This window comes from Dermacentor silvarum, chromosome 6, assembly GCF_013339745.2.
Source record: "Dermacentor silvarum isolate Dsil-2018 chromosome 6, BIME_Dsil_1.4, whole genome shotgun sequence".
Taxonomy (NCBI): domain Eukaryota; kingdom Metazoa; phylum Arthropoda; class Arachnida; order Ixodida; family Ixodidae; genus Dermacentor; species Dermacentor silvarum.
Genome location: NC_051159.1, coordinates 99,393,980 through 99,523,314, shown reverse-complemented (window position 1 = coordinate 99,523,314; position 129,335 = coordinate 99,393,980). Strand labels below are relative to the sequence as shown.

Below are 129,335 nucleotides of genomic sequence, written 5' to 3'. Positions count from 1 at the left end.
TAGTCTATAAGGACATAGCGGGCAACATTGATTATTTCTACAGCATTAATGAAAGGGTAGCAGTCGTCGTAATAAAGCTGAATAGAAGGTATAGAATGAAGGTATAGTACAAGCCTGCGCTGAATAGAAGGTATATAATGAAGGTATAGTACAAGCCTACGCCCCAACCTCCAGTCACGATGTTGAAGAAATAGAACAGTTTTATGAAGATGTTTAATTAGCAATGAGAAAGGTGCAAACTCAGTATACTGTATAGTCATGGGCGACTCAATGCAAAAGTGGGGAAAAAGCAGGCTGGTGATCAAGCAATTGGCAACTACGACATCGATTCTAGGAACATTAGAGGAGAGATGTTGGTAGAATTCGCGGAAAGGAATAGGCTCCGAATAATGAATACCTTCTTTAGGAAGCGCAGCAACAGGAAGTGGACCTGGAAAAGTCCTAATGGAGAAACAAGGAATGAAATATATTTCATACTCTCTGCCCATCCCAGCAGGATGTAGAAGTGTTAGGTAGGGTGAAGTGCAGTGACCATAGGTTAGTGAGGTCTAGGATTTCTCTCAATTTGAAGAGAGAAAGAGTGAAATTAGTCAAGAGGAAACAGGCCAACCTGGACGCAGTAAGGGTAAAAGCAGACCAATTCAGGCTGGTGCTGGCAAACAAATATGCAGCTTTAGAACAGGAAGATGGAGACAACATAGGGGTAATGAATGAAACCGTTACTAGGCTGATCTCAGAAGCAGCAATTAAAGTGGGAGTTAAGGCACCAAGGCAACCAGTAGGTAAACTGTCCCAAGAAACAAAGGACCTAACAAAAAAATGTGGTTGATCCCTCTTATATAGGAATCGGTATAGAACACGAAAGTGAAACGTGTCTTCACAGAAGTAATGTTTATTGCACATTAATATATAATGTCTATTGGTGTTTTGTGGCTAAAGCGCCCTTAGGCGTTGATGCACCCACGCTGACGCCTGGTGGCACGTCTCCTCCATCACGACTACCAACGTCGATGACCATGAGCAACCGTCGTGCATATGGAAGCTGCACTACGCTGCACACGCTAGCACAACGCGAAAGACGAAGCACGTAACTGACACACTAAAGGTACGTCCACACTAGCGACAAAAACGCGCGCGACACGCCGCACGCGGCAAGCGCCCGCGCGGCAGACTCGCGCGGGCAAGTCCACACTCGCGTTTTGCGGCACGCGGCAACGGCGCGTGGAGTGCCGCGTTGTCTCGTTCCATTCGATACTTCTCGTGACAACGCGCTCTCCGTTCTGCCGGTTTCGTGTTCCATTGGAAGTGTCTGTGTTTCTTTGCGCCACTGCGGCCACGCTCAGCCATGTCGGATACGGACGCGGAGCTAATGGTGACTGTGAACACTATAATACTTATTTGTTCTTTACTTGTGCAACGTCGACGTGCCAGAAAGCGGACGAGAAAGTTTTGGGTGCGCCCTGTATGGCGGTACAGGGACACTGAGAGCCAGGCGCACACTCTGCTTTCCCGCATGTGCCAGCGGTTGGCACACAGCTCCTTGTCCTTAAAATCGACGTTGGATTTGTCATAGAGGCACGCATATCCGCGAACGGTTTACAAAAACGCCTCCATTGCGAGGCTAATTCTTCGTCGACGTCTCGGTGGCGGTGTGGGAAGGCTTAACAAAAACAGCCCCCTTGACTGGACATGGCCTCTGAGATTTTACGGCGTGCGCGTCACTGTTCGATCTCAGAGCCCATGCATTATGATTCTTTGCTTGTGCGACAGGTGGCGCCACAACTGCGCAGCTCGCTTCTGATTGGTGCTCGTTTTGCGGCTGCCGCAAAAAATGGGTCTCGCACCCATTCGAGCGTTTGCCGCGCGTTGCTGCCGCTTTTCGTGAATCTTGCCGCGCGCGACAGCATCGCTCGCCGCGCGCGGCGTGTCGCGCGCGTTTTTGTCGCTAGTGTGGACGTACCTTTAGTGTCATAATGCAGTACTTCTCTTTTCTGCTCGTAGGCGGCGGCACCGCCCCGAGCAAGAGCGCGGGTACACGGAGGAGTGTTAGATATATAAGGCGCGTCTGTGTAGCTCTCTGCAAATGCGTTTGTGGCGCAATGGGTTAAACGCTCGGCGATCTATCGTCGCGGACCGAGAGGTCGTGGGTTCCATTTCCAAATTTTGCATGTTTGTGGAACTTTTTCTTCTGGTTTCTTTCTTTGTATTATGTTCTATGACGTATTTCCGTGACGGAAATACGTCAGTGAAGTCTTGGTGGACCCCGGCATAAAACACTTTCGTGTTAAAAACGGCAAAGCATGAAAGTGTCAAACTCGAGAGATCAACGCTTAACTGTCGAAGCTGATCAACAAGAAGAAAGCAAGGGATATTCGGAATCATAACGTGGAAAAGATTGAGTAAGCTGTAAAATATGGACGCAGCATGAAATCAGCGAGAAAAAAACTTGGCATAGGACAAGACAAAATGTATGCATTGAAAGATAAGCAGGGTAATATCATCAGCAATTTCGATGAGATAGTAAGAGCAGCGGAAGAATACTATACTGACCTGTTCAGTGCCCAGAACAGCCAAGCTACCTTCATTCGAAGTAGGGATGAACAGGATACAGAGGCTCCTTCTATAACTAGCGATGAAGTTAGAAGGGCCTTGAAAGACATAACCAGGGGAAAAGCTGCTGGATAAGGTGGAATAACAGTCGATTTAAATAAAGATGGAGGAGATATCATGCTTAAAAAGCTTACGGCCCTTTATACGCAATGCCTCATGACTTCAAGTGTACCAGAAAGCTGGAAAAACGCCAACATTATATTCATCCATAAGAAGGGAGACGTTAAAGAATTGAATAATTATAGACCCATAGCTTGCTTTCAGTATGGTATAAAATATTCACCAAGATAATTTCCAATAGAATCAGGGCAACACTTAACTTCCGCCAACCAAGAGAACATGGCTGTCTTAAGGAAGGGATATTCTACGATGGATCATATCCATGTCACCAATCATGTAATAGAGAACTCTGCGGAGTACAATCAACCTTTTCATATGGCTTTCATAGATTATGAAACAGCTTTTGATTCAGTAGAGGTACCAACAGTCATAGAGGCATTGCGTAATCAAGGAGTACAGGAGGCATACGTGAATATCTTGGCAAATATCTACAAGGATTGCACAGCAACCTTGGTTCTCCAAAAGAAAAGTAGAAAGTTACCTATCAAGAAAGGGGTCAGGCAAGGAGACACGATCTCTCCAATGCTATTTACTGCATGCTTAGAAGAAGTATTCAAGCTCTTAGACTGGGAAGGCTTAGGAGTGAGGATCAACGACGAATATCTCAGCAACCTTCGGTTTGCAGATGACATTGTCCTATTCAGCAACAATGGGGACAAATTATAGCAAATCATTGAGGACCTTAACCGAGAAAGTGTAAGAGTGGGGTTGAAGATTAATATGCAGAAGACAAACATCATGTTCAATAGCCTGGCAAGGGAACAAGAATTCAGAATAGTCAGTCAGCCTCTAGAGTCTGTAAAGGAGTACGTTTATCTAGGTCAATTACTCACAGGGGACCCTGATCATGAGAAAGAAATTTACAGAAAAATAAAATTGGGTAGGAGTGCATACGGCAGGAGTGCATTCCAACTTGCTGGCGCAAGTTGGAATCAGCTAGCGCAAGACAGAAGTAATTGGAGATCGAAGGGAGAGGCCTTCATCCTGCAGTGGACATAAATATAGGATGATGATGATGATGATGATGATGATGATGATGATGATGATGATGATGATGATGATGATGATGATGATGATGATGATGCAGTAAAGCAAAGTGTAGTCCTAGTGTCTACATCCGGGGTAACGTTTAACAAGGCATTTCGTTGAGTGAGTTGGTTCGCCCCACGGAGTAAGTTAAAAAAGAAAACAGAAAATTGCAAACAAGACACGGACTCTAAACAAGGAACAGCACAAGCACTGCTCCCGGTCTCGTTCTCTTTTTTGTGTGCTCTTGGTTTATGATGGGGTAATTTTCGCGGCCGAAACAAATAGTCGCAGACAGTTCCGCATTCTCCTGTTTCCATTGGCCCCCTTTCCACAATATCGATCAGCAAACGTGATTAATATCACTTCCGTTAAATAGTGCATCTATGCTTTGTTTAATCTATGATTGGACCAATAAACTGGGATAAGGTTAAAAGTTGGGCGAGTTCTTTAATACTCATTATGATGACAGCGTGGAGAGAGAGAGAGAGCGACGCACAGAAAATATAAACAACGCCTTGTACCACGTGATTCTTTCTCTGTGTGTTGTCGTGGCATTTACGCGGCCCTCGTGAGGCATTGGGGCGCAGGTTGCTATAATAGATAAATCTAATTTTACGTGGTTAGGAAGAGGGCCAGATAAGAAATTGCTCCTTGTCCTTATACGTTGGTGCTCTAATGGGTTGGCGTTTCCACGAGTTGATTTTGAAGTTTACCCCACCAAATCTTTGCGATGCTTAAAACAGATACCTCTACCAAATTTTCACACGTGGGGCCCAATAAGACCGCCCACTTATCTGCGCACCTTCTCCTTGCCTGCTGGTTAACCTCCCTAGCTTTCGTTTATCCTTTTCCTCTCTCCCTCTCTCTCTTCTCCTCCTACTCGTGTTCGACCTCCTACTCGACCTAGATGTGATTTAGTCCGTTTCATTCTCTTCAATAGCACGCTGCATGTATGCAGATGCAGCTCTGTTCTTTTCGAAGCTGTCACTGCCGTACGAATTCAGACGTAACATGACGATCATCTTGATCAATCGCACGCGACACTGTGAAGCCGGCTAAATAACGACCTCGCCCGTCTGGCATCTATGTGTTAATAGCACATAAAACATACAAACCGTCTCACCAATTCCGTGCAGTACAGCGAGACTAGGGTTCGTGTCAGCAATCAGTAAAGAGTAAGGCTACGTGTTTCGGAGTATATGGAAAGAAAACTCGCCCATTGTTCTCCATCGATCCTTCTGTGATGCTGCCATTCATTCGGCACCGCGCAGAATGTAATCAGCAGCATACAACAGAGGAGCACTTCTTCTAGTTCTCTGTTTTGGTCTAGCGTTCAATTAGGGCTAGTTCAACAATGGACCGCGTACTTTTCTTTGCGTTTCGTACGAAACATCGGCACATAAAACCGAATGGTGTTTTGATTGGATGACGTGACTGAAAATTTCCGTGCACTGCACGAAGTTGGTAAGGTCTAAAATATCGGTCCAAGGAGCTTCGGGACGGATAGGAATGCATAAACAAATAAACAAATAATTCAGTGGCGATTTAGTGGTAAATGCCGGTGAAATATGTTATTACGTAGCACCTCGTTGAGGTCCCGCATCCATGATTTCAACAGCGTTCCACCACATTGCTAAGTGTTATATATATTTGACACTCCTAATGCTCACGCATTAAAATGAAAAAGTGCTTTGTACAATTCGGCGTCTCATCGCGGTCAGAGCGTCGGGCCCAATGAAATCGCTACTAATAACGCTGCGGCTAAGGCCGGCCGTGCTGCCCTCCCGTCACGACTTCCTTTCCGCGGTAATCGCAGTGGACGTATCGTTCGCAAAGCGGCCGCCCTGGCATAATTGGCCCAGGGATCCCGGGAACAAGGCACAGCACCAGCGCGCCGTCAAACTGCGCCGACCGCGTATCGCCCAAGAAGCCGCCGCCGTCCCGGCCTCGCGGTTCTTGCCAGCCCTAGTTTGAAACCATTCTCAACGGAGCCTCAGTGAGATTTTTCCGGAGAACCGGGACCAAACTCACACAGCATTTTGTTCGTAAGTGCTTTCCGGCACTGGGTGGACGGCTTCGCTAATATAATGTCCATTACCACCGATTGGCTGGGACCTCCTCTTATTAACAGTTCTGGGTGTACTAACTTTCTTTCTGTGCGGTAATACGGTCCCTGATTCATTAGAGAACGGGACGTGACTTCGTTCCATTAGAAACAAAACTTATGAAGATACCACGCACTGTGGCAATTGGTGAAACCGAAGTCTCCATGAGCCAGTAAGGCGAAATGGCGCATTATGACGAGAGACGCGCTCCTGATTTCAGTGGCGAACGCGGTCCCCTCAGACAGCATGGTGCGCCTTGCAGAGCATGCGTAAGTTTCTTTCGGCATTAAAATGTGTTGAATCGAAAGGCACGACCCGCTCAACCTTGTAGAGCCACGCAGCATTGCCACAGTGCGATGAGAGACAGGCAGAGAAAATTTCGGCGACGAACTCGTCTCGTAACTTCTCTGTTCATCGTCAGCAAGGTGTGCGCGCTCACTTTTGTATAAGCAAATCGTTGCTAGGCGACGCGGCTAACGCGCCAAGGAGGAGGAGGAGGAGGAGGAGGAGGAAAAGAAGAAAGGAAAGGCAGGGAGGTCAACCAGACGCATGTCTGGTATGCTATCCTAGCTACACGGGGGAAGGAGAACAGCGCTGGCATGGTGGCATAACGCTGGTTTGCACGAGAGAGATTCGTAAAGGTAATTTGTTCCGCTTTTTAAGCGAAGCTTTATAATCTCACATGCGTCAGGGTCGGTGTATGCGTGCGCGGTATCATCATCAGCATTGGCTCGAGCGTCATCGTCTTCTTCCGCAGCTGGCTCGTTGGCGCCCCTCGGGTTGCGCTCGTGCTCATGCTCGGTAGGCGCTCGTGCCACTGCTCCCGCGTTCGTCGTCGTCGTCGTCTTCTTCCATAGTTGGCTCCGTTGCCGCTCATGAATCTAGCGTAGAATTTCACTTCTCCTCTCTCGTCATAATGGGGAGGTGGCGTTTACGGGGGTATGAGCCATTGCTTACGGGGGTATATGAGCCATTCATTGTCTTACGGGAGGTACAGATTTAATTTTGAAGCAGTTAGATTTAGAATAATCGCAAGCGGCAATGGCGGGCGAATACTGCTAACCATGCCGCCGAGCAAACTCGCGACATCGAACGCAAGCGACAACAGCGACAAGCAGATAATCGTATACAACGCAACGGAAGGAAACGTAGCACGAAAGGGAAGGAAAAGTAATAGGAAAGGGAAGGGAAAATAGTAGGTCAGGTACACACACGACAAACTTCGCTTACCCCCATTTTTTCGACCGGGGAAGGGCTGGTCATATCTTTAGGCATGCGTCCGTGATCTAGCAGTAGGCTTCTGTAATGGGGGAACCGAGTTTGAAACCAACCATCGCACATGTAATTTTTAATACGTACAACACTATATATATTGCGGTTCGATTTTCATTGGTTGAGAGAGCACTGCGTTTCGACGTAAGTATGCACCTGCGCAGTCGATAGCGGTTAAATCCAAAGTGCCACGAATAGCCGCCATGCCCAAACACCCAATGATCTGATATCACCATAATTTCAGCCCGCTATGTAGGTCCACTTCGGTACGGTGTCTTTCCCGGTGGCCTTAAGTTACGCCGGTCCTGCGTTAGTCAAATCTATCACATACGCGCAGGTTTTCTTGACTCGGAACACCATCCAATCTTCTTTCATCCTCGAAGAGATACAATTGTGTTTATATTTTGCTCTGTCCTGTTTTTCATAACTGTTATAACGGTTGCAATTACATTCTGCTAGAGTTTCTCCGACTTTTACGTAATTACCTGACGATTACATTTTCCTTAAGCTCCTCCCTCCTAAATGTAACGTCTTCACGCCCTTATGCAAGACATAAACGAAATTAAATTAAATGAAACATTGGCACTTCGCTCAACACGTTTCATACATGGTCTTCGAAGTTCAACTACCAGTGATTTTATTAAAGCGTGATGCTAGCTACGAAAAATCTGCTTGCACAGGCACTTTATGCGCTTTTACGGACACAGTTCTCGCGAGCAATTAGTTATGAAACGCATAAACAAAAGAAAATGTCTTAATTACTTTTTTCTTTTCTTTGTGTTGCTATCACGATTATGGTATACGTTCGTATTTGAAACTTCAAGGCAATCGCATTTGAAGACAACTAAACTTTGTTTCTCCTGGAGTATACTCCTGCTCCGAGATATTCATCATCAAATTTGACGGTCAACTGATTTCGCATTATGAGGGGTGGGTGGGGGGGAAGGGGGGGGTGAGGAGGGCGTATTTTGAGACAACGCCACTCCGTGAGGGAGCGTCGGCTTGGTAGCGCTTGCGTTGGTTCACATTCTATCCTCCTTCCGCTGTTGCGCTGTATTTATAACGTGAGGGAACGCCAACGTGAGGAAAATGTCCGTCATAGCTTGTTTGAGCCAGCCGATAGCAAGAGCACAACTGTTATCAGCTTCGCCCAGCTTGCAGGCGATACGCCACAGGCAGTGAACTAAGTCAAAAATGGTGCTTTACGTCGTGTCGAGATCCACGCCTCTGAATCCGAAATTAGCTGAATGCGCGCCAGACTTGATGATGAGCATCTCGGAGCAGAAGCACTCCGAGAGAGTCAAGCAAAGTGAAGTTATCTTCAGATACAATTGTCGTAGTTCCACACATAAACATATAGCACAACCGTGACAGCAAGAAAATTAAGAATTTATTTGCAATTATGTGTTTGGTGACTCACTTTTCGCGAACATTGTGTCCGCCAAAGCGCATAAACCACCTGCGCAGGCACACTGCGTAGCTAGCATATCATTTTATTAATATTACTGTTAGTTACACTCCCTGTACTCTGAAAAAGAGATAGAAAGAGAGAGAAACAGTATGCAGACTCTCAAATCTTTCAGCAGAAAAAAAAACAAATTTTTTTCTTCGATGACAATTAGCGGGGCAGATCGGCCAAGCTGCAAAGTGGCAGTAAGGGCCGTATTGTCATATCAGCGCTGCTGTAATCTACTTCAGCACGGTTCTCGACTAATTGTTGGCACAGTTCGCAAACTTCTGAAGAAACACGCACGTATCGTCCTTTGGCCTAATTCCGTGCCCGTCTTTGTTTCGCTACTGTCCTTAAACAATCCGTAGCAGAACAGCTTTGTTCGTCCTTCCATCATACTGCACTCCATTTTATGTTTTATTCCGAATCCGATGAAAGTGCTCTTCGAGAGCCCACGTAATCGTCGAAACGCGAAAAGAAAACGCAGTATCGACGAGCCGAAAGAACATACGCAATGGCGCTAGGAAGAGATTAGACGGACAATCCGGCTTGAACTGTGAGTGTTAATCCAGGCCAGGCTGAACAGGTCATCTGAGCATCGAAGACACGGGAAGCGCCTAATACCATCCTAATCTTTTGTGATCAGCAGCCTCGTAACAAACCGACGGCCTACATTTAGGCGAAGATTATCTGCGCGAAAGAAGAAAGAGAGAGAGCGATATATAAAAACGCCAAAATCGTTTCTTTGCTGCGTTGGCCTCGATGGCTAATAGTGTGATCCGTGAAGGTAAGGCAGCCCAGAGGAGCGCGAAGTGTAACTGTCGTCAAGCTACTCTGTGAGTAGGTTGTCGAGTGTCGGAAAGAGAGCTCCCAGGCACTTCACGGAAGGGACATGAGTATATTTTTAGCTAGACAAACGTGAAAGTCACTTCTTTCATTTCTTTCTCTCGTTCGCTATGGTTGCTCTTCTTGCCCCTTAGCCTCTTCACCCTTCCATTTACCTTTATTCCTCCCTTTCTTTCTTTCTTTCATTCTTTCTTTCTTTCTTTCTTTCTTTCTTTCTTTCTTTCTTTCTTTCTTTCTTTCTTTCGTCGGTCGGTCGGTCGGTCGGTCGGTCGGTCGGTCGGTCGGTCGGTCATCAGCCTATTTTTATGTCCACTGCAGGACGAAGTCCTCTCCCAGCGATCTCGGATGGACGGAAAAAAACTTTGTTGATAGAAGCACCTGCGAGGTTGCCGGCCCGGGCTCAGGCCACCCGGGCATTATGTGCGGTGAGGCATAGCCTTTCCAGCGCTGCCGGGGCCCGCTGGATTGCATAATTGGTCGTGTAGATCTGAGCTGGTCAGAGCGCTTAGCCATCGCTCCTCGAGAAGGTCCGGTTCTATGGTGTCCTCTCTGTATATTGGTCTGATCTATGTGCATTTCCCAATTACATCTGACTTGTGCTAGCTGATCCCCCCCCCCCCCCCCCAAATTGCGCGTGCAAATTTCAAAATTTCACCCCCCCCCCCCACCCCCCACCCCACACCTACTTTTCTGCCGTCCTCGACAGCGCTTCCCTTCCCTTCCCACCCATTCTGTAACTCTAATGGTTCACCGGTTATCTGTCCTACGCATTACATCGCGAGTCAATACCGTCGTGTAAACACAGGCGAAGCTGTCCATCGAAAAATCGGGCAAATAAGTTGTGTAAAAATAGCAATATGCACAACGATGTCGACGAATTAAAGAAACTGGGTGAAAGAAGGCGTGTTTATTACGAACGAAGAAGATGTTGATCTCTACTCGAATACGGCCACTGCAATGTTTTTTTTTTTTAATTCGTATACGGTGCTTAGGGGATGTCGCATTTAATTGGCGCCTGCTACTCCTTTTCGCACAGATATATGAAAAAAAAAGAATTACCTTAAAAGCACTAAATGTTAACTCCAAACCACAATAACGCAAATTTCAGTCACATAAATACACTAATGCCACACTAAAACTGAAAGTCAACTCAGAAACACAGCAGCACAAAGTCCAGTCACATAAGTGCAGTAAAATCAATACAAAGGCCGGTCACATAACTGCACTAAAATCAGGGCACATAAGACAACACGGATTAGGTTTAAATTAAGGTACATGAATCCAGGTATTGAATGGGCTAAAGTCGGGTCAGATTATTCACATACAGTGAGCTTATCGCAGATAACACTCTACTCAATAGTTTTCGAGAATATTGTGCACTTCTCGAAATCTTTGGAGGGTCAGTAACGCTCGTCTTTGCAATGAATTAATCAACACTGGGCGAACAAGGGAAGGTTCAGCTTGAAGCCAACGCGTCGACGTGGGGTCTTTTCTTTGTTAGGACAAGCGAGTTTTCGTACCCGCTTATTCCCTTCCAATGGGGAAGGCAGAAGAGAAAGTGAGCTATGTAAACTCTGCCAAGGAAAGCAGTTGTTGCCCTAACGAAGACAAGTCTTCTTGACGAAACGCTGTCTCCACGCTGAGGCACTCTCTTGTTCGCCCAGTATTTACCAAATCAAGTATCCGTCTTCCGGAGAACCCCGTTGTCTTGTTAGCATTTCACTTGTCGCGGAAATTCTATGTCTGAGCCCACGCAACGAATCTCGCAGTTGTGGAATGCAGGTGCTAAGGCGGTATCAGTGAGTGACGAGTATAAATTTAGGAACAAGCAAATAATCAACGGAAATAGAAGCGAGAGAAACAGACGCGAAGTCGCACCTAACCCTTCTATCGCAAAAGCACTCGGTTTGTTGAGGATGCTGCCTGCCCGAGAGACGTCAGAAGCCTGTTCCAGTGAACTCTCCGCCCCTGACTTCGCGCAACTGCGGCGTAGAGGCCTGTTCGCTAAAAGAGGCTGAAGAAAAAAAAAACAGATGTTGGTGGTACATGAGGCAGGAAATCCACTTGTGCCAACTTGGCCGGGGATAAATTGAGGCCGAAATACATCTGTGCCTTGTAACGAATTCGTCTCCCCCATCCCATTCTTCACCGGGCATCCGTGGCCTCCATCGCGGTAGCGTCTATGGTGTCCTATTAGCGAGCGCAAGAACGCATGACCAAAAAGAAAGAGGGACGTCTCCTGACTGCAACTTGATGGGGTACGTGCAAGCTTACCCTCGATGATTATAGACGGCCAGCGATTGTAGTGGAGCGAAGTGGTTGCGGCGTCGTGCCACAGAGACGTTGCTGGTTAATAGAGATATTTAGTAGCTTGTCTGTAAACGCATTATTCACGTGAAGTCAGCGTACCAGCCGCGTAGACTCGAGCGGCAGAAATGGTGGCGCCATCTGCTGACGTCGCGTTCAATCAGACCGCACATAACCTTTATTGAAATGACGAGCTCTACATACAACTCGGCTGCTGGTGTAGCGTTGTCAGCAACAACGAGGTCACGAATGCATATCGAAGTCAGCCACTCCAAAGCTTTTTTTTATTATTATATGGTACTTAGGAGATGTCACTTTAATTGGCGCCCAATGAGGGTTTTTTTTTTTTTTTTCGTGAGAACGACATGAAACGCAAGAAAGTTTCTCATATGACTTGTAGGTGAATAAACCGCCACAAGATGGCACTGTCAGCGCTACTACTCCGTCCACGTTTTCGGTGTTCCGGTATTCTGAAAATTGACATTTGTATACCTATAAGCTAAAACTCTGCGATACGTGGTTGCTTTATAGATTACCCCAGCGTTTACTGGTGGTGGTGGTGTTTCCGACATTCAATGGACTCGGAACTTTATACGCAAACATTAAATGCAACTACCGCGGTGGATTATTCGCCCAATGAAATTTTGTGGTTATCCGAAAGGTGAAGGTAGATTCATGAGAATAAATTTTCGTGCACGCCGACTGTAGCAATCTTGCCACAAAAGCGAGGTGTTGTAGCAAATATGTTGCAGTCAAATAGATGGAAACGATCTCTCCTATCCCACCACGCTTTCTATTTTTGTCAAAACTATTTGTTAGCGGCGAAAACAAGCTAAAGTTGTTTATTTTTGCGTTTTTCCAAGCCTAAATTATCAGACTGTTGACGTCATTCTGTAACGTCGCAAAATTTTGGGGACAGTGGATTTAATTCTTCCATCGCAAAGATAACCTACAAATTTTGCTCAGGTCAATTTCTTTAATTATAAATACAGTTTAACTACATCCTAATAAACAACCATCAATAGCCTCGCGCAGTCATCGCAAATCGTTTTATCGTAGAATCTTGCTCCAAACAAGGTGAGAACGTCAAGCACACTTTTTTTACCAATCAAATCGCTGTTATGTGGAACCTACGAATTCGTTTTTTTTTTCTATTTTCTAGCGTTTCTTTGTGGGTTTCAGTCTGTTTCAGCCTTTCATAAACAAAAATAAATACGGTGCATAATGAAATGAATAGGACATTGGCTTAACTGCAGGATTCGCATTCAGCGGCGAACGTGCGCAATCAAGGATTGGCACAAGCACGTACACAACGCTAAAAAACCAGCCGAACACGCGAACTCAACGCAGTCGAGTTCCCGTGTTCAGTTCGCGTGTTCAATGCAGCAAGAAAGGCAATAGAGTTTCATTTTTTTTTTCATGTTATCGATAGCCGGCGACGCAGAGGCAACGCGCTACCATTGCCCGGAAACGTTCTGTAGCTTAACAATCCAGTCGCGGCTTATGTTCCGAGTCGCTGAAAGTCTGGAAGCAGCCTTGCAGATATGCTTCAACAATGAGCGCTATGCGAGTCTTACTGACATCGGACGGGAGAAGCACAGCTATATCTCAGCTTAAAAGAGAGCTTAAGCTTCCAATACATCTAGTAATGCCAAAGCGGGAGCCACTTGTTTTGTATATATTAGCCGTACTATCATTTGCAATGATTCACCTTGATGTCGTGTAAGTCCCGTGTATAGCACAGCCCTTAGCAATAAGCAACGTCTCGTCACTTCAAGGGTAAGTTCCCATCCAAATGAACCCGCTAATTGCTTCAACGATTTGAACCACCGTGTGTTAGTCTGAGGCACGTTGTCAGACGAAGTTACCGTAACGAGACCACGAATATCGCAGTACGCCGCAGTACAGATTACTGAAGCCAATAACGCAAAGGGCGTAGGAAAGAAAGATTCCATTAACCAACGAATTTTCTTTACCGCGTCTGCCGCAATTCACGCTGGTCCACTCGCCATTTTCTTCTTTCTAAACTCTTCGCGGAGTGGACATCTGCGCTTCCCGTCTGTGTGGCATAGCTCCACAAGACAGGAATGCCGCTTTTCGCTCCGTGCAGTTGCGCCGTGCAGTCATCCGACCAAGATGGGAGCCCTTGCGTGGCAGGCATTTCTGGTTAGCGGGGACGTAGCTTCCCTTCCGGTCGTCGTCCTTGTTCGACGGCCGTAAAAAGACCAGTAAGCGAAAGCACTTCTTCGGAGGGAAGCGATTTTCAAAGTCAGGAAAAGGATGGATGGGCGCTTAGGCTCTGATTTCGTGCGGAAATGAACAGCTCGACAAGAGAAGTTAGACGCCCCAGGTATTCTATGATAAAACTTTATTACGGTCCCGCGGAACGCGCGTCAGCCCAGGTTTTGTAGAAAAGAAAAGAAATGGCAACATGAAAAGTGGCTACAGAGCTAAGGAGGACGAAGACAAACAATAAATGCGCAGAACTGGAGCTGGACATCAACTGGTTTTACTGCATCACAATTATCACATGCACGAAAGGCAAACGTGCGTCAACATTCAAGCAAGCACGACATATCGTGCAAAATCTATCATCCCACGCGCACACGCAACCGCATATCCTTTTGTTCACGTGATCAATTTCTTTACTCGAGATCGCGATAGAAGAGGCAGATTGATGTGCGAGGCCTTTGGATATACACAAGAAGCCCATAACTGCATTAGCACCCCTTTTATGGGGACCTCGAGCAAATAAATTGATTACTTGAACAAAATGGTGCGTAGTGCGCATGCGTGACAAGTGATTTTGGTTATATGTAATGTTTTCTCGAATTTTGACGCGATTTGCCTTCCGTGCGCGTAATCATTGATGTAGTGAAGCCATTTTATGTCCAGTGCCCGATCTAGGCATTTCGTGTTTATGTATTAGCGCTATAACCACGTTTCATAATGGCAGAAGCCAACTAGCTAAGTTTCAGTAATAATAAAAGAAATGGCAATGACAAGTCAACGTCAAGCTGAGCACCTTACCGGCGACGCGCGCTTATAGTACGCGCACACACACACAAACACACACGCACACGTATTCACTTATGTGCACCACGTACATAACGAATATGAGTGGTATCAAAACATCCTTATGAAGCATACGCAAGAAGAAATCATAGTGTAAGTGAAGCCTTCCCAAAATGCGCCTGAACTCGTACCTAGCTCGTTCATCACGTTCTGCATACCCCTGCGTCCGGTAGACGCAGCGATATTCGCGTGTATTCATTTAGGCGCACGTTTGCTATTTGTGCTGTCATCCGTGTTACAGCTCCTGAAACCGCTCCTGAAACCGCTCCCTCACCTTTCGAATTTCTCTGCCGGTCTCGTGTAAATCGCGCATTGCCGCATAAAAATCACTGACGTGGCCAAGCCTTCTGGTTCACCGAACATAAGGGGTGAGCGTATGCGCGTTCCCCTCCGAACACACTTTCTCTTGTAAAGCAGGCTTTTTCGCAGACAGACTGTTTATGCGGCGAAGCCTCGTCGTTCGCCGAACGTGGCTAGTGCGCGCGCTCCCGTGTGCAACCGCGCTTTCCTCGGCTTGGCTTGTCATTTAGGACGCCAGCCGCCCGGTGCATTTCCTGTAAGCAAGGAGGGGACACGAAACGCGTTACGGATGGAACATTGAGCTCTCAATGACGCGGAACTAGCGGCCTCCCAGGCTTCGCCTCGCAAGCGGCTCCACGAAGCGTGCCTTAAATGCGCGTGTCCCTGGCTGCGTTAAGCCACCCCTCCATCACGCCCCGCGACACGTCGCTGCAGCAGCGGCGAAGGGCGGGAGAGAGAAGAAAAAAAAGACAGCGGCCTTCTCGGAAGCCTTATTGAAAATATCGATCGCAAAAGCGCCTGAGAAGCCGTGTTTGCATAGGGCGGTTGACCACCGTTTTCACGCGGCTTGCCGTGCATAGCCAATTGTCGAGCCAATGTTTGCTCAACGCTACTTCACTTTCCTTACTCTACTTCATTTTTTTTCTTTCTTCGCTTTTTTCTTTTCTATTGGAAGTGGCCACTCTCGACTAGAAACGTCAATACGCGACCATTTAACTTTGCGCCAGCGGAATGCCAAAAAGGAATAAGCATGTCGGCGACTGTTTCGTTCACTCTTTTATACATCGTCAAATTTTCGATATTTCTCTCACGTTCCTCGCGGGATGTTGCAATTTTGGCGCTACGCGTCTGTCAAACGACCATACTTTCCGCGTACAAAGTACGCTGTCATCACGCCGTCACACTTTCTCTTGTCTGCTTCGTTTCCCTTCGAATGTCTCTGGCTCCACGTGGTCGACTCGGACACGGTTTATTCAGAATTCAACCACCTAATGCGGTGAGCGTGCGCATAAAAGAAAACGAGCAAATCGTTCTGACTGAGAAGGATGTGATCTCTATTTTTATTATTTCTAATTTTTTTTCGAGACTGCTTTTTCTCTCCCCTATTCTTTTCGCCTTTCATTTCCCCTTCCCTCCCCAGTACAGGGTAGCAAACCAGAACCTTTTCGGGTTAACCTCCCTTCCTTTCCCACCCCGTTTCTCTCTCGCTCTATCTCTCTATCTCTATTCAGTCTCTATTAAGCGTTTTACTTCGAGCAGCAGTTATAGAACGATCGTTTACGTTGGTCACGCTCTGGTTCGAGCATGGCACGGCATTCTTTTAAGTTATTTACTTCGCAACGTAGTTACTGCACGACGAATACGGTGCAGCAAGACGACGACGACACGATGGTTACAATAATTATGGTACAGCAACGACTACTGCAGCGTGGCCAGGGGGTATTCTGTAGGTGTCCACCTAGAGGACATGTCCATTTCGTCTACTGCTGAAGTTCTGATTGGCTGGGTTGGGGTACACGTCATAAGGAAACAGGCGCCCCCCAGCCAATCAGCGCGCTCAAGGTGGACACTTGCAGAATAGACCCCCCCCCTCCTCCCCCCCCCCCTTTCTCCCCAGGACAAGCTCACGGTGACAACAATCATGACAAAGGCGTCGATGTGACGACGACAAAGAACATGCCATGACGACGACGATGGGGCGGCAACGATGACAGCAACGATATCGATGACGCAACGACAAGAACACTGGCGTAGGCATGACAATACGGGATAATTCCGCAGCATTGTGACGACGACAGCATGGTAATGACGAAGATGGCTTGAAAACGACAATGACTGCAACGGTGGCGTAACGAGGACACTTCGTTGAATGGCATATAAAACAACCAAGTCATTGCATCCACCATGGTGACTCAGTAACTGGGGCTTTGCAGCTGAGCACGAGGTCACGGGTTCAATTCCAGGACTGCGTCGGCCCCATTTCAATAGCGGGGAAATGCGAAAATGCTCTTGTACTCCGATTTAGACGCACTTTACAGAACCTCAGGGGGTCAAAGTTAAACTGGAACCATCCACCACGACGTCCCCAAAGTACCCAATGAGTAGTTTGGGGACGTTAAACCCCGTAATTAATTCAAAGCTATCGTTGCGAGAGGAACACTGAGAATGGCCGCAGAGCTGAAGTCCACGTCCCACTACGTCACACAACCCAGAAAGGGCCACCTCGCGGAGGGCTAGCAAAGCGGCCATATCTTGCATGTCCTGCTTGTCAATGAATGGCACTTCGGACAGCAAGCGTCCGCTGTTGATCTAGCTGCATGTCCTTCACATTGCGGGAGAGTCTCTTAACATTGGCATTAAGCTTGCACGAGCTCCTTCGACGAACGTGAAAATCTTTTTTTTTTCTTGTGTGTGTGTGTGTGTTTCCGTGAGTACGAACGATTTGTTCTCAACGTCAGATGGAAGTCTCTAAACGTATGAAGGATTAGAGGGCTTATGAGTGCTGTTCTCAGTAATCATTGGAGTCTGGAAACTTTAATTCGTGCGATCATTCTACGCCCATTGAAATGACACTATGCTTTTTCTGAAAGTTCGGTTTTGAATTTCACAAGCTAACAAATTTATTTCCTTTCCGTCTAGTCTCCGCAAAGGCGTGGAGACAATATCATTGCATCAGACGCAGACTAAACATCTGGTCATTTGACCATGTTCCAGCAACCATTTCTTTTCTCGTGGTAGGAATACTCTGCATAATCGTGTAGGGACGTTTCTTCGAAATAATTTCTTTTCCTACAGCCAATACTGCATTCAAGTGCTCCTTGTTCACACATGAATGCTTCTTATACGCTTTACGCGGAAAGCGGTGTTGGCATTTTAGGGTGGAGAACTCACTATGGTCTCGCAGGCTTTATGGCTGAGCAGAACAAAGATCAAGCAAATGGCTTTTATTGGCTCTCCATGCAAGGACGAACTCCCTGAATAAAGAGAATATCAAGAAGTATGCTCAAAGAAAGGGGAAGGAGGGGGGGGGGGGGTGGCATACCACTAGAGAACTAAAGAAGAGAGACAGATGGCTGAAGGAGAGATCGCTTCTGGAAAAACAGAGGCCCCATAAATCCGAGTCGAGTCTACAAAGCTATAGTAAATGTTTTCTTAAAAGAAAACTAGTCTCCCTCTTTGCAATAAATCTTCCACGCTGTTAATCGTGCGCGCGCGTTCACCAAAGTCGCGCCGAACGGCCGTCTCCGTTGCATAGGAAAAAAAACTACGGTTTCAGATTGAAGCTCTCAATGCTGGCTTCGGCACTTCGTTCTCTCGCAAGTTTCCATTTGAAAGCGCCCTCTTTCGTCAAAATGTTTCGACACGCACGCTGTCTTTCACCGCGTTCTCTCTTCAATCACTCCTTCTCGGCCGGGATGGCGAGTGTGATGGAGCGAGGTCGCCAGAAAGGCTAAGCCACGTGTAGAGTACGCGCTCCGAGGCCATCTATCACGGCCGTGTTGCACCGGATTCGACGGGCTCGAAAATGCATGCGGTGTTACAACGACTAAAAACGAGGTTGTAGCTCCGGAATAAGTAAAACAAAGAAAATGGTTGGCCGCGAGACGTTTTCTGTCTTCTTTTTTTTTTATTTCTTCTCATTTTTTGCGCCCCTTTCTCGGTTAAAGCGATACTGAACCGCCTGCAAACCACGCCGCCGGTTGGTGTTTACATTCCCGAGAACCAAACACAGGAGCGTGCCCAACAAGAAAGCACTGTTAGCCGGGCCCGCAGGCGGTGCATACGTAAACACGGAAACACCTTATTTGTTTTTCGGTCACCCCGCGAAATCGCGGTTTTCGCGCATTTGTTTTGGTTATCGCATGCTCAAGTGTGCTCGACGCTTTTAAACGTCGTCTCCCTATTCATCTCTCTCTCTCTCTCTCTCTCCCCCTGCCGCCCCAGTTTTTTCTTAACCTTTTTAGGTTTTCTCACTCTCTCTGTTCAAAGTTCGCGTGGCATTGTGCTTGACAGAGCACGAAACTTTTAGCACCAGCATAGCAATAACGGCCACGCTGTGGGTCGTATAGCACCTACAGGTCATGACGTGCAGTGTATGCAGAGTCCTAACATTGAAAACCGCAAATATATTCTACATGGCTTGGAGTTGAACAACTATACGTCCCAGTCTTCGAAGATGTCGTCATGCTAGCCTAATGAAAAGGTTTCGCTGGCGTCCGATCCCATTTTCAGGGTTAGATACGCGCGATACGTCCAAGTGTCTTCATCTCACAACCATTAAATTCATTGGGCTCTTTGTACGCTTTGCGCGTAAGAAGTCCCTTTGAAACGCTCTACCTCCTGACGGCGGCGAGGCTCTTCAGGCGTATTTAGCAACGTTTTCCAACTGCCGTTATGGCTTCTCGTCAACAAAATTAAACATAACCAAAACCAAATTCACCACGAATAACGACAAAAAATGCAAGATAAGACAAAGCACAATGTAATACCCTTTTACAACTTCGCTGATTGTTTTTTTTTTTCGGAATGTTGTAACAAGAGCTATGGTGGAAACAGAATATGAAGATCGTGATCGATCGATTGGGTTTTAACTTCGCGAGAAGCATATAGGCTATGAGTTAAACACCGTTGTGGATGGCTCCGAGTTTATTTCGACCACTCAGAGTTCCTTAGCGCGCACCCAAAGCTCGGCGCACGACCATTTTTGTGCTTTGCCTCCATCTTAATGCGGCCGCTGCGGCCGAGTAACGAACTCCGGACATTGTAATTAGTAGCAAAACTCCGTAACCACTGATCTAACGCGGACGTCAATATCAGTATCACAGAAATGTACGAAAATACATAATACATGTCACGAGTTATTCAAACGCAAAGAAACGGCAGAGATAACTAAAAAAATATTACAAGCTCATCGTAGGAAGGGACTCTGCTGTGCTTTTATTGCGATAGCAATTATATGGACACTCCAAACGCATTTCTTCCGTCGCCATCGCCGTAAGGTTCCGTATAAACTCCTAGGGCGATAAAATCGTTGCCGCGCGCCGTATGCTGTGTGAGCGAGTGAAAGTGTGCGAGCGCGGGCCGGCGATCGCGGCTCAATCTCGCGCACGCAAGCGATGGAAGCGGGAAGGAAGCGCGCAGTCTTCCAGTCGCGCGCAACGCTCCAGAGGGAGGGTAGGGAGAGGAGAGAGAGGGGCGTTCTACTCCGGGCGCGCCCGCCGGGGCCTCTGTATCTTGAAAAACGTGGACAGCTGGGCTAGTTGTTAGTGAATAGCATTATGAAACATCGCTCCAGCGCACAAATAAACATGGACGATCAAAGAAAGACAACGTTCTTGTTGTCTGTTGTTGAAAGACAACTCTTCTTGCCTTTCTCTGCTCGTCCGTGTTTATTTGTGCGCTGGAACGATGTTTCATAATGTATCTTGAAAGCCGACTGCGGCGGGGACAGAGTCCGCCCTGCACTGCGTTTTCGCGACTTAGTTCCCGTTGATGCGAGCGGCAGCACGAAAGTCAATTCTCTCACTGCTGCTACCACGCTTACACACTCCATCGTTTGACAGCGAGTTTCCGCGGTCATCGAGTGAGATGCATTAATGTTTGCTTGTGCGCACGTGACACCATGCTCGTTAATTTAGTTAGTATGCCTGTTTCCAACTTTATACGGCTGGTAAAACTACAATCTTTACTTCGTATATATGTCCACTAATTTGCTATCGCAATCGATGCTTCGCCTTTCGAGCGGAAGTGCGACTTTTTTTCAATGTGACACATTATTTTGGTCCGCACTTGGGGTTTCTCCCTCAGTGCCCGGTTATCCTCAGTTGCACACTCGGGCCACACCCACAAAGGCTGCTGGAAGCATGACGTCAAGTGTTCTTTCCCTCGCCCTCTCTCGTACGCATCAGCTGTTGCGTGTATATACTTTGGCGATGCGTTGTGCGTGCTAGGGCGAGCACGCGAGAGCGACAGGAAGGTTGAGTCGAGAATATCTTGATGCACGCTGTCTTCCCGCGCACCCGATGTTGGAGTGCCCGAGATGTGCTGAATTTAGGAGTCGCATCCCAATGGAACGATAAAGTCGCCTGTGACAAGCGCGCGCTTCCAGCTGCCGGTGCTGCTCATCTCGCCAGAGAGAGAGAGAGAGATTTTATTGATAGCAAAGAGAGAGAGGTCGACCTGAGCTAGTGCGCTCTAGTCTACTACTCTGCACTGGGGAAGAGCGAAGGGGAGTGAAAGTACTGGATGGATTATGACGAGGAGAAGAGAAGTAGTGAGTGTTTATGTACATAAGACGGTGGTCCTACTACAGCCGCTCGTCTAGTTTCGTGTCATGCAGAAAGTTCAAGAGCACTTTAGTTGTCCGCATTGAAGTTGCAGTGTCAGGCCATGGGCCGAGAATAGCGTCCTCCTACAACGCTGGCTAGGGAATTGTCCAATGTCCTTCGCTCCAGCATATGGTATGCTGGGCAATCACATAATATGTGTTCCGACATATCGGGCATTTCGCGGTGTTCGCAATCAGGGCTGTTCAACTGGCCGATAAGGTGCGCATCGCCAGTGTTGTCGCCGCAAGTGTACTCAAAGTGTACAATGGTCGTGTCGCTTTGGGCGCGTGACACCACGCTTGTTCAGATTGTAAGCGAATGTGTACTGCTATTTATACTTCCCATAAGGATAACGAGCTTCCGTGCAATATTCTAATGCCTTGCTGCTGTCAATGCTCCACCCTTCGGGCGAAAGTACGACTGTTCTCCCTATCTTGCAGCGGTGCGTAGGAAAATTCGTCTAGTTGACATCCCTACCTTCTCTCTCTCTCTCGCTTGACAACCTGATCGACTCCTCCGTTTCTCGATGCAGCCCAGGCGCCCTGAGGCTCCGCTCCAGCCCGGGATGATCCTGCCCGCGGCATGGAGCCAGTGTCCGTCGATGACTGCCGTGCGTGCCAGCAGCAGCAACTGCAGCTGCAGCTGCAGCAGCAGCAACAACAGCAACAGCAGCAGCAGCAGCAGCCGTCGTCCCCCGCCGACGGTGGAGACAACGAGGAGGAAGGGGGCGGCGCCGAGGACGAAGAGAAGTCTATCCCGGTGGCCTTCCCGCGCAACATCCTGCGCTGCCTGGTGCTGCTGCTGCCCGTGTCGGTGCCCGTGGTGGTGTACGTGCGGGACGCCGACTCTACGCGACGCCTCTTCCTGGTCGCCTTCGCACTCTTCCTGCTGCTCGTCTTCTCCTGCGTCACCATGGCGCTGGTGCGGTCCCGCAGCAGGGCACACGACGACGACGAGGAGGCTGCGCCCAGGGTCAGTCCTGCTCCAGTGTGTGGCCGAGATGGGTCCCCGGGCCACTGCGCGCTGAATGCATTCCTTTCCGTCGCGGCGAGAGGAAATCTGAGCTTCTCGTAAAGCCTTTTGCATTTGTATGACGCATAAATCTGTTTTGTCTGCTTGCTTTTCTTTTTTACTTCGATTGTGAAAGCAAGTCGTAGACCTCCTCCAGGACATGACGTCGTGCAGATAGGCGTCTACCGTAACCTTTCGCGCACGTGCTGAATCTGGCAGGCATTCGGGACTTAGTACTGGGCCGGTATAGCGTAAAACTATTCCAATCTGTTTTTATTTCAAATCCGCCATTAGCCTTCCGTGATAGATCAGAATGATACGGGCCCATCCTATTGCTTGCCTCAGCTGTTTCCGTTGCCTCCTTGCTTCCAATGAATGGGCATGACGCCCAGTGCAGTTCGGCAAGCCACTGTTCCGGCGGATATCGTAGACGGTGACTGGGTAAACGACACGAAGCTTTGGCCACAGCTGCAGAGGGCACGTAAGCTCTTTCGGAGCTCATTACGTCGTGTGCAAACTGCGCGTGCATCGTATACGGTGCTTATATACTAGAAGCAGGGCTAGAAAGGCATTCCAAGCAGTACAACCTTTCCGCTTATGAATTATATCAGGATGAGTGTGTTTTGCTCTTTGTCCGTTATTTGGCAAACACTTTGAAGAAGCGGCTTCTCATGTTTCTGACCCTGTAAAGTTCCTTGGTGCAGTCACTATGGAATTGTTTATTTTCTACCAAATCACTCGCGTGTATGCTCTGGTGCAACAGATTTGTCCTTGATGCGCGCAAGGCTCGGACAACAGATATTCTGTACTTTGTAATAGTTTGTCGGCAAATACTTATTATCGCTATAGTTACTCGCTTACTCTGTGGACCGTCACGAAACGTTCAGTTTCGAACATTCGTGTGCTCTTGGTGTTGTCGCCGTCACCCATGCTTCAACGTATTGGTTCAAGAGTGCGCCCATTCACTTATTCTTGATACGTTGGCGATAGAGTGGGCGTAACTTTGCATTACGAGTATCGTATGATGTGTGTAGATAACCGTGCAAAGAACTTACTCAGCCAGCTAGGTGGCGGCACTACTCCATTTATCACAGTGTAACGAGCGGTAGTGTTGCCGACGTTCCGGGGTTGAAGTTCTTCTCTTGGCGGTTAGCCATACAACACTGGCGTTCTGCCGTTCCACATGTTGTAGCACGAATAAAGCACAATGCGTTAGTGAACACCCAGTTGTATTTCCAACAGCTGATCGCAGAGCAGCAAGGCAGAAGCAGTAATGGTTTCGCATTCGTGCGTTTTCGCTGAGGCAACAAGCTGCACGCCGCCGAAAGAGCCACCTCGTTGCTCTAAAGCAAACTGCTCCGCGAAAAATGGTCTATAGAAAAGCTGCTTAAGCCGCAAGTTATTGCGGCCACGTACTAAAGTGGATCGACCTGAAATAACAAAATGTTTTCTTGTTCTGTCCGCCAAGGCGTCTGTGCGCTGGCAACGTTCTGTCTTTTTTTTTTTTTTTAAGCATGGGACTAGTTTATACCTAAGTCTTGCACTAGTTCGTGTCATCTTGTCTAAAGCCTTTCGTGCGTCAAATATGTTGTGTGAACACGCAAAATTTTACTTTCTATAGCAAGTAATACTTAGTTTTTACTCTGGTTTATATTATTTTACCTGGCAGCTATTGTGTGCTGTATGCCTAATCACAGAGAAAGAGGTGGTAAAACACGCAACGCACACAAATCTTGGAGGCAACAGCCGTCCTTCACCGAGTGCACGCTAGATGGTGCCACAGAAGAAAGAGCTTTCAGGCAACATAACCAGTGAAGTATAGCATAATCAGTATAGCTCGATAAAAAAAACGCCTCTTGAACGCACATCTCAGAGGCGCATATGTCGCATAAGAGGCTTCAAACATGAGGCTTCACGAACCAATGCAAACACTCAGTATAACTTCATATCTAAATTAAAAGTCTTGTATATGGATGAATATGGCTGCACGTGATCCGTCCACGTGCAACGTATAGTTCGTGCGGCAAGTGCTTGACAAATGCGCCCGCGCAGTAGTAACCAGTGTGCCTCTCTCTCTCTCTCTTCTCTCCGTATACGACGCAGGCCGGGCGCCCGTCAAGCCGAGGCCTGCCTTTCCTGCGAGCCATGCCGTACCGCGTGGCGGCGCGGGCCCCTCCCCGCTACCCGGGCTACCGGCTGGCCGGCCACCAGCAGCTGAGCGCCGCCCGGTGCGCCGCACTGGCCGCAGAGGACCCGCCGCCCTGCTACCTGGACGCTCTTCGCTGCCCGCTGGCGCAGACGTACAAGGCGCGCGACACCGAGACGCCGCCGCCCGCGTACGACGCCATCTCCTGAGCCTCGGACTACTCGCATGCCGTGAGCCAGCAGGGAGAAGGCGCGAGACGCGCGCACACTTAGTGGACCAAGCATCCTCGACTGCGGCGACGACCGAGCGTCTCAGACGGGGCGTCACCCTGACCGGGAGCATACGATGCTCCGGCTGCGCGCCTCCGGGAGTCATCGCACGAGCTGAATGTACGTGCTTCCTGTGAAGCCAGGTGACCACGCTATGCCCTGTGGACACGGATGAAGATCCTCGTTCGCAGTGCACGGTGCCGAGTTGACGTGACCACAGAGTGACCGCGAGAAAGCGGCGCTTCCGTGTGAGCGACGATGAGAGTTCTTTCGTCTTCTTCAGAGTTGGTGTCTGCGTCTTCAACGCGCGAGTGGTTTCGGTGTCGTCACAGCGTTGCATATCGTGTGCGAATGCAGGGCGACTGACTCCCTTTCGCAGTGCGCGGTGCCGTGCTCCTATGGTCACAGAATTAAGTGAGAGCTGTAGCTCCGTGCGCACAAAGTACCGTCTAGCGAGGTCCTTCTTTGTCTCCGAACTCGTAGGTGTAACTCATCACTCCACGAATGGATTACCTCCTTCGAAACCAGGCGACAGCGTTGTCTTGGGTGTGTGCGTGAAGTAAGAACCTATAGTTCGCAGTGAACGGCACCGAGCTCACACGATCATCGAGTGAAGTGAGAAAGAAGTGCTTGTGCGCGGCTGTGAACGCCGTGTTTCTGCGAATCAGCGCGTGGCTTCACAGACGACGCCGTGATGGACGGACGCGAGATCCCCGGGAAGCCTGCGTCGAGACGACGTATTCTATCCACGACACGGAAGCCTTTTCTGCGCTCGTGCTCTGTACAAAATTCTCGCGCAGACTCTCGCGATGGCGACATTGAGGCCGACAGAGACGAATGTTTGCGTGTGTGCGTGTTTACAAACGGTGTTTATGCGTGTACATAGAGGAGGTTCGTCGAGTGCTCGCTCCACCGTTCGAGAGACCTTGCTTCCCTCGGTCAGTGGTGACGTTGCGTTTAAGGGTGCATCGGCAGAGGTTCCGATCGCGGTGCATCCAAATCGTACAGCTCTCGCGTTGCGCTCATTGCGTCTCCTTCAGCAGTTGACGGAGGGACACAGCTAGCGCGCACGCTCCCGGTTGGTGAAGGGCTCGGCATGAACCACAGGTTTAAGGGCTAGGCTCGTAATTCACAAGTCTTCGATATCAAAGGTCACGCGAGGCGCTCTGTATTCGAATGTCGACAGTAACTGCCCCTGTGTGCGACCAAAAGAACTCTCGGACGATTAAGCTTGTATGCAGAAATACCTCGGGATGATGCTCTCGTTTTTTTGTTTTTTTTCTCAGCGCTTCTCCCGCGGTGACCATGCCGTAAATGTGCTGCCAGACCCTTAGTGAGTGTATGAACTGTGGCTTACGTTGCAACTAAGTAGACTGCGTTTTGTGGCGTTTGAGTTTGCATGTAGACGAATGTGTAGGTGCAAGTTTCAGTCTCTATAGGGGCGACCACAAGTTGACCCGGAAGTGGAGAGAATATAGCTCGTATCCGTTGACTATTCTTAATCGTCGTAACAATATTATCGACATGTAGTAACAGTTCACTTACTTGCGCGCTGCGCGCTAAGTTGATCGGGACGTGCAGTCACCTAAGGAGTGGCTAAAGTGGTCACCTCGCTAGAGAGAGAAGGGAAAAAAATGTCGTTGCGCGGGTGAACGGTAGGGCACTGTTCTCAGTCCTTACCCTGCATTGTCGACAATAGGTCTCACGTTGTGTAAAAACAGATGTACGTCGCACGTTCTTTTGTCTAAACCGGCACGGCGCGATAAATCGTTTTGTTGGTTCACCTCACTACGCCGCATCGAATCACGAGCACCAGGTAGCCGCACCGTTCAGTCTGCGGTGTTTTGTTTTCGCGTTCTTTGTAGAGCACACTGGTCACAGCGTTAGAGGCTATATGTTTGCGTTACTTGACTCCAGGCTTCCGAGAGGCCCAAACTTGGTCGTAGACACACACTGGCACACACACCCCTTAGTCAGTGGGAGTCTGGACAATGGGCAACACTCTCACGCAAACGATGTGTCGTGTTTTGTACCATCACGAAGCTCGGTAAGTCGTAGGCATGGAATGAAACTCTTTTTAGTTGGTGGAACGTTGGGTATTTTACCGAGCAAAAAATAAATTAAGAACATTTTTTAGACGCTCTCGTGAAAAGGCGTTCCTTAGGCGTGCCCACAAAGATGCTCTTTGAATCTTACCACAGACAGGAACTCAATAAGGTTTTTCGTCGATGAGGGTGCGACAGAACGTTTCGCCGGTCATGTTCCAGATGTTCAAGACGACAGAATCTCGAATTTGTGTTCCAACGTTCCTCTTGCTTTTTTTTATTCTTTTAATTTGCTTCTTCGCAGTTCGTTTCGGTACTCATATAAGCACTCGTTTGCTGATAACGAAACTGGAAGTCCCTAGTTTAATCTCTGCGTTCCTATTTTCGTGCCTCCCATATGCTTCTCGGCGAAGAAAAACGATTGAGGGTTTTACAATGTTACCAGCAACGTTTACAAAAACGGACATGTTCAGAAGAAAATGTACAAGCAACCTAGTTACCACTCTGTTTTGACGAACGTGAAAACTTCCTATATCCCACCATGCCTCGTATGAATCATGATATTTAAGTTGTCTGCTCTGGCTGTCTTACTGACTTCAATAATCCGCTGCAACTTTAGCATAAAGAAGCACTCAAAGCACAGTATGTGTATTGTCGACAGTGTTGTCTTTGTCTTTAGTTAGCCAGCAAGGAATAAGGCGCCTTCTTTTTCTGGCCATTATTAGAAGGGTAAATAAGATTGTCGTATTTTTATGAATATTTGATTAATCAAGATTCTTGACTCATTCATTTTTATTACAATCATTCTGCCTATACCCAAAAAGAGCCGAACATAGCAAATTCAAGTTTACTAGAAATAGAGTGTACAATTACAAAAACTGGTGGGCACGTAGCCAAACGCTATTAATGGGCTCATGGCAGAAGTGCAATTGTGCACTCGAATGGTCCGTGTACATACATTGGAAGCGGCCATTGGCAAGATTAGCTCTAAGGTCACCCTGTATGTCTTGATTGAAATTTGGGGTGGCACGGAACTATGGTATATGGAGCTGAATATTGGACAAATATTTACCCGAGCAAAAAGTAGCATTTCTTTCTTGGAGTCTATGTTTATAAAATGCGATTGGGGTTGCGAACCTAGAAAGGAGACATCATTTTCCTTTTGAGCAAGCATTCCTACAGCGATCAAGTTCATTTTCGTTTACAACCTTTCCTATGCGTCGAAACTTCAGAGGTAATCTTATAAAGAGTTTCTGCAATCTGAAGGAGAAAAAAAAAAGGTCGCATTTTCTTAATGTTTCCAAGAACTTGCAGAGAATGTACGCTCACTTTACGGTAGGGTTCTTTTTCACTGCGGAGCCAATGTGGGTACAGCTTGGTTTGGTCCTAAAATAAGACGTCACCGAAGTAATGCGGAGGAAATTGTCCGCATTACTGCAAGTGGATATCCCGTACTGTCCAGCAAGAAAGGAGACATCCTAGCCTAGTTTACATACAGGAGGGGAATGACATTTGTCGTTTTAACAAAACCCAATATTTAACAGTGATCACAGTTTGCGCTGCCAAAGAGACCATTCGCGATTTAAAAGAATGTTTCGTTAAGGACGTGAAACGCAAATTAAGTGACGAAAGTTGAATTGCGATGGACGTCTTAAAGTTTCAGTTAAATGATTTAATACTTTGTACTGCAATTATTTTTTCAATGCTGAGCCCTTTGGATATGTTGATTCAAACATTTCTCTTTGAAGTAATAACCTCTTCAATCACTCAACCTAAATATTCAATTCTAAGCTTTAGAATTTCGAATGTTCTAAGGTAGGGTTTACTGGAATTGCGATATATTGCCTCTGCATATCCGAATTTGCATATCCACCTAAAGGCTGTTGCTGACACCGTTTTATTCATTGACAATGGTTGTGCATGCGTGCGCGCTTCAACGTCGTTCTTATTTCATACAAAATTATGCATCTCTATCTCTCTCTGTTTAAAAACGACAGCAAGTTATCCTCTTTTTGCTTGTGTTATAACCAGTACCAGTCGAACCCGGATATATCGAATTTGAAGGGGATCACAAAAAAGTTCGATATATAGGTAATTCGATATATAAAATGAAAATTTTATACAAAAATTTTCGATGGGATTTTACTGCTGTTCGTTATACATAATAATCCGTTATACGTGGGTTCGATAGATCCGGGTTCGAAGTTCTAAAATAAAAATACAACACCGTTTATAATTTTTTTTTCAATACTACGCGTTGTGTTTCTTACCTTTGGCTTTAATTTTGGCAATTCTATAGAATGCCGAGAGTTAAACATGATGTACAACACCCGATGAAACCCAAAAGCACAAGGTTTTAAAAAAAAAAACACAGGCGCTACTTGTACCTCAAGTGTGAATGGACAACGACTTTGCTGGTTAATTACTGTGTTGCAACCATGCGTCACCCAAACCCAAGAACCCCGCTGTCTGGTCTTCGTTCATGTGTCTCGAAAAACCATAGCCACTTTCTTCGTACGCGTTACACGACCGTTTCTTTTATACGCTATAACAAATATGGTGACCGGCATGGGCTGTCTGACAGCCAGCTGTGCTTCGCAAACTGTCTGTCTACATTACTCCTCAATAATATGAAAGGCCATCACTACTGTGAACATGGGTTGCTCCAAAGGCAATGGTTCAATAGTTTCTATCCAGAACCTTTCGCCGGGGTCGTTCTTCTTCAAGTAAACTTTCTTCGAGTAAATGTGGATGCAGAGTAATTACGCTTCACAGAAAGTACCTTGTATAGCATGTGCACAGGTGTGCAGTTCAAATGTTCAGAATTAATGCAACGCTGTGCGGACATTACGAACGAAAATAAAAATATTCGCAATTTATGAGGCTTGACGCCCCAAAGCAACACCGCGACTATGAGGATCAGACGGCCTGTTTTCTTTAACAAAACAAACGAAAGAAAACAGGCTGCCTAAGTATTATTATTATTATTATTATTATTATTATTATTATTATTATTATTATTATTATTATTATTATTATTATTATTATTATTATTATTATTATTATTATTATTATTCTCTAACTTTTATCTGACAGGGGTGGACAAACCAAGCGTTACAGGCAAACATAAAAGAAATAGAGCTATTTCAGATCTAAAATTATTCACACACATAAAAACATGTCCGTGGGCAGTTCATGCTCCTCTGTGGGGCAAAACAGATTCTTCGTTAGTGGCACATTAAGATTTTTGTCTAATAACAAGCCCTGTTCTAAACAGAGATGCTAGAAACGCTGATGCGTCTTACAGCTGACTCGCTCTCTCTCTCTCTCTTTCAAAGCCAGAACAAAACACGAGTTTATTCTTCTGCCAAACGAAACGCGCAAATAAGTTTACTGAGCAGTAAATGTACTGTCACATTTGATAAATGTTTCTAGTGAGATAAGAGGTCCCACTGATTAAATAATCACTATGGACGAACTTCCTAACACAACAGGCGTAAATTTCATCACTCGAAGCCGACAGTGGTTAAAGTTAGAAGTAATCTTAAGTTATTTTAAGCAAAGCGGCTATAACGAACACTGTAAAGAGGCACTAAAAGAAAACTAAACACTGGAATGTAAAACGCAAACCGGCGAATAAAAACTCGCGACAGAACATTATTACAGAAACGGCAAATTCACATTGTAGGCATAGAACTATTACGAAACATTTTGACAGAAAAACTGGTTTATACCTATTGCGCTTGCAAAGTAAAAGTACTAACCTAAACTAAATATAGAAGCTTTTGCAAACCTTAACCATTGCAAAGAAAAAATTCCGTGCGCCAGACATTCGTAGCTGTGAATTAGGGTATGGACAACTTTCTCTCTATAGACGTTGTGCAGCAGCTTTTCTGCATGCATAAAGTTTGCATCTACTTAAATATCGCGTGTACTTGAGTCCTGAGCATGTTTCTTATAAGGTTTTTCTTTCTTGTTTTGTTTTTTGCACATTTATTTTGGCCTTGGACTCAACTTTCGTAGGTTGAGGTTCAATATTCACGCGGCTGTCGACAAAATTCGTAAAGTACACTTGGTTCTCATGCGCACAGTTGCCACGATGCAAAAGAAGATAGACTACGCGATTTCATAGCTCTTACTCCTATGCCATCGTCTTTGCCTCCCCCCCCCCCCCCCCCGTGATTTCGAGAGTACCCATGGTTTACTTTGTATCCCAACTTTTAGCTGAAGAGGAAATGTCACCTGCTTCAATGTAAGATGAAGATGCAGAGAGAGAAACAGAAATTTGATAGGGCACAGACATGGGTAGGGTGTTAGTTGAAGTTCTAAGAAACACGTGGGCGACCTTGAAAGAAAGCTTTGCAGTTGGAGCGAAACTCGATCTGGTCCGGGTTTCGAACCAGGCACTACAGCCTTACAGGGATAATAACCCTGCAGATCGAGCTAACCAAAGGCTAGCATACGGCAGAACAACGTCGATTTAATTGCCAACTCGAAGCGCTGAAACATTAATTAGCCAACGTAGCTTTACGGAAGTCTGCGAAATGGAGGTAGATATACGTGACAGGCAAAGTTTGAATTTCGCGACATTACTTACACTTCACGGATTTCTCCAGAACGCGTGTGGTTAGTCACAAGCAGTCGTTCAAGTGCATCTCACGATAATCCCAAATTATTTAATGTAACAGTCGACCGCAGTCGCGTCATCGTGTGTTTTCCATTCGCCGTTTCATGCTAACAGTGAATAGAAGGCGAAGATAGGACACCTTTGTTTGTTTGTTTGTTTTTTCATCGGGACGACGGCGTTCTTACGAAACCGAACCCTACACGCACCCAAGCGCCACATCTTAGCAACGCACACTTCTGCACGAAAACAAGCGCTCGCGCACGTACACGCACAAGCAATTGCACACACGTATTAAGGCATACAACCCAGAAATTGTACATGTCGCAGTAGTCAGGTTCGTTCAAGCCAGAGTTTTCTACAATTGCTAGAGGGAAGTCGGGCGCTAGCTTTTTCCAGAGCTGTAAGCATGCTGGTTAGGCCCTAGGCTTCAAACCGCTTTGTGAATTTCAGCACAATCCTTTTTCATATCCAAGATCCGTTTCAGCAAAATATTGCCTTCATTAAATTGTGGGGCATAACGTGCCGAAGCTGAATAGTACGCTATCACAGACGCTGTAGTGTGAGAGGCGGAGAAGTGTGTGTGTGTGTGTGTGTGTGTGTGTGTGTGTGTGTGTGTGTGTGTGTGTGTGTGTGTGTGTGTGTGTGTGTGTGTGTGTGTGTGTGTGTGTGTGTGTGTGTGTGTGTGTGCGTGTGTGTGCGTGTGTGTGTGTGTGTGCGCGTGTGTGCGTGTGTGTGTGTGTGTGCGCGTGTGTGCGCGTGTGTGCGCGTGTGTGTGTGTGTGTGTGTGTGTGTGTGTGTGTGTGTGTGTGTGTGTGTGTGTGTGTGTGTGTGTGTGTGTGTGTGTGTGTGTGTGTGTGTGTGTGTGTGTGTGTGTGTGTGTGTGTGTGTGTGTGTGTGTGTGTGTGTGTGTGTGTGTGTGTGTGTGTGTGTGTGTGTGTGTGTGTGTGTGTGTGTGAGAGAGAGAGAGAGAGGGGGGGGGGCTCCGAAACAGTTTTACCCTCTTAGCATTCTTTATTGTGCATCCAAAGCGCAGTAAACGGGCGTTTTCGCATACCGCCCCCATCTAAATGCGTCCGCCGTGGTCGGGAATCGAACCCACGACGTCGTGGTCAGTAGCACAACGCCATAGCAAAAATATGGCGTTATAATTGAAACAATTCGCAACGTTCATGTCACAGTGACACGTACTCAGTCTGGAGGATCGGACAAGGTTGGGCACACACCCAATGGGACATACCAAATGGCTGAATCAAAGAAAATCAAGTAAATCAAAGAATCCGTTTAATATAATGCACTACTCCATTAAGAGGTCGGTGTGCTTTAGGATGTCTATCGGGTGAGTCGACATTATGGTACCTCTGAGTCGACATTATCGATTCAGTTTTACGAAGGAATTTACGTCTCAAACCAGAAACACAAATATTAAACAAATCCGAGTGTACTTCTCGTCATTCCTATGGTATCTTTAATATCGCAGAGCCCGAATTCTCTCTAGTAACATTTGTAGAAAACTTTACGCTTCAGGCCTCTCTGAACGAATGAACAGCTATACTTGGCGGTGCATTGAACAGGTTCTATTTTCGCAGCCGGGGGACAAGCACCTCGGTAAAGGTTCGCTGGAAGAAAGCGCACGAAAGAGTGCCGTCGCAAGAGTAAAGGGATTTGCACCGCGCCGTGCTTCTTCGCCGCACCCCCCCCCCCCCCCCCTCCACTTCCCCAGCTTATTTCGGCGGCCGCAGTCGCCAACGCGTGAAATTGGGGAACTTGAGCAATGCTTGCCCTTCAGGCGCCATCGCTTCGCGGCTTTCGGCCAATCTGAGAGCGATGCCTCGCCACAAAACGACGACTCCGCGCTTGTCTGCCGAAAACCCCGGGCACATTCCTCGCCGCCTTGTAGTAGCGAGTGCTCCACGGAAAAGATGAGATAATGAGAAGTTTTGGCGAGGCAAGGCGCAGCTGCGAAGCTTCGTCATGGTTCATTTCCGTTTCTCATTCCACACAGTCATTCACCGCGTTGATCTGTCGAAATTAGTCGAGGGTACGCTTAACTTCGCAATTGTTGAGTTACAGTCATGCTGGTGCCGCATGTGCCCACTGGTGTACAGAGCAAAAAAAAAAAAAATCTTAAAACGAGGACAGAAAATGAAGCAGGAACCATCGAAGCTGATCATCTAAGTAAGCGAATAGCTTTTTGAACGCGCTGAATTATCCGTGCCACTTTGTGGATCATCGAAATGCATATGACGAACCTGCAATTAAGCCTGTATATGAAGATGCCATGCTCAAGACATTGATGGTGTTTTGATGATTGTAACTTAATCTTTTGGTGTGTAATGTTATTTAACGAGTAAAGGCACAGATTTCCAGCGGGTATGTCAAAGATTCCATTGTTTTTTTTTTAAATCTAGAAGCTTTTCTGTTGTGTTTTAGAGCTTATCAAAACGCACGAACTTCTACTTCTCCGCTTGTGTTTCTTTCGCTAACGCGTAAACCACACAGCGCATTTCTGTATGCCTGATGCGGAGCGACAACGTTGCAGACCGGACGCGAGAAGGAATGCAATGTCCTCTTACCCAGTAACGAACCATTCGACGCGCGCGCACCAATCGGAGAGGCTCTCACAAGCGAGCGAAGCGTCCTCGTAGCCTCCCGCGAAGTCACGTGGCCACGCCACCACGCAGTAACAGGAATTCCCGAACGCACGCGCATTCGGCCAGACACGGATACTTCCGAGCACGCGCACATTCGGCCAGATGAAGAAGAACGCGTCCGTCTGCCAAAAGTATACCTATTAGCTTAAATTTTAAGATGGACGCACAAGTGATAACTCTTAACGAGTGACTTTACTGGAAGCCCAATATCGGATGCATGGCGAAGGTCATCGGACATGCACACGCTATACGTAACTTCAAGATAAGACGTGAAATACGCACGCTGAAAGCTTGTGCTTACGTTGTCCGTCGTCGTCTCGAGCTTGCTTGGCACTAAACACTGATGCTACACGCTGAAATCGCGCCCCTTGCGAACTGAAGGGATCGAGTCGCGTAGCACAGCCCCACGAGCTAAGAATGCCACGATTTGAGAGACGTGGAAAGTGTTTCATCGACTTCGGCTGAGTGTGGCCTGCAAGAACCACTTCCTACACAAAATAGGGCACACTGAATCATGATGTGCTTGCAATGAATCAGGACATCTCACATTTGCTATTAACTTGTCCACTTTGTGCCAAGCGAAGACAAGAACTGTGCGTCTAGTTTAGAACAACGGGCACCCATGCGCTCTCCTAGCTTGGTGAATTTTCGCGGACCGTGACCTTCTCCAGATATTACGAGAAGGGCATCATGTGGTGTGCAGCTTTTTTTTTCTTCTTTTTTTTTTCATGTAACCTAGCCTCAAAGTATTGACAGTGAACTTGCGTTCAAACTTTCCCTCTTTCTTTTTTTTCATCTTTCTTTCTTTATTCAGAACTCGTACAGTCCTAGCTTTTACAGTAGTGAAACGAAGTAGCAGGAAGCGCATGCTTCCCACCTTACGACCTGATCTCCCAGCTAATTCATCTATCTGTGCGCTGAGTTTTATATTATCGTACGCACGAGTTTGACGACCCGATGCTGGCGACCCCGGATGTCGCCTTTGTTTACTCTTCTCGCTTTCAGGGAGGCTCGGATCGCTGACGTATTTTTGACAACTGACAATTGTGAACTGCTCGCGCTTGAAACACCGAGTACACTTTTATAGTGTTTTTACGCCCTAGGTATGGCCTGCGTTTTAGGGCATTTGGAAGCGAGCAAATCAAACCAAACAACGGGGTTAACGGCCAGAAAGCAACACATACCGTAGTAGGGGAGGGGCACCGGATTGGTTTCGATCACATGGCGTTCTTTAACGTGCACTTATCTGTAAGATGGCGAGTGTTTCTACATTCCGCCCTCTTCGGAATGCAGCTGCCGCTGCCTGCAATCGGACCCGCGACCTCGTGGTCAGGAACAGAACGCCAGAGACACTCAGCCACCGTGACGGGCAGTGAACTTCAGAAGTGAGGTAGTCTTCGCCTTGGCGTTGGTGGTCGGGATGCAGAGTCCCGGAAGGAGCCAATTCGTAGAGTACCGCTGCTTTGGAATAAGATGTGGCTGGTAACGCACCCGGTTTCAAACACCGACATTTTTTTTTCTTTTTCGTGCACCGCAAGCCGAAGACGCTGTTAAGTCAGGCGGAGATTGTAAGAGAAAGGGAAAGAGAGGGCATGAATTGTTTCGAGAAGGAAAGCACGTAGTGAGACCGAGCTGTGCAACATTGCTTTTCGGAAGCTTCAAACCGTGAGATCTCCCTGGCTACCTCTCAATATAGAAAAAAAAAAGCTAACAAATGCGTGAATTCGTTTCATTAGATATGTGCGACATATAATTTTTGTGGCGTTTCTTTTATTTCTTTTAAAGAATATTGATGTTATCGTATTACAAAGCGCTATCAATCGACGTTCAAAAATACAGCACAGTCTCAGAAATTAGCAACAACTTAATAAGCTGCTCTATGTCATACAGTATTTCCGAGGGGGAAAAAGCAATGCTTATCAGCACTACAGTAAGAAAGAAAAAATACTGTAGACTACTAACGCATACTCGTACAAAGTCATTGTCATTAAAATGTCACCTGACGTAAATGCGAACTCCATCGTAGGACTGATTTGTTTTCACATTTATTGCGTACATTTTTTTTAATTTATTTATTTCAATCGTCCAAAGATATACTTGCGAATGCTTCTATGGTGTTGCATGTTCAGTCGAAAAACTTTCATACGCAAAAATTACGTGTAAAGGGGTTTCGACTCTACTATACTTTGAACACATTTCTCCTGGTACAGGTCTAAATTGGAATTGTGACTTCCCGACGGTCTATCACAATGATTTGCATGCTGCACTTGTGGCTACAGTTCAGTAAAAATAATAAACCAGATTTGAGCTTCCCACGCTTAAAATGCTCAAAGTATCAAAGGTCAGTGAGCAAATCAAGAATTATATTCACATCGTGGGAGACGCCCACTACGCCCTAAGCGCGTCCTGCAGGTCCCAAATAAAGTTTGTCCAGTCCAATTCACATCTGCAATTAGTTATATCACAGAAGTACGTTTCATGAGTTCACATAATACTTTAAAAGTATTGCGTGGCTTCAGGCTATAGAATAGTGGCTTTAACGACCTATCTATAATGTGCAACTTATTGTTGCTTTTTCTCTAATACTATAGGTTTTCAAAACAGCCCACACGGCATAGCCGGATGCTATGCTAAAATTACCATGATGTGGCAGGTTGGGGACGCGCGAAACCCGTACATATTTGTTGATGCGAAAATTAAATCGCGAGACACCATCCCAAACGAGCAGTTCGAAGAAGAGTCTTCGACTCACAGGGCTACGTCATCCTCCATTAATAATTACACGTTCCGGTTTCACGGAAGATACTCCCCGCTACTTAGACTGCCTTCCAAAGAAGAAGCCGGTGCAAAGACTACGTACGAATTATAAACATCGACAAACAGGCATTCTATTCCCCCTGTACAGATCGTCATCCACAACAATGCATTGTGCACACAAACATCCCGACAAGACGTTGTGTCGTCCTCTGTTTTTCTTTCGACGCTATACGCCGAGACGATTTCTCATCGTTCAACGCGAGACACACTCACTTCGTCGTCGCATCTCTCATGCATTTGGCTCGGGGCAAAGTTGATGCCGGTTGCTTTGCTGGACTTTTTAAAGCAGGAAGTCACCGCCTGCTTGTGTATTTTCCCTCTGGCATATAAGCGACTGTTTTGTGCTGCGGCTTGTTTCAAGCTTGTGCCGCAGAGAATTCGCACGACGGAGAAGACGGCAGGATGACCGTGAGGCACAGTGGCAACTGCACGCTTGTTTATTGATTGCTCAGAGTAAATCCTGGGGTACCAAGTGACAAGCAGATGACACAGGACAGCGCCAGGGCACAATGACAAAATACTTAATTGAAGGAGGAGAAGTAAGCGCTAGCTACAGGCAAATCTAGCCTTGCGAAGGCAAGTGAGCGATCGTGTCTTCGCAAAATATTTCCTTTAACGTGTCCTGGGAATAAACGTTCTACAGAGTCCATTCTGGCAGGGAGCTCTTTGTGCTCCTACTGAAGTTTCTTCGAGACACATACTTGCTAAGCGAGTGAAGACGTTTAGCCGTATTTCCTAATCTTCACCGATCGCTTATTGTATACTGTAGGAGTGGACTTGGTGGAGCGGAGGCGTCGACCTCTCCTCGGTCTCGCCACCCTATTGATCCATCCCTCTTGGCAGCTCTAGCGAAGTAATTCAACTCCTGCGTGACCCCGTTGGATTCAGATAGGAAGCAGAAGTCGCTTACCGATAAATTAACACAAGCCATGCTGACATAATATTGTAAGCATACGTTGCCATGCTGACATAATATTGTAAGCATGGCTTGTCAGCCTAATATGGTAAGCCTTTCAATGGCTACGTGATCGAGAAATAAACTTTCAGCTGTTAGCGCATATATTGGTCGTCATGCTGTCCGCTCAGTCGCTCGTGCTCCCTGGAGCCGTTGCAAGCTACGTCAAACCAAACGGCCCAACAGCGCGTTTCGGCCGTTCTGAAGCCAAGCCGGAAGCCGCCGGCCTGCAGATCAGATGGACTCGTTGCGCGCTCAAACTTTTTTTTTAGAAGAACAAGCGCAGCTCGAGTGCGCTGTACCACATTGAGCTGTGTTCCTTGGCCACTCTTCGATATGTCACGGTTACTTAACTCATCCTTTGTTTCTTGAGAAGAAATGTTGTCACAGCTGGACGCCTGCTGGTTCGAGTACCCGTGTTTATCTACACTCCTGTGACGCACTGCCCTGTATTTCTCTTACGGAACGTGTCGATGCGTGTTGTACACCTTTTCTTTTCCTGCGCGAATTTGACGGCATCTGTATTACAACGGCATTCTCCGGTAACGCCAAAGTGAAAATGAAGCCTCAAAATGCAGTGTTATGCGTTATTGTATGCTTATGAACACGAACGTTCTGTCTCCGAATACCATGTTTTTCATCAGACCTTGAAGGGCACTTGTTTCGTCGTGTTCGTTCTGTTATTACTGAGCCTCCAGGCCTTATTGATACCGGCGGCCTATTCTAACTTCTGAAGACATTTCCATTCTTTTGTTTTTTCTTTTTCTTTTATTTAGACCAGCGAATGTATGAGGTGAGGAAGATGCATCTCATTTTTCTCATTTGTGTAGTCCCATCGGCTGACCTCAAAGAACGACCAGTTTGCGTAGTCTGCGTTTTTGTATAAGCTCTCGACGTCCCAGTTGGTGACGTAAGCGTTTAAGAGCACGACATTAGAATTGAAAGAAAGACGTGAGTGAACCTCTCCTGAGCAGACCGGACAGTTCGATATTCCGTCAAATATAACAACAAATGAAAAGAAAAAAAAACGCGTAGCGCGGTTAGGTGAGAGAGAGGGAGAAAGAGTGTCCTTTATTCTCATACCGGAAGAAAGCGATTCTCTGAGATGTCCCACGAATTACGACCTCCGCTACGCGTCTGCCTGTACGGCCGCACGCACAGGCAAATATGTAAGGATGTAGATATGAAGCCGAAGTATACGGACGTATGTAGAGTCACTCCCTGTTTCCCTACAGTCGCCTAGTAGCCAGTCACGAGGTTGAGCCGCGCCGGTTTTTTATACGCTGATGTCGCGATGCGCCCAATCAACACATCTCCCGTTGATACCTTACGACCCCTTCGCGGTACGCGATCCTCTCGGACAGCTTGTTTCGCGAAACGAGAAGTCGTGATGTAGGCCGACGCATCTCCCTTACTGGCCTCGTAGAAATTGCGCACTCTGCACAAGTGTCGCTTAGGTCCGGCGAAGAGAAGTAAAAAAAGAAAAGAAAAGAATAATAAGGTATACTTTACTGCAGTGTCTGCTTGTACCGCGGACGAGCGATACTCTCCGGGCTGCGATAGCGGTTGGTGTTTGTTGATGCACGATGTCGTGACCGGACTTGCACAGAACCGAGCGCCTCGGCGTTTCGCCGGGTGTCATCACGTCGGGCAAAATAAAAGAAGCAAAGTACACTTCGTTACTTACCCGTCTCTGTCTTACTGCCGGATCCCGCTGAGACTTGCACCTTCGCGAGCGGGACGGCGCTTACACTACACATCGTTCCAGGTAATAAATACATCTTTAAGGTCTTATGAATGACAGAAGAAAAGAAGAACTGCTTGAACAAAGACACTGACTGGAAGGGTTCACACACTGCTATACAAAGTGGGCGAGGAAGCGACCCCCCCCCCCCCCCAAATTTACTCCTGCCACCCTCGCCCCCCTCCTACCACCATGGAATGCGATACTACACCCTTAAAGGGACCCTTGAACACATCTCAAGCCAACGCTTTTCGGTGACGGATTGCGTAGACCAACGGTTGGAGAGATAAAGGCAACAAGAATGGCAGCTATATGGATGCGCAAACCGAAGTTATTCAATCGCGAAAGTTCAAAATACGAGAAAGAAAATGCATTCCCTGAACTCAAATTTTGCTCGGGCTTCTGTCCTCATTTCTCTCCCACAGTGACGTAACCCCTCGCTGCCAATAGTAAGAGACCGAAGCGCCTACGTAGCGGAAGTTCGCACTCCATGGCTGCCTACATGTTCTATGTTCACGGATTCCGGTTACTCCGGTGTGCTGATGACGCTGTTCGGGCAACCTGGAACTGCACAACGTCTCTTTTCTTCAGTTCTAGTGCACTCTTCTTGAGTATTCAGCGCAGCACCATATACAGCAAAAAAAAAAAAGTCGCAGTTTCGTCCGCAAGGCGAAGCATTGATTTCGATAGCAATTAGTAGACAGCTATACGAAGTAACGATAGTAGTTTTATCGGCCGTATAAAGTTGTAAATATTCGTTCACTAACTAAATAAACAAGCACGGTGACCCGCGCGCTCAGGTAAACATGAACACATCTCGCTCGCTCGATGACCGCGAAAACTCGCTGTCAAAACGCTTGATTGAGGAAGCGCGGCAGTGAGCGAATTGACCTTCGTGTTGTCTCTCGCTTCAAAGCGAGCTAAACGTCGAAAGCACAGCGCATACGAAGCTGCCGGCACTCGGCGCATGCACTTTGTCCCCATCGCAGATCGCTTTCAAGATACGGCGCCCGCGCGGCAGCTCCGTGAGCAACAGCCACGGGAGCAGAACGCACCACCTCGCCCCCAGCCCCCACTCTAGTTTCCGTCGCCTCCTCCCCGTGCCTCGCGCGCGAACGAAGACCGCGCGCTTCCGGCCACCTTCCTCTCTCGCGAGCGCGAGATTAAGCTGCGGTTGCCGGCTCACCCTCGCACGTTTTCACTCGCACACACAGCGGACGGCGCGCGGCGACGATTTTATCCCCGTTGGACTTTATACGGCACATCACGGCGACGACAACGGCTATGGCGACGGCAAAAATGCGCTTGCAGTGTCCATATAACAGCTATTGTAACAAAACGGTGCGGCCACAACGATGCACCGGGGTGAAAAACCTGCACCACGTTAACAACGTGAAAAACGAGGCAGCGAGGCGACAAGCCTGATCTAAGGTCGTTCCATACTACTAGTACTACTACTGCTGAAGGGGGGCCTTTTAGGCTGCTCACGAGCGTACAAAAGTATTTGAAAAGAGAAGCTTTTGGACTCAGATGCCAGAGGTAGGCGAAAAAAACAGCCAGCAACCCTACCGTGTGTTGTGGTTGTAGGGATTTATTTTTCTACGAATGTGTCTGTTTGCGTTAATATAAAAAAGTCGCAGTTTCACCCGAAAGACGAAGCATCAATTGCGATAGCAAATTAGTGGACGGCTATACAAAGTGAGGATAGTAGCTTTATCGGCCGTGTGAACTTGTAAACACAGTCACACTAACTAAAATAACAAGCATGGTGTCACGCGCGCACAAGCAAATATGAACGTATCTCACTCTATGAACGCGGAAACTCGCTGTCAAGACGCTGGAGTGAGTCAGCGCGGCTGCAGCAGCGGGCAAATTGACCTTCGCGTTGTCTCTCGTCTCGCTTCAACGCGAACTAAACGTCGAAAGCAGAGCGCATACGAAGCTACCGGAACTCGGCGCGTGCACTTTGTCCCCATCGCAGATCGCTTTGAAGATGAGACCCGCGCGGGCAGGTACTTCGCCCGCATCGCAGATCGCCCCTCGTACGCTTTCACTCGCACACACAGCGTACGGCGCGCGGCGACGATTTTATCGCCGTTGGACTTTATACGGAACCTCACGGTGATGGCGACGGCAGAAATGCGCTTGGAGTGTCCACAGAATTGCTATCGCTATAAACCAATATTTAAACAATAGTATTGCGTCGCACAGTACAAGCAGGAAGTCGGAGAATAGAAACAGTGATCGCGAAAGCCGGAAGTCTGCAAATATTCTTGATGCAGCGCTCGTACAAGCATAGTATGTGCTATAAACTCAGACGGACGAATAGTAATAAACAAAAAATAACGCTCCGCGCTGATGCAATACGTCAGTGGTTAAAAAACCGCCAAGTGATCTCACTGCTTTACGATACACGCATTTTGATGATCATGTACGCTGGTATAGCTCCACACATGAAATACTTGGTGACGTGCTTAAGCTTCGCCTTTAAGAGTAGAACGCGATAGCATTAAAGGGTCCCTGACTGCTTCTCACGCTTACTGGCAAGTGCAGCTTATAAACTTATAAGTAAAGATTACGGTTGCATATATGCAACCGCAATCTTTAACAGGAAACGCTTGCGGCGAACGCTATGCACGAAGGCGAGCTTTCTAGTTCCTTTTTCTTTCTTTTCCCCGCATGGCCGGCGTCGCGGATGCGTATGGTGCCTCGATGCCAGCGCTGCCGTTCAGGGTGGTGCCATCCTTTGACCGCCCCCGCGCCGCCGCTGTCTCAATTCTCGCTGCGACGCCATCTTGAATCACAGCGAGCGGTTGCCATTGCTTGGTGCCGGTGCTTATATATAGTTCGAGACACAGTGCGCGTGGATGCTTCGCTGACGCTTCTACTTGCTGGACAGTGTTCAGCCGCATGAATGACAAGCTTATCAAGTGCATCGAGTAGACATGACGGGCTGTTGTGTTCCCAAGTTCACCGGATCGACGCGTAAAGGGCTTCGTTGTTTACGCTTCCCCCGGGACCTAGAGCGAAGGAAGAGATGGGAAGCCCAAATAAAGCGGGGATCACTGGAAGGCAACGGACAGCTCTTCCATTTGCGAGGTAAGTGTAAAGAAAGTTTAGACTATCGCACCGTGTTTTTCATTTAAATAAGAAAGTATTCTTTGATCCTCGCTCACGTACCTACGTTCGCTCACGAACTAAGCACTGCACCGATGCTGTCTGAGTAGCCTATGGTTTGCGAGCGCGCGTCGCATTGGCTTTTGCAGTGTTGATCGGCGCAGTCTATGCGAGTAGTACCCTTATTTTAAGGACTGACGAAAATGCTTTGCCGCGAAATAGTCTTACATTAGCTACAAATCGTTATGTAAACCACCTATTTTACTTTTTCACGGGAAGCACACATCGTGTGTGTCTCTTGTTTCTTTTTTTTTTCTCAGTTTCTTTTTTCGCTACTGGTTATTTGGGACTAAAGAATGCAGTGCTTCTTCTGGGGAGAACGGCTGTTGTGTACGTGGCAAGCGAAGCATTGTGATTTTCTCCGATTTCTAAGCAGATATCTTGCGGACCTCAGGTTGTTACGTTATATAGCTGATTTTTTAGACGAATATATTTGTAGCGTGGTGCTCGTAAGCCGATGGTCATTCGTGCTCATTCCCGATCGTAGTGGGTACTGTGACGGTCTTTAAATGCCTGTGCACGGTATGCCCAGGTGTAGTGGAGTTAAGGGGCATCATGGGACCAAAACGTTTCGGCGCTTTCTGGCATAGTGTCTGTTGTAGCCTGTGCATTTCTTCGAAACGTGTGAAGCGAAATAATACAGCATTACTTCCGCGAAAATTTATTTTTAAGCACTGTAATGGGTTCTCTGTATTTACAAGGCAACTTTTCATATTAGTAATCACTTTTGTTGTTTTACTTGTACTTAGAAACACTTTGAAGAGGACCAGTACGAGGGAAATCGACAGGATGGGCGCCGTCTGTTAAAGTGAACAGCCCTACATCATCATGGACGTGAAAGCAAATTTTTTCATCATCGAAGTGAAAAAATTTGCTAATCTGTATTTGACTGTTTACGGTTTTTGTACGCGATATGTATGCAGTGTTGTTTATTTTTTCAATGTAGTTATCAGTGTTTAATGGCTATTCATAAAATGTTCTGTACTCGTCATCGATGTGTTTGGCTGATGCGACGTATTCGATGGTAGCTGATGTATTCTGGCTGGATATCTTGATTAATATTACCCGCGGTTGCGTTTTCTTGTTTGTATTCTTGCTTTCAATTTATATGTGTGTAATAAGGTTGATGTACTCGCTTGAAATCCCCCCCTCCCCATGTAATGAATAAATTTAAAAAACTCTCCCTATCCCGAATTGTGTGTTTCGAGCCTACCTTGCGAATTTTTTTATCTCGTCTTTCAACATAAATTTCAGGCGCCACACAGTACATATAATTTTTCATGTACATATCTCTTCCATGATTGACTGTACTAGACATTACTAAGTAAATGCATTTTGTGCGTCGTTTAGTTTCTTGTGTGTACTAGTTACGCAAGATTGACACAGACCAGTTACGTTACATTTTTCTCTGCAGCACTAACTAAACCTTATTTTCACATCGCAGTTATTTTTACACCAGCTTAATCCTGTCAGCACACAGTTTTGTGGGCAAAAAAAAAAGCAAACTTGCGCGTAGATATCGTCAAATAATTGCAACGAACGCGAAGAGCACCCGCAACGCAAGGGAAACTAACCGCCGTACGCGAGTGGCTGGCTACGATAAAGGAGGCGTGACGTGTAAGCCAAAATACAACAGCGAAAAAGAAAAACTTCCACACACAGGGGCTCGCAAACCTTATATACCAAGCATCGAAGCGCAAAAAAAAATTGTGCGTATTTCAAACATACACACGGCATATTAAATGTGATTGAATTAGGCAACTTGGGGCATGTTCCCGGCGCCATACATTTATGTCTTCGACCTTCGACGAGTTAACGGCTATTGGTTATAAAGATGTGCAGATGCGATACCGATAAAAAAATCCTCATCAAGGCAAAGAACTTGGAAGCGCGCCGCGAGTAACACTATTTATGAACGCAAGCGTAGCCGAGTATGAGCTCGTGTGATTCAATATGGCGGCGCCAGCGGGGTTGTCTCCACCCTGAACGGCGGCGCTGGCATCGAGGCACCCTACGGATGCGCTGAGGCGATCACCATCTGGTGGTGCTGCAAGCAACCGAGTGCCGCACGCAGCGCGCTTTTATCAGTCACTAGAAACGCGCCGCGCCGTAATTGGTAGACGATTCTCGTTCACGGTCGACGCCGGCGACGTAAACTTTACGGCGACGCCCCGCTTTCTGCGTAACGGGACCCTTGAAGCTGTCGCTTTGAAAATGCGGTGTGGGTGAAGTGCATCGAGTTCTCGTTCAAAGCACCATTCTGCGCAGCCGTGTTCCTCAACCTGAACTTCGACAGCTAAACCATGGCCTCCCAAATCTGGTGGCACGCGCATTCAGCGCGCGCCGCCCGATCTCGGACGTCATGTCCTGCGAGAAATTGAAACGCGAACAGGAAGAAAATGATCGGAACGCCTGTCGCAATCACAGAGGAGGGCAGCGTGCTACGCTCTGTAGCCTGTTGCTAAAGATAGTGGTGTCCCAAATGTACACGTTTCAGATACTGGGTGAACATTATTCCAGATGAAAATGGAAACGCAACATGTTCGCGTTGTGTCCCGAGAACACCGGACAAAGCGGCCGAATGTGAGAGGCCGGGACAAAGAACACCGAGCGCGCAAGGAACCTTCTTATAGCCGAAACGGTTTTTCGCGATGTTTGCCGCATATTTTCGTATGCAATGGAAAGTACGTCATCGCCTGACCTGGCGACATTCGGTCCACTTCAGGCCGAACGAGTAGCCGTTTGTAACCCGGTTTCCCTCTTTACGGCAAGTGAATTATGTTGACCGTATTGTGGGCTTTGGCTACACTTAATCTCACCTTAGCAACTAAGTTAGAACGTTCTTTCGGCGGTTTTCTTGGCATATGGCTGAAAGCCCAGCCTATGGTTACGCACAGGCAACTCGAGATGTCACTGCAGCGACACGGTGGAGCCATCTGTCATCGTTGCGCCAAAATAACGGCAGCGCATCCATCCTTTGGAGGTGATTGGCGACGTTAATGCGATTAGCAATCTTTCTAATAATGGCTTTGTTAATGGTAATGATATGTTTTATATGCTATGATGATCATTATGATCTTCGTCCGTTCTGGCAAGTTTTGAAACTTCATTGCATTGGCTGTCCATCAAGCGGCCGCGCTCGATACGGAGGTGTTTGTTACGGATAGGACGCCATTGCTTTATTATATTTAAGGGTATATGCCCTCTGTGTCATCTTGGCACGCTCATTCTGGAGGGATTAACCAATAGTGGGCAATACCCACCAATACCTGCCAATGTCACATGCGCGGTGCCGAAGTTGTCTGTTCGGGCACACACCCAGCGGCCCATTTTGTCTGCTCGACAAGACAGCAGCCAGCACATACCTAATGGCTTAAGCTATATATGAACAATTGGGGTCCCTCGATATGTGAAGGAGCTTAGATGCAGACGGACAAACAAGCATATACCGCCAACTATAGTTGAAATACCCCAAAAGTGCGAATCAGTTTTTAATGCAAAAGCATTATATGACTCGTGAGGAGGAAAACCAGGCGTATTTCTCGGCGTTGGCGTGACCACGAGGTCCGAATAGGTTACGAACCCTCCACCTTTGTTGAGAGTCGGACCCACGACCTTGCGTTGTGCGCACCTTGTGACGAACACCGTTGGTCACGTCCCCGCGCTCCTGCTGGCGTGGCCGCAGTGCACGTAGGGATAACTACGTGCCCCTTGATTTTTCGTAATACGGTGAATCGTGCCACGCGGTGTCAGATGGCGCCACCGGTTCGTCGCAGAGAAATCGCTTATCTCTTGAGCCGACACGCACATGCCATATTGCCTAGGATTGGAAGTGCTCCCGGCAGCACATGCCAGCATAAATACGCCCCTCGGTCGTGCATCAAAACTCGGCCGCGTCAAATTGGTTTTGTAAATACTTCATGAATCCCTAGAGCATCCTACATGCGTAAGCTTCTCGTGCCTTAAGTTCACGCTTCAGTGACCTATGCGAAAACCGCGAAAACCCTGCATGTCTCCGTGAGGGGCGATGGATCCATTGACAGCAAAGAATTATAAGGAGCGCTCTAAGTTGCTCCACAGAAAAAAGAAAGCGTATGGCTGACAATCCATGCAGTATGACCTTCCAAACGATGAAGGAACGCTGGAACAGAGCTAGTGGCTCAAAGTATGAATATGAATGACCACGCGCTAATACAAATTTCAATGCCATATACTTGCAAACCCATTTGTGACTACTGTCATTGTTCCTACGGAACTGCCCGCAGCTTCTGCGTTAACCTAGTTTCGCTCAAAAACTTTTTTTTTCTACGTGAGCGAGTATTTCTTTTCTTTCTTTTCTGTACATCCTTTTTTGTGGTCACCCGGTTTGGACACATGGACAAGCTACCGCGACCCATTGCAAAGGGCCAGACCCCCATCATCATCTGAAGTTTCCAGTGAGACTAACTGCGGAGTTGACTGCTCGTATAAATAGGCTTGATAACGTCAGAACAAATGGCAATGATAATAACTGTACATTTCCCACAAGACAAGACAGAAAGCATGGGCTCGAACCCGAAACAACATTATACAACAGTTCTAGATAGTATTAGACTGGTTCTCGTTTGATGGCAATTTCAAAACCGATAATTTGACTAAGTTACATATGAACCGATGCTAATAGTACATTCACGTCGAAAGTTTGGACGCCACTACATACATCACAAGATTTGTCCCTGGGCTCTGCAGCAACGCTCTCGTCTTATATGTACTCTTGGCACATCAAAGCGCAGACTAAGAAGGAGTGCTTTAGAGCAACAATGATTCCCAGGAGATATCTAGTACATGGTGAGCGAGTGAATCATTGTGGTGACATTGGAAATGTTGGCAATCGTTGTGTAGCCGGCTACTCCATAAACATAAAGAGTGTTCAATGAGGAAAGGATGATAACATGAGGTGATATCAAAAAACAAACACACCATCAGGCAATAAAGCACATTTCGTAAGCATGCTTAAACAGCAGCACACAATATAGAAAACAGCACACAAATTGATCTATAACCCACACAGAATGCTGCATAACAATAACACACAAAGGACATACAAAGTGATTACACATAGATACAATGCGACTTTCAGTTAAGAAGGTTATTAAAGCTGGCTGAACGTTGTCCCGACAAGACTTCCAAACGTTTGACAGGCTGTAATGGGCCCACCACTGGTTTACGAAGCCGTCATTAGCGGCGGCTGTAGCTGCAGCAATTGGCTCATATTTTGACATCGGTGTAAATCTCTCCTCCATTGGTGTAATCTCTGTATACGCCTGAACATTTCAGACGCGCTTTTTTTTTCTTCCTCGTGCACGTTTGTGCTCGCTCATAAAGAAAAAAAAGGGGAGAGAGAGAGAGAGAAAGTGATAAGGGAGATCTCAGCCCTATTGCCTACCCTGCAGACTTGAATTTCCGACGGTTAAAGGGCACTAAAACATTAAAAAGGAGTTCACAGCACGCCCCCGCACACAAACGCTCCAGAGGTGCAAGGTGTGCTAACTAAGCTTCTCAGTTGGCCTGCTGGCGCCATCTGTGGCATCCCTCCAGAGGCTCAGCGCCCCGACAATCACAGAGCCCGATGCGCGGGCTGCTTGTTCCGTGACTACACATCCGGCGGAGAACATCTTCGTTTTTCAGCTTTCTTTTCCTTTATTTTTTTTACAAAATATTGTTTGTATTGTTATCTGCACATTGTTTTATTTTTGCCGGTGATCGTTTCTCACAGCTATCAAATTATTTCCTCGAAATTTCTTGAATATCATCACCTATTCTATAGCAAAAGAGACTTCTCTAATCAAATTGCACTTGCAACGCGAAGGGGGTTCTACATTCCCGAATATACGCAGCCAGCGATGTTTCTGATATGTACAGTGATATGTCACTATGTGTACGTATAAATAGCGGACGGACTTGATCCATGGCTTCAGATTCGGCGACCGGCGACTGTACTCGTCGCTATCGTGATTTGAGAGTTCATACAATGAAGATCCTTGAGTCACACTTTTCGGTAGCATTTGGTTCTTGACCGTCACTGCAACATCACAATATGTGATCGTCTACACGACTTCGAATGGTGTGTGGTCTGCATGGTACCATCGTGCGCAAAAATATTGAGACCATGCCTTCAGGAAAAAAAAATTTTTTAGTTGTGCCGCACCGAGCGAAAATTGTTCACGTATTAGCACTGATCAAACACGCACATGCGCATTGTACGACTCAATTTAAAGCTACGTGGCTACATTTCTACACCGTCAAAACAATTATACAGCGAAGCTGTATATATGGCTAAGATTCCTTGTATTTTTCGTGTGCGTGCGTCAGCAATAAAAAAAAGTGAGCGTGGGCCACTCCCGGATCCCGGTGCAATACCGGGCCGACCCACGGCGGAGGCGACGCAGGCTTGAAGCACTCCGGCAATAATAATAATAATCAATCAATCAATCATGTTTATTTAACGTGCCCAGGAAACACCCTAAGGGTAATGTATGCGTGCGCACATTACAAACCATAAACAAAACACTGCAGGGGAGTATCATTAAAAAATAAATGAATAAATGAAATAATTATACAGCGAAGCTGTATATATAGCTGAGATTCCTTGTATTTTTCGTGTGCGTGCGTCAGCAATAAAAAAAAGTGAGCGTGGGCCACTCCCGGATCCCGGTGCAATACTGGGCCGACCCGCGGCGGAGGCGACGCAGGCTTGAAGCACTCCGGCAATAATAATTATAATCAATCAATCAATCAATCATGTTTATTTAACGTGCCCAGGAAACACCCTAAGGGTAATGTATGCGTGCGCACATTACAAACCATAAACAAAACACTGCAGGGGAGTATCATTAAAAAATAAATGAATAAATGAAATAATTATACAAATAATAAAAAAAAATGTCACAGTTTCGCCCTAAGGGCGAAGCAATGAATGCGATAGCAACACAGCAATGTCATACGAAGTAAGGTGAGCGGCTTTGGTAGCAACAACACGCAGAACTGTTGTCGACGCCATCGGCGTTTTGCCCGCGTTAGCTCAAAATGCGTGCGGCGTTGGTGACTGTTGCTGGAGCCTCTGATATAAATAGGCACTTGGTGCCGCAGCTAAACGTCGCCTCCCTTCCCTCCCCCTCCCCCACGGCCTCTCGCGCGTCCGAAGAAGGCGCGTTTGCTCTACATATATGGTGATTGTAAAGGAGAAAAGAGACGCCTACTTCTGCAGCCCTTAAGCGAGCACGGCGCAGAACGCGCGTTTGTTCTCCGCCGTGCGTTCACTCCCCGTGAAAGACGCGCCCCTCGCGCCCTTTCACTCGCACATACAGCGTTCGGCGCGCGGCGACGATTTCATCTCCAAATGACGTCATACGGAACCTCACGGCGACGGCGACGGCGACGGCGACGCCGACGGCGACGGCGACGCCGACGGCAGAAATCTGCTTTTGAGTGTCCATATAATTGCTATCGCAATAATAAATAAATGAAATAATTATACAGCGAAGCTGTATATATGGCTAAGATTCCTTGTATTTTTCGTGTGCGTGCGTCAGCAATAAAAAAAAGTGAGCGTGGGCCACTCCCGGATCCCGGTGCAATACCGGGCCGACCCGCGGCGGAGGCGACGCAGGCTTGAAGCACTCCGGCAATAATAATAATAATAATCAATCAATCAATCATGTTTATTTAACATGCCCAGGAAACACCCTAAGGGTAATTAATGTATGCGTGCGCACATTACAAACCATAAACAAAACACTGCAGGGGAGTATCATTAAAAAATAAATGAATAAAAATAAAAATGGCAACAAAGCGCAAACTAAATACAAAAGAAAAAGAAGTAGAAGGGCACTTGAACAATGCATGAAATTATAACACAAGGCAAAGCTCGGAAAAGAACGATGACAAGCTAGGAGTTATGAAAGATATCAAGGTCACGAAAGTAAGCGTTATAAAGACTCTGTATCCTGTGGACAGTTGAGTGTTCGTGATGACAGGCAGGAACACGGAAAAGTCTATGTTCTCTGGTGATCTTGCGTGGGATACGAAACATGACACAGCTGAGTAGTCCGGGACACGTGAGGCTACCGTGAAGGAGTTTGAAGAGAAACAGGAGGTCAGCGCGATTACGTCGGTCGCGAAGTGAGGGCAATGACAAAAATCCAACAGTGCTAGTACAGGGTGCAATGTCCAGGTTTGCAAAGCGGTGATTATATATGCTTAGAAACTTTTTCTGGACACGATCACTGTTGTCACTGTTGGATGTCACTGTTGGATCTAGAAGAGCCATTCCAGACGACCGACGCATATTCGAGTTGAGGAAGACAGATGGTTGTGTACAATTTGCGGAACGGTGTAGGAGACTTGAATTCCCTTGATAGTCTGCATACAGAACCAAGAGAGCGCATACCCCGCATTGCAACACGTTTAGTGTGAGCCGAAAAGTGTAAGGTCGCATCAAAAAGTACACCAAGATCATTGATCTCGCAGACCTTACACAACGGCACAGAATCTACAGAATAAGAAAAATAAATACTTGCTGTTTTGCGTGTGATCGAAAGTCATGACTTTATCTTAGCAGCATTCAAGGTAAGGTTATTATCCTTGCACCATTTAGAAGAGGACAACAGGTCAGACTGCAGGGCACGACAATCATCAACAGTGTGAATTTTCTTTAAAATCTTGATGTCATCGGCATATAGAAGGAAAGAAGAATTCCGAATAACAAAAGGAACGTCATTAATAAAAATTTTAAAAAGGAGTGGTTCTAATACTGACCCTTGAGGGACGCCGCTAGAATAATAATAATAATAATAATAATAATAATAATAATAATAATAATAATAATAATAATAATAATAATAATAATAATAATAATAATAATAATAATAAATCAAGACGCATTGTTTCAAGTCGATGGTTATGCTAGAATCGTCTGTGAACAGCACATGGACTCACGAGCAGGAGGCGTTGCCATATACGCAAAGGACAAAACGTATGTACAACCATACATCCTTGACACACAAGAGGACAATGCCACCGACTGTGGGGATGTCTGTGCAGTACAAACGAACGACGGAATTATGATATACATTGTGTATATATCTCCAGGCACACCCAAACTTGTGTGATATCCAGAAGTTCATGATCACGCACTTTGCATTGGTTAGCCGTGATGACACTACCCCTGTGATCATAGTTGGAGACTTCAATGTGGGCATTTCAAAACCAGACAAGAAATGGTTCACTCAGTTTGTGCTAGAAGAGTTCGGTTTGGAGCGACACACCAATCCAGGTCACTCAACTACTCAACGACGGTCGTGCATAGATTTAACTTTGGCCAATATTCTGTCTAACCAAACCAGTGAGTGTATACCACAGTAATCACAAAGCTGTCGTAACTACCATTACCAACAGTGTAGACATTTGGGCTTGTTGGTGTAACATGTTTGCAGATTTTCTTATTGTAGCGCAAAAAACACACGGACGTAGAAGAAGAACGTCTGTGTGTGTCTTCGTTCGTCTACGTTCGTGTGTTTTTTGCGCTACAAGAAGAAAATCTGCAAGCATACCATTACCATATGATGAAAATAAATACATGATCCCTTGTCTAACCGTGTGTGATGTGCGACAGCTTCACTGGTCATCCACCTTCACAGATTGTAATGGCTCCTCAATTTTTTTAGTTTTCCAAGTGATCTCCAAACTTTTGCTCTCGAATGCTCATGGCTGACCCATTTAAAGTTGTTTTCTCCCCAGCAAAACCGTCAGGGCTGCAACCAAAGAAATATTTTGCATATTTAAAAACCCCAAAATGTTTTCCATAATAGTATTTATAGTCCTGAGAATACTTACTGATACTCTGGCAAAATTTTAATGGGAGTAGCATACTTAGGGTACTTCATGCATTTACTGGTGTCTGTGTACCTAGGTACCTATGTATCTGTTTTCCCGCCAACTCGGGTCACTGTGTAGTCCGTGGGCTAATGGATAGGGCATCGGCTGCTGCGCTGAGAAGTTTGAAGAGAGAGAAAAGCAAATGAAAGACAGGGAGATTAACCAGAGATTATCCCCGGTTGGCTACCCTGTACCGAGGAATGGGGAAAGGTATGCGATAGATGAGGTAAAAAGGATACGAATAGAAAACACACACACACACACACACACACACACACACACACACACACACACACACACACACACACACACACACACACACACACGCACGCACGCACGCACACACACACGCACGCACGCACGCACGCACGCACGCACACACACACACACACACACACACACACACACACACAATACAGAACTGTTTCTGTGCGTGCTGTCACGCCTTCTGCGAAGGCTTTACATAGTGTTACGCAGTGTCACCGTCCCACTAATAAATTCGACGTCACACAGTGTACAGTCACAATTTGTTACAAAGTCCGGTCTCCTTTACATAACGCAGCAGTGCCTTCATCAGTGCTCGCGCTGATGTTCGTGTAGGCCACTTTCCAAGAATTTTGTTTTCCGTTAGTGGGCGCTTGCCCAGTTGGTCTGGCGTGGCTGATAGGGCTGCTCTTCGCGGGTTGAAACGAGGGCACTCGCAAAGAAGGTGCGCGATCGTTTCGCTGCACCCGCAGAAGTCATAAACTGGGCTATTGACCATTCCGATAAGAAAGGAGTATGCATTTAAAATGCGACTCCAAGCCATAGACGGATTAGAAGGGTGCAGTCACGTCGTGGAAGGTCGGGCGGAATACGGAGCTGTAAATTAGGGTCCAGGGCATGAAGGCGTGCACTTGTGAAGTCGGATGAATTCCACTGAACAAAGGTTAGGTTACGCGCAAGCGCGGAGAGTTTTTCGCTGCGTCGGCTCTCGAAAGAGGAATGACAACGCAGTTGACGCCGTCATGGGCAGATTGGGTAGCTGCGTCCGCTTGATCATTGCCACGTATGCCACAGTGACTAGGCAATCATTGTTGTATTATATCGTGTTCTTCGTCAACTACTCGATGGTGGACTTGTCTGATCTCTGCGACGAGATGGTCATGTGATCCATGACGCAGTGCTGAGAGTAAACTCTGGAGGGCTGCCTTGAAACGAACCATCGGACCAACTTAGATCACTGGGCGACACTGCGTATGTGCCACTTAGTATGTGCCGCTCTTCAAGGAAAAAAACGAAAATATCACTTAAAACCTCGTTCTCAATTTTGTTATCGCAGAAGAACTGCAGAAGGGTGTGAGACATTTGTCCGGTTCAGCGCTACGTAACAAGGCAGACGTGCTGGTTTGTCTCCATCTGCCCCCACCCCTCCCTCCCCTCCTTTTCTGGATCCGCAAGTGCTAACGACTGGATGGATGAAGTTTGTCTTGTGGTATTATTTTGCTAGCTTTATAAATTGTTTTCTACTACTGAGGAGCAGGTGATGCGCGTTCGTTTCCCGGCTGCAAGCGACAGACGCAGACGTGGTGTCCACGCCGATAGTATTTTCGCTTCCTTTCTCGCCCTTCAGTCATACCTGCCTCTCTCTCTCTCTCTCTCTCTCTCTTACAGCCTTGTCGTCTTCATCCATTGACCTTTCTCACGTTTTTTCTCTTCTTGTAGTTGCGAGACGCCACACTCCCCGGTAACCATTGGCCTGAATCAGCGCATCCCTTACTTAATGTCGTCGTTCTCTCCGCAAGACCAAAACGAGAAGAAACACAAGCCGGCAAGAGCCAAGCTCCGGCGGCTGCCAGGGCGACACCGAAAACGCTCCAACAACCGCTGACTCGAGGTTGCACAAGAGCGGATGCTGAGCCAGCGAAAGCGGATAGACCGCGACGACGGGAAGGCGACGGGAAGGCGACGAACATCGCGGGAAGCTGTCGTCGCTTGGCGAAAACACAAGCCTTGAGTGCGCGGGATTCGCTTACTGACGCGCGCGCTGTTGCTTTCCGGCCGAAAGTGCATCGTGTGTCGCAGACAGAAGAAGCCCCAGCGCTCACCGCAGGCAAGAAAACCTTGCGACGTCGCAGCGAAGAACAAACAAGACAACGCCGTCGGGAAGCTATAGAAATGGCGGGTAATGCGCAAGCGACGTACAGGGTCAAATGAGCAGAGAGTACACTCTGCATGGGGTTTGTGCCATCAATCGTTTGTGCCAACAATTTTCTCAGGGGTCACGTCGGAACAAACGACGTTTTGGCGGAAAGCGATATTGCTGCAGCCAAACGAATAAATCACTTGTTTGAGAGCTTTGAGACCTTGAGACCCGTTTGGGACTGTCTTGAGAGTAAAGGAAGCGTATGCAAATTTAATCAGGTGTTTTTGCAGTCGTAAGATTAAGCGTACAAGTGCGTCAGTGTATGGACCCATTCCAGCACGGCCATGCGATTTGGAACAACCGCTTTTATGCAAATGCATAGAGGGCTTACAGAGGTGACTACACGTCAACTTTCACAAAGATCTGCCACTTATAGACTACATTAGTACAACAATAATTATTAAGCAATTAATAAGTGATTATTTGATTGATTAATGTCAGCAGTGCTATTGTCACTGTTCATCAATAGTGCTAGTAAATACGCTGTAGGACGAAGTCGCGCCATTTCTGGACAAGGTTTTCAGAAATAATAGAATGGTTTGTATTCACGGCCATTTCTTTGCGTCAGTTTCCATTAACATGAGCAAGCCTATTTAGTAAAAGGCACCGAAGCTAGACTGTCCAGAGCCCGTGTGAATTTCAATGCACACGAAAACCGACTTTTGCCGATCATGCTTGCAATGCGCGACTGTACGTGCTTACCAGAGGCACACCGACGGGGGGAGGGGGGGGGAGTTTCGGGTGTTGTAACCCCCCCCCCTGAGGCCGAGCTAACCCCCCCCCCCTTCCCCCGTCACGCGTGCAGCCCCACCAGTCCAACGTTTACCTTCAGCACTCTGTTCACATTGTCATTACAATTCAGGATTACAATTCAGGAGGTGGCTTGAGGCCGAATGCTCCTGATTAACAAAAACACTCTATCCCTATCTTGTATTTATTCATTCACTCTTAAATTACTTTGAGTAAAACGCTGAAGAAATAAACATCGTAATCATCCTTGGTGTCATTATTATAATTATTAGGCATTATTTGTTGTTAGATTCCTCTGGCTAAAGCAAGGAAGTTGCATATTATGCAAAGAGCTTACTTCCCCTCCCCCCCCACACACAAAAAAATTTACCTCCCCCCCCCCCCCCCTCCGGGCAGAGATCCTGGGTGCGCTACTGGTGCTTACAGACTACAGTGTTCGATTGAATGTCGCCAACGTCACTAGTATCGCCCCTTCGCAATGTGTGCGACGACCTGAAGCATGTGATATGCTTAGGTACGCGCCCTGTGGCCTCGAGAACTGCTCTGAAGTCTGCATTCAACTTTCGTGGCAGATCCCTTGGGCTAGACAACGTTTTATTGCGATAACAATTATATGGACACTTCGACCGGATTTCTGCCGTCGGCGTCGCCGTCGCCTTTAGGTTCCGTATCAAGCCCAAGGGCGATAAAATCGTCGCCGCGCGCCGTATGCGCAAGCGAAAGCGCGCGGGGGACGCGCGCTATCACGGAGAGCTAACGCACGGCGGAAAGCAAACGCGACCGTCGCGCGAAAGGCCATGGGGGTATGGGAGGAAGGAAGCGGGGCGACGCTGTGCTCCGGCACCAAAGGCGTATCTTGCAATCGGGCGTAAGGGGAACTTGCCACTCAATCTCCCACGCGAAAGCAAGAAAGCGGGAAGGCAGCGCGGGAGGGAGGGGGGGGGCGCATCTTCTACTCTTCCTACAACTGTGCTCGTACTTTGCCCGCGGCTGTGGCGGTCGCCCGCACCGGCTGTTATCTCCACACGGCTCTGACCTTTGTGTGCGCTGTGGATTCGCCGCTCAGTTTCCGCTGAAGCGATAGACCGCACGGACCTTCGCCTGCTGCGGCCGCTGCGCTTGCTGCCAGCGTTTTGACAGTCATTGTCTGCGGTCATTCAGTGTGATCTATTCATGTTTGCTTGTGCGCGCTGACACCACGCTTGTTAATTCAGTTAGTAAGCGAATGTGTCCAAGTTTATGCAGCCGATAAAACTACTATCCCTACTCCGAATAGCTCTCTACTAATTTGCTATCGCAATTGATGCTTCACCTTTCGGGCGAAACTGCGACATTATTTAGATGCGAAGCAGCTTATGGCGGGGGCTTTGTCCATCCCTCCTTCTGTCCCGCGGCGTCCCACACCCCCACAGCGCATGCGCGTCCCCTCCCCCTCTCTCTCCTCTCCCACGCTCCCCTTTTCTCTCTTCTAGGAATCCTCTACTCTACGGAGCGGCGCGCACGACAGGTGGTGCGAAAGCTGCATACTCTGCTGGGGGCGCCACGGTAGTTCCACGGTATGAAAATTACGGAGCGCGCGCGCCTCATTCTCTCTCCTGCATGTGCAGCGCCGCGATGAGCGCTCGGGCTGCTGCCGCGAAACGGGAGCGGCGACGTGGCGATCCCGAACCTCGGGCTCGCGAAGCCGAAAGGAAACGTGAACGGCGGCAAGCGGACCCTGAACTCCGGCCTCGTGAAGCCGAATCGAAACGTCAACGTCAAGCGGTGGATCCCAAGGCGGCGCGGCAACGCGAAGCCGAATCACAACGCAAACGTCGAGCGGCGGATCAAGCTAACCATCTCTCCACTGCTTCGCTTCCACACATGGTTTCCTCTAGCGGGAGATTGAGTAATTTTTTTTTTCTTTTCTTTTGAGCAGCACTAGTAGCGCTTCGCGAGAAACAAAGGCGCTCTTTAAGACCAAACTACACGTACGCGTGCCGGCGCGCGAAAGCTCGCGCCCACGCGCCTCACGCATGCGCAGATGTTGCAGGACAGATAGTACGCTTCGAAGCAGCGATCGAGCACAGATATCCAACGTTTACGCACGCTAAGACATAGCGTTGTCCAACATGGCAGCAGCCATGGCTACCGCTTCAGCTTGAATTCTTGCGATGGCTGCGTTCTCACTCGCGTTGATCGCCAGTAACTATTTAAATGAACTTTCACTTTCTCTAAACTCACCTGAAACGTTAGTCATGAGCGCATAGCGCGTCCCCTTTCTGAGATCGTTCTGCGATTCCGGTGCCAGTAGGCCTATCGAAACGCGTCCGCATAGTAACAGGATGGTTGCTAATTGATTGTCTTGGCTTGGGTATGTTTGGCAGGAGGCACCAGACGAAACAATGTCTACCACAGCAAAAATGTGAGCCAAGTGGGCGCGCTCTGGTCTTGTAGGCTCAAACCGCCATTACTCGCGAGGCGCGGCAAACGCGAGCCGCGTGGGCGCGAGCTATCGCGCGCCGATACGCGTACGCGTGCAGTTCCTCCGAAACACCGGCTTCGACCACACACCTGTCACTGTGCTCTCGTGTGCGTGTGTACTATAGGTACATATGTGAGTCATTTCATGCAAGATCCTTGTCATACGGAGTACAGCATGATGTAGGCGTATGGCCACGCCACGCGCGCACGCAATCAGTCAACCGCGCCTTGCTTTAGCAAGACAATTACACTGTACAGCAAAAGTAGGCACCTGGAGACATAAGCACATATTTCGCAACTTGAAAAGATGACATTCTGCAGCTTGACTTCGCTCCGGTCACCCGCACAGAATCAGTTGCGCATTGCGCACTGTTGAGTGCACAACCAGCTACTTCCTATTTCCCAAAAAAATAAAAATTATACGTAATTCCTGAGCCCTTTCTTTCATCTTTCTAGAGTTATTTCTCTGCTCATTCCGCTGCACCGAGCTCAACTTCGAACGAAATTGCTTTCTAAACCAAATTTTCGCTCCGTAATGGGGTGCTGAGACTGTGGCGAAGGATGAGGCGAGAGCTGCGAAGATAAAATGAAAAGCTTTCAGAGAGCGCGGTAACGCTCGTGGTCTTGCGTAAGCATTATCACAGATCGCTATGTGCAGTCTCCTCCCCACTTTTCTACTTCCCCACGAAGCTACAGCAAAGCAACGACGACGGTCTCGAACGTGCCACGTGAACAATTCTCTTTTTCGGGATTGCCCCCTAACAAGTTCAAAGAGCAAGGAACGTAGTTATTCCGTCGGAATAAGCTTAGTCGTCTTTCTCTCTCTTCGCTCGCCTCAACATTTTCTTGTTCGTTACTCCGAATGGCACTTAACGAGCCGCGAGAGGAGAAGAGGAGGGTTGGCGGGACGGAAAAAGAATCTATCTTACCCTCGGGGGCAACTGTCCTTTTGTTCCAGGGCGATAAAATCACCTTATCGCACCGCCACCGCTTTGACTCTGAAAGGTTGCCGCCACGCATGACACACAACTTTCCCGAAGTGAGTCGCCGCGCTCCTTTTGTCTTGGCCGACAATGAGCGTGTTATAAGGTGGAACGCCCACCAAGTAAGGAAAGTTTCTTTGCGTACACACCCGAACAGTGCCAGTAATCTTGAAAGAAAAAAACTTAAAAAGCAACGTGCGTACGTTATCCTATAAAATATAAGACAGTTACGCTCAACGCTGCGACACGTCTGTTCAATCTTTGTTGCTTTCGGCAGACCCGAGACCTTGAGTTACACGGCGACTCTCTGCCTTTCTCCTTATTCACCTCGAGATCGGGATTATACTGAAGCAAACTCCAGACGGTTCCAGAAGCCATCAGGCAAGAGGTACAGCCGCCGTCAGGCTTAACCCGAACACTGAAGACACATCTATGGCTTTACTTTAACAAACACGGGCTGTATAAAAAGCAAACATCGAACGTCTTGGAAGACACGCCACCAGAAATCTCCAGCACCTTCCGCAGGAGAAGCAAAAATGCGCTGAAGGCGGGTTCAGGTTAAGTATGACGGTGATTTTACGGTGCTAAAGGCTGGATACAAAGTTAGAAAAAAGAACGGCGTGTAAACCGTTATCAAAAGCGACAGAAAGCGTTTTTTATTTCGTTGTTTTCTTGTTAGCATTCAATTGAAATTAAATGTCAAGAAAAGCGTCGGATAATTCCAGCGGCAATAATATTTCCATGTGTCACATTTACTTCGTGTCAATTTTAGTCACTGATAAGTCAAGAATGCAGGAGAGGCTCTTGGCAAAAGAGCGTGATGCGCCTGCCCTTCGTCACTCGGCGCATCAAGAAATAGTTCCCTTGTACAAGTGCCATCAGTGTAGAAAGGATGAGCCCCAGCTCTTCAGTAACAGTGACCATGCCCCGACCACGAACAGCCGAAATCTTCAAATTTGGGAACGAAGAAAACAGCCCACAGCACAGACAAATTGCTTGAACAATCTTGAATACTGTTCAAGAATAGCTATTCTTGAATAAGAATAGGCCTTAACACAAAGATGTGGGTCAAAGAAAATGTGTATCTAAATAAAACGAATAGTTTGCTGCTATATTTTTCAACATGTACTGAGCTCAAACGCGAGTCAAGTTTGTTTCCTCTGTAATGTTTTCTTTTTCTGTTTTGTATACTTTGCTTTAACCTTTATCTTTTATAATGTTGAATTATTCTCAGGACTGTAATAGTTGTTTTTCTTCTCTTTTTTTCTGCTATAGCGTTATTTTTCACTTGTCAGTGTCTTGTCTACTTTATTTTTATTTTAGAGATGTGATGTGCGAACGATTGTTTCACAATTTGGTTTGATTGTTATGAATTCAAATGCTGTACATGCACTGCATGTTTATTTATGATGTACGTGAAAACTGTACCAACTTCTTTTCTTGCTGCCATTTTGTAAACGGGCCCCTGGTCACGTCAACCTGCTTCAAAGCAGTTTTTTGCCCGGGCCTTTTCCTCCTGGAGAAATAAAGTTAATATTGAATCGTATTTCACAGTCCTCTTGTACAAAGTGCCTTCTCGCCAACGCTCAACCCTTTCTTTATCAGACAGCGACAAGCAATGAATTTTAAATAACCAGCAAATAAAAAATTGACCACATATCTGCTTGCTTCGCTGCAAATGACGTCGAAAGACGATAGGCTTCTGCCACTCCTGATACGTAACACCCTCTCTTCTCCCCCTCCCACTCCTCACGCTCTTCCCCTCCCCTCTCAATCTTCCCACGATGGATGCAATGGAGGTTTTGCTGAATTCAATTCAAGTTTCCCGCGTTCGCCCTGCTCTCGCGCCATCTGTTGGGACCTTTTATTACTGTTGGCTTAAAGCCGGCTACAGAGCCGCGGCTTCAGTCAGATTGTTTTTAACGCGTAGCGTCTTTTCGACACCATTTCTAATGCGTTGATTCTTTTCATTTGCAGCGTTTCTTCCGAAGCCCGGTAACAGCCGTATTTTTTCGTCTCTCTTTCTCTCTATTTGTGTTTCTCCTTCTCTCTCTCTCTCTCTCTCTCTCTCTCTCTCTCTTTCGCTCTCATTTTATCTTTCTCTCGCCCATAGCAAGTTCTGGTACAGTGCCTAGAATATACTTTCTAGGCACTGTAGTTCTGTTACAATCGTTGGTACAATGCAATTATATGGTTCCCATAAATGCATGCGTGGGTGCATGTTCTACAAGCCTAGTGGTTATGACGCTCGCCTTCTGACCGTGATCCCAGGTTCGAATCCCGCCTCACCGAGAAAGTTTATTTTATTTATGTATTTATTACTCTCGCTCTCTGCACCTCCTCTCCTCATGCTTGGTTTTGGCCGCGCGGTTGAATCGAGTAACACACAAAGTTTTTCGCGTTTAGGTAGCCCAAGAAAGACTATCGTCTTTAATTAGGATTTATCCTTTTGTCATTCATTCGCTTGCTTAACAGCTGACGTCAGGTCAGCTTGATAGCTGCCGAGTTAGCGTCATTGTGCGGCCCTAATTTAAACGTGCATGCGCAGTTTAAAAAGCCACTCGATCTAACTTGTGTCCCACACTCGAATTCATTCAAATCGCTTCTCTAGGAGTGTATAACGATTGTATGTACTATAGCAGCGTCACCTACTACTAAAACTTGAAACTAATTTAGCCAATTTAAAATTAAGGCGTTAAATTTCCAGGATCTCCTTTGTATGAATATTTTATCGCACGTAAGTTATCAACAACGTCATTTCACCTCCCCATCGCCACCTATCACACACAAATAACCAAAAGAATATCTAATCACCGCGCACTCGCACCCGTTTCGCATCTTTATTGTTAATTTTTATTTTATTTTTTTCAAACAGACAAGGAATGGAATTATCTGCCCGAAAAAGCTGTGCGCCACTCCAACACAGCTAATCTCAAGACCATCAGTCGAAAAGCTTTTCTTTGTTGACTTAGACCACCGCTCATGCAGAAACTGTAGACATTCAGGGCACTAATAATAATCTAATTTAGCCAGCCTACACCTACAAAGTTAAAGACAACTTAGATTTTTTTAACCTGTTATTCAAAATCGATTACATTAATTACGAGCAATGTGACTTTGGTGCTGAATGCAAGCTTTCACTCAGTTAACTAAAGGCTTCCTGCGACAAATTCAACTCAGGCGCTTCCATCGCTAGGTTCAAGGTCAGGCCTTCGTTGAGCTAAGTTTCATAGCAATTGAGACAGTAAGGCGAGCACTCCTGGGCCAAAAACTTGGCTTGTAGACTTGGCTTCCCGATTATGATGGAGTCAGTAGTCGGTAGTACGTAAAATTTGGCTAAGCTGGCATCTGTTGCCAAAGCCGCGTTTATGTCAGGCACACAGTACAAAAACTGAGAAATAAACAAAGAAAAAAAAGAAAGGAAAGGAAAGAAAGGAAATGTGTCAGGCTTCGCATGCACTCACAGGGCATTCTGAAAGTGCGCAGTAACTGTGTTTCTCACTGCCTAATTATTTTTTTATAGTTCGGAGGTGCGTAATATGTGTGTAATCTCAAGAGATACGGGAACTGTCGAGCTCACCAAGAAATTCTGTAAGGATGTTGTCCCGTTGTTGTGACGGGGAAGAAGCAGACCGTGGCACTCCGAACGGCGAAACTAAGTCTTTATTGGGCGAACCTGTGCCCACAAAAACAAGTTATACACCGGGCAGCACGATAGTGAAGAACACGTGCGTCGATCGTCGAAATCTGATTCTTCGGGTCAAGCAGCTTCTGCTAATTTGTACACGACAGTCGAATATTACAGCGTAATCGCTGGTGCTTAGCGTGCCTTCCGGAAGGTACAACACTATATCTCGTCAGCGCATGCAATCAAATTAGAAAAAAAAATGTTTGGCCACAACGTAGACAACAGATATAATCGGCGAGAATGAGTGAGAATGTTCTGATACAAGCAGGCGCATCTTGCACTGGGCGATAAACTTTAACATTTGTTGGCCGGTGAAACGCAGTCATCGGAAAACGGGTAAAGAAGTAGTACGCCTGTCAATATGCGCCCTTTAGGGCTACATTTTAGGGCAATTATATAAGAGCCTTAAATGTCTCATCGTTACCAGATAAGCGAAACGATGCATAAAAATTATAAGTTATAGTACAAAGGCTTAAGCAAGACGCAATATTGCCTTTTAAATCTAGCATATCAGAAACAGAATTTTTAGGATCAAGGAAGGCTCGAAAGAAACAATGACCCTTGGTAAGGTGCACATTTTTACCTTGCCGTTTTTGACGTTTCCTTTGACAACACTCTTTCGATGGCGCACAGCTACCTGCTCACTTGTTCAGTTGGGCAAGCATCCTAGGAGGGGAGTTCATGAGTCATCGAGCGAGTCATCAATGGCGGTACCACCATCACTCATCACGCTGACGCGCTCGTTAATTGTAAACCGAACTGAACTTTATGTGAAGCCGAGATGTCACTGAAAATTACCGCCCAACCGCAACACAGAGATGTCAAGACGAGAACGTGGCCAGGCTTTCCATAGTCGATGGACGAATTCGGTGGGCGTTTCATTCCCAGCTACAAAAATTCACTAGGGAGGAGGAGTACAGCCGCGACCACGTCTGTGTAGAGCGCGCGAGCAGCCGGCCTTGCTCTGCGGAGCGACGCCTTGTGGCAGCTGCGGGGTCTGACGAGGTGTGCCATGGAGCATGCGTGGCCTAATAGAGATGCAGATCGGCGCACGCTGCTTTAAACCAGAAATTATGTTGGTAAGAGCACGTGTTTTGCCGGTTGTGCGCATTACCCGAGGGCGCCGTCTTACTACGCGCGATCACAAGGGCATTGCGCACGTGAGTGATAACGCGTGTGATTCTGTCACGGCACTTGATATGAGAAACTATGTCTTCACCAATCCCGGATAATGTTATCGGCCAATGAAAATGACAACATCGCATGCGTGCTGCCTATATTAGACATAGAAGTCAAACCTTTTCGCAGAATCTATTCACAATGACTCTCTGACTCACAGCGGATGAACGACGCGCTATTGCTATTATGGGGCGCACAATGTCCCAAAGAGCGATATGCGCAGCTACCCCGCGGCGCCCTATGCGCACAGTTAACAAGGTCCTTTAGGCTGCTTATTAGTGATGCTCCCGTGCAAGTCGACAGCGGGTGACATCATAAGATGAGGATCCCTTAATCGTGGCAGCAGCTGTGACCGATACTTACCTCAGCGTCAGAGAAATAAGGGACGAAGTTGGACTCGGAAATATCAGCCTTACGGCAATCAAGAGACGGCTTCACGAAGCCGGCATAAGGAGCAGAGTATCAGCGCTAAAAGTGATGCTGGATGAAAGACACCGCAATGAGCGACTCGAATTTGCGTCTGCGGTGGAGTCTTGGTGCCCGATCAACTGACGCGCGGTTGTGTTCACGGATGAGGCCTCGTTCTGCATCCGTTGGGACCAGCAGAGGAGGTTGTGGCGCTCGCGCAACAGCCGGTATGTCGCGTATTCCTACCGTTGTTACTGGCTGCGAGCGCTGGGTAGTTCCCTACTTCTTTCAGGAACAGCATTGCTTGAAAATGAAAGCGGAAAGCGCCTTTTGTGTAATCTCAAGCTTCTAAGCAGTTACGACATGTAATACGATAATAAAAAATTAACTTCAGCCTTGCAACTAATACTTTTTTTTTCTTCCTGCATGGTCTCGCAGTTCGCCTTACTCAGCGAAGATTTAATATTGACATCAAGCACTTCCCTTTCTTTTTTCTTTTTTTTTTGTAACATAGTCCATGCTGATTTACTACAAAATGTCAACGCAATAGCTGTTAGTTTTATGCATATGTCGATGACTCATCTCCCGCAGGTACGACTACCGCTATAAAAAAAATCAAATTATGGGTTTTATGTGCCAAAACCACGATCTGATTATGAGGCACGCCGTAGTGGGGACTCGGGAAATTTGTACCACCTGGGGTTCTTTAACGTGCACCTAAATGTAAGACTACCGCTATGTCTTGGGTACTCGTTCAAGCGGGCGCACCACTGTTCCCGTGTGGGGCGCGGTCAGCCACACAGGCTTGGGGACCATTGCATCAATTTTGAGGGAAGATGACCTCTGAAGCGTGCATGGACGTTTTGGAGACAGTGCTCATTCCGCATGTTCTCGTTGGCCCCTTCCTGTATGGACTTTACTGGCTACAACAGGACAACGCACCAATCCACACATCAAAGGCAATGCAGCAGGCGCTGGACAATTTAGGTGTGACAAGGCTAAAATGGCCTGCGAGAAGGCTCGATTTAAATATCATAGAAAATGTATGGGGAATGATGAAGTCAAATCTAGCCAAAAAGAGCAGGTCTAGCCGCAGTCACTGCTGACGAGCTTTGGTTAGCTATTAAAGAGGAGTGGGACCGTCTACGACAGCTGCCAGACCTTGTGAATCAGCTTGTACGACTCGCTTCCCAAGACGATCGAAACTGCGAAACAGAATCGTGGAGGACCCATTTTCTATTCCAAATCAGTCGCTATTTCTCGTTGCATATTTTCGCATAAATAAAAGTTGTTCTTTTTTTCAGCGTCTCCATGTTTATTTTTAAAAAGTACAAGTCGTCGTGTAACTCTACTGACCCAACGAAGCGGTCATTGCTGCTCTAATGGCTATGGTATAGAGCATAATCCAGCTTTCTCCATAGAACAAGGGAGCCACAGAAAGACGGTGATTCGAAGTAGTCTGCAGCCGCCTAACAAGGGGAACCTCAGGAAGGAGGCAAAGTTTCAACGACAAGTACCCCTTGTGGAAACGTTGTCCGTATTCTGAGGCTTCTCTTCTTCGGCAATGGCTGAACACGCCACGTCCTGTAATAAATAACGTCGAGCCAAAATACAAAATAACGCATTATCTATAAGTGCCAAGGCAGGCCGAAGACGGCATCAAAAAATTAACGCCTCGATTTTCTTTTTACGCCGTTGTTGGCGTTATCATTTTTTCGTATCACCGCCTAACCGGAACGGCCAGAGAGCGTGCACAGTTTGTTGTGAGAGTCGGGCGCGTGTTATCAGCTGAAACGCGTAATCTGTTGGCATGGAGACACCGAGAGCGCCCTGAGGAAGCGTACGTATTCGGTTAAACAAAGGCCCTTTTTAATGTTGCCCCTCGTGCAATGCAGGTCTGCATGTTTATTAGGCCGCGCATATTCTTGGGCACAGTGCGTCAGATCCCGCAACTGCCGCATGGTGTCACCCCGCAGAGCAAGGCCGTCTGCTCGCGCGCTCTACACAGACGTGGACGCGGCTGTACATTGGCTGCAGGCGGATCAGTGCCACCTTTCGGCAGTGTATACGCCACTTAGTACGTCATCATTCAGAAGGGCCGCGCGAGATGTCAACAAGACGACGCGCACAACGAGGCAAGACAGGAAGCAAGCCCGCAGCTCGTGAGACATCCAGCGCCAACTCGGGAAGACTTTGCGTATTAGCAACAGGTCCGAGCGTGAAAGATTACTTATCATCATCAAGAAACCAGCTTCCGCGGCTAGCACGTCAAGTTTGTTCAGTATATCGCTTCCGGAAAAAAGCAACTCACTGTTCAAAGCTAGCTCAGCGGAATAGACTGGTTCGAAAATTTCAGTCATAATAAATGCTTCCTAAACTTTGCGCTGCTCGAGACAGAGGGATAATATAGAACAGCCCTGGACATTACATTCTAGGACATAACATGCAACTTAAGTGTACCACGATTGCAGTCAAAGAGCTGCATTCCATCTGCAGAAGCCAAGTTACTAGTCCTAGAACATTTGAACTCGACTTTTCCGAATCACCTACAAGTATACACAGATGGCTCTGTCAAAGTAGACCAAGACCGCTGCGCCGCTGCATTTTACGATTATATTCCCTCTCTGAGATATACGTGATCTGGCCGTCTGGACTGTTTTGCCTCCGCAGAATGTGGTTGTCCTTACGGACTCAAAGGCCGCGTTACAACAGCTATACCGTGGTCTGCCATCCATCAAGTTCCCGCGCAAATCACTAGCCCTCGTGAAAGAACTCAACAACAAAGGCTGCACGGTAAAGTTTCAGTGGATTCCCTCCCACATTGGTATTACGTACTAGCAACGAAAAAGCTGATGCGCTTGCATACGCAGCGCTCTATCATCCTCCCAAGGTCAAGGCTCCAAAGAGTAATCAAGTGAAAAAAATTGACATTAGAAATCACTTAGGGTCACTTTGGGTTCCACCGCATATGCCCTGCGTAACCAAGAGATTTCACCGAGAGGAATCCTCACTTCTATATCGAATAAGGACAGCATCGATCTGCTAGTACACAGGTTTTGTTATTTAAGACGGGGCCAATAAATTCTCCGAACTGTACGGCATGCAACGAGACGGGAGACATTGAACACTTGCTGTGGTCGTGCCCGAAATTCCAAGATGAAAGGGACGCTCTCCTGGAGAAACAGCAAAAAAAAAAAAAAAAAAAAAAGGAAGGAAGGAAGGAAGGAAGGAAGGAAGGAAGGAAGGAAGGAAGGAAGGAAGGAAGGAAGGAAGGGGGTCAAATGATGATTAAGACATTCAGCAATCTGAATTTCTTTCTAAAGCAAATAATAAACGCGCGCTGTATAGCTTTCTACGCGCGATGAAAATTATTCCGCGGTCGATAAATGCAGAATCCTGCAGATGAATGCAGCTCCCGATAGAGAGAGAGAGAGATAATTTATTTGAAGGAAGGCAGAGAGGTCGGCCTGAGCTAGCATGCTCTAGCCTGCTACTCTGCACAGGGGGAGGGGGGAACGGGGACATAAAAGCTGGATGAGGGGTGATGATGACATAGAAGAAGGATGTACAACGGTAAAGGCAAGTTCAGCATCCTCATGGCTAGCAACAAAGTCCAAAAAGGTCCTTCAAACGTGTCATCTACCTTCTATAGAGCATGGACGGAGTCACGAACACAATTGAAAGCTCACAAAAACTCGCCGCGAAGAAGCTTGTGTATGGGCTTCTCCTGCGTGAGCACCACAGGTGCCAAGCAAGGTAATTAAATTATGTAAAGAGCAGCGATCAGCTGCTCCAGTACGGCGAGGACATGCACGGCGCTTTTAGCGGCCGGAGTCTGGAGACCACAGAGAATCACGCGCATTGATTCTAGCAGGCATTTAAGCATTTTTAGCAGCTCCCGATGAAATAAAGGATTCATTGGAGGTAATCGCTAGAATGTTTGAACGTCGCTTTTCTTCCCAACTTGGATTACGTCCATTGATTTCACCAACTTTATGAAAATTTCACTGAGATCTGATAAACAGGTGGTCCTGGTCACCATTTCTGAGTTTGATGAAACTTACTTTAGGCGCAGGTTTTGGACCCGGGACAATGATTCTGCACTTAGTTTTGTGAAAAAAAAATGTTGCTCACCTGAAAAAAAAATGCACAAATTTCGGCCGTCGGGAACACTTTTCCGCCAGTTTTGCGATTTCTGAATTTTGAGTGCGCATAGAGAAACAATGGTACACTTCTCGATCACAATATTTTTCCCCACAAAGAACAAGTGAAATGCTACCTTATGAGTATTTTATTTCACTTGGCTACGGAAGGAACACTGAGAAAAAAATCACAAACATGGTAAACGAACCAAAATACCTGTAATTCAGGAATTTATTGCTATAGGCTAATTAAAATGAGGATAATAAAACTCGGTGAACATTAACTTTCATGTTTTAACACTCTTCAGAAATAATTTTTGTTGCTTTGTCAAGCACCGCTATATTTCAAAATTGCACTGACACATAAGTGGTTTGCCAAAACATCGAAATTTGAAAATAGTTTTCTGCAAAAGGCCATTTTCTAATTTTTTTCAAGATCACTCGGGTTGAAGTAAAGAACGTTGTCTACCACTGTGCGTAAAAAAAAAACGTTGCATTATTTGAGTACTGAACAAGTTACAATGCGTCAAATGTGACCACACTCAGCCTTGCGGCCGCAAGATGGATTTCTTGCCTTCTGATTTGTTGAGCAATGCAAGAACTCATTCAACGTAATATTAATTGTTCAAATATAACGCTTCCAACAAGCTAAACTGTCCTGTGTGAGTTACAACATTTTTTAGCCGCACAATTGCGCATGTTGTACGCCAATGTGGCCGAGGAAGAAGGCTGACGGTACTGTTGCCATGGGGTTGTATTTTATTAATCTGGTCTTGCACCTTTTTAAGATGATGTGACATTCGATTTCACTGCCGAAGAAGTTGCTTATTCGAAGCAACGGTTCTTGCCACGAACAACTGCAGTTCGGAGTTATGGGTCTGCTTGCACTCCCACATATGCCACGACTGAATACCAGGCCTTGTAGGAACCGCAACCCATTCTCTTGCCTTCAATCGCCTGAAATATTCAATGGCAGCTTTTGGAGCGTAAATTAATGTAATCGTTGGTAACTTAGGAGTCAAAACTTAGGTGTAGGCCTCTTAGGTGTAGCTGAAGGGACTCCTGAGGACTCATGACATTAATGTCATGACATGTGTGTCATGTAGGTCATGAAAGAGCCGCCTACGTCTTGGTGCTCTCGTGGTCGTTTCGTTAACTTGGTAGACTCTCCGCACACTGCTTCGCATAAAATCGATTCCCACAGGGCGTGGGATCTGCCAGCATTTTTTTACGTAGCCTCGTCTTCCCTGCCAGACATTCTCCGATGGTCAACCTGGTTCGAGCTCCAAGCAGACGCTGTTGAAGGTTCACCAAACCCCGGCCCGTAACACGATGCATCAGTACAGTCGAAAGGTTCCCTTGTTTCGAGTTCTGTCGTCTAGTCATGTGTAATTTTATTTTCTGCCATTTCAGTCTGGCATGCTGAAAGTGCAATCAGGCATGGGTATGCTAAGGGTACCCCATTGAGACCTACCAGCACATCAAGGGTTCTGTAATAGCTTAAAGTTTGAGGACCATCAATACAATTGCATATTACAACGGCATGACAGGCACTCACCCACTTCCTTCACTGTTGGGCTCTTTTGGAGCCTTGGAACTTTTATCTAAGGCCTTCAGAGCCGAATGAGTAAGCCTTGGAATCAACTTCTACAAAGCACTGGGTTCGTGCGTCCACCTTTACTTGCCCTGCGAAAATATGTAGTCAGCTGCTTGATTTAATTAGAGTTTCCACTTACAGCAGTTTAAGCATTATTTCTAGATTTTTAAAGATACATATTACTTAGTGTTTGCTGCATGTACTTTAATAAACTGATATGTTTCGCGTTCATATGTCTCCTGGAAGTTTTATTGCTTCAAAACTGCCAAGTTACCTAAAGACGTGCATTGAGCGGGGCTACATTTCACTGCATTTTAGCGGGACTAGGTGAAAAGTAAAACTACTGTGCAGCGCTTCAGAAATACGGAGTTGTACATAGAGCCCGTAAACTTAAATGTGCATTGGAATGGCAAGGAGTTTCAAATATCTGCTATTTGTGTGGCTTGACCCTTGTGTAAAGTTAGCAAGGAGCACATATTTCTATCGCGATGCTCGGTTACTCGCGGGGCGCCAGCCTAGAATCAGAAAAGCTCCCAAACATATCTTCCTTTTTTCAAACTGAACTTGATGATTTGCAATTCGCACGGTCACTCGTCAGTAAAGCGCGCACAACACCCCGAAGCAGTGTTTTATTCGGAAGCAGCAGCAATCATTCTACGCCTGCACTACTGTAGTCATCGGCAGGATGCAGTAAATACCGACATGCTGGCATTTGCGGCCTCGTTCATCTCGTAGTCAACTCTGAGATTCATCGACACGGGAGCCTGGGACTGCTGGCTCCAGCTCCTTTTCCGAGCACGACTGCGCAACATCAGGCGTCACATACGTGAAGCTATCAATATGCATACGCACCGCTGCAGGCAGTACGAACCTGTCGACGAGGACGTTTGCGGAGTGAAGCCTCTTCCGGAGCAGGACACAAGGCAGGGTAAATATTCGGCACTTAAAGGTCACGGCTAGGGTGACGTGAGCCGCCGCCAGATTTAAAGGGTGCAGCATGTTACGATTTGATTAGAGCGGCCATGCCTGGACCACGTGCAGTCTGAGTGAGTGAGTGAAATAACTTTTATTACAGGTCCGGCGAGGACGCGAACTCGTCGCGCACCCGTCTAGTCCCACGTCGGGACCGGCAGGTCTAGCCCACCGGCCCGGTCGCGGGCACGTGCAGTCTGTTACGATTCACGTAGAGCGGCCTTGCTGGGACCACGTGCAAACGCATGGTAATCGGCGTGCCTAACGATCTCACTCGTCAACATGAATAGACGTGTTCTTCGCGAGGATCACAGACGAAACCTGTCGAGCCGCCTTGCAACCACTGTCATCCCCCGCTGAGGACGTTCATCCCCTTACGGTCACCCACCATTTCTACTTCGTCTGGTTTGCCCTGTCCTGCAGTGGGGGAGAGGAGAGGGGAGAGTACCCGGATGGCGGAGGGTACAAGAAAGCTAGCCAGCAGCCACGTAGAGAACACTTTTGCTTTGTCATAGCGTACAGGTGCATGCACGCTGAACGTTTCTTGTATGTTTTCTTTGGAGCACATCACTCACCCGTAGCCATGTATTAAACTTGTCTTGTTTGTTTCTACGTCGCCTCGTCTTGCCTGCCGGATCCTCTCCGATGGTCAACCTGGTTCGAGCTCCAAGCAGACGCTGTTGACCAAACCACGTCCCGTAACAAGCCTTAGACATCCATTCATGCAGCAACACGCTCGAGGACATGTAATCTTAATGGAAGACCAGACTGCGCTAAGCTCCACGGGTTTTCTTTATAGCAAGCACGCTCGAAATGAACTGAGCAAATGCGTCTGCTTTTCAGCGGGGTCCGCTCTTTGCGTCCAGTGGCGCGCACGAACTCGGTCCACTTCTGCCGCTGAGGGCCATCACGGGGAAACCTATGCATGACTATACTCAACCCTGAGTGCGTAGGGCAGGAGTCAACGACGCAGTGTACTGCAGCCGACATTGTGCTGTGCTCGCACTAAATTTCGGTTATAACTACAAGTTGTAACACGCCGCCTAGGGAGCGTACTATCACAAGAATTCTTAAAATGGTTTAGTAGTAGACCAAATAGTTTCTGTGATTTGAAAATAGGGAAGAAAATTCAAGAGCACACGAAGACAGCGCTGACCACCAAAGGTGCAGTTGTCGCATGGTTGGTCCGGTCTACTGCTGTCGCGACGATTGACAAGGATCTTGTTAAACAGTATGTATTAAAAAGAGGTGCTGAAGCATGTCGTGGCTTTTGTCAGACTGCTGGCTGAGCGATGTTTGGCATTTCGGGGTATAGCAAAAGAGGCATTCGGCTCCCCTATAAATGGCAATTTTGGGGGCATTCCTGAGATGATCGCAGAGTTCGGACAGTTCCTAAGTAACCAAATTGTTCGCCATGGCAAAAAGGGCAAATGTTATCCATCTCATCTTTCCATGTCGACCTGCGACGAGTTTGGTGACATCACGGTAGACACTGTAAGGAGACGGATCGTTAGGAGGCGCATGCAAGAAGCCGAAAATTGCTCCGTCGTTGTGGATTCCACGCCATACATCTTCCATGTCGATCACATTTCCACTGTCCTCCGGTACTGGCGACACGATGACGTTCACAAAATATTCCTTGGGTTTGTACCGATTGAATCTTACTTTTTTGAATATCTGGTAAGAATCGTATATACATACTCCTCTTCGGCAGAACGGCATTTCAATCAACAACTGCCGAGATCAGTCTATATGACAATGTCAGCAACATGACAGGGAAATACAGGGGTCTGCAGGGGCACATATAGGCGAACAACACATTGGCTATTTATGTACCATGCTGCTTTCTGTCTCTTTAAACTTGATGGGTGTGTGGAGTGGTGCATGCGTATTGTTGTGTCGAGGCAGCCTAAGACAAAACAGAAATTTTAGGCATGTTTCCTATAATGCTTGTATTGCACTAACGATTTATTTGGTTATTCCAGTCTCTAATTGTGAGACCGAACTGTCATTACCAAAGCTTCTTTTTTTTTAATTAAGAAATGCCTACGCCACCCTCGGTGAAAGCAATGTTGATATCCCTGTTGATGTTGAAAGCAATGTTGATATCCAGGACTTGTAGAATATTTCGTTCGATGAAGCAATATATCCGAGTTCGCTAGCCGCAATAGGCGCAAGACGCAATTTTAGATGTGAAATTTGTTTGTTTCCCCACATTATAACTTTATTTATTTTTTACAGTATGAAGTTTCACGAACATACTGCTCATTTACATATTTGATTGGTGACCTCAGTGAAAAGTTGTTGAGCAGTTGCGTTGGCGCCTATATCATGTCGTAAAGTGGTGGTCAGAAGTGCCCACACTATAAACTTCTAATTTCGTTTTAGAGTTAAAGGTAGAGCGAACATGTGCCTCACATTCGCGTAGTTCCATGGTATGTCACGTGCGCAGAGCAATGAAGACGAGTGAACACTATAAGTGCAGAGCAGTTCAAGGTTCATGTATAACTAATATGTTGCTTTACAACAGGCAGTTATTTCTTTTTCCTTAGAGATGGTGATAGAGCAGTTCCGGGATATGTGACTAACTTCACGGGTAAATGGTAGTGACGTGCCCGCTAGACCTTAAGCATTAGATAGCAACCTAACAGAAGCAAAGAAACACGTTTTCTCGAAGCAGTAATGTTGTAGACGTTATGTCAAGATCCAAGATGCGCTCGTATGCATGTTTTAGGCATGTAACCGTTCATCTGAGAATAAACTTGAGAAACAGCAGGCGAAATCTGTAACAGTCAAAATAATATGTACCTTAATCGATGACAATGGTCGTCGTCATTACCAGCACTGTTGTCTCTGGTAAAACATAATCATCATCACTGGGGCACCATGCATATTTAGCCAGGCCATACATTACTTAATCCGGCACTGGCTATGTCGTGGAACGAGCAAGAGCACTGTTGTAGCACTGTGACCAGATGCAAGGAGCATGGTAGCCAACACAAACTCGTGACGTAGCGTTATTGTTGTTATGCTCTGGGATGTTTACAATCCAATGTCGCGAGGTGCTGTACTTTGCAGTTGGCTGTGCGCACGCACTTTAAAATTGAAATTAAATATGTTTTAAGCTGCATTCACGGTTGATATTTTGTAGATGCTGAGTGTGTCTGCGCAGAAATCAATATTTATCTCGACTTCGAAATTTTGTGTCAGTACTCAACAATTAACAGGAAACGGGTGCAACTTCTTTAGAGTGCACTCTAAAAACGTTTACACCTTTTGGGGCGTATCTTATCCCCTAACGATAATCGTCATCTGTCTTGCTTGCGTTTCCTTTCTTGAAAACTCTGCGCTCGCTACTTTCCTGTCGAAAATGCTGTGTCACGCTGATGACGCGCATGCCGCTCGTGACCTGAAAAATACCGGGCGCGCGAGGCAAGCAAGCTAGATGACGATAATTGTTTGGGAACAAGATAAACCCTAAAGGGAGCCAACTTCTTTAGCGTACGTGTATCGTTTGCGGACGAGATACACCCCAAAGGTCGTTTACTTTTTTTCTTCTTCTTTTTTAGGTGTAGAGTTGTGACAACAAAACGCCCAACAAATAACACTGGTGATGCATGCATGCGCGCAAACATAAATACAGTTTTTTTTTTTTCATTTTTTTTAGCTACACCAATATTTTCTTTTTATTTGCCTGTGGCTGGTAGCACAATTCTAACCATTGATCTAAATTTCTCGATATGAGGCGGCCATTACTTCTACGAGAAATCAAAATGAGTAATTTAACAATTAACACAACTACGCTAATTAACTTTTAAATTAATTACTTGGCGCTCTTTGGCCAGAACTGGCCCTCGCTCCATTAAAACCCATTAATCAATCATCAGTCAAATTAATTATTCTATGGCACATGTTTCAATCTACGAATATCCACTTGGAACGAATTCCCATGACTGCGCCAGCTTCGAGATATTAATTTTCAAAGTGACCGAAAAATGCATTGGCGTTCCAGTTGCGTCTGAGCTTCAATGCGTAAAACAGCGTATTCTTTCAAAACAAAGTGGAACCGTGAAATATTTACCGCAAGATTGGCGGCGCAAACTCTGAGGCCGTGAGAGAGGCCGTAGTGGAGGGCTCCAGGTTAGCTTTGAATGCCCGGGGTTCTTAATGCGCATCTAAAGCTAAGTACCTCATAAAACGAACAACGTGACAAATTGTATAGAACAATAACAACGCAATGTTTGAAACCCATTCACCATTGCAAATATTTAACCGCTCATGTCAACGTACAAACCCCGATGTAACCGGAGCGACAAAGGGTGCATGCGGCACGAAACCGCACAACCTCTTTCTAGGAGAGAAACATCGTGGCCTGTCTCCCGCTATCACTCAGAAAAGATAAAGCCGTTGTAGGACGAACACGCACGAAGCCGCTGAGTGGCCCGTCCGAATCAAATTCACCCCACAAGGGCGAAGGACTGATAAACTTCCCAGATAGATGACGCCACTTATGTCCGACTTCTAACAGACAGCGCGTGAGTGAACGTGCTGCGCTCTCCAGGCATGTCAGCGTTGTTGTGCAGAGTGCCCGGTGGGCTCACGGCAGCATGTGTAATCACGGTGAGTTCTTTTACTGTAAAAAATGTGCTCTTTACATGTGCAAGGCTTGGAATACTTCAGCAACAAGGACATATCGTTTAGAATTACAACGATAACGGCGTCATAAACAAGCTGCAACCGGATTTCACAATGTCGTCATGATGTCGTTGCATCGACTGGTACTTGCCGCTTCGCCGTGCTTTTTCCGTTAAGCATGCTGAAAAAAGTCTCATCAGACTGACGTTTCACAAAGCCACACTACACGCACAAATACCATCATTCTAGGCGTGTCTTCTCCGATGTCGCCGTAAACAAAATGTTTTCGGTGTTGTTTCTTTTACAGACGTGGGAAGTTGCTCTCCTCAATCCGGCAGCAGATGTCGCAGCGCGCGCCAGCAGCTAGCAGACGATTTCGCTTCGAAACCCGCATGCGTCTTAAACTGAAAATGGGCGAAAGTGTCCATAATTTTTTGTTTTACTTAAGGTGTCCTTTACAATTTTTGAACATTGAAACCTTCTCTAAGCTATTCTGCACGCGTTACGTTGCGGTATTTGTGTTAGGTCATTTGAACGCGGTCGTATTCACTGGGGCCGCGGGGCCCCCCCCGTCAAAATTTCTTAAAATTAGGTCGGTTACGAGGTCGCCAGGTCACGTCGCCCTAGAACCAATGACACCACTGGGACCTTGCAGTAGGCTTCTGAAGCGTCAAGGTCTCCCGACGCCCTTGAATCATGGCAAAAATTGCGATCGTCGCAGTGCTGCTGTTCGCGTTTCACGGTGTCGTGAGGAACGCTTGTGTGCACAGGAACTTCGGCAAAGGTAGTACCGTGTGTGTGTGCTCTGCAGAACACTGCGATCTCCCGGGAAGTGTGGCGAAGCAGGAAACTGGTGTCGCGGGCGTCTACGAGAGCGGCAAGGACGGATCTCGGTTCCTCTCGACGACCATAGAGTTCTCGCAAGTCGACATAAATTTCACCGCATTGCCGCGATCGCACAGCGTCATTCGCATGACTCCGAATGTAACTTACCAGGAGATAATAGGCTTCGGCGGGTCCTTCACCGACGCTGTTGGCAGCAACTTGCTTCGCCTAAAGGAACCGCTTCGCACCAAGCTTCTGGAAGCGTACTACTCGGAGGAAGGCCTCAACTACAACCTAGGACGAGTGCCAATCGCGAGCACCGACTTCTCGGTGCGCGTGTACTCCTATGCCGACGCTTCCGACGACTTCGAGCTTGCCAATTTCAGCCTCGGACCTGAAGACATCTATTTGAAAATCCCTTTTATCCAACAAGCCCAAGAACTCAACAAAACGGACCCGTTGTGGCTGATTGCGAGTCCATGGAGCGCTCCCGCTTGGATGAAAACAAACGATGACATGAGTGGCAGAGGTACGCTTCGAGGAAAGCCAAATGGTACATATTACAAGACATGGGCCCGGTACTTCGTAAAGTTTTTTGATGCTTACAGAGACCACAACATCAGCTTCTGGGGCCTCACTCCTCAAAATGAACCGACATCCGGCTTCGTTCCTTTCTACCCTTTCCAAACAATGGGTTTCACAGCTGCCAGCCAGCGGGATTTCATCAAGTTTGACCTGGGCCCTGCTCTTGAAGCCGCAGGCTATGGAGCTGACAAGGTGAAGCTGTTAATTTTAGATGACCAACGAGTTTTTCTAGCCATACTGGGCTAACATTGTCCTTGCTGATGCTGAAGCTGCAAAATACGTTTCTGGTATTGCCTTTCACTGGTATTGGAATCACTTAAGGGGTGCCCACGTGCTTACAGAAACTCACAAGAGGCACCCCGACAAGTTCCTTTTGGCAACAGAAGCATGTGAAGGGTCATCATCTCTTTCAAAGAACAGGGTACTCCTTGGTAGCTGGAAGCGCGCTGAAAGCTATGCTTTGGACATCATCCAGGTCTTAAGCCACTGGACCACGGGCTGGATCGACTGGAACCTGGCTTTGGACACCATGGGAGGCCCTAACTGGGCACACAACTATGTTGACGCTCCAATCATTGTGAATGTGACATCCAAGGAGTTCTACCAGCAACCAATGTACTATGCCTTGGCACACTTCAGCAAGTTTCTGCCACGTGGTTCAAGAAGAATTGAATCTCAACCGGCGCGAAGACTTGACACTATAGCATTCCTCAGACCGGACAATGCCATAGTGCTGGTGATTCTGAACAGGCGTTCTTCTTTGAGAACTTACACTGTGGTGGATGAACAACTCGGTAATCTAAATTACAGCATACCAGGGAATTCTATTCAGACTTACATTTGGTGGCTGTCCTAAGTCCTGAAGCTTAGCCACCTTGCCATAATAAATTATTTAACTATCCAGTGCAGTTGTGTTCAGGCTGTATGTGCATTCTGTCAGTTTGTGATTAATTTTTCCCTTTCAGGTGCCAGGTAATTCTGTTCATTGGAAATTCGGTATCACCACATTTTTTGCATCTTCACAATCATAAAAAGTGTACAGCTGAAGAATGAATTAAGAATGTTAAATTCTTTTGCAAGTTTTGTCAAGTTTACAAAATGTGGACTTCAATCATGCGGTGAACTCTCAACAAGAATGTCAGTTATGTGTGTAGAGCGTGCTAAACAAGTGGACTTGGCAGGTTCACTTAGGGATGCTCAACGATGTGGGATGCCTTTTGCCAAATTTGTTCGCTGTCATGGTGCCCTTAAGACTTCTGCTGAACAGACACACCGTCTGGGCAATGGTGGCATCAACTATTTCATGTCTAGCAGACTTGGAAAGCGCCCATTTAGCCACTTGAAAAGCATGTCTTAAAACATGAAAAACAATGAAAGGGATTAAGTATGTCGTTTCATAACTACATACTGACATGGAGAGCAAATGCCCGGCCATCTATATTGCAACCTGTTTTACTAAAACACTTCATGCATTTTATTCAAACTTGCAGCACAGGTCCATTGCAAAGTGTTTTAAGATGTATGCAGAATGTTTTATGTTAGTTTCACTGGTGCTATTGCTTTTGATGGACTATAATGGCGTGCACAGTCATGCATACAGCACCTGAAGGGGTTACATTGCAGTTGTGAATTGCTCTAGCACGAAGAACCTGAAATTTCAACAGCAGACTGGTTGTTCTTTCCTTGCACACTTTTTTTCCCATGGCTATCTGTTGTACAAAAACTTAGAAGGCTAAAATGCCATAGTAAAATACACGCCATGGTTTAGGCAAGTGCTGTATACAAGTTTTGTGCCACGTGCACTGTCATACTTCCTTCAATATTAGCTTGCATTACCCCTGAGGTGGGTAATGCACACCTATTACAAAGTTGTTTTCATTTCTGACTGTAAACTTTAGGCTAGTTATTACAGTTGTTTTGTGTCTAAGCATACCCACTATGGAAGCTTAATGACAGTGACATTCTACTAATGAGCATGAGGTCACAAGTTCAATTCCCAGCTGCAATATGGCCACATTACGAAGTTGTTGAAATGCAAAAACACTCTTGCACCAAGCATTGGGTGCTTGTTAAAGAACCGCAATGAGTCAGAATTATTCTGGAGTCCTCCACTACGATGGCTCTAGTAAGTGTTGCAATACTTTGTGACTACACCCATAAATCAATCATTCATTATGTCTAAACAAAAAAAGAATACCCATTGCCACGTATAGTCAAACACTGGCAGTATACCATTTTAGAGAGATCTAGCTAACCATTTATAAACATTCCAGATCCAGTGGCAGCCTCATTTTGTGGTAGCAGTCAGTGGTTCTAGTTGTGGCAATGTGTTAGTTCTATGGCTTCATTCTTCCACAATTTTCATATGGCAAAGGACCATATACAAGGTGTCGCTTGTAATTAGGGTTCAGTGTCCTCAGTTAAAAGTGAAAAACATTTAAAAATGTACACTGAAATCATTTTCATGGATTTGGTTTAGCTAAAAGAAATGAGTATCCTAGATAGGAAAACCTGCACAGGAATCAGAATTGTATTGAACTGAATTCTGGGGTTTTACGTGCCAAAACCATGATTTGGTTATGAGGCATGTCTTAATGCACGAGACTCGGGCATTTTTGCATTTCACCCCCATCGAAATGTGGCCGCCACAGCCGAGAATTGATCCTGCGACCTCGTGCTTAGCAGCGCAACACATAGCTGCTAAGTCACCGCAGCGAGTCGCATGAGTCGGACAAGTGCACAAGCTGAGGCAAGAGCTTGACTAGTTCTCGTCTGCATAGAATTTCATACTGAGAATACTAGAGGAAGGTCTGGCACTGTATTCATAGAGTAACCTTGGGAACCATGGCAAGCACGTGAATTTATCTGTGATTTGGTACAACTTGGTTAACAAATCTCATTATGGCTTCTTTTATGTGCTTAAGGGCTCATTTACTATGTCATGAAATGCTCCAATAACATTGTTAAACCATCGAAATATGGCTTCAAATCTCGTGCGATGAAGAATAAACATTTATTTAAAACTGGCATGGATCACCCACTTCTCTCCTTGAAATTTAATGAAACAGAAACTGATTGTATTGAATGACAGTTGTAAAAGTTGCTGCATTCCTTCACAGCTACAAGTGTATTCACACTTGTAGCTGTGAAGGAATGCTGCAGCCTCCAGACTGGAGGCTGGCAGCAGTGTGGCTGCTCACTACAGTACATGGAAGTTCCGACTCGTTTGTCTAGAGTGTCATCGAAAGTAGGGTGACACTCGGCAGCACGAGGAACACGTACCACTATCTATAGTGTCGAAAATCTTGCTCAATAAAAGCGATGGTGATAAAATGTCTACTGCCATCTGTGTTGTGGAGGGAAAAAAACACACCATTTGATGTCCTCTGCTTGCTGCAAGCCATTCGAAAAGTGGCAAAGTATAATGAAGAGGGTAGGTTAGAAATTTACAAAAAAGTGATTATTGCTCATGGCAAACTGAGGTTGTCAAGATCCCTTAAGGTGTTGTTCTTTGTTGGTCAGTTCCGTTGCGTAATGGCCTCACATGTCTTTAAAGCCGTTAGGTATTTAATGTTCACAACAAACTCGTCACGTAATTTGCAGCACATAAACTAGTCTTCAATTTTTAACTGAGTCTAGATGATATTTGAGCAGTGACACTCTCCATGGGTAATTATATGTTCTAAAGAATTCTTTTTTGTTTGGGAAATCCTGGAAACAGTTTTATAATGGCATGTTAGAAAAATTTAGGCGTGCAGACACAGACACAAGAGGGAAAAAGGCAACACAAACGCCGATTATTTGTGTTGTCCGTTTTCCTCTTCTTGGTGACCGTGTCAGCATGCCTAGCTTTTTTCTAACATGAATCCTTACCAACTAGCCCAACTTTCTGTCGTTCTAATGATAGAAATTAGAGGCTAACCATTGCAGTGAAACAAATTTTTGATGAATGTTGTTAGGAGCCAGAAGGGCAAAGTATAGGCAAATTCATGAGCCTCCCATTGTTTGCATGGCATCTCTGAACAGCAATATTAATATTGCATGCATACACTAGTGTTATATTTTCATCTAGTGTTCTTAATCTTAAACTGTATCCTCATCTGCCTCCTGCTCTTGTTTTCCCAAGCGATGAACGACCAACAAGCTCAACTTGCTACCTTGCTCAAAGTATCGTAGGTCATTGTACTAATGGAAAAAAGAAAACACATGGGTAACTGCACCAAGGGGGTATTTCAGTTGCACAGTTACATGGAAGTAGTTTAACTTTAATATAGGATTGAAGCTCAGCAATAAAATAAGACATTCAAAGTATACCACTACACTTGTTACAAGTGTAAGCTTGTTTTCACCATGATAAAAAGTTAATGGAAATAAATGGCTGCTATTAATGCTATATAAAATGGGCTGTTGGTCTGCACACACCTTAGTTTTTATTGCCGCTTAATGCACACCAAATCTTATTGAGCATATTCCTCACAGTATTTGTGGTGTGTATTTGCTCACTCAGTACATATGGCTCGTTTGTGTGCTGTAGATGAGACCACCACGAAACAACTATCTGTGCACAGTTTACCACTACCATGATATCTGGCTAGCAAAAAGAAGTGGAGCTAATATAATTTTATATATAACTTGAGCTAATATAATGTGATATACACAGATATATTACTGAAGTGATCAACAGTGGTCAAACTAGGGATGTTTGAGGTTAGAGCCAAGCTTTCAACAACTGAACTTATCTTTTTCAAGGCAACAACCTTTTGTTATTGCCTTGACAAAATTGTGAGCTAAAGTTGTCGCCATGACAAACACAAGTCATTTTGTTAAAATGTTAGCTCCAGACACATTGCTTGTTTGACCACTGTTGACCAATTCATGACTTCAATCTTCCTTTGGCCCTCTCTCTTGTTTAGATATCACTGAAAGACGGGTAAAACTTTCACATAAGTTTCCATGTAGATAGGCACCAAAAATTCTTGGTAATACTTTATGTGAACGAGAAGGTGACCACAAAAAGAAGCATACTTCAATTGTTTGAGGACGAAAATGAAAAAAAAATAACAAAGAAAGTATGCCAATTTTCAAAACGTTTAAAGACCAAGAACTCCGAACAATATGGGCAATGGTTAAGGTGTTTACCTGCTCTAGCAATATTCGTCTCGTAAAATGGCAGCTGATAACTAACATTGAAAGTCCATATAACTGCTGTCTTTAAAACACCATTCTTTCTCCTGCCTATTTCAGAAAACTGTCACCCGAGGCACAACGCCTTTGCTACAGAGGCTGTGTCATGCAGCAGTTGGCCACGAGACACTGCAACAAGAAGACCCAGAAATGTGGGAGCTAGTAAAGGAAGAGAAACGACGCCAAGTCTCTGGTCTTGAGCTTATTGCATCTGAAGTATGTTACTCGCACTTGTCACTGATAATTTTTGTTTTGCATCCATTAAGTTCAGCATCCTTTCAAATTTTTTTAATTTAGCCTGGTTTTACATGCATGATTGCTTCATTAAAAAGTGTACGAATGTTTTTGGTGCATGCTGGTTCTGAGACATCCGAGAGCTTATGCATTGCAGTGGAGGACATGCTAATATTTATTTGAAACACTAATATTTATTTGAAATAATATTTATTTGGATGTAGGATTGAAATGCTTGCAGATGTGCGTATCTGCTTCTTTAACCCTCACTATACTTTCACTTTCAGAACTTTGCTAGTCGATCTGTTCTCGAAGCCCTGGGTTCATGTCTAAATAATAAATACTCGGAGGGATATCCTGGCGTGAGGTATGTTTGCTGTACCTTTGTGCTTTGTTGGCTTTCAGTGCAAACTTGAAAAATTAATGCAAATAAATTTAAAGGAGCTAGTTTTACTCATTTCTTCACAGCCTTGGATTCATGTTATGTAAATACAGTAGACTATGCTCAAATGGAACTCAAAGGTACCGAAAAATGTCTTCTGTTTATCTGAAGTTTCATTTAAGCAAAGGACACTAATATTACCAACAATACCTTTACTCAAGAAATGCTTGACCGTTTTAATATTACTTTGTTTGAACAAAAAGGCTCTGCTTCTAATACTGTAGCTTTTTTTACATGATGTTATAAACACATATACACAGAAGGATTCCTAATATTACTGCGTAGTTTTTGCATTCAAAATAGCACTTCAGAGCTTCAAAGACATCTTGCCATCTGGTCTGAAACAGTAATGCGCACTATAACCGTAATATCTATGTGTCTTCGCTAATAGAATCATGACCTTCGCCACGAACTACCATAATAATATTTTCAGCTGTCTCTTCAGAGCAGGTAACAAGGGCATCATCTGGGGTATCTTATTCCTGATGCTGTGAACGAAGCAGTAATGGCAACCAGATTACAAGCTAGGTCCTACTGGCTCCATTCTTCTCTTATTTTTCAGGAATTAATAGTTGCCTAGTGAAGTCCTCATGATGAAAACACCATTGCATCTTCGACATCTTATTTACATTAACTTTCCCACAATTGTCTGATGGATTAGACTTTCTTCACTCCAAAAAGCATCACCATTTGACATGTTTCTCCGACTTTTCCTGTTCCATACGGAACAGGATTCAGGCCGACCTCTCAGCTTTCCTCTCGTAATAAATATCTCTCTCGCTCTCTCTCGGTAAAAGTTCCGCTTGATCGGAGTTCACAAAAATATGGGTTTCTTTTAACTGAAGTATGTTAACATTGTGCCTATAGGGGCGGCCAAACAACATTGATACCATCGATCCGTTTATCAGGCATTTCCGTTGAAAGCGAGTTTGGTTTATCTGGAGTGCACTGTACCTATGATTTGCTTAGTGTAAAGAAACTATTTAATTACAGATAAAGCTTGTAACAGATGGAATTTGAGTATTACATTTTAACATAGGTCATTTTGGTGGTCTTTGGGGAAAAAAATTTGTAGGAATATTTATATGTACCTACATTCTAAATATGATCCGAAATTTTGCAAGCGAGCTGGACATTGCCTATACATGTTGAGGCTACAAAGCTCTACAACATGTTTTCATTTCCGTAAACAAAATGTCTACACAAATGTGTATTTACAGGTATTATGGTGGCACAGAAGTTGTGGACAAAATCGAACTCCTTTGCCAGAAAAGAGCACTCGAGGCATTCAGTTTAGATCCCGGCAAATGGGGTGTCAACGTCCAGCCATATTCCGGGTCACCTGCAAACTTTGCTGCCTACACTTCCGTGCTGAATCCTCATGACAGGATTATGGGACTTGACTTGCCCGACGGTGGCCAGTAAGTGCATTTAAACAATGCTTTTTAATAAGTGCAGTTTTACTTGCCTATTTTCTGGCATGCCATTTCCACTAAGGAAAAGAACCTTATTTGTGATCTAAAATGTAATTATCTCATTTTCTTTTACCAGCCTTACCCATGGTTACATGACAGACCAAAAGAGAATATCAGCTACATCCATCTACTTTGAATCGATGGGTTACAAACTAAATGTGAGCTACTTCTTTAAAGCTTCCTTTTCTGTATGCTTGGAGCTCTATGTAATCTGTTTTGTGTCGTTTTTAGTATATTTAGTGTATAGTCTTCATCTCACATTTCATCCCTTAGAAAGAAACTGGGCTAATCGATTATGAGAAACTACATGATATGGCACGGTTGTTCCGACCAAGGTTGATCATTGCTGGAACAAGCGCTTACTCTAGGTTACTCGACTACAAAAAGTTCCGGGAGGTAAGTGAATGTACCGAATGTTAGAATTCACAGTTGCAACTAATTGCAGGCTTAGTTAGCTTTCTAAATTTCAATGATTTTAGATTAATGACCTACCTTCACTTATGAATCCAGGTTTGCGACGACGTAAAGGCAATCCTGATGGCTGACATGGCTCACATTAGTGGACTCGTAGCAGCAAAGGTGATTCCGTCGCCTTTTGAATATGCCGATTTGGTTACCACGACAACCCACAAGACCCTTCGAGGTTCAAGGTAAGACCCCCAATTTCTACACATCTGCAAAACACGTAGGGTGTGTGTGCATCTCTGTTTCCTACATAAATTCGCATTAGCCATGATTATATCCATGGGACTTGTGGTATTCGACTCATTCCTGCTGCACTCCGACTTGGTTTACAGATATGTGGAGTCCTCTCGAGATTGGAGCTAAAAAAAGCAAGCTCGAGCCGAATGTCCAGCTGCTCCCAGAACACTCGTAGGAACCTTGTGATCAGAAATGGGCCGTATCTTGGTTGTGGTCCCAGCTTGAAGGCAAGAGTGCCTGCGAGCACTACGAGCTGAAGTGCCGCACTTTGAATGAGCCAGGCAAATGTGTTCCAAGCACTCGATTTCAAGTCGGCCAAATGCAAAGTGTGCCACGAGTGTGCACTGGACAATTGAAAGCGACCAGTTGAATTTAACATTTAGGTGTTCTCCTCTAACATGACCTTCTTCTGTCTCGTAATTGACTCAAGTGCAGCTAGGATAAGCGAGCCACTCTGGTGAATTTATGAAGGTTTAAATTGTATGAAAGTTATTAATATCTCAGCTTTGTGCGACACAATGCACCAGCATAGCCAAGTGCAGCGGATAAGGAGGAAGCTATTATTTACACCTCATTTTTAGTAACGATTAACGAAAGTTTCATAAGGGCAGCTCACTCTTATTAACGTGTATCAATAGTCACCTGGTGTAGAAAGTAGAGAAGTTTATCAATAGTCACCTATGGTGTGAGAAAGTACCATGGCAACACTGGCATGGTACTTTCTCACACCATAGGTGACTATTGATATACATCTCCTTACCTGCCGAGTATTTTGCAAGCTCTGCATAATTGTGTTTTCCCTAGTAACAAATAGTGTAGGAGATCAACATGCCGCAGTGACTCAACGGCCATGGTGTTCATGTTCTGAACACAAGGTCACAGCTTTGATTTCCAGTGACTTCTGCCGCCAGTAATTGATAGTGGCCAATCAGTAGCATAAATATGTGATACTCTCATACCAGAGTAAAATGCTTTTAAGGTTGCAAGGACCCCAAGTATGGTTCTGTACCTTTATCCTTCCTTTCTTCTCCAAACTGTCCTGGAATACAGGCCTTTTCTGGTTGAACTTGGGTATTCAAAAATAAATTTGATGCTCCTCGTTTTTAACTAAAGACACCAAACTTAGATATCCAAGAAGTAAGCACTCGTGTATTTGATTTAGGTGTACATTACATTAAGGACCCATCAGTCAGTCACCACAAAAATGACTCTAGAGGGGGTATTCTGTAAGAGTCCACTAGTGTACTGTCCATTTTGGCCGCTGTTGATTGGCTGCAGCTGCATGAGTGAGGAGGACACAGGTGTCCCCAGCCACTCTCCCTCTCACTCACACAGCTGCAGCCAATCAGCTACAGCCGAAATGGACAGTCCACTTGGTGGACTCTTACAGAATAGCCACCCTGTTGTCTGTGGCATTGGTAAGAAATGCTGAATGTAGTGGTAAATGCTTGCGTGATTGCTTTCCTTGTTTTCAGAGCTGGCCTCGTCTTCTATCGTAAGGGCGTGAAAGAGGTTGACAAGAAAGGGAAGGAAATTATGTATGACCTGGAGCAAAAAGTCAACTTTGCTGTGTTCCCAGCACTTCAGGGCGGACCCCATAACCATGCCATTGCCTCCGTTGCAGTTGCCCTAAAGCAGGTATGTCCCAGAGCTCAGAGGAAAAGGCTATTAATATGATAGTTGCATCAGATGTCGTGCAAGGAAGTGCCATAGTTTATATATTCCTTTCTACAGCACCACACAATTGTCGTAAAGCCACATTGCTTTTTGAATCGTACACTCATGAGCAGTATGAAAGGGAACACTTGTTTTCGACTTGTGATTACTTTTCACTTCAGATGACATCAATATCTGAGCATGCAGTATTCCCATTGAGCGGCTGGCTTCATGGAACGCTTCTGTATTTGACAAAGCTGCAGTGCTTTTGTGGCCTCTTAAGTGCAAATTTGGCTGTTCCTTGCCGCAGTACACACCAATGTATGCAGAGGTTCAGTCCAGTGGCCTTTCTGTAATTCTACATGAGAGTGCATGAGAGCTGTCTCTTCGTAAACAGAATAATAGCAGATAACTGCAGTGGAACAAGCTGCTGTGAGAAATGGCTGTTCTTTCCTCCAGTACAGCTGCCCTGTGCATATTCTCATTTGTAGGCCACCACACCGGAATTTCGCCAATACCAAGAACAAGTGCTCAAGAATGCCAAAGCAATGGTGACAGCATTGACTGGAGAGAGGCTACACAGTTGTCTCAGGTATGCGGAGCGACTGGCAAAATAGCATTGTGTGGCAAATTACTGAACATTCATTTTGGCCCTTCATTAGGAATGTTGCTGTCACAAATCTGTGAGAGGGAATATCACTCGCATTATCTACAAAACAGCTTTTTCACCATTGCTTCAGATAACCATGCATACAGTCTCAACTTAATACTAAACACGATCTCTTAGTCTAGCACAAACCTAACCACGCACTACACAAATCACATTTAATGAAAAGTTGCTTCAGCATAAGCATTAGTGTATAACAGTGGTGTAGCTGGTTCAAGGAAGACAGGTCAGAATCTGCCTAGTCATTTGGTTTTAAGAGATTTCAGTCACACGACAACAAAAGCATGCCTAGTACAAGTATATGGTTGAAGCAAATGTGGAATGTGGGAATTAGCACAAGTGCTGTCATCCAGCACCACTTTATACAGACTCTTGTTACAAAAACAGTTACAGTGTAGACCGCTTATAACGTAAGTCGCCGGAGTCGCGAATATCCGCACTATAAGCGGTACCGCACTATAACCAAAGCACCAATTTTCAAGGCCCGCACATATGCAAAACATGTGCATCGAGCCACCACGCGTATGCGACAGTCGAGGAATGCGGCTAGAACGTTTGCATTCAATTTACAGTCGAATCTCGTTAGTTAGAAATAATTCACGCGGCGGCGCCTCCGACCGGCATTGCTCCGGCACCGCCATAGAGTAAAAGCTTAGGAGAGACCCCTCAAAGTCGCGCGCGAACAAAAAAAAGAAAACACTCGGCGGAAATTTCACCCTCTCTCAAATGACAAGGTCGCCGATTCTGCGTTGCGCCGGAACTTGCGTGTACGTGCCGAAGTCTCAGCCACGATACCGTAGCCACGCGTAGAAAATAACAGTGAACCCTTCTTTCTCCTTTATACTTCCTCTATTTTCTAGTCACGTGTTGACCTTACACGCTGCGGCTACAGCGCAGAGGGAAGCAGCGGCGCTGTCCCAGGCCGGCCGACGAAACTGCCCACGCCGGCAAACGCCCGCTTCCCGATAACGGCAGAAAACGAAACTTCAGGGAGCTGGCACCGGGCCGGCTGGAGTGGCGGCGGGCGCGCGCGGTGACAGTCGAAAGTGAGGGAGCTACGAGGGAGGGCGAGGGGAGCCACCGAAGCGGCGGAGTTGCCGAGGTGAAATCCGCTTCCCTGCCGCCCTCCTCCCTCACATTCCATGGTCTCCGCGTGCGCCCTTCGCCGTGCCGTGTCGGCGCCGCCCGCTCCCTGAAGTTTCGTTTACTGCCGTTATCGTGAAGCGAGCGTTGGCCGGCCTTGGCAGTTTCGTCGCCCTCGCTCGCTATGCACGCCGTGATATTTCACGACTCGCACTCAAGATTCTCGTTTCAGCCTCACTGGCTGTTCGTTCGCACTACGTGCCCTTCTCCTCCACTTCGTCTCTTTCTTCCTCGAGCACTCCTTGGGGCGCCCGTTTGAGGCGAGCGTTCGCCGTCTCCGCTGACTTCCGTAGTCCCAAGCAGCCGCACTGTAACCGGTATTTCGTTTCCCACGACTGCACTATAAGCGATACGTGTATACATGGAGTGCTATGGGAAAATTAACGGGAGTCTGAAAAGACCGCACTATAACGGTCCTGCGCTATAAGCGGTTACGTTATAAGTGGTCTATACTGTATAAGCTCCACTTTATACAGACTCTTGTGCAAAAAGTTATAAGCTGTCCAGTGCGCAGTTGGTGTCAGCAGCTCAAGAATACGGCATCCAGCTTAACTTTGTCATGCAATTTATACACAAACAAAACATGCTTCTCATTATATGGCTAGTGTTTTTGCACCCCAAGGCTATGCATAGTATGTATATGAGGAGCACCACGGCTGAGAGTGTTGTATCAGTTGTAATCATTTAGGGTTCAAGAACGAGTGTCAACATTTGAGCATCACATAAGAAGCCAACAAACAATGACATCAAGGACAACATAGGGGAAATTACTTGTACTTACTAAGTGAATTAAAGAAATGATAAATTAATGGAAATGAAAGTGAATGATAAAACAACTTGCCGCAGGTGGGGAACGATCCCATGTCTTTCCATTATGCGTGCGATGCTCTTACCATTTGAGCTACCACGGCGCCGTTTTCCCATCGACTTTCTGGGCTATTTATGTTTTACTACTAGAATTAGCCCTGGGAGTGATATCCAGTGCCACCACTCACAAACCTCGGCAGCGGATGTGGAACATCCTTTCTTCTGCAGGCACCACGTGTACATGATCTTTTCGGAACATTCGAGCATGTGCTTCTGCATTCTTCCCTTATTTAGCTGCAGTCATTACACTGTGGCTGACAACCCACTAGGCAGAAGATTGCAGCCACTAAGCTTTTGCAGTGAGCAGTAGTTTGCATTCACAAAGCTGCACTGCTTGCTAACTTCCTTTCAGGTCTAACGAATCCTTACTGTTTTTATCTAACTTCTTCAGGCGGCACAGACAACCATTTGCTGCTCTTGGATCTGCGACCAAGAGGACTGGATGGTGCACGGCTGGAGGCAGTCATGAATGAATGCAACATCACTGCCAACAAGAACACTTGCCCAGGTGACAAGTCGGCCCTTGTCCCTGGTGGTGTCCGCCTCGGTATGTGCAGCTTGCTTCCAAATCAGTTCTTGGCACACACTGTACTTTACTTGGTAGGGTTAAGTTAACATTCTCTTGGTGAAAATTGGGACAGGCACAAGTTAGAACAACGTGATGGCAATCATGGCGCTAATAATACCATTGTCACATGTTAAGTTTCTGTGGTCATTGAACATTGCCACCACTGAAATTACTGAAGGTTGCTGAAGGTGTGCACTTGCACCTAGAGCAATCTACCGCAACTGAGCACACCTGTGAGCAATTGGGCAGAAATTGCTACGATTGTGACTGCACCAAGGAACATCACTTAGTCAGAGCGCATGATAAGCTGCTGCTTAAGTGTGATTGGCAAATAAAGAACAAAGAGCAAAAGACACCGATTGTGATTGAGTTAAGAAGCAGAAAGTTCAGACAGCTTGAAATAAATTTCTATCCCCACCTCTAGTACAAGCACCGTATACACTGCTTGCACCACTTGGACAAGCCGTAATGAGCTCGGAAAGCACCTACTGTAAAAACCCGCGTATGATACGAACCCGAATATAATACGAGGTGAAATTTCGAGGACGAGAAATGGAAAAAAAAGTTTTACCCGCGTATAATGCGAGTGAGAGAAACTCAGGGAAAAGATTTATTTAAATCGGACTCAGCACTTCATTCACTGTCGTCGTCAGCTGCGCTTTCGTCGGACAATTCCTTGTCCGATAAATCTTCCCAGAAGTACTCGTCCTCTGTGCCATCGAGCGCGTTCGAGATCCCGCACTTCTTGAAAGCGCGAAGCACAAGGTCTTCTGGGATGCTTGCCCATGCGTCCACGATCCACTTGCACAGCGTGTCTGGCGATGCCCGCTTCAGCTGCCCGGTCGGCGTCACTGCAGGTTCACCTGACCGCATCCATTCAGCGTAGCACCGCTTCACCGCATCCTTGAAAGGCTTATTGACGCAAACATTTTAATTATTTAGTTTTTACGTGCCAAAACCACAATCTGATTATGAGGCACGCCGTAGTGGGGGACTCCGGAAATTTGGACCACCTGAGGTTCTTTAACGTGCACCTAAATCTAAGTACACGGGTGTTTTCGCATTTCGCCCCCATCGAAATCTAGAGGCTGCAGCTGAGACGTCATCCTACCCAGGATAACGACGAGTTCAGTTCCAGAATCACGCAACAGCTTCTTCACTGAGTCGGCCCAACGGCCACGAAACGCGTCCAGCACGAGGATGGATGGGAACGACAACAGTGCATCGGGCCGCCTACACCACACGGACTTTATCCAGTCGAGCACAAGACTCTCGTTCATCCACCCTTTCTCATGGCATCTCACAATGACATTTTTTGGCAGCTCACCTTTCGGCATTGTCTTGCGCTTAAGACGACATAGGGCGGGAGCTTGCGGCCGTCTGCCATGCACGACAGCATGACAGTAACACGTGTCTTCTCGTTCCCAGTGGATCGGACATAAACTTGTTTCGAGCCCTTTTCGTGCACGGTGAGGGGCGATGGCATGTCCAGATAAACTGGTGTTTGGTCAGCATTGCCGATTTGCCCTAGCTGAAAGTTCTTCAATTTGCGCAACGAAATAATGTGGCGCCAGAAAGCCACCAGTAGCTCTTCAAACGATTCCGGCAGCTTTTGCGAAATCAAAGTTCTCCGGCGCAATGAAAATCCCGCACGGGCACATATAGCGATAAATCCAATGCTTGCTCGCTTTGAAAGAGGAGCTCGTTAGGCCTTCTCTCGCAAGCTCCCTAGCTTTTGCCTGCATAAGCTCCACGCTCACAGCAAGATGCGCGGCTCGCTGTTCTCGTACGAATTCCGTCAGGGCGAGTTCAATTTCCAGGAATGTCCCATTCTTCGGGCCGCGAAAGCTTTGTCGCGTTCCGCTGCATGCGAAAAGTGCTTCCTTCTGTCGTCACCATCCTAGGATACTTCCCTCGGTGACGCCAAACTGCCTCCCAGCTGCACTGTTGCCGATGTCCTCTGCCGCTAAAATTACCTTTCGCTTGAAAGCAGCCGAGTATTGCTTTCGTGGCCCCGACATCGTGCTCCTTCACTAAAAATGATGCACTTCGCGAAGCGCGGTTAACATGTGAACTGCCAAAGTCCGCACTCAACAAAGAAACAATGCTATAGCCACGCTGCAATCAGCGAAGTCAAGCCGTAGCCACAGCAGCAATCACTGAAGCCAAAACTTTGAGCCCAACTTTATGAGTGAAATTTTCGTCCAGATCTGCATATAGTACGAGGCGGAAATTTGGGACGCTAATAACAGGAAAAAAACCTCGTATTATACGCGGGTCTTTACGGTACATGTCCTCTGAAGCTGTGACCAAAGCTTTATATCATCCATCCAATTACGCTCTACGATATCCGCCAAACAGATTTGCTGAGCCACACTGGCGTCGTGCACTTCCATTGTAAACATGCAGTCAATGGAGGCAAGCAATGGACACGTCACCACGTGATCGAACATAGTGGCGCCCACAGTGTCACTGTGAAAAGGTTTTAAAAGAAGTGCGGGAATAGAAGTCTCGCTTTGCACATTTCACAGTGCGGTTGTTCTTGATCTGCGGTGCTTTCCGCACAATATAAACCTCGTAGATTACAGGTTATGTCAAGTCACATGTATTATTTGTGTACGCCTTTGTGCTTCCAGTATGTTTTGTACTTTGTTTTGGCTGCGAGTGCAAGCAGTGCACTGTGGCCACTAGTTGCAGAAGCATGCCACTCCACTCTTTTTGGCAGTAAATACATCTGCGACACCTTCCGTGTAATAAATACATCACATTTTTGAGACATATGAGACATAAAAGTGTGAAGCTTAATGTTGCATCAAATTTTGTGACATGTACAATATGCGATGTGTTTTTTTTTTTTTTTTTTTGCAAATGCGGGCAGCGAGTGAAGTTCTTCTAGCCCTGCTAGTGTTAATGCAATTTATGAAATATAGTAGTATGTAGCATCTGTGAAAACACATAAATCGGGAGGTTGCCCTTGCAACAAAATTAACTGTTTCAGGTGCACCTGCCCTGACGTCACGGAACTTTAAGGAGAAAGACTTCCACAAAGTCATAGAATTCATTGACAGAGCAGTCACTATCGCCCTCGAAGCCAAGCCAAAATCAGGTAAAGTTTTTTTTCATCTGCTTTCAGTATTTTTTAATCAGTGCCACTATAATTACATTGGCATTGTGCTGTAATCCCTTTCGTATCAGTTGCAACTGACTCGTTGAGAGGGTTGTGAATGTTTGGCTCTCTTTAGTTTGACACCATGACAAATCGCGGTGCAGAGACACAGAGAACAGAAAAAGACAGATGCGCACTGTCAACAGATGCTTATAGTACTGCCACTTATCGCCATTTGACATGTTCGGTTCACTTTCCTAAAGTTTACTCATTATATCAGGGGTGCAACAGCTGCGCCAATTGCGCCATTTTGATACAATTTCGTATTTTTGCGCCACGCTGCACCAAAACACCCGACCGGCCGCGAAATTTCTCGGTTACGCTAGTTTTAGCGGGAAATAAAGGCCGCGACACGCCGACACGCCATTACTACAGTGGCTAGAATGGGGAAGTGTGTTGAACGCGCCGGCTCGTGCGTGCCCCTTTGGGAGGAAACCGCCAGGTGGCGCTGACACACGCTTACACGTTACACAGCTAATCAAAAACCTTAGTCCAAAAAGCAAGGCACTGCTGACTAATGCCATAGAGCAAGTGATTAGAACAAAGAAGATTCCTGTTGGATGGCGTGAAAGCAAGATGAATCTCATCTACAAAGGCAAAGGAGATAAGGATAAGACGAGCTCGTACAGGCCAGTTACAGTAACGTCGGTGATATATAGAATGGCAATGCAAGCCATAAAATTAGAACTGTCGAAATGGGTGGAGAAAAACAATGTATTGGGGGGAACTACAGAATGGGCTCAGGCCAGGCAAACGCTTAGAAGACAATATGTTTGTACTAACTCAGTGCATAGAGATTTCAGTAGCTCAGAAAAGACCTTTATGGATAGCATTTCTAGATATTAAAGGAGCTTATGACAACGTAGACAGGGAATTGTTGTGGGATATTCTTCAATACGAAGGCATAGATGACGATTTCGTGGAGCTGCTGAGGGAGATATATAGAGACAACCGAGTACAAGTGGTATGGGAAGGTAGAAAAGGAAATGAAATGGTGGGAATTCACCAAGGATTGAAGCAAAGATGCCCTCTGTCACCATTGCTGTTCACGCTTTACGTCAAGGGTATAGAAAGACGACTGGAAAACAGCGAATTAGGTTTTGATTTATCCTACATGCGTAATGGACAAATGGTGCAACAGAACGTCCCTGGACAGGTGTACGCAGACGACATTGTGCTACTAGCGGACAATAAAAAAGATTTACAGATACTTGTGAATATCTGTGGGAATGCAGCGACAAATCTAGGCCTTAAGTTTAGCACAGAGAAATCAGGAATTATGATCTTTAATGAACACACGAGTAACTTCGTGGTGTCAATTCAACAGCAAGTAATACCCATAATATAAGTACCTCGGCATACAAATAAACAAAGGAAAGAATTACTCAAGCAACCACCAAGATAATCTGAAAATAAAGGGGAAGCGGAATGCAGCAATAATGAAACACAGAGCACTGCGGGGCCACAATAAGTATGAGGTGGTGCGTGGAATCTGGAAAGGAGTAATGGTGCCAGTGCTAACATTTGCAAATGGCGTTATATGCTTAAAATCGGATATCTTGTCGGGTTTAGAAGTTAACCAAAGATCAGTAGGCCGGTTGGCTTTGGGAGCCCACAGTAATACCACAAATGAGGCAGTGCAGGGTGACATGGGTTGGGCCTCTTTTGAAGTCAGAGAAGCACAGAGCAAAATTAGTTTTCAAGAAAGGCTCAGGAACATGGATGAAAATATATGGGCGGCTAAAGTGCACAAGTATCTCTACATGAAAAGCGTGGACACAGAATGGAGGAAGAGGTCAAGTAAGTTGGCAACCAAGTACAGGATAATCGAAACTGTAAATAGACAACCAGGAGTCATCAGAAAGAAAGTGAGAGAAATAGAGACCGTGAATTGGATGCAAAGAATGGAAACAAAAAGGACAATGGAGATTTACAAGAATGAGAAGAAAGAAATTAGAAGGGAAAATCTGTACGATAACACAAAGGGCAGTGCCTTGCTATTTGAGGCTCGAGCCGGTTGTCTAAGGACCAAAACATACCGGAACAAATATTCGGAACTAGATGAGACATGTGTATGCTGCAGTAAAGATCCAGAGACCACTCAGCACATCCTAATGGAATGCGACGGGATTCACCCACCGAGAACCGTAGGTAACATGCAACTCCCAGAAGCGCTTGGGTTTAAAATGGAAGGAAACATCAACAGATCAGCCGTAGAGATCAGCAAGAGACGATTAGAGTACTGGTGGAAAAAAAGCAGGGAAAAGATGGCTACAACCTGATCTCTTAAAATCATAGGCAGCGGCACAAGGTAAATTTTTGAAAAAGAAAAATAATGATAGGCATAAAAAAATGCTAGGCAAGAACATGTATAGTACACCTGATGAAATCAAGCAGGCTAGGTGACTATTTGTCACCACCCCATTTCAAAGGGGATGCCAATAAATCATCATCATCATCACGACGGCGGCTAGCAGCCGCAGTGCAAGGGGGCTGCGTGGAATGCGATCGTCCGCGCGCGCAGCCAATATGCAATAACATAAAAAAAAAATCTTCATAACATATATTCTCGCTCGTGCATGGCGGCAAATGGCGATAGAGTGGCTATGCTAGCCCTTTCATAATTGAAAGGCGTCAAGGTAACAATTCGATTGAGCGCGCGTCGATGGTAGAATGTAGCTTGCTTTAGACAATTTACTCCCACTGACACTTTATCGAACGCACAGAAAGAAAATTCCCAGTGGTAACACGGAAGCAAACATTTTATTTTTTGACGCACTGTTTACGCAAACAACTAATTTTTGAAGAGTGGCTCACAATCCGTTTAAAACAAACCATTCTCCGTCATCGATTATTTTTTTGCTACGAGTACGCGACGCACCTGAGCTGGTGCTTTATTTCTCACGAGAAAAAAAATGTTTTAAATTGTTAACAAACAGTTCAAACAGAACGTTGTCAGCCTTATGTTATTCTCTGCTAAGTGACGCGACTGATCTTCAGGTGCTTCTTCTTTTCACGCAAAGACTCTCTTTTTGTTGAGTGCCTTCGTGTAGAAGGGAAAATGGATGACCAAAAATAATTTTGTAACTTGGTTGGTAAGGCTGGGGCCATGCGGTGCACAGCCCAATATGAAGTCGTTTTTGTGCAGACAGTAGACAAGCTCTTCCAAGCTGTCACTGTGTAGCTCGTTGTAACTGAACCACATCGAAAACAGTGGTTTCAAGGGCGTCTATACAAATAATAAGAGCTTCTCCGAAGGGTGAATGAGGCCCCCATTGACACAGAACTTGGTGAACATCGCCACCTGTTCGATGGCTTTGCCGGTGGCAACAAGGAGCTCGTCAAAACATTTCTTGCACACAGACTACAGGGTATTTACCCTGTCATGCAGAAGACTAGCCGCGAGTCGCTCATCTTTTCAGGGTAATCATGGTTGGGTAGCATTGCGGGTTCAAAACGACAGACTGGTGGGCTAGTTGGAGATTGTTGTGGAAAGGGGGTGAAAAGTTGGGTTAAGTGCAACGCGATAACTGTCTCTCAATAGAGGACACCTCTAGTTGGTATGACATTATTTACACAGTAGCGCAGAAGCACACGGGACACAGCGCCAAGAACCGAGTGTTTATCGCGTTAGGCACCTGTGTCAGTTGAACTTGCTAGGTTGATTTGTTTGCGTCTTCTTTGTACATTCCTTTTGTGTGGCGATATATGTATATATAAATGAATGTATCTGCTCTCGTCCAATAAACACTGAATTGTTAACGCTGTGTTCCGTCTGTTGCTTTCACCGTCCATGTGCTTCTGCGCTATATACTGCGTAAATAAAGCATTGTGGACTTCTTTATCATGTGAAAAGCTTCTTTAACCTTCCCACTATCCATCAGTGCGTCCAGTTCATGGTCTGCATCCTCAATGCTGAGGAGAAGTGTCAGATCGCCCCCTTCACAGTTGCCACTGCTGGGAGCTTTGACCAAATCGTAGAAACTAAGACAGTTCACGATGAGCAAAAATTGGGTAGCAGTACGATAGTAGCATCCAGACACGAAACAATGTTTTCGCACCATTAGTACACATATAGACTTGCTGCAGCACAAAAAGAAACGAACGTAACCTTCCACAGGTCAGGGCGGGCGGCGTCACTGAAGCAGCATAGCCGGCGTGTCATGACAGCGCGCGCCCCCTCGCGGTTCCCTACCAGCGGCTTCAATGCGCCCCGTAGGCGCTGCGTGCCGCTCGACACACTTGCGGATTTATTGCTGCTGCGATTTGCTAGCGCAGCGGGTACGAATACTCCACGGCAGGGGTTCTAAGCATGTTCGTTCCGGGGAACTCTGCTAAGCTCCATGAAGCGCCAAGGGGTTCCCCCCAAATTAAACTAAAGTTGAATTATACAGAGTATCAAGAAAACAATAAATGAATGCTTACTACGTCAACAAGCTTTTATTTACCAAATGCATCAGCAAATCTTGTTTCTATTTTGCACAAAAGCAGTGAGGAAGCTGAAATTATTGTCATCTCATGACTGATTAAGGGCTAGCAGCGGCAAAGGCCTCGCAACATCCTTCGCTGCGCGGCCGCGGTGCATGTCTTCATCTGCAGACACGCTTTTCACTACCGCGCACACATCCGGTTATTTTTTCGCTAGGGAGTTGGTCGCCAACAAATTGTCCGCCCATCGCGATGTAGCCGGTGCTCTTAATCTTTGACATTTTTGCACTGAGTCAAAGCGCAACTACGGCTTGCCGCAACCGCTGCCGACGAAACCGCGGCCGTTATCGACGCGGTCATGGACGGCGACTTTGCGGTTCAGAAGGCAGGCGGCCGACGCACGCACCAAGTCAAAACAAAACTACCATTTGCTGCAACAAGTGTGGACGAATCCGCAGTTGCTATCGACACGATCATGGATGGCGACTACGCAGTTATGAAGGCACGCAGCCGACGCGCGCACCGAGTCAAAACGAAACTACTGTTTGCCGCAACCGCTGCGGACGAAACTGTGGTAGCAATCGACGCGATCACAGATGGAGACTACGCACTTATGGAAGCACGTGGCTAGCTGGCAACGCGGTATTACGCGAGGCGATTAACGCAACAATAAATGGCTTTGAGGGCACAAATAAGCACAAAGCATTCCGGCGTTGCTGTCAGTCACGTATCGCGTACGATTGCCGCTGAGGACCATGGCGATGCGGACTGCGCCGCTTCGTTTTTGGGCGCTAGCACCGTTTTTGTTCTTTCGCGGGGCGCATTTTTTTTTTTTATTACTCCGACGTATATGTCAGTGCGCACGCTATCGGCACTTACCCTATCTACAAACGGGAGAAATGCGCATGTTGGCGAGTTACGGCCTCCGAGATGCAAGTGCGAAAGCTTAGGCACGCTGCCCGTTTTCGAAGGTTGGGTGGCTACAAGCTGCTTGCGGATTTATTGTTCAGTTCACGCACTGCCGTTACGCGCTTTGATGTGCTTTTTGACACTCGGGCATGGGTAATGGAAGTTCTGTGGATCGAGCACACCTCTTGTTCGCCATTTTAGCCACTTAATTGGCGAGCGCGGGACCACGGAAAATTTACCAGTGGCTCGCGGAACCCCGAGCAGGAGCCTGCGGAAGCCCAGGGTTCCGCAGAACCCACTTTGAGAACCCATGCTCCACGGGTATGTATGGGTCGCTTGTATGGTACAGCAAGCGACCCAGCACTTGACGGCGTGAGCTTTGTAGGCGACGCAATGCACAAAACTAGCAAGGGTTCGGTCGCTGCACGTTTCGACTACCGCCGGAACGTCGCGACATATCGTCAGAAAAAAAAAACTGAAAGGGAACCACTAGCTGAAGAAATGCATGTGTACTTTCCACATGTTTGGTGGAAAAAGTTGCATGCAGTGCACTGCTGGGGCGCGATCGAGCTCGTTGTTCGGAGCGCGCGTTCAATTTCGCCGGGCGCGGCCTAGGTCAACTGTGCACGACGAAACTGAACGTGCGATGCGAACAACAATCTCCGATTGCGCCCCTGCCCTCACCTACGCTGCTAATGTGAATTACTGTATATACTTGCGTAATGAACGCACTTTTTTTTCCCCAGAAATCCAATGCAAAGTTGGGGGTGCGTTTATTGTGCGGGGTTAATTTTATGGCGTTTTATGAGTAAGCGTTCTTTGTGAAACTGCTCCAAATTTGGGATTTAGTGCTCCAAAACTGTTTTTTTTTTTCCCCGTAACCTGCTCCAAAAGCAAGATTTTCCTGCTCCAAAAATTGCACCAAATCCCATTTTGGCTGTTGCACCACTGTTATATGCACTCCTTATTGCTGCATGTCAAATGGCAGTTTAAACATGGGTTGCCTAAAGTATACTTTTGCTGGTAGTTAATGCCCGTCTGTCATCTCTTTCTGTCCATCCTGTGTGTAAGTCACTATGATTTGTCATGAGCCTTGTAAATTTTGTAGTAGTACTTATTCACCGTTACTCTCGAATATTCAAATCTCTAAGTTCACTCAGTGGAAGGCTAGAAGCTTGCTTCTTAATTTCAAAATGCACAGTTAGAAATAGATGTCTTAATAGTCTATATCTGTAAATATTGTGCATCAGTGTTTTAGCTTGACTGTCTAGGGAAAACCGAACTGTGATACACAGTGATGCAGTTACTATACTGGATGGACACTTAGTGAATTGACACGGAAAGATACGTGCTTCTACTCTCACTCCACTGAACCTTTGTATTCATTTTATATACGTATCTTTTCCAACAGGAAAGACAGTCAAAGACTTCAAGGAATTCATTGCAAAGGACGAGGCAACCAAACTTAAAATGCAGGAGCTACGAAAAGATGTTGAAGCTTTTGCAGTCACGTTTCCCATGCCAGGATTCGATGACCACTAGACACTTGAATTATTGTTCCTGTACATAAATGTAGACTTTTTGTGTTGATATTTGAATAAAAACTAGTTCTAAATTTGAAGTGCTGGGGGGCAAGTTTTTTGCACTAGCTAACCCACAATATTAATTTGTTCCAATGAACTTAACATTTTAAGTGGTGTAATAACCCTCCTGCTGGGCTTAAAAAACAAAGGTTAAGGTTGTTTAGTAGTTTATTTAAAGACCATAAATAATACACCGTGCTGTGAAAATGTAAAACTGTTTTCCACAGAAAGTGTTTCCCCCGATTAAATATGTGTGTGCTCTTATTTACAAACATTCAATTCCAATGAGATGGTTATGACCTTGGTGTTCACTTGATGAGCATCTCCAATGGTGACCTTTTTGTAACATTTACTTCTTTGCTTTACTAGTCTTGCTGAAGTAGACATCGGCCATCAGCCCTGAAAAAGATAATGCAGACTCTCTTCAGAAAAGATGCGAAAGTCATTCGGAGCTTTATAACACCCAGAATTTCAATGACTGCAGGAAACTACACAAAGTCTTCAGCAAGCATTCCTTGAGCTCAAATATCAGTTTTATGTAGTATGTTGTGAATATGGGATAGGTAATATGCTGTTCAATTTTATTTCGGCCATCACACTAAACTGTGCCAAATAATTGTGTTGACTGCAAACTCCAACTCGCATGAGGTATGAATAGCATTAACATCTCACAACCGAAATTGAAGTGTTTGCCAGTGTTTCAAGAATGCAGGAGTCAGCCACCAAAAAAAAGAAGACAATGTGGAAAGTGCACTATCTGTAACCTAATTAGCAGCTTGTAAAAGTGTTGATAACGCACAGGTGACACAATTTGGTTACATCAGTGGATGTGGGCCTGCCAGTTTCTCCAATGGAAAATCCTTGTGTATAACTTTGCTTTGCAAACAACAGCTGGTGAAATACTGATATGTCGCCATCAGACAGATTAGTATTTTAAGTGTTCTATCCTCAAGCAGCAACTCAAGATTGCTATGCAGCTAAGAGACGTTCAAAAAATGGCTTGGAAGTGCGCATGGGCATTCACATTTTGCAGGAATGAACTCACTTACAGTCCTTCATCCCTAATGCCATGTCATTCTGTCAGTCAGTAATTACATAGCATAAAACAATAATCATGCCACCTCTATTACGTATGCTGAGCAAATGGAAGCTTGCCATCAACATCCTCACGAGTGTGAGCAGTGGTTAGTCAACCTCTCCAGGGCATTATTTTTTCTGAAATAAAGCTGTACAATAATGGCCAACTTTTTCACTTCATATGCTTGAATAACTTGGTTATAACTGGGAATAGTGTGGAAAATCTAATTCAAAAAGGAAGGACGATAGAATGTCTACCACTGTCACGAAAGAGAAAGAAAACACTGTCTGACATCTTCTGGCTGCAAGAAACTTTTTGGAAAGTTGCGAAATACCCGTGATGAGGTGGGCTCGTCGAAAGCCAAAAAGCGGAGATTGCTTGTGACCAGCTGAGGTCATTAAGGTCCCTTAAGGGGCCTTGAAACACTTTTTTGAACATAGTAAGAAAATGTTGCCGATCTGTAGACTAGCCTCCTGTGAACATGTGAGCCAAATATTATTGCACCACATGCAGCAGGGAAATTACAACCTTGTGCCATTAAAACAGCCAAAAATTGCTAGCTCTCCCCTTCACAATGTCGTCAGTGGCTACATCCCAAGCAGCCCCAACAGGCAGCATTAGCAGATTTCGTGGTCACGAGAACATTGTCAGTAATACTATCAGTGCTAATGTTGAGTTAATTAAATGATATATACACGTCTGCGATCTAAAAAAGACCAAAAGGTATTTCATTTTTGCATTTCCGGTCTGCACACGACAGTTGTGTGTAGCTGCGTCTGCTCCGCATGGCCTCCGAGATGGCATCAGCGTGCTGCATACACTGCAGCCAGCACAGTGTGCTGCGACAAGCCCTGTGGCTGGTGAGAGGCTCTGAAAACCGTGTGCTCTGTTTGATCTCTGTGGGTGACCTCTTCAGATATATTCATTAACAACCATACTGGTGTGAAATATGGCCACAGATTATTTGAAGACCATTTTGGTGCCATCGATGTGAAGAAAGAAAACAAAAAAATGCCTAACTTCTCAGCGGGGCCTTGCCCCTTGCCATCCTCTGTGTAGCTTCCAGCGTGCTAGTGGAGCCGAAAGGAGAGAGAAAGTGACCCATCGGTGCGAAAGCCGCCTCTAACTCTGCTTATACTTGAAGGATTCTAAAATTGTTTGCAGAAAGAGATTTGCGAGGCAATGTCTTTTAATATTTCAGGCAATTCTATTATTAGTTATGAAAGTGTTTCAGGGCCCCGTTAAGAGGTTAACTGCCTAAGGGTGCAAACCCACCATGGTCAATAAATTAAATGGGAATTGATTGTCCTAGAATATATGCTAATTCCATGCATTTAGAAAACCGAATGGCGCAAAAAGAATGGTCACTGAATGCTTCTCTCAATGTGCATTGTCAACTAGAGGGACTGCGTTGTACATTATGAGCTCAGTGAAACATGGGATCCTACCGAGAGAACTAGCGCAGGTGTTGCTGTGCACGACAATGCTTCATGGACCAAGCTGACCACGTCGATCAGAAATTAAACCTGTGCCTGCAGCATCGTCAAAATGCTTCGTAGGATGATCCGATAAAAGTGTCAAAGTTGCATTTTCTTTCATTTCCACATGCATGATACTAACGTGCTTTTTATTGTAAATTTTTAATTTGAATCTTGCTAAATCACTGCCAGCACTGACCAAAGCCAAAGTGCTGCTCATCTACATGTTCTAGCTACAAACTCATAAATACCCAAGAAAATGGAAGGGAATGGGCTGCGCCATATACAAAGTGAGCACAGCACATGTCAAATGGGAGTTGTGGTCTTATTTAAAGCAACTCTAAAGAGAAAATTAATTTCTTCTGTATCCATAAGGTGCCCCTCTACATTACAAAAAACACCACTCTTATTGCGAGAACACACTTGGTAAGCTAGAAAAGACGCAATAACAAAAGACCGGTGGCGATGCCACCTTGAAATTAACGCAGCTTCCCACTGTGACCTCACAGATTTTGACGGCGTCTGCTGGAGCCTAGTCAATATTTTACTGGTAAAATGGACTACATTGTGTTCTAAAGAAGCCAAAGACTGAATATGGCAAGTTTCGGGAATTTTTGCGGAGCCAACGCTGCTCAAATATGGCAAAATACTTTGAAATCCTTGACATCGCACTGATGTGCGGTGTTGGGCTAATGGCGCGAAATTCAAAAAGCAAGACCTTGTCCTTCATTTGATCTTGTAATAATTATTGCCAAATTAACGACAACAGAGTTTTCAGACTACTTTATCTGTCTAAAATCATTAATTGTTTCGCCTTTAGTGTCCCTGTAATAACTTCACTGTAGCACAGGTTACCACAAACAAACAGCAGGAAGAACAAACAATTGCTTGCTTAGAGCATGGAGTGATAATAAAACGTCCGCATTGTAAATTCACATGAACAAAAAATGACAGTGGTACAAGAAGACAAGCACATATGTTTTGCTTCAAAATGTAAAGCCTAAGTGACATGCTTGAATTTGGCAATTAATTAGCCTACTCAATACGTACCTGAAAAAACCAGCACCACACCGATCCATTGCCGTGTACCAAGAGGATTGTTAAATATTATCACAGACCCAAGAACTGTAAAGAACTTTCTCGTCGTCGTCACAACTGAGCATGGCAGTGGCCCAAATTCACTCACTGTTCGGAAGATCAGTGTCTGAAAGTAAGAACATATCATTTTGGTTAGCGTGGCAATACTACTGGAACAGCTAATTCTTTAGCCTTTCAGCAAACGTTTTGGTACTCTCAGATAGCAAAATCAAGATGAAAAACTATAACGATGCCGAGCATAACTTTTTAATTACATGACATCATATTTTCGTTAATGCAGGCCTCCGTGGTATTTGCCATTTAGTAAATTATCTCTTCAAGACAAACGGTAAGACTGTCCTGCCATGACGTGAAATTACGGATAGACAAATCAGTCACTTGATATTTTTTTTAAAGCAGTAGGAGGACCAGCTTACGTTCGTGTCATAAGTAATTCCCGACAGTTAATTTTCTGTGTACCGCATTTTGCGGTCTATAAGTCGCACCTTTGTATAAGATGCACCCCCCTCAAAACCGCAGTTTTTCCGATAAAAATGTATATAAGTCGTACCGGTGTATAAGACGCACCTGTTCGTTCGGTAAGCGATTAGAAAAATTTACAGTGACGTTTCACTCGTGAATGCGGGTCACGCACAAGCGTATGGGTGCCATATATTTCCTATATAATTGCGATAGCAATGATACGGACACTCCAGGTGCATTTCTGCCGTCGTGGTTGCCGCGATGTTCCATATAAAGTCCAAGGGCGATAACATCGTCCCCGCGCACCGTATGCTGTATGTGCGAGTGAAAGCGTGCGATGGTGAGCCGCATCGTGCACAAGGGAGGAAAGCGGGAAGACAGCGCAGGAGTGAGGGGGGGGGCGGCTTGTACTCTGGTAGCAACTGCGTAGTTTGCGATGCGCCGCGCGCCGTATCTTGACAGCGATCTGCAGATGCGACGACTTCGAGGTCGGTCGGCTCACGGTTGGCCTGCCGCCGCTTGTGTTGCTGCTCCGTCCTTCTCGCACAGCGCTCGGGAACTCGATCACGAGAAGAACCCGGTACCTCGATAAACCCGTAGCAATTAAGTCAACCAGTGCGTTTTGTATGGCCATAACATCAAATCCGATTTTGACGGCAGTTTTTCCGGAAAAAAAAAACATACATAAGTCACACCTTTATAAGACACACCGGCGAAAAATTCAGAAAAATAATGTGTCTTATACACCGGAAATATGGTATGTGTGGCTTGCTAGTAATGTAGAATGTTTGCTTATATAAAAAAACTGTGTACAATTTAAAATTAAATGAAACATCCTCGCTGCATGAAACGTGGAGATAAAAAATGATTAGACAAATCTTGACAATGTGTGATGTCAACGTGCTTAGCAAATTGCAGTAAGGTATAAAGATGGGCGATTTGGAAAGGAAGCATGCTTATTGATCAACGCAGAAACAACTGAAGAAGGACAGAGGACAAGCGCTGAACTGTGTCCTTCTACCCGTCTTCAGTTGTTCTCGCGCTGATCAATAAGTATGCTTAGCAAAAAGTCACGAATGCCCATATTTATTTTTTTCCATATAAACATAGTTGTTCATTCGGGGGTCTACTACTACACATGCATAACAATAGCCTTTATGCAAATTATATTTTCTGTGACGTGACCTCAAACAGCACTCACCTGTCCTAGCGCTCCTGTGATGGCAAAGAGCAGTATGTTTGGAAGAAGTGCTGGGTACCTTTGAATAAAGTGTACAAAGTCCAAGATCTCCCATGTGAATAATTGAGCTGAAATTAGAGAGAGTGTGGAAACTTAACACAACGAACCTCTTCTATCACAAACAGCAAAACCGTGACATTAAAGCACCATATGAACCAACCTAGTCAACTTTCTTGTTGCTTTCACTTGTAGCAGCCATATTATTAGAATGGGTAATTTAATTAATTAAATTTGAGGATTTACATGCCACAACACGATATGATTATGAGGCACACTGTAGTGGAGGGCTTCAGATTAATTTTGCCCACTTGGTGTTCTTTAACGTGTACCCAGTGCATGGTACACGGGAGTGTTTACATTCCGCCCCTAGGAATGCAGCTACTGCGGCCAGGATCGAACCCACGACCTTCAGCTCAGCAGTGCAACACCACAGCTACTGGGCGAGAGAGATGAACACCCAAAACGGCCTTTTCATGTCCACTGTTCATGACTACAGCATGAACATTTTCCTTTACACCCCCCCCCCCCCCTTGAGTTTTGAATTCACCTCCTCTTTGTTTTAAAACTAGATCCTTAAATCTTATTCGAATGCTGTGACTGGAGCTGCACACACCGAATTCAATTTTAAGTGAACGTGTTCGGATCCCTTAACTCACCAGGTGCTTGACAAAAGATTTTTTAGTTGTTTAAATATTTTTAGAAACTCGGCACAGTAATCGCAATATGTTTATCTGTCTAAAAAAAGAAGACGGCGGACTTCAGCAATTCCTTGGATTCTGAATTCATTTACTTAGACAGCAGCACTCTCCCACAGTGAAGACCGCCAACTTGTTTTTGCGTGCTTGCTTGCTTGTACCTCAAATGTTAGCACTCACTTACTGCAAGGAAATGACCAAGACACAAGCGGATATAGAGTGGCTGGCTGGCAGAAATAAAAAAAAATGTGTTGTCTAATAATATAAAGTTTAATTTGACAGCCATCACTCGACTTTCTCTTGTCAGCATACAAGCCAAAATCATGCTGCCATTACAAAGCATAAGTGAAAAAAAGTCATGTAATAATTTAGTTTATATGAAAGCAATCACACGACTTTCTCTTATCGCGTGCAATGCCACCGCAAGCTTCTTATCAGTCCAAGAGAAAGCAATTTGCAATTACTGCAACGTCCATGCAGCTACGCAACCAATTTGGTGGAACCCAATTGTAAACTGTCTAACAAGGGCAACACCGGACAAAGCAACCGAAATCGTGATGTGGTTCGGTGAAAACTGCAAAAACTTAACCCTGCGACACAGTGCCAAACAGTGATGATCATCTTGCCATATGTCTGCCATTGCAAATTCACAGCAGTGGCTTATGCATTTTAATGGCAGTAGCATTGTGGACAAATAATTACAAAGTAGAACACCTTTTGCAAGTACTAGTAGTCGAAGGGCACGATCTCACACCACTACTTAGCCAGTCCCAAAAGATCGTATGGGCAATACAGTCGGCACGCAAGCCAAAATCAAGCTGCCATTTTACATACTGGCAAAAGCAAAAATGACAGAAAGTCTTATAAGTTAACCCTAACTTGTCTGCGATCCAATTGTCTATGATTAAATACACTGGTGCATTACGCTCCTCCGTGAGAAATTTCTATCCACAAACTTCCTTGCAGAGCACAGCGTTCAGCTTTGCAATGATACTATATAGGTGGTACGACAATGACAGGCTGTATTCTGGTTTACTCATGTCCGCAAATATCACTTACAGCAAAGTTTATTGGCTTTGTTGATGGACATTTCTACCAGCAGGCAAAATCCCTGCCACTTCAATGAGGCATTGTGCCAGAAACCACAACTTGCAGAAGTTAAAAGTACCCTAAAAAGTAATCAACCAAGGATACAGCCCCTGCCCAGGGAATGTTGCACACTTTCTTCATAAACATGCAATTTCACTAACCTAGCACAATATGTTGCGCAACAAGATTTACACCCAGTAAAAAATGATTTCAACACAAGTGAAAACTAGTATGCCGTTTTGCACATAAAATTTATGTTGAAAATTCGTTATTCCCATGCTTATTGCCTCACAAAATTTCAAGAGTGCATATTGTACTACAAGCTTTATATCAAACAGCCTGCGATGTATATACCATACTGATACCCCTAGTAAGAAAAGTAAGGGTATGCAAGTTGTACTATTCGATCATGTTCGCAAGTAAGAAAAGAGCTGCTAGACTTACCTATGGTGAGATAAACAACTGACCACAAGTTGGTCATGACCATCATGTGACCTGACTTTGTCTGGTGCTCTGACTTCATACGTTCTTGCACTGCTCCTGTCAAGCCATCTAATGCCAGTGAAACAAGCTGAAAGTAGAAAAAAAAAAATTGGTTGTGTGGCTCCAGGAAAACCAGTTGTGCAAGGTGCATTATCACATTTCTAACATAAGTGCCTACCAAATATATTCATAGATACATAGTGATGTTAGTGACCTCAATATGTGTAGAACATCCTAGAATTCACAGTAATTGAAAAGCCAATATTGCACAAAAAGCACCGATCAGAAGAGCTAAATCAGTTTGTACTCTGCCTTTACACAAGTAACAGTTGTTCACATAAGTTTGCAGGTGTCGCACACTTTTCCCGAGGCCATTTTTTAATTTGAACTTCAGTAAGCAGCATGACATGTGACAGATGATGAAATAAGCGGCAGCATAAAAAAAAACCTTCACTTCCAATCATCACATCCAATGGCCATTTCCTCGACAGAATAATTTCCTGCAATGCTTTCAATTTCACTTGACATAAAATTCAGCACAATGCCTTACTGTACCAACAAGAATCAATAGAAGCTGTGGCATTTCTACTGCTTCTACCAACAATGCATTCAACCAGCAGAGGACATGAAAATCATGCCAACTGAAATTGTGCCCAGCACAACTTGTTCCACGATGTTCGGTGCCACCAGCTCGACCAATCAATACCCACACTGAGAGCCATATTCCAAAAAGTAATCAGCAACCTGGGTACTGAGGAGCCCCAGCAATCTTTTTAGAAATGTACATTGCTGCTTAATGCAACTTTTTGTTGTATGTGCACACACAATACTCGTAAAAGATAGGAATGTAGCAAGGCCAAGCCTAATAACACCGCTCACTGTAAAGACTGTTTCACATGCAGCAAATGCCGCAAAAAATTTTTGTTGCTGCGCACGTCGCTGAGTGAATTTCACTGCCAGCTTTCACATGCGTCAACGATGGCACGATTTCCATGAGAGCGACGCCCATGGTTGACCCAAGCTCTGTTGTTACAACAAAACAACACGGCAACCGGTGATACGTTCGAATGTTGTTACCTATTTAAAAATAGAATAAGTAGTATGCATTGTGGCCGTTAATAGCATTCTACATTTATGATTGTTTAATGCTCAACTGTGGAGGCACAACACGTAAAATGGATTTCGGCAGAAAAGCCCAATTTCGACGGTGCTTCCTGTGGGCCCCCCAAGATCGAGCCAATCGCTATATGTTTTCATGTCAGATGTGACTTCATTATAATGAGGTTCTACTATTTATGTACTAATGTATTCATAACCTTGCCCCGCAAATCTTTGCCAGCACCTCTCAGAGACCTAGTGACGAATGTGGAACACTCATACAACTGCAAGTGTCACATAGCATGTGATCTTAGAAGCAGGCAACTTGCTAAAAAACCCTCACATACCCTCACATCTTGGTATTAAGGCCGCCAGAGTCAAGTCATACGGTGCTTACTAAAATTGAGTCCCTCAGTTCTCATTATTCTTCTTGCTCAATGCATATACAAAAATGCCAATGGAATTTTTTATTGGTCCAATACAGCAGTCATATAAGTTCTATAGGTAACTTACTGCAATTATATGGGCTTTATTTGGATTCTATTGTACCAATAGGGTCCAATAAGTGGTATCTATTAGTTGCCTTAGGACCAATAGAGCTTGCATTGGTACCAACAGGAAACAACAATTTGCCGCTTATAAGACCAATAGAATTGTATGGCCACCAATAGGGTCCAGTAGGTGGCAGCTATTTGTCATTTATATAACCAATAGGTTTATATTAGCAGTATTAGGCTCTAATAATTGCCAGCTGTAGGCTACCGATAGCACCAATAGGTCTGTATTGGGACCAATAGGCTCGTACTGGTATGAATTGAGTCCAATGAGCGGTACTAATTAGTTGCCTATTTATTTCTCATTGGACCGATAGGGACCTATAGAATAAGAATGATGGAGCTATACAATGTACCTTTCTCAAAAAAACTTCATTGCGCCACTTGGAAAAGCATACAATAGAGCAGTAGTGGTTACGGAATTCGCTCGCTGAGAATTTAACAATTTCATATACGATTGACTTGATTCAAGGGTGTAGTCACCTCCATGGATTTCCAATAACACGATTCTGCTACACTAAATAACCCTATTTGGTGCACGAGTGCGACAGGGCGCACGAAGCCACAGAACACCTGCTGGTGGTGGCAGTAGCGCACCCAGGATCTCTGCCAGGGGGGGGTTGACAGTTTGCCAATACCATCTAAAGAGCGCTAATTTCACTTTCTTCGGGGGAAATTGTCAAAAAATGCGCTTTTTGCGAGTGTGCAGACGATTGCGCGTCTTACATCTTAATTGCAGTACTGAAATGCGTAAGGAAAGAAAAGGGGTTAAACAAAAGAGGGGGTTAAGTCGGCCTCAGGGGGGGGTTACAACCCCCGAATCACCCCCCGTCGGTGCGCCACTGGGTGGTGGTCGCTTCGGCTCCTTAGTCTTCGGCGCCTTAGTCATTGCCTAGGACTAATGAGTGCAATGATGTTTGCCACAAAAGCACAAATTGCATGCACGATTGACCATTAGTTCCGCCCTGGACTCGCTCACTGCCTCATCTATCACTACGAAAGTTTGCCTGAAGTATCGATATGTAGATGCTGTAATAGACAATACGTGGTGTGACGATATAGACCATGCGCCCTGACAGAGCAGCGATACCTCCAAGTGTGGTACTGATAGTTTCTGTGGTTCAAAGCATCTGTGTGCTTTTTATTTATTTATTGCTGTCTCTGTGGACACATCCAAAGCTGTTTCAAGCCTGCAACAAAAGTTATTATAATTTAGCTCTCTCGCAGGCGGGCATGATTCTGAACTTGGCGTCATCTTTATGCTTGCCTATGTGATTCTTCTGTGACTATTGTACCGCATATATAAGGTAAGTGCCATCCCACAGAATGTGAATAAAGTACTGCAAGCTTTACCGCGGTGTACATGTTCCTATCACGCTAGCATCCGTGGTGTGCAGTCGCCTTACAACGCAGCTATTGGTCCATTGAACCAATACGCCTATAAGACAAATAAGTCGATTGAAGCAAAGCACCTATAGGACTAACAGGCCAATTGAACCTCATCGACCATAACGCAAACACTAGGAGTACCCCTATAGGACCGGTTCACCTATGGGACAAATACACCTATAGCATCAATGTTTGTAGCGGGCGTTGATAATCTGATAGGCAATAATCTGATAGGCTATTGGCTTTTCTATCGGACCTTTTTGCTAAGGATATTATACAATGGGCACATATTGCTCTATCTGGACTCATCAGCTAGCCATAAAAGAGTGAAGCATTTTCAATACTAAAAATGTCATCATAGCTAGGAAGCAGCCACTTGAAAGCCACCGCATTAAGTGACACCAAGTGCAACAGCTCATCACCACAAGGTCAATGAGGCTTCACACTACGCACCAACAGCAGCTCTCCCTTTCCCATAATGCCTTGGGAGGATGTCATGGCTGAGGCCTTGCCATCCTTGTAGATGAACAGTGCCACTCCCAACACTACCACCAAGATGGAGAGGTACTTGGACAGGGCGTACCGTTTGCCCCCAACTAGCACACCCAGAACCATCACCGGGATGGGTTTGCAAGACTTGCCGACCACCTGGAAAAAGCAAACCACCATGATTGACTATTACTAAAGAAAGAAGAAATGTGGCAGTACCTGCGGTACACGTATTTATGGGATACAGGAGAAATAAATCTGCTCTTACATCAAAAAGCAGTTATATAAAGCAGTTATTTTTTACAAAGGCTGATGCTTTGAAGATTTAAAAAAAAGATAATCCTCTAAAGAAAGGGATCACCATCTGAAGTCTGCTGCTTTGCCAAAGTCACTTCCTGCGATTGGTGGACCCTGGATTCCATTACTTCTTCTTTAGTCAGAGACATTACACTATCGATTTCAACCGAACGTAGCATTCACGAACAGTCATCTGCATCGCATAGGGAGTACCACTGATCCTTACTGTGATAACTGGGGCACTTTAGACTAAGACATGGGAACACATACGATTTGAATGCCTTATGTACCGCGACGAGATATTTTGACTTGAGCACCCAAATGAACATGATTTGTCATGCTCCACTTAAGTTACATGGCATCTTAGGTCCTATGCCCTGCCCTTCAAAACAGAGGTAGGCCTTGCATTCACGGTTCTAATACATCTCAGAAATCAGAAATTGGCCTTCTCAAGAAGCTTCAACCAAGGTTTACTTCATGATACAAAAAGGCCTGAAACTTTCGACATCTTCCCACCTGTAAATATCGTTATCAGGTTCACTTGCACATTTTAATTTGAATTTTTTTTTTTTGCCCTTTTTAACACCCTACTCTAGAATCCTTTAATCCCCTTCCTATGCAGAGTAGCATGTCAGCGGTCATATGCACACTGGCAAAAATCTCTGCATTACCTCATCACTGAAAACACATTCTGAAATTGAGGCTCCTCAGATGCATGCATGCAACTTCCATGAATATAGCAGCATAGTACACGACTGTTTTCGTGTCGCATCCTTGCCCATCTGCATTCATTAGCTACTGCAGCTCGCTGAGCACCCATTTGTAAATGCACAAATGAAGAGGTGAAACAAGAGATCTTTTTTTAGATATTGTAGATTAACATTGATGCTAACAATGCTCATAAAAGAGCTATGTATATATATGCAGTGAAAATAATTAAACTACAGTAAAGTATTTAGAAAACGCACCAGGAGGCTCTGGTAAGTCATTTCACTGTGTACCACGGAACACTCGCTGCGACAGGCTAAAATAATTTAGATTTGTGCAATGTCTGACATAACTGACACGTTTGCAACACAAGCTGACCTTTAGTGAATCAGGGCTGGAATAATGTAATGATTTTATTCCAATTTCCTTTCACTTTTCTTACTTGATTTTCTTGCTTGGATCTTAGTGATCCAAGCAGCACTTCACTCAAGCTATCACTCGTATCAGCCTGTTGTGAAAGGGTGATGACGAAGGAATTAACACATCAGAGCAATAGAAAATATTACATTATACTGGCCCAGGTCTCAATACATTACAAAACCGAGAGAGATCATACTTAAAATTTTTTAGAGCTTTACAAAGCTAGGTCATATTTGCAGTCACATTGCAGTGGTTTCACAAGGAATGTGATCAAAGCAGCACACCCCTTCCAAGTACCTTACTTGTTTATAAGTACTATAGACTATAAGTAAGCACAAAAGTCTGCGGTGAGGGAACCATGGTTTCACAAAGCATAATTAACACCAAGCCTCAATTCAGCACTTTACCTGTGTGGTATAGTTCACAAACTGCAAGCAGATTGTGCTAGCAAGCATGGCACCTAGGTAAGTGAAAGATGATATCACATAGTAGGATCTCCTAGTTGTATCGACTCCTTGCTTAAGGAAAGTGGATAACACTGGAACAGAAAACAAAAATGCATTTGTTCAAGCTAATGCAGGTAGCTGCAACAGATAAAATAATAAACAAGTAGCAACTCATATATATTTACTTCTAACTCATTATGCAGACAAACGTACATGATCGAACTGCAAGTATATAGATAAAAGAAGAAGAACCAAAAATATTGGTGTGTCAGAACAAAATTTAACTCCTATATGCAATTTCAGAATTATGTCAACATGTTACATATTTGTAACCTGTCATATCAGTATTACCTATTCCCTGTTTAAAGTGTGTTTCAATTATATGTTCAAGGCCTTTTGATCCTTTAGATCTTCAGCATGATAACACAGCAAGGGGTCGGAAACAATTAGTACGCTGCAATAAAACATCCGCGGCAATATATGGCCACTGAATATGCAATATATTTAGTCAGGATTGCATGCATGCACATGCTCTTCAAGTTGTCCCGCTGCGTTAACTGCCAGCATCATTGCCTTTTATATACCGCATAAATTCATGCGCATGTGACAAGCTAACATCTGACAAACGCAAGATGAACAAAGCACAGGATGACTTACTCAGTTTTGCAAAGAGGACATTCATGATGCACGAAAACAAAAGTAGCGACTGTGCATGAACAAACATTTCTTTCTTGGGCCCATACTTGGTCCTGGTTCTACGAGAGAGCAAGAAGAATACAAGCACAGAGCTTGGGGTCAACCACGCGTAGTACGAATTACGAGGGCAACGGCTGCGATGCGCGATGCAAACGTGACTGTCAAAGTTCCTGGTTTAACACGCTCACATCTCACGAGTGAACATCAACGAGAGCGCAAAGAAAAGGTGCAGGTAGCGTTAGCTAGCACATCACAACAGCGAAAGCAATGACACGCACGAACAAGCATTACAGGCAGCTGTGACATATGCCGGCGTTGAATGGTGCATGGCCATCTCGAAGAATTGAAACGACACGTGCATTAAGGATGGTAGCAGTGTAGATCGAGACTCACATTTCTTCGTGTAACACTCCGTAGTAGAAGTATGTCAAGAAAATGCCTCCAGCATAGAAGAAAAGCTTGACGGGGTTTCCCATGGGTTGTGACAGCGATGCGCCTGATGCGCTTCTGAAAAAGATGTTCGATTTCGTCTGCTCGCGCACAACCGTCACTGCTACGTTGGCGGTACTTTCAACTCCGATCGCGCTAGAAGGCACGCTCATGAAAGAGTTAGCTACCAGGGCGCCACTACCAAAGAACGGGGAAATTCAAAAGTAAAAATCTAGCTACACACGTTGAGATCAACAGGCGATCGTCGCATTGCCCCTATGCGTTCCACGACCACTGCTAGCGAACGGAAACGCCGTTCGCTGACGGCGTCCGTCGGTGGCGCCTTTGAAGTTCACGGCGTCCACTACGTGCGCTTGCGCGATTCGTCGGCGCAATGTGTAGAAACAGAATCTCGAATAAATCGTTCGTCAGCCGCGTGCAAATAATTTTGCGGGACGTGCTGGTGCCTTAAAATTGATTGGGCAGTCGCACTACACTGCAAAGGACGACTTGAACGCGGAAAAATATGCGCCGCGTACAGGACTTAAAAATGGTGGCGCGCGATTTGAATGACCTCGTAGTACATGCAACTACTCTACAACTTCGCATCAGTCATGGATGAAATGCACTCCTTCGATACCTTAAAACGCGTGCGCTCCAAGGTCAAGAGTCGGTGTTTGTACTGCAGTAAGTTGTGTCCAACCGAGCAAGAAGCACAAGCAGCCACCACTGGTTACTGTGTTGCCGTTCGGCACTTGCTACCGCATGACGAAGGTGTTGCACACCCTCGCAACCTTCGGAGAAAAAGCCAAAAGCTGAGAACACGGGCGGAGAATGTTCGGGGAGGGGTCCGGAACCAAAATAAACTCCCCGAAATAAGTGCGCGGCCTATCCGCCGCTACGGGGCAGAGCAGAGCGCGGTGGGTGCGCATTCGAAGCACAGCCAAAGCGCCGTGCTAATCCAGCTACGGAAGACTTGCGGTAAGTCGACCACTTCATGAATATTTTCTATCCAAGCAGAATATGTTTTTGGTCACGGATGCATTTATCAGTCGGGTATAGTACGTACGTGTGCCACATATTGAACAGTTCATTTTTGTTTTAGTAGTTCTCGAAACGCTGAAAGGGAATAAGTGGGTTCTGGAATCGCTTTCAAACAGATCGTTTTGCACTTTATGCTGTTACCTGAGTGCAACTATATCTAAGCGGAAACGTTTACCTAAAATGGGTTCAATATTAACGTTTCCTTCAGAATCAGATTATCCGGGCGCTCACTCTAGAGACACGTGCCTAGCTTTCACAACAATATTTTCTGAATGGCCAGTCAATCGACCTAGTGCATGTGTGTTCAACTCCAAAAGCATCCGTATCTGAAGGCGCCTAATTGAAGGCTCCGGATTGATCGTCTGAGTAAACTGTGTCATATGTAAAAACGTGCGCCAAGATTTCAATACCAATTTAGTACGTTCCATAGTTGTTCCCATTGAAATGCATATATAATCTAGCAGGCAGCATTAGATATTCAAAGTGTCACAACACCAACGTATTCACGTATATGCGGGCGACGGCGAAACTGCTGCTCCTGTTTTATCTGCACAAAGTCTTACTTAAATTTAGCACTTGCACAGTTAACTTTAGAGTTCTGCACGCACGCACGTTACCCATAGAATCTGCTTAACATATCAGGCACGTTTTAACTATCCGGAGTGCATTATATAAAAATCATCACATTTAAAATTTCACCAATCCCTCACTTTATTATATTATGTAATTTATTATCGTAAAGCTGAACGACCATGAGAATTGTGATTCGGGAGAACGCCTCGATCCCTGCAGTTTCTTGCTGTATCGTCCATCCATTATGGCAGCCATGCAGCATCGGAGACCGAAAAAAAAGAAAGAAAGAAAGAAAGAAAAAAAGAAAGAAAGAAAGAAAGAAAGAAAGAAAGAAAGAAAGAAAGAAAGAAAGAAAGAAAGAAAGAAAGAAAGAAAGAAAGAAAGGCCATGCAGCATCGGAGACCGAAAAAAAAGAAAGAAAGAAAGAAAGAAAGAAAGAAAAAAGGAAATGAGCGATTCCGGAGTGGCTGTATGACTGATTGCTCACGGGTATGCGAGCAAATTCTCATGATTCATCCTTCCTCTTCAGTTCGCTTATTCCAATCTCTAATAAATCTTCGTCGAGATGCAACATGAGCAACCACAGACGTGGTTGACTATCTCAAGGAGTTAAATGATACCGCGTTCTCTGCTCTTTCCCAGTTGCTAGCGCTGAGCCTGTCACTTTATGTACGCACCGAAGCGTAACAGAAAGCAAGGCGGAGGGTTTGTGCGTGTCTATGTCATGATTCACCTCACTAAATAGTTCCGCGCAGTGCAAGCAGGGATCACACCGAGCGCACTTTTACTTCTACGAGCCACAACATAACAATATATATACAAATATATATATAGAACTTAATTGTAGGCTTTGACCTAGTGAAAGTGCGGATCACTAAGGCTGAAGTTGCTCTTAGCAGGGAAGTTACTCAAAAAAAAAAAATGGGGGGGGGGGGGGGGGGGGGTAATAGAGCGGCGCTCTCTGTCCCTCATCATTCGTGATATTGCGCCAGCCGCGACTGCAATGTTCACGCCAATGAAAGGAAACTAAGTCACGTTTGGAGGGCTAATTCGTGTTGAAAGAACAAAAGGAGTGTCAAGAGCCACAGGGATGGCATTCAGAACGACAGGAAGAGCGCTCGCTCACAAAAGTGAGTGCACGGAAACACGGAGCGTGTAAGTGGAAGCTTGCCAAGCGCCACGTCAAGCCTGGTGTGACTGCGAGGCGCGGCTGGTTGAACTTTCCGTGTCGACGAGGCGCCGAAATATAAACGACACCGAGATCACCGCCCGCGCCGGCGAGATTATTCCTGGATCGCACTGCCGATGCGCGCAACGCGATAAGCATTCCGGTCTTCTTCTCTCCGTGGTTCCGCTATCATTTTTTTTTTTTTACTTCAGCCCAAGTTTGTTTGCCCTGCGCGAATACTATAAGCTTACCCGTGGCACCCTATTGAAAAAAAAAACAAAAAAAAACACGTATGTCCCATAAATTCCATGTTGATATATACGGGGTTCCCGCATTAGAACGCGTATACATTCAACCAGACACATTTTTGGTTGACAACCCAAACTTCTCCCTTTCTTTCCTCCTCCACCCATATATCGTATGGGATTATTGGATAAGGTAGTTATGGGGCATAAGAGATTCTTTTTTTTTTCTTTAAATAGTGAAGGGCTGGATAAAATGAGAGAGATAAGGGAAAGGCGCGGAGTTTAACCAGAACGGGAAATCCGGTTTGCCACCCTACACATGAGTACGCTGGATGAAGGACAATGGCGCGTGACGGTACATAAGAGGGTCGCAAAGATGAAAATGTCAGCGTGAGACCTGACGTAGGTAAAGCATGTAGGTTAATTCGGGCGAATAGTGATTTTGGAAACCGCGAATCGAATAGGAGCCGAATGATCAGATAATTTAGCATAGTTTCCGATTAGGATTCAACCCTTCAAATAATTTTATAACTGCGCATGCTGACTGACTTTATAACTCTAGTGTAGTAGTTCGCGATTAGGCTGCGGTATGACGGCTGTATTACCTTCGAATAAGCTTTGTTTTTTTTTTCTTTCTTTCTTTCTATTTTTCTTTTTTTTTCAATCATCTTCACCTCAGCGTGAACTATAGGAGAACTTTCGGATAAAATATTCGAAATTGCTAACCGCATGTACTCGCAGGATATTGGATCCACTATTAGAAATGCTCGAATATCTGCACTCCCATAAACGGAAGAAAAAGTAGGGGACCAGCGTTGGTGGAGCCTGCTTCGACCCAGCTTTTGAACGAGCACCCAATGCGCAGGGGCTACCTACATTTTAGGAGTCAGTGGTTTAGGAGTCACGGGCAGTTACGACGCTGTCCATGGATGCGTGCGTAGCTCGTTATAATGTCGGTAAAGCTGGCTTCTCCACAATAACACTTTGTCTGGGGAGAAGCGCGCTTTCGTGACTCCCTCCGTTTGAAATGACACTAAAGGAAAATATAAAGTCAAGGTAAATCGATGGATTATTCGTCTATAAGGCTATAACCGTTTTCCGTGTGCCAATAAATATTTTTGTTGCGTCGAAACTTGCCGCTGAAGGTTCCGCTGCTGCTCCTCAATTTGGACCGCCCTTGCCAAAACAGACGAGTTGACGTAACTTCACGTGACCCTCCCTTTATGCCGCTCCGTGTGAATCAGCCAAGCTGACGTCACATGAGAGGTACCATATCCACAACAGACTGGCGCCACTACGATTTTCTATTTTCTTCATTTTCTAGCGTAGAAAATATATGTTCTCGCTAACGAATGACGGACTCGTTATTACAGAAGCCTAATCTCTCGATCTAGATTGACTTAATATTTGCTTAACGTGCCCCCGTAAGAACGACTGCCTGAACGTTGTAAATACTAAGTGTAGGCGTGTGTGTTTAAAACGATAACATTATCATGGCAACGGCAAGCGTCGTCATACAGTCGAACCCGGATATATCGAAGCCACATATAACGATTTATTGTGTATAACGAACATCAGTAAAATCCCCTTTCAAATTTTTGTATAGAAGTATTATTGTATAATATTTATGGCGCTGAGCCGTGCTCCCTCAAAGGCTGCAGAAGATAGCGCCAACCTTTCCCTTTCCCTCAAGAACCACTTATCATCATCATATATCGAATTACCTATATATCGAACTTTTTTGCGATTCCCTTCAGATTCGATATATCCGGGTTCGACTGTAAAACAAATAAGAAATAAAGGATCGCAAAATGGTATTGAAACTCGACCTTCTCCTCCATTTTGAGACCGGAAGCTTTATACGACATACTATATTGGATGTCTGCGCTGTCCGCTATAAGATCAATAGCCAACGAAGCCGGCCAAGTAAAGCTTTAAAAAGTCGAACCAGTCTTTATTGTAAGTGCAGATGAGTCTTCTACGTTTATGTTCGCGCAAGAGGAACATATTTTAGGGATCGAAAGAACATGTAACAGGCAACCGACAATGATTCGAACCTCCAACCTCAGTATGTAAGGCGATCTCCCCCTCAATCTTCTCGTCAGTATTTATGTGCATCACATATGTGCAGCACAGAACTGGATGCTCCGTCTCATTTGCTGTCCAGTGAGATTTATAACGTCAAATAAGCTCTCGCGAACTGACCTCTACTAAACGCAAGTTTTGAAGTCACGCGACATGCCTTAATTTAATCAGCGGGAACGCGTCGAGTTTTCTAGTGCATGTGAAATTTGAATCCATACCCATCGTATATTTTATGCTCATCAGAGTGTGCACTATAAAAGTGCATCGATGAAAACAACGCACCTAACGGAATCTGCAGTCTTTTTTTTTTTTTTTGTAAGACAAGGTGTGGATATTATCATTATTATTATCGTTCGTGTTTTATTTTTTTATTTTTTCCAAAACACGCGCAACTCTTTTTACAAAGCTTCTGACAGCGTGCTGGCATTGTTCCCTCCTCTGCTAGCAAACACGTCCTTCGTCAACACTAATGACAAAGCAGCTACGAAGCTGGCAGTTTACACATGGGTGTTGAGAACTCGAAACGGAGCACTGCGGTCCCATGCGGAGCACTGCCGTACGTGAGAACAGTGTACGTACAAGCAGTGGCGTAAATTTCAGGTCTGGCTGCCGGCCACAGTATATTGTTGTTCTTCTGGCCCGGCTGCTATATATATATATGCACGCACGCACACACACTCACACACACTCACACTCACTCACACACACAAGCGCGCATATCTTATTTATTCAATCTTCTATCACACACAAGCGCGCATATCTTATTTATTCAATCTTCTATAGGCGTATAGACTGATAGTTCAAGCAGAGTTTCGCGTATGGTGAAATGAACATTCAGCTTGCTCGCGTGCCCGTCTAATTTTGAACGCCACAGTCAGCCGGCAAGACGAGCGCAAGCTCGATAATAAATTTGGTCCGTCTGGTGTTTCAGCCCAGCTGACTGCGGCATAAATACAAACTAGACTGGCGCCTATCCAACCGGGCTTTGTGTGCCGCAGTTGCTACGGGCGCTTGAGAGGCACGCGTTTAGCGATGCAGCTCATATCCTTGTTTGGCCTTGGAGCAAAGCGCGCACACGCTGCGCCGAGCCGTGGGCGCACGGTGGTTACCATGGCAACGAAGCGCTTCCTCTCGACTGCGTGAGCATAGACACCAACGGAACTGTCTTTTACGTATAACATGTCTCGATTGTGCGCATAGGTGCGGATATATACAAACGCAGTTTGTGCTGCTATTTCGGTCGCGTAGCTGATTCGCTTTGCTTTGCCAGGTGAAGTCAAACGCAAGCGACAATGCGCTTTTTTATGTTTGCTAATTGCTCTTACTTTACACTCGACTCATCTTGAGAATCGAGACGTACTGGAGTATCAATTCTGAGCTAAACTCAGCTCTTCGTGCCGTTTCTGTGCGTTTACTTCCAATTCTTGTGATTACTGAAACAAAGTTAAACATCTTTTTCTGCACTGCTGTGGCGCAAATTAGGCCACACCATATAGCACAAGCAGAACTAAATTAAACATAGTGAGTCATGTTTTGTTTTGTTGTGTCTTACTCTTTCAGGTGCCGCTGCCCGACAAAAATCGTTTTGCGTGATTCACGTGCTCGACCATGTCTGCTTTCAGGCACCGGCACCTGTACACGTTTCACAATTTCTGGGGTAAGTAGTGCCATTCCGATAAGCGAAAGTACGTGCGCACCCACATGCGCGGAATGTTCCATCTATATCTGCAGCCGTGTTCAAATGCCAGCGGAGCTCAGCGGAGTGCCTGGGTATGTACTTGGTTGCACAAAAAGTACGCATTCTGCTGAGCTACGCTGCTCGTATTTGAACGACTGCAAATACCTTCACCTATAAGCAAAAAAACACGGACGGACGGACGGACGGACGGACCGACCGACCGACCGACCGACCGACCGACCGACCGTTACAAGAATTAAATCAGCCAACTGTGACTGTCAGAATCAAAGTGAAATGTTTCCATTATTTTATTTGCGTAGCTTTTCTCGACTTTTAAACCAGCAACCAACCAAACTCGATAATTCGGGCCGCGCGGCCTATGCGGTGCATTCTGCGCTGTGGTGAAGCTTCGGCCGCAGATCGTGCCGCGAACGCCACGCAATCGGTTTGTCCACAACATTTCGAAAATTCCTTGCCCACTATATACGTACACTGGCTTACATTAATTTGTCACTGTTTTGTTGCTATCTGCTGTTATCATCAACGCCCTAGGCAGATTATGTCTGCTGCAGGAAAAAAATTACCACCATCAAAGATGTCTAATTATACCTCTGTCCTGTGCCTCCCACCCCAGTCTTAGTCTACTGCCCGGGAATCCGATTTCATCACCCAAGCTAGGATGGCTAGAATTGGGTAGGGTGGCTAGTCGCCCTACCCGAGCTAATCCTCTGTCGCTGCGGGCTGCGTTTTCCTTCCCTTGTCCATGTCGTTACTATATAGCAGAAACCCGTTCATGTATTCTGAACACTATACTATCTTGCTGAAATTCACTTCCTCCTTGCATTTTGAGCTATAGAAAGTCATAAAATCGTCTTTACTTCCGCCGTCCTCGTTCTCTGATGGCTTACAGTGACGTCATCATGGCCAACAGCGCAACAACCAATAGCACGACGGAAAGCTGCTCGTTAATCCGATCCGCATATCCCCAGACTATCTCCAACAACGCAAGGGAGGCTGTAATTAAATGGCGCACATGTATGACTTCTGTGACGCCACATGCAAGCCCATCAATTATCAAACAAATAATGTATTTCTATTATTCGACCTCGTAATTGTCATCTGTAAAGTCTTGTAAAACGTTCTGTTTTAGCAAAAATTAACTTACTCGATACATTTGTACGAAAATAATTAACCTGACACCTTAGTTCTACTGGCACGTGCTTTCGTTTTTCATTGGCAGGTGGCGACCCTGACAGTTTATTTAAGGACGTCTTCCTGTAAATATTACATTATGTATACACGTGTATTTACAGTGTGATAGAAACGTGTCTAGGTGTCAAAATTACAACCTCTACTTGATCTTTCGTGCTTTTGTCCGAGAAGAACGCGGACAAAGAAGAACATAAAACGAGGATGCCGGTCTTCGTTGTACTTAAGCAATTTCCATTTCAGATTATAACAAGGACGGAATACTGACATGGGACGACTTCAACATTATAGCGGAGGTAAAGTATTCTATGCAGTGTACTTCATGCAGTTAGCGATATAGAAACAAAGCTTTTGATCCTGAAGGCTTCTCTTTATTCAAGCCACTAGCAGCGCCAGCCTAAAAGCGATGGTTATTTTACCACTGTAGAACCCTAGAGACAAACATGAGAAAGTTATGAGCATAAGCGATTCATCATTCACTTGTTCTGTGCCGCAGACGTGGATGAACAGCTTGCATAAGGAAAGGTACCGCGTTCAGATATCACTGTGTTAAGGCAAAAAAAAAAAAGTATCGCGCAGTCAAGCTGACGAAAACCGCGTGATATTTGTTATTTTATTTAGTCATAGTGTTAACCCTCTGTTGAGGGTCATTACAGGGAAGGTGCAGTTAATGGAATCCACATAAATACACATACACTGCACGACGGTCAACTAACAAGCGAAATCACATTTCTAAAATAAATATGTAGGCAGAGTTTAAAATCACATACTTCGTTTTTTTTTTTTTTCTGCACAACATCCCCCGGTAAACTACATATGTTTAAAGGGGCCCTGAACCACTTTTTATCGAAGTGGAGAAAGACATTTGAGGTGAAAATAGGCTATTTCAGAAATATTTTGCCTCAAGAAGTACTTCAATGCGTTCAGCAGAATCGGAGTTATTGACAATCAAACACAGCCTTAGCTGTGCTCCCCTTTCCTTCTTCGATGCCTTGCACTGCGAAGGCTACGGCGGAGTGGGGCGGGGTCACAACGCTCGGCCTTCAGAACGCCACCGTGGCGCGCAGTTCAAATTTTCGATTTTGGTGCCTACGCCGCGCTAAACGTAAGCCAAACGCGGTTCTCCAGTGGACTCGTGGCGGCACCCCGCGGTGTAACCGACCGCAGCGACGAACAGCAGCCGCGTATTGGAATGTGCTTTATTGCGCATTAAAGCACACAGAAGAGAGTGAGGATCATGGCTCTGTTGAAACGAGGGCGTTTGAGAGAAAGGTTACTACGCGTGCGAGCTCCACGCACTGCGTACGACAGCAAAACTTGGCTGAGATGTTCACAGCAGCGTATGCTACCCGCGGACTATGTTATTTCACAAAGCCAGAGGGGTGGTTCAGGTCCCCTTTAATGATACTTCAACCATGTTTAGCAAATTCTTGCTTTTTTGCACGTTGTTTCTATAAAATTGTGTTAGAAGCAACTTGCGTTAATTTTACTTTATACGTTCAGTACACCACCTTCGCCTTAACTCTCGTAACCAACCTGCCGCGCATCTATTCCTTCTGCAGGCCTTCGGGGAGCCCTAGTTAGCCTATGCCATTGCTTGGGCATCGTCATGCATTTTCTTCAAAGCTGCTGCCGGCCAATCGCAGCGCGTTTCAAGTCGGAGGTGCTGCCTCACGGCACCTCCTGTGACGTCACAGGCGGAGGCGCAAGGGCAAGCGCGGTCTTTCACTTGACATTGTCCGCTTCCGTAACCGTATACTGCATTGTCGAAACAATCGCGACCACGTGCTTTACAACATGCGCTTAAGTGCGAAAACATAAGCTGTTGTGACGTTTTAGAGCAGGTAAAAACAAAATCGCGTGGCCAACCTTCGATCCCATTTCTATTTTTCTTTCTTTTGCCGCAATAAGAAAACACTTTTTTTTTTTCCCTTTCAGAACTACACCAAGTTGCAACGCCGCGGAAAGCTCGAGAAGGAAGTCTTCGAAAGGTGGAAGTCGATTCTTGAGCGATGGTGGAACGAACTCACGGAGCACGCAGATTTTAACAAGGTAAATCGCATCGTATGTCACTTTGTCGCACATACAAGGCTGAGTGTTCTTTATTAAAGAGGAAAGGTCATGTATGGCTCGTAGAAATTTACCGTTACTTTACGCTGGAAAGAGAGAGAGAGAGAGAGAACATTTATGAGTGTCGCTTTCCCTCAATACGCGCAACGTTGCAGGAAAGAACGCTTGCGGATAATCGCTGAATGAGGTTCAAGGTGCAAAACAATTTCGGAAGGAACACGGACAAAGAAACACACAAAACGAGGATGCCAGCCTTCGTTGTACGTGCCGTTTTTTTTTTTCTCCGTGCCTTTTACGCGCAGTCCTGTTTATAGTTTCGGAATGAGCCAACCCGCCCAAATTTATTTTATCGTAGGCACTTACACGCAGCAGTAGTTTTACGCAGTTTATGCGTTCGCTGTCAACGCTGCGCGCGCTCTCTAAAGAACTTAGTTACGCCTAAAACTGTATGTCCAGCCTTGTACACATGGCTTGTTTGCTCGTTTGAAATCGCCAGGTCATTTTTGTGGCAAACTTAGTGTGTCTCGTGCGATGCTTCCACGCATGCAGGACCGCATTGTGGAGTTCGACGAGTGGCTCAAGTTTTTCAACAATCTTGGAAAGAGCACGAAGAGCGTCAAGGACCTGCCAGACTTCCTGCAGAAGTACCTGCACCTGTTCTTCCTCATCATGGATTCGAACAGTAAGGGCGCTGCAGACGTGCCTCCTATGTTTTGGCTACCTCTATGGTGCATGACAGTAGCGCGCGCTATCGGTGTAATTTTGTTACAAACTGTTCACTATATTCCAAGGTGTAATAAATAATGCGACGAATAACTCTGAGGCAGCAACTCAACATCTCACACGAGATGGTATCAAAAAGTTTTGAGGCTGGTTCTGTTTTGAAGAAAGTAATTTATTTATGTGCATTCAAACAGTGTCACCTTTGAAATAGTTCCAATTACACTGCTATACAGCGCTCCCAGCGTTTCTGACAATTTGCGAATATATCCTGGAATTAAGTCTCTATTCCGGAGAGAGTCGAATACGTATCCTTCTGAGATTCGAGCTTGATTTACGCAATCGTGTCGATACATGGGGCTAGCTTTGAATTTTTTTTAATTTTGGGGAGAGCGAAATAAGCCGAAGCGAATCCTCACAAATGACCTATCTTTCACGTCGAGGGTCATCACTGTAGGGACAAAAAAACTTGGTTGTACGGGTACGACCCTGAGACGAAGCAACAGTCGTTGCACTGGAAAAGCCGACTGTCCCACGACCAAAAAAATCAAGCCTAGGCGCGTCCAGCTCGACGATTAGGGCGTGCTCATCGTGTTTTTCGGCATTCACGGCATTTTGCATCGGAAATGCATTCCGAATGGCCAGACTATCAACAGCGAGCTTTACTGCCAAGTTTTAGGGCGTCTGAGGGAGGCCTGTGCAGAGAAAAGTGCCCGATGTGGGACGCACACAATGAGTTGTATGCAGCACGACGACAATGCACGCTTGTCACTGGATTACTCCGCGCACGCAAGTATCTCGCTGGAAATATCACCATGATTTTCTGCCCTACTCATCAAATTTGGCTCCCGCTTATTTCGCTCTCTTCTCAAAATTAAAACCCAGCTCAAAAAGCCACCATTTTGGCACGATTGACCTAATCAAGCTCGGATCGCAGAAGGCTTCTCGACTGCTTCCGGAAAGACGACGTCCAGGGACATATTTTCAGAATGGCAGGAACGCTGGGAGCGCTGCATGTACGGCAAGGGGACTCTTTCAAAGTTGACAGTGTTCGCATGCACATAAATGAAATACTTTCTTCAAAACAAAGCCAGTCTCGAAACTTTTTGGCGCCATGTATTTGACAGACGCTTAGTCGAGTTGTGTCGTTGAAGCCAAAATTAATGCCCTCACACGTTTTTCCTCAATGCCCCTTAAAAAGTAACCATTCATGCACTATAAGACAGCGTGTTGGAACCTGTACCCGCTGCTAAGAATGCCAAGAGTGTTTGAATCAGACTAACTTTTGAGACATGTCGAACCAGTTGTCCACATATGTGAGGGCAAGTCCCAGATTTCTGAATTCCCAATTTTTGGTGAGCGTTTCTATTTTATTTCTTTGTAAAATATACTCAAAATTCATAATCCAGCCCCGGAATCTATCTTAAACTGCATTTGTATTGCATGCATTCACTAGTAGACCTGTCTCAAAAACGCGCTCCGTCAGGCAGAACGATAATCTAGACATGACCCACTAGTAAAGCCTGCATTTGAGCTTAGCAATCTGTGCTCTGATAAAAGCCCCGAGGTATCATCTCTTTAAATTAATAAGCATACATACTCAATGCTGCACTTCCAGAGGACGGCTTGATATGTGCCAAAGACTACAAGAAGTACCTGAAAACTCACAATCTCGACATAAGCAGAGCAGATGAGTGCTTCAAGGAAATGCTCAATGTAAGTGGCTTTTATCTGCTACATAAGTCTATACTATGCTTCCATTTAGACATCACTGATGGATTTGCCATTAATTAGTACTAGTGTAACAGCAATTCGACCGAGTACCGGCGCGCGCACGGGAAGTGGGGTACCTCTAAATTATTGCTCTAATAAATGAATACATCAATGAAGCCAGCGTGTTAGCTAGAGTACACTGTTAACTGCCACCATAGTCCCTCAATACTATTAAGGGACTATGCTGCAACGTAAGCTGTATAATCATGGTAGTTAGAAACGCAATATAAAACCTCAGCTCTAATTTAATTTTGCAATACTCCCCGCTGAATAAGCTTCGTATGCAATCTTTTAATTACGTTTTTTTTTTTTTTTCCGTACTACACACACGAAATGATGCGGCTCCGCATCCATTCCAAACACACCCTTTAACAAGCAATACAAAATAACATATCGAAAAGTAAGAAAAGGTATAGGGAAGTCAAACAGACGAGTGCCCGGTTTGCTACCCTATCATTGTGGGTAAGGGAAAGGGGGAATAGCGCAGCTAGAAAGCTGTAAAAGGTATGAGCTCAAGCTCAGATTTTTCGTTGGCGTTCAATGCACTTATTAACTTGCCTTTGCCTTGTTCGGAACAGGAGGAAGACGCTGCGAACGGCGACGCCATGACATCAGATCGTTTTACGGCTACAGTCTACGAATGCTGGGTATCACAAGACAATAACTGCAAGGGAAAATATATATGTGGACCGTACGATACAACTTCCATGGAAGAGCTCGAAAAGAAGAACAAGAAGCGGCCAGTCTGAATACTGCCACGCTGCACTTTTTTTTTTCCCCTTTGCTTTTGTACAAACTTTGCCTTACTAGTCAAAGGCTTCGACTGTCATATATTCACAGGAGGTCTACGCGAGGTGTGACCACACTTTCTCACACTAATCGAGGTTCGTCTATTTGTCAGCAGCGTAATTTGTGAAGAACGATTGCAATATAATCAAATAAAAAGCTTTCTATATAGACTGCTAGCGGTGATCGAAAGTTACCGTTGTATCGAATACAACCAACACTTCCTTTTTTTTTTTTTTATTAAGTACCATGGTGACAAAGCCTCTATCGTTTAATTCAGAGGCACGCCAAGCTCTAAATATATAGAGTTCGATCTCGGAATAGCGAAGTCGGTAAAATCGGCAATTTGCTTCGTTAACTCGAAATTTCGTTATATTGAAATTTGGCCTTTTATGCAAATAAGTGCAGTCGCCGGTGGATTTTTCGTACGCGGAAGGGGCCGCAACATTTTCCCATGCAATTATTGGGCACTCGGAAAAAGCAAATATGAATGAAAAAAAAATGAGTTAGTTGAATTTGAGAATCGGCGACGAATGACACGGTTTCATGCCGCGCGGACGACATCTTCACATCGGCAGTACGTACACCTGGCTTCGCTTCGTACACCACCACCTAGATAGGGCTATCTAGGTGGTGGTGTACGAAGCGAAGCCAGGCCACGCTTTCGCGTCCACTTCGCCCCGCGGCTGATAAGTGTGGCCCGCAGTGAGACAACGCTACCATGAAAAGCGCCGGCAGCTAAGTGCTTCGCCTGCCTGTCGCTTCAACGTGTCCCCGAAACCCGAGATTACATAACCTCCAGTACTAAACGCGCGGGAAGACAGCGCACAGAATACCACGCCATCTCGGCACGTCCTCTTTGCACACGTAGCAGATTGCGCTCAGCAATTCGTATTTACGGCCGCGCTAGAAATGGAGACGCGCGGCAACGTGCCCTCACCCCCCCTTTCTCCTCACGCTCGCTTGATGGTCATCAAGTCACTATCCTTATTGGCTCACCTTCGCACGCACCCCAAAAGCTTGCAGCATCTTATCGCACTTGAACTTTATACGGAACACGAGGTTGCTCCTCTTCGACGGTCGCTCTTGGTCGCGCGATTTGACAGGTGCGTTCGCAAGCAGCACTTTGTCATTCAAGCATTAAAGCACCTGCGTCCACGGAAGTCTCCATTTATTGTCTCGGTATGCCTTCGAGACGGCAGTGAAATTTTGTTTTATTGAAATCGTGTATAAACACATTTCATTATGTTGAGGTTCTAAATACATGGTGTTCCATGACCAAGAAGTTATAAAAAAAAAATACTTTGTATATTTCGTTATATTGAAGTTCATTATATCGAGGTTTAACGTAGTGCGATCCCCCAAACTCCGCCTTTCAGGGTCCGAAGAGCTCAATCACCAGACAACCGAGCATTGGGAGAAAAACCAGCTTCTAGATGTCTTTGGAAGAATACCAAAGCACATCCGTGTACTGGAGCTGTCTACCGGAAGCATGAATGCTTCAAAGACTCGACAGTGCAAAGAACGAGGAAGGAGACGCATCGAGACAGGTCCTTTTGAATTGCCCTGCACTACCTCTACCGTAGGGAACGATGTGAA

At 45.7% G+C, this 129,335-nt stretch overlaps 5 protein-coding genes across 5 annotated transcripts; 4 read left to right on the top strand and 1 right to left on the bottom strand.

Moving 5' to 3' along the window:
* The first annotated feature begins 22,002 nt into the window (after window positions 1-22,002).
* On the top strand, window positions 22,003-26,120 carry LOC119455770 (uncharacterized). Its single transcript, XM_037717230.2, has 2 exons — window positions 22,003-22,415; window positions 24,558-26,120. Exons 1-2 carry the CDS (start codon window positions 22,026-22,028, stop codon window positions 24,807-24,809), a joined length of 642 nt encoding a protein of 213 aa, XP_037573158.1. The 5' UTR covers window positions 22,003-22,025; the 3' UTR covers window positions 24,810-26,120.
* Window positions 26,121-75,635: 49,515 nt separating this feature from the next.
* On the top strand, window positions 75,636-100,274 carry LOC119455767 (serine hydroxymethyltransferase, mitochondrial-like). Its single transcript, XM_037717225.2, is given in 13 exon segments — window positions 75,636-75,787; window positions 82,457-82,612; window positions 82,918-82,997; window positions 84,293-84,493; window positions 84,624-84,705; window positions 84,821-84,943; window positions 85,058-85,197; window positions 86,725-86,887; window positions 87,397-87,468; window positions 87,470-87,497; window positions 89,974-90,129; window positions 93,149-93,256; window positions 100,065-100,274. Coding segments are annotated over 13 exon segments (1,497 nt in total). The 5' UTR covers window positions 75,636-75,730; the 3' UTR covers window positions 100,196-100,274.
* Window positions 76,261-79,744, top strand: LOC119455766 (lysosomal acid glucosylceramidase-like). The gene is given in 2 exon segments (XM_037717224.2): window positions 76,261-77,443; window positions 77,445-79,744. Coding segments are annotated over 2 exon segments (1,569 nt in total). The 5' UTR covers window positions 76,261-76,498; the 3' UTR covers window positions 78,069-79,744.
* A 112-nt stretch (window positions 100,275-100,386) lies between the features above and the next one.
* Window positions 100,387-114,706, bottom strand: LOC119455768 (solute carrier family 35 member B1). The gene is made up of 8 exons (XM_037717226.2): window positions 114,350-114,706; window positions 113,918-114,015; window positions 113,222-113,352; window positions 111,354-111,548; window positions 107,821-107,947; window positions 105,554-105,660; window positions 103,843-103,996; window positions 100,387-100,635 (listed from the first exon to the last, which is right to left on the bottom strand). Exons 1-8 carry the CDS (start codon window positions 114,556-114,558, stop codon window positions 100,586-100,588), a joined length of 1,071 nt encoding a protein of 356 aa, XP_037573154.1. The 5' UTR covers window positions 114,559-114,706; the 3' UTR covers window positions 100,387-100,585.
* A 536-nt stretch (window positions 114,707-115,242) lies between these two features.
* LOC119455769 (sarcoplasmic calcium-binding proteins I, III, and IV) lies at window positions 115,243-127,759 on the top strand. The gene is made up of 7 exons (XM_037717229.2): window positions 115,243-115,366; window positions 121,061-121,157; window positions 122,631-122,683; window positions 124,326-124,439; window positions 125,007-125,139; window positions 126,796-126,893; window positions 127,529-127,759. Exons 2-7 carry the CDS (start codon window positions 121,109-121,111, stop codon window positions 127,697-127,699), a joined length of 618 nt encoding a protein of 205 aa, XP_037573157.1. The 5' UTR covers window positions 115,243-115,366; window positions 121,061-121,108; the 3' UTR covers window positions 127,700-127,759.
* The last annotated feature ends 1,576 nt before the right edge of the window (window positions 127,760-129,335 follow it).

Coding starts and splice junctions, on each gene's coding strand:
- LOC119455769 (XM_037717229.2), top strand. CDS start 121,109: ATGTCTGCTTTCAGGCACCGGCACCTGTACACGTTTCACAATTTCTGG. Junction 122,684..124,325: donor ACTTCAACATTATAGCGGAG/GTAAAGTATTCT, acceptor TTTCCCTTTCAG/AACTACACCAAGTTGCAACG. Junction 126,894..127,528: donor GCTTCAAGGAAATGCTCAAT/GTAAGTGGCTTT, acceptor TGTTCGGAACAG/GAGGAAGACGCTGCGAACGG.
- LOC119455768 (XM_037717226.2), bottom strand. CDS start 114,558: ATGAGCGTGCCTTCTAGCGCGATCGGAGTTGAAAGTACCGCCAACGTA. Junction 113,353..113,917: donor TGTCCTCTTTGCAAAACTGA/GTAAGTCATCCT, acceptor TTTCTGTTCCAG/TGTTATCCACTTTCCTTAAG. Junction 103,997..105,553: donor TCACAGGAGCGCTAGGACAG/GTGAGTGCTGTT, acceptor TCTTACTTTCAG/ACACTGATCTTCCGAACAGT.
- LOC119455770 (XM_037717230.2), top strand. CDS start 22,026: ATGGAGCCAGTGTCCGTCGATGACTGCCGTGCGTGCCAGCAGCAGCAA. Junction 22,416..24,557: donor ACGAGGAGGCTGCGCCCAGG/GTCAGTCCTGCT, acceptor TATACGACGCAG/GCCGGGCGCCCGTCAAGCCG.